Here is a 137,947-nt window from a genome sequence, read left to right as displayed (position 1 = left end):
GGCTGAAACCCTTCATCAGGACTGATGTTCATTTCCCTCCATAGATGCTGCCTGACCCACTGAGTTCCTGCAGCTTTTTTATGTGTTGCTCCAGATTTCCAGCATCTGCAGTCTCTCGTGTCTCCATACTGCTTGACGCTCTTTTAGCATTTGGTGCACTGCTGCTCCTGATGTTGCCCTCGACCCTTGGAGAAGTGAGGACTTAAGAAATAAGCACACGGTTCAGCAGGTAGATAAAAAGGCAAATGGTACATTGGCCTTTACAGCAAGAGAATGCAAGTATCAGAGCAGGAATGTCTTACTGCAATTGTACATAGCCTTAGTGAGACTACATGAGGAGTGCTACGTGCAATGTTGGTCATATCTGATGATGGATGTTCTCACCATGGAGGAAGTGTAACAAAGGTTCACCAGACTGATTTCTGGGATGACAGGACCAAAATATTGAGATATTAAGATGATTGGACTTTTATTTGCTAGAATTTATAAATCCTGACAGGACTGGATAGACCAGATGCAGGAAGAATGTTTCCAATGGTAGGAAAGTCCAGAATTAAGAGTCATAGCCCAAGGATATGGAGCTGGCTGCTTAAGGCTAAAATGAGAGAAATTGATGCATCTAAGGAGTGTGAACCTTTGGAATTGTCTATCACAGAAGGCAGTTAAGTCAAAATCATTGAGTATATTCAAGCAGATCTAATACTGAAGGCTAAATAAATCAAGAGAAATCAGAAACAGGATACTAAATTTGGACAAACAGCTATGATTTTATTGAACAACAGAAGGACAAAATTGACTAAACCTGCTGTTAATTTCTGTGTATCTATACAGTTCCTAGAGTGGTACTTCCACAGACCTCCCCTCACCCCACCCCCGCTGTATGGCTGGCTTTGCAAAGGTGGAATGTGATTCATAACCCTTTCATCTCAATTCCACCTGTTATCACTGCAGATTTTTTGAGAAGTGTTTCTTTATGGGACTTTTAAAGCACTCCTACTGATTTCCTATCCAACTCAAAGCACAGCCAGGATATTCTGCTCTGTGTAGATAAACTTCCTGAGACAAGATGTAGTGACGTGTACTGAGGAAGGGCATGAGAATGGTGTCATATCATATTTCCAGTTGTGAAGATATTAGCTTTATCCATCTTCCTCTCTGCAGTTTCCTCTTGTCATTACATTTGAAATTAGGCTAAGCAACAATAATTTAAGTAAACTTTTGGACAAGTTAAACATTACCCGTAGTTTCTGTGACATTCTCTCTGCTTCTGACTCCACCTTTGGCTGAAGTATGATTGACTTTTTCGTTTGCTCGCGAGTATATTTGGTTAAGGTAGTAAAAGAAACATCCATACAGTTTTATCATAATTTCATTTATTTTATATAAAGTTTGCTTCTAGTTGCTTCACATTTCTGTCAGAAGCATAATATTTTGGAGATTGAAACCTTGTTAAAATAGCCCATCACTTACTCGAGGCCACTAATGAAAAACTATTGTATATATCCGCATTCTAGCTGTTAATGTGGCAAAGTTGAATGTTACAACTCTATGCTTGTTCAGGGGTCAGTACTATCTGACCCATCCATAACCTCTCAACAAAGCTTAATTAATTCATTCTATACCCTGAGCTGAAGATTCATTAGTGATCAGGAGTTTAAGAAAATCTACAAAAATTAACCAAGCTTCATTGTGCATTTTAGCACATAGGAACAGGAGTAAGTTTCTTAGGCCTTGAAGCTGCTCCTTCATTCACTGAACTTATGGTTGATCTGTGACCCAGCTCCATATAACTAACTACCTTTGGTTAACAAACATCTATCAAGCACAGATTTAAGATTAATATTCAACTGGCATTGACGGTTATCTGTGAAAGAAAGGGAGTTCCAATTTTCTATTATTCTCAGCATATACATGAGTTTCTCAAATTCACTCCTGAAAGGCTTCACTTTAACTTCTAGAATATGGCCACAAGTCCTTGTTTCCAAGACCAGAAGAAATAGTCTATCCTCTCTATCACTCTTTTCTTAAGATTATAAAAATCCAGGGGGTCACTGTTTAAAAATAAGGGGGTCTCGCATTTAAATTGGTTATTATTGTCACATATACCAAGGTACAGTGCAAAACTTTGTTTTGGATGCCATCCATACAAATCATTTCATTACATCAGTACATTGAGGTAGTACAAGGGAAAAGCAATAACAGAATGCAGAATATAGTGTTACAGTTACCGAGGAAGTGCAGTGCAGGTAGACAATAAGGTGCAAGACCATGATGAGGCAGAGTGAGGTCATGAGTCCACCTTTATTGTACAAGAGGTCCGTTTAATAGTCTTACAACAGTGGGATAGAAGCTGTCCTTGAGTGGTATGTGTTTTCAGGCTTTTGTATCCTCTGCCTGATGGGAGGGGGGAGAAGAACAAATGTCTGGAGTGGGAGGGGTCTTTGATTATTTCGCTGCTTTACCGAGGCAGTGAGAAGTGTACACAGTCAATTGTGGGGAGGCTGGTTCTTGTGATGTGCTGAGCTGTGTCCACAACAATTTACCAATTAGTTAGTCACTGTTTAAAAATAAAGGGGGTCACACATTTAAGACAGAGATGAAGCATATTTTTCTTTAAGAGGGTTGCAAGGATTTGGAACTCTCCTCCACAAAGGCTGGTGGAATAGAATCTGAGTATTAGGCAGAGGTAGATAGATTCTTAATAAAGCAAGGGGTGAAAGGTTGGAGAGACACAAGAGACTGCAGATGCTGGAATCTGGAGCAACAAACAGTCTGCTGGAAGAACTCAGTGGGTTGAGCAGCACCTCTGAAGGTGAAGGAATTGTCGACATTTTGGGTTGAGAATCTGCAACAGGGTGAAAGGCTACCAGTGGGGAGGTGGAAATATAGATTTGAGGTTACAATCATAGAAATCATGTTCTTATTGAATGGGGTAGTAGGCTCAAAGGGCCTATTTCTGTCCCTGATTTACATATGTAAAAATGTCAATCACCCACTATTCTTTTAACTTCAATCTATGTTAGAATACCTGTAGGATGACATTTGTATATTTTAAATATATCATCAATGTAATTATGGAACAATCATGCTGAGAAAAGGATATAGAAAATTGGCTTCAAGTTCCAGATAGTAGATCTGTTGCTGGAGATTCCTTATAAATTCAGTTTCAACACATGCTAAGGGGCTTTCTGCAGAACTAGAGGAGGAAAGGAACTAATTTATGCAACATATAAATGAGACTAACACATCATTAAACAAAGAAACCACTATATTATTCTGACAATATGAAGAAAAGCTGTTGGAACATTCATCAAATAAATCTTTTATTTCCACTAATAAGGCAGGCAGTTTCTCTCATGCAACATCGTCAATGATAGGTTATGCAACCAACCTCACAAATGAGCATTCACTGAACACTCACCACAGCAAGATGCTGATAAATATATACCAAAACCAGTATTTATTTTCTGCAATCTTACTTGAACTCTTTTGAAAAAGTGCTCATGTTGATTGGAAGTCAATTTATTTTCCACCTGAGTCAATAAAGAATAGAAATAAAACAAAGGAAGGTTAGAAATGGGTCTGTTCCAGTGTGCTCAATCACAATTCCACTATGATAATAAATTGCCTATACAGCCTATTGCCTGACTAATAGCGAGGCTTAGACTGAAGAGTGGCAAGTTAAATTCATGCCTTATAGACATTGGGTAATTAGTAACTCCAAAGAGAAAGCCCAGCCATCAATCACAATTTCAACAGCATCATCATTATCAAATACTGCACCAAAAACATTTTAGGGGTTATCAACGTTCTTTTGCTGAACCCAGGCAGCAACTTCAATGACCAAGAAACATTGCTGTATAACAAAAGAGATAACTTGGGTAAAAAAAAATCAAAGAGCAAGGTAGATTGTAAAATATGAGAGGATACCAGCTGGGACCAAATGAAAAGACAACCTGGGTGTCTGATCTTGGAGTCTTACTAACAGAAATACAAAATAGGAGGATGTTGTGTGCTTGAGGTCAGGCGATAATGCTGGTGGTGAATGTCATCTGTTTCACCACCTCTGCCTTTCCCCATACCAGGCCTCTGGTAAGTTTTAAAAGCTCATCACAGCAGCTGGCATAAGCAATCTTCTGCTTTAATACATCTTATCCTTTTGTTCCTTTTAGACAACCATGGAAAAGTCATGACCCAGGAAGCCATTCAGGCCATCATATGTGCTATCGAAATAGTGTAACCCAGCACCTGCTCTGTAACCTGCAGGTCGCAGCACTTCAAGTACAAGCACTCCTTAAATTGTGTTGAGGGTTCCTACTTCTACCACCCTTTCAGGCAGCAAGTTCCAGAGTCCTCCCACCCTCTAGGTGAAATTTCATTTCCTCATCTCCTCTCTAATTCTATCGATTACGTTACATCTATGTCACCTGGTTTTTGTTGCTTCTGCCAAGGAAACAGAATAAATATGAAGGATTTACCACAGCCCCTTCTAAACTCTATGCACTTCAACTGTTTCCTCTCAGCCTCTTCTGTACCCTAGAAAAATAACCTTAGGTTATCTGATCTTTCCTCACAGCTACAATTTTTCAGTCCTGATAATATTCTCATAAGTCTCCTCTGCACCCACTTCAGTGAAATCACAATGTAGTGAGCAGAACAGTAGTCATGATTGGTAGATCATGTTATGACCTAAATATTGTGGTAACATAATGTCTCTACTCCTATCTTCTATGCTTTGGCTATTAAAAAATATCCCAAGTGCCTTAAATTATCATATTGAACCATTCTGCTACCTCTACCAACTCTGTGGTTGTACATGATATGTGGTGCTCCTTCATTCAATCCCTTCAGAGTATTCCAGGGCAGTATTCGGAAAACCTGATCCTGTCTCATCTGTTACCTACAAATGCACCATCCCTCACAGTGTGACATCTTCTTAAAATTCTACATCTCTATTTCTTGTTTTCCACCCCAGATAATTGTGTATTGCTAAATTGTTGTAAGAAAAAATTTTTTGAACTTTCATTACTAGACTCATACCATCTTTCCTCTCTCATAGGTAGGTACCACTGAGAATCACAGGCTACGGATGGCAGCCTCTCAGCACAGACCTTAAACTCCAGATGACGAGCAAGCCTTGAAAGTCCTTTTGTGCTATTTGGCCAGAAGCCTGTCAGGGTGGAGATGTTGAAAAGTAGGAGCCACCTAGGGTTTGTTTGCTCACCTAAAAGCTTGTCACCAAATGATATGGGAGTGCTAGGGAAGACCCAGCCTGTTAAGTACTTTCAGATTAGTATAGCCTCTCAGTTCTATTATTATCATGCTTGTGGTAGGGCAGTAAAATGTTTAAATTATTGGATTAGCATGCAGGGGCCTAAGCTATTGATCAAAGCTTGAATTCCATTACAACACCAGGGAAACTTTAATAAATCTTGAATGGAAAAAAACTATGAAACAAAAGCCCATCTGATTCAAAAACCCATTTGGCTCATAACTGTCCTTTAGGAAAGGAAATCTGCCATCCTTATTTAAACTGGTCTGTATGCGACTCCAGACCCACCAACGAGTTTGAGTCCCAAATGCCCTCTGAAATTAGCAAGAAAACCACTATTTAGCACAATCAGGGGTTGACAATATTTGCCTTACAAACGGTGCCCATATCTTGCAAATTAATAATGTTCTTTGCATTTTCTCAAATCATGATGTATTTTGTTTACAACATGGAAATCAGAACTGTACCCAAGACTTCTTAGGCAATCCTAATGCAGAATAGGTTGTGTGGTCTAATAAACATTTTTCAACAAGTTTAAGAAAATTTCTGTGCTTGAAATTCTAATGCTCAGGCAATAAATACTAATGCTTTGATTATTTATGCATTTACCAACCTGTACTGCTACATTTCAGTAATTTGTGCAGCTGAATCCTAAATCTTTTTGCTTGGCCCCACCCCCATTTAAACACATTTTCCAGTTATTGTGCAGCCTCTTCTCCCTACCAAAATGCACCATTTCACACTTATCTATATTGAAGTTCATTAGCCAAATAAAAAAATAATGCTTTTTTAAATCGTTTTTCTGAGCCTTCCTTTGTATTAATATATCACCCAATTATGCCTTTTGCACATTTTGCTGTTGGACCATTCTTAGCTTTTCCTCGTTTGCACTTATTAACTTGATGAGAAACATCTGACGATCATCTTCTAAATATTTAAATACAACCTTAAGGCCATTTATCAAGTATCAATCTGTTTTAAAGGATGCTGCTTCAAAATATGTTTACCGGTTTAAATAATAATGATATTCGAAGATATCTCTGTACTGTTATAAAACAGAAAACACAGGTAGCAGAAGAACAACATCTTTATTGAACTGCATTTGTTGAGTCCTTACAGTTATTGCAATGAACGAGTCAATTACCCCGTTCCCTCAGAAAAGCACACGTACCTGCAGGTTCCGGATTGCCCTTGAGTTTCAACCCAAGCGTCTCGTTACTAAGAACACAAACTTCCTTGTGACCTGGGAACTGACGTTGGTCCTAATTCAAACTCGTTGTGTGGATATACGAGCCCAGTATCTAAGTGATTCAGCTAGGACAAATGTACTTTCCCCGCATTGCCGATCTTTGTTTCAACTTCTTTTCTGTTTTGATCCATTTTGTCTTCAACGACCGTCAAACACCAAGCTAATAGTTAATACTGAGCCATTACTGTGGCCGAAGAAGATTCTCCCACTCTCATTACATTTACAACTTTTCATTTATTTGATTCTCCATGTTTGTGCAATTTTCGTCCCTCCTCTTCCAGTTATTAAAGAAATGAACCGTCTATTTCCGTTCGGACACCAAGGTACAGACAGGTTTCTTACAAGCACTGCCTCACCTGGAAGGACTGTCTGGGGCCCTGAATGCTGGTGAGGGAGGAGGTGTAGGGGCAGGGGTAGCACTTAGTGAGGTTGCAGGGATAAGTGCCAGGAGGGTCATCTGCTGGGAAGGATAGGTGGACAAGGGAGTCGCGGAAAGCGAGATCCCTACGAAATGTAGTGGGGGTGGGGAAGGGAAGATGTGCTTAGTGGTGGGATCCCGTTAGTGGTGGCAGAAGTTGCGGAGAATGACGTGTTGGATGCGGAGGCTCGTGGGTGTAGGTGAGGACAAGGGAAACCCTGTCCCTCTTAAGTCGGGGGGGGGGGGGGGGTGGGAGGAATAGGGTGAGGGCAGACATGCGGGAAATGGAGGAGTGACATCTTGACTGCACCTATTCCCACCCAGTCACTTGCAAGACTGCCATCCCCTTCTCCCAGTTACTCTGCCTCTGCCGCACCTGTTCCCATGATGAGGCTTTCCACTCCGGGACATCTGAGATGTCCTTCTTCAGTAAATGGGGTTTTCCTTCCACCACCGTCAATGCTGCCCTCACCCGTATCTCCTCCATTTGTTGCTCCAGATGCCAGCATCTGCAGAACCTTTTGTGTCTCAGGTTTCTTACTTATTCCTGCTCGTTTCAAGTATAAATTCTGCATGTTCAAAGTCATGGAGTTTGTCTACAAATTTCCTTAGATCATAAGACATTTAGGGAATATGGGAAATGAAATAGTAATTAAAACCTCCATCTCGAACAACCCTCCACCCTGCATGTTTGTTGGATTTTTTTCTAAACATCTTTGGCTTTCACTGCTGACTATGGCTGACCCTTGTAAGTGCTAATCACACTTTGCAGGAAGAATCTCATGGAAGCAATTTAGAATTTACCTTTTCCCTATTTAAACATGTGCTTTCAAACTCAATCAGAATTATTGTATTATCATAGGCATATGATGTGAAGTTTGTTATTTTGTGGCAGCATTGCAGTGCAAAGACATAAAAATCTACAAATTACAAAAATAACTAAAGAGTGCAAAAAAAAAGGAATAATGAGGTAGTGTTGATGGGTTCACGGATTGTTCAGAAATCTGATGGCGGAGGGGAAGCAGCTGTTCCTGAATAGTTGAGTATGGGTCTTCAGGCTCGTGGACCACCTCCCTGATGGTAGTAACGAGAAGAGGGCATGTCCTGGATGGTGAGGGTCCTTAATGATGGATGCTGCCTTCTTGAGCCACTGCCTCTTAAAGGTGTCCTTGATGGCGGGGAGGGTTGTGATGGAGCTGGCTGTGTCTCTGACCCTCTGTAGCCTCTTGCGATCCTGTGCATTGGAGGCTCCATACCAGGCTGTGATGCAACCAGTCAGAATGCTCTCCACCGTACATCTATAGAAATTTGCAAGGGTCTCTGGTGACATACCAAATCTCCTCAAACTGCTAATGAAGTAGAACCACTGGTGTGCCTTCTTCGCGATTGCATCGATGTGTTGGGCCCAGGATAGATCCACTGATATGTTGACACCCAGGAACTTGAAGCTGCTCACCGTTTCCATCACTGACCCCTCAATGAAGACTGGTGTGTGTTCTCCCAACTTCCCCTTCCTGAGATCCACAATCAGTTCCTTGGTCTTGCTGACATTGAGTGCGAGGTTGTTGTTGCGACACCACTCAACCAGCCGATCTATCTCACTCCTGTACGCCTCCTCGTCACCATCTGAGATTCTGCCAACAACAGTGGTGTAATCTGTGAATTTATAGATGGTGTTTGACCTGTGCTTAGACATAGTCACGAGTGTAGTGAGAGTAGAACAGTGGGCTAAGCACGCATCCTTGAGGTGTGCCTGTGTAAGATGTGTAATCCTCGCTGTGTAACTTAAAATAGTATTTTGGACGACCATTTTCCATTGCATTTATCATCTTAAGCTCACTGTGAGATCGACTTTGACAATTCCTTTACAGGCTGAACACTGTCCTTATAACTGAGACCACTGACACAAGCTATAAACCTTGCAGCCCTCTGTAATAACCTTAGTTACAGTACAAAGAGGGAGATATGCCATGCAACTGCATACAACCATGTTTTATTTTTTTCACTCCAGACATGCTGCTTCCCAACCCCCACAGAAACATATTAGCACTACAGCAAGTCACGGCAAACACTACAAATTGTGCAATTCAACGTACTGCACGCCTCCCTTTAAATTAAACTTCCCTTAACAAAAGTATACAGGTTATAACAACTTAACGCAGAACATAACTAGGCCAATCCCAGAACAACTTCAGGGGATTATTCTACCCACTTAAAGAACTTGTTGGTAACTTACAAAACACAGTTAGATATGTCCAATTTAAAGGTCAAATCTCTCTAGCACCTACCATTACAGTACAAAGTCCTATGTAATGGATGCTGCTGAGACCAGATAATCACTAACATGTGGAAAAGGTTCTGCCACAATTTCAGAAAAAGGAGTAAAATTGTACATGTCCATAACTTTACCTGTAAACCATTTGCTCATGATGTTGGAACGTACTCCACGCGAACATGTCTATTTCTGACTTGTATAGTTCTAGTCAAAGGTCCCTTATGCTTGATGACCTCTCCAGAAATCTACAGGCACATTGGATATCTGAAACCCTGGATCGTAACCCCATTCCACGATGAAATATTTGGACAGGTCTGGTCATCTCAAGTGAGCTCTCAATTGCTGTTTTGAACTAGTGGAGGTCAAATTAAGCCTGAGCAAGGCCAGTTGAGTGTGAGGTTGATGTTTTAAAAACTCAGCAGGTGTCTCTGTGTGAGGTTTGTTCTGGTGCACCAATAGTTGGAGGATGGCATGGTGGAAACAAAATATGGCAGATCCCATTTCATTTTCGGAAGAGCTCAAAGTCGTATGCAACAAACAGAGGACTGTTGTCTGATACAAGCCCTCTGAAATGTATCTTGATACTGTGGAGACCAATTTTAATTGGCCTCTGTTTGCAATAACTCTTGTAGTGGATGTAGTAAGGTTAACAGATGGGTGAAGAAACATTTGTTATAATTTGATAAGTTCAAGAATGATCTGAGCTCTGCCATGTTAGTTGGTGCCGATGGGTTAACAACAGCATTCGGTTAGCTGTAATGCAGGTCTTGTGTACGAATTTAATAGCCTTGGTTTTCTTTTGATCTTCGCAGAAATTAGCATTTTGCTGTTTCATCTGATTCCCAATTGCTGCAATCTGGACATGACCTTCTCTAGAATTATCAGATGCTCTGTTATAATAGAGCCATAGAGTAATACAGCACAGAAACAGGCCTTTCAGCCCAACTTGTCCATGCTGACCAAAATGCCCACCTAAGCTAGTCCCACTTGCCCATGTCTGGCCCATATCCCTCTAAACCTTTCCTATCCATGTATCTGTCCAAATGTCTTTTAAATATTGTTACTGTACCTGCCTTAACCACTTCCTCTGGCAGCTTGTTGCATATATGCACACTCTGTGAAGTTACCCCTCAGGTCCCTTTCAAATTTTTTCCCACTCACCTTATACCTATGCCCTCGAGTTTTTGATTCCCATTCCCTGAGAAAAACTGTGCATTCACCCTATCTGTGCCCCTCGTGATTTTATACACCTTTATAAGGTCACCCCTCAGTCTCCTGTGCTCCAAGGAATAAAGTCCTATCCTGCCCAACCTCTCCCTATAACTCAGGCCCTCGAGTCTTGGCAACATTCTTGTAAATCTTCTTTGTATTCTTTCCAACTTAATGACACCTTTCCTATAACAGGATAACCAAAACTGTACACAATATTCCTCTCCCTGGATTCCATGTGATCTAACCTTCCAGACTAGTCTACCATACAGAACCTTGTCAAATGCCTCATTAAAATCCATATAGACAACATCCACTGCCCTACCCTTGTCAATCCTCTTGGTTACCTCTTCAAAAAACTCTTAACAGATTTGTGAGACACTATTTCCCATGCACAAAACCATGCTGACTATTCCTAATCAATCCTTGTCTATCCAAATGCTGGTAGATCCTGTCCCTTAGAGTCCCCTCCAGTAACTTATCCACCACTGACGTCAAGCTCACTGGCTTGTAGTTCCCTGGCTTGTTTTTGCAGCCCTTCTTAGATAACGGTACCACATTAGCCACCTTCAGTCTTCCAGAACTTCATCTATGGCTAAAGATGATGCAAATATCTTTGCAAGGGCTGTTGTAAGCAAGGTTCCTTGAGGTCTTAAAGGGCAAGGACTCTGGACACGGTCTTTGGAGTTTAAAAATGATTTGTTCACAAAGAGAAACGCGGGACAGAATGAATGGGAATGGATGCACACTTGCGTGCACACTCACACAGATGATCACGAATGCGGGGGAAAAAAAATCGCAACGAGGGTGAGATGCACACACACACACATACAACAAACTGGTTACAAATGATCAGGGAAAAAAAACAATACAATGCCTGACTCCCTGACTCAGTGCAAGCATTGGCTCTATGCTACCGGGAATCTACTCAGGACGCTCCTAACCCCAGTGTAAGTGCACACTCTTACCAATGGTCCCTTCGATGTGGTTTCGATTTCTGGAGCAATCAAAAGAGGCTGAACCATGCACATGTGGCATTCTTTATAGTGCTGGAGAGCTGGGTGGAGCCAGCCTACGTAATTCAAAAGATCCAATGGGTCATGGCCAGGTACAAAGGTGTGTATAGAAGCCAATGGTCAAGGGTGTGTACTAATAAGGGGGCGGGGGTGCAGCCAGACCTTGATTGACAGTGGTGTCACTTTCAACCATGTGCTCAATGGTGTCATGTGACAGCCATCAACTTTCACACTACAAGGGCCTCCACAGTTTCTCCCTTAACTTCCCATAAGGTCTGAGGATTCACTTGGTCAGGCCCTGGGGATTTATCCACTTTAATGTGCTTTAAGACTGCCAATACATCCTCCTTAGTAATTCATATGTAGTCCAAGACATCACATCTCATTTGCCTCAATTCCTCAGCTTCCACGATCTTTTCCACAGTAAAAACTGATGAGAAATATTCATTAAAAATCTCACCTATCTCCTGTGGCTCCACGCATAGATGGCCATGCTGATCTTTAAGGGGACCTATTCTCTCCTTAACCACCCTTTTACTCTTAATATACCTGTAGAATATCTAGGGATTTTCCTTAACTTTCCCTGCCAAATCCATCTCATGCTCTCTTTTTGCCTTCCTGATTTCTCTCTTAAGTGTACACCTATAATTATTAAATGCATCAAGGTACTGAAACCAGGATATCATCCAGCAAAATCTGGTCCATTGTATGCTGGAAAATCTCATGCTGTTGAAGCTCCTTAGCTAAGCGATGATATCTGTACAACTTCTGGGTGTTAATGGTTTGGCAGACTTCAGAGACCAACTCCAGCTGCTGGTCTGCAATAGATATAACCAGTTTACTGAGGAACCTGCTGCCTGCCAAGATAGCAAACAAGTCCATCATATCAGGTAATGGATGTGGTTCAGCTTTTAGACAGCGATTTACCATGACCTAGTAGTCGCCACCTAGCCTTACTGGCTTGTTTCATCTTGGTATGGCTACAATAGGAGCTGCCCAATCACTCATAAGTGTGACTGAATGCCATCCAGCTAATTCTCAAGTGCTTTGTTCAAGGCTTAATGCACAGGTTGAGGCTAATGAAAAATTGGAGTGACTTCTGTTTCCAGGCAGATTTTCACTTTGTTTCCGTACCCTGTTTACAGATTGAGGCACATCTATCCAACACCTCCTGCAGAACACTTTCTTAGATTTGTAGGCAGAAGATTTTTCCCAGTTCAATCTGATCTTACTACCACCAGGGATATGATGCAGCTACTGCCTTTGTACTTCACTGGAAATTGAATCTCTCCCACAATATGAATTCTGTTTCCAGTACATGTCAAAAGATGCAAGGGCCACGTAATAAGGTTCTTCTCGTATGTGTGCTCTGGCACAAGCAGCACCAATGTGCTGGTGTCCATCTGCATGCTCACTGATTATCCAGCTGGGTCCATCTGGAGGTAAATACCATTTTCGCTCCCTTGAGCTGTTAGACCGTTAATAACTCAGATTGCTCTTCCTTTGGTTCAGTATCCTCGTTGGTGTCAATCACATACTGTGCACAGGCAAGAAACAATCTGCTGGAGAAACTGAGTGGGTTGAACAGCATCCGTGGGAGGAATCGTCGACATTTCAGGTCAAAACCCTGCATCAGGGCTTTTGTTTTGCATACTCTCTGTAATTAACCTGTTTTTCCCACAATTATTGGCAGCTTTTCTGACAAAATTACATGAAATTTCTCTGTGATTTCTGTCACAACCGTAAAGTGCTTGCTGGCGTTGTGTGGCATTTGAGGAGGCTCCTTCTGTGGCCGTGGTGTTTGCTGATGAAATAGAGGATTATATTTGCCTTTTTTCTAATCTGCAAAATCATTTAAAACCAAGCACCATTCAAAACTTTCCATATAAGAATCAAAGTCTCCTTTTCACCCTCCATTGTGGTACCTGCCCAATTGTTGCCACTTTATTGCACTGCAATTTTTGTTTCTCACTAGAAATATAATCTTCACAAGATCACAAGACAAGGGAGCAGAAGCAGGCCATTCGGCCCATCGAGTCTGCTCCAAGGAAAAGGGAAAAAAAGAAATGAGAAATGGGGAATGGGGGGAGGGGGAGAGAGAGAAAAAAACCTATTCTAATCCCAATTTCCGGCCTTATCCCCACATCCCTTGATATCCTGACTATTTAGATATCTATCTATCTCCTCCTTGAATGCCCCCACTGATCTGGCCTCCACTGCTGTACATGGCAAGGAGTTCCACAAATTCACCACCCTCTGGCTAAGGAAATTTCTTAACGATGAAACCTTATTCACACATTCCAAACAATGTACAGAATGTTTGCAATACCCTGTTTAAGTCAGTTTTACCTCATCACTCCAATAACCTTAATTATAATAATTCAGAAAGGGAGGCAAAGTTGTTCAGCTGCATGCAGACATCTTTTATTTTTCCTCCTTCCAGCACCCCCTGCTGGTAAAATAGCATTACTACAATCCAGTGTGGACAGATTGCACATCTCAATACACAATATATTTCTCTGTACTACCTCAAATTATTCAATAGCTGCTCATGTTCTTTAGTGATTAGGATTGTCCAGAGTATTAAGGGTGTAATCTGAACAGAACACTGTACAGTTAGATCATTATTTTCTATGATTAGTATTCAAAGAGTTTTTCAATGGCATGCTGATTTCAACTCTGGTTGCTTGTGTGGTCTGAAAACCCTAGCTCTTTTTCAATTTTATTTTTCAGTATTTTGACAAATTCTAAAGAATGTGTGTGGCCAATTTTTCTATCCAACCCATATTTTACATGCATTCACTAAATTTCACCGACCATTGTAGTGCCCACTAATTTCTTTAAGCTCCTTCTGCAGCTTCTAGGTTCTCGATTTATTTCACTGCTCCTTCCAGTTTTGTACTACGATTAAATGTAATTAATTTTCATTGTTTCAATCAAAGTTATTGATGTAAATTCCAATTAGTGAGGGCCTCAATACTGATCCTCTGGGCACCTTGCACATATACAATGGGAAAATTGAGAGGTGGTTCATTAGCACAAAACAGACATTTTCACATAAATATTCTATTCATTATCCCAACAATATACAGTTAATGTGACTCCAGTGAAATGGATTATCTAGAAGGATACAGCATTCATTTACCACTAATGATCAAGGTAAATTTCTACCCAAGTCTCTACCCTCCTTTATCATTAACATGGTCTATATTAGGGAAAAAAGTTAAAAAAAATATGCTCCCCTACCTTGAAATGTGAACCATATATTTTGTCAGATGTACATAACTTGGATTTCCTGAACTTTTTATTTCTGATTTCAACAGACTAATCATGCATAAAAATAATATCTTGAGTTAGAGTTTATAATAAACAGGTATTATTCTTTTTGTTACAGTTTTACTGATGTAGCTTTAAACTGTTACCAGTGACCATGGGTCAGAACTTTTAAGGACCCTTGAGAGGGATCAGAAAAGGTTCATACTGCATGTGTCTACTTCTTTGCCCTACATCCCACCCCTCCCTACCTGACTATAATTATGAGGCTTGCATAAACTTATTGACACAGAAAAGCCATTAACATTTGCAATCTATGTAGAAACTGCTGATCAAACTCATTAAAAATGTAAAAGAATGCATGATCAATACAGGTATGAAAACATTTGTTTAATAATTAAAGCATTGTTTAATTCAATAACATTATCCTTAAGCTTTAATGGATAAAATAATGGATAAATAATCATAAAATAATTGTCAACAGTTATTAAAAAAGATAACCAATTGATATGTAGTGGTTTCATATATAATGGGCTATATATATATCAACATTTTCAACACAAGATTTACCTTCAGACCAAATTCTTCCAATATTTTCTAATTCATTTTGCTGTTTGTGCTTCAAAAAAAAATCAGCTTGAGACAATAATGCTGGCAAAGTAAGTTTAAGATTACAAGGAGAGAGCTACAGTATTCCTGTGATCACAGCAATAATGTCATACTTAGCTCAGACCAAAGATCTTCTGGATGCTGTATCTTGGAATTTCCCTGATGGAAAAATGGCTGCTATATCAGGGCACACATAAAAGGAGGCATGATGAAAGGTAAATGAGGATGTGGTATATTCTACATGGCTTTTAGCAAAGTGTCAGCAGATTGCCCCACGAAAGTAAATACCAATCAAATAAAGTGGCAAGTTGGATTAAAACTTGACTTGATGGAAAAAGGCAAAAGTTAATGGGCAACGTGAATTTTAGTGACTAGACAGGAGTGTGCAGCAGTATTCAGCAGAGTTTAGTAGGAGGCACTCTGTTTCTCATGATATTTATTAATGGTTGGACTTTAATGTAGGGGTCACAATTAAGACGTTTGCCCAAGATACCACATTGCCAGTGATGCTGATAGTCAGGAAGAGAGTTCTAGCCTGCAAGAAGGTACCAATGATCTGTTGGGTGGGCACAAAAATGGCAAATGAAATCCAGTCTAGGCAAATGAGAGGATAATGCCTTTGGACAGGGCAAACAACATAAGAAATACCCAATAAAATGGTAGGAAACTAAGAAGTGTAGCAGAACAATGGAATCTTGAAGCACAAATAAATACAGAAAATATTTGAACTAATCAACAGTTCAGATAGCATCTATGGAGAGAGAAACAATTAACATTTATGGTCAATGACTTTTCACTAAAACTTGGCAAATTTAGAAAACAAGTGTGTATTAACTATTAGAGAAGGGGAAGGGCTGGAGAGAATAAAGGGAATGCTTGTGATATGGCAGAGACCAAGAGAAAATGAATGATACAAAAGGTATCAATGCCAGCTGAGAAAGGGTTGTGAAGGCTTATTAATTGTAGCTGATCTGTCTCGTGGAGATGCAAATAGGAAGAGATTAATAAAGGGAAAAATGCTGGAACAGTGAGATACAAAACACAGCAAATGTTGGAGAACTGAATAAAAGAGAATGTTGGAAATAACCAACCAGACTGACAGTATCTGTGGAGAGAGAAAAGTTGAGTTAATATGACAGGTTGATGATCTTAGATCAGGACTGTACAACTATAATGCAACCTAGAAAGGATGGTTATCTGAAATCATTGAATGCATTAATATCATGAGAGCTGCAATGTTTCTAGATGGAAGATGAGGTGCTGTTCTTCAAGTTCAACTTAGGTTTTGTTGGATGAGTGTGAAAGACTAAAGACAAACAGGTCAGTGTAGATTGTGATGAAGAATCAATGTGACAGGCCACTGGAAACTTGGGGTTATTCCTGCTGACCAAATAGAGTTGTTCTGCAAAGCAGGGACCCAATCTACATTTGGTTTCTCCAATCTAGGGAATAGCATACTGTGAGTACTGAATGCAATGCATAAGATTGGGGAAAAATACAAGTGATTTGTGCTTTATATGGAAGGTGTGTTTGGCTCCCTGAATGGTGGGAAGTGTTAAAAAGTTGCATCTCCTATGGTTGCATGGGAGGTAAAGAGTGAGCGATGGTGCAGAGGAAAGAATTAACCCGTTGGAATGCTAAATGGAGAGGGGAGATGATAATGTATCTAGTGGTGCAATCTTGTTGAAGGTGGTGGACATTATGGAGGATGGTCCATTGAATGTGATGACTGGTGGACGGAAGGTGAGGACAAGGGGAACAATATCCTTGCACTTTGGGAAGCAAGCAGTGAGAGCAGAAGTGCAGTAATTGGAATAGGTGCAATTGAAAGTACTGTTAATTGCAGTGGTGGGGAGGCCAGTTACAAGAAAAAAGAAGGCATTTCAAGAGCATTGGTATAGATGGTGTCATCAGCAAAATAGATAGAGAAATTGGGAGAAAAGAATGGAATCCTTACAGGAGATGAAGTCAAAATTGTTGTGGGAGTTTGTGGGTTTGTTATGGATAATCTATCCCCTAAGATGGAGGCAGGGAGATCCAGAAGCAAAAGGTAAGAATCAGCAATGGACTTTGTAGAAGTAAGAGCAGAGTGGATATTGACAGCTAAGGTGAGGAAAACTTTGAGTTCTGTACAAGTGCAGGGAGCAGTGCCAATACAGTCATCAATGTACTGGAAAAGGTCCTAGATAGGATCGGAACAAAGACTTCTCCACATATTCCAGCAGGAGACAGGCATAGTTTGGACCCATGCGAGTTCCCATAGCTACACCTTTAATTTGGAGGAAGTGAATACTGTTGAAGGAATGTTGTACAATATAAGAATGAGCTGAGTCAGGTGAAAGCAGGTGGAGGTGAATGGGGACTGACTGAGTTATGCTCCGGGAAGAAGCAAAGGCCATCCTGGTGTAGAAGGATTGGACTGTATGACTCTGATGCCATAAGCTGACATTTGGCACTTTTTTGCCAAACCAACATCCTTGTCAGTAGATTTGATGACAAGGTAGGATTGGTTTTTAGTGAGTGGAATGCTGCACAGGAGGACTGCTCATCAACCTGTAATGTTTCCTCAGCCTTTCTCTCACCACAAATGCTACCAGACCTGCTGGTTATTTCCAGTAAACCCTTTCCTCCTCCAATGCAACTTAAAATATCCTTGTTTTCTATTGCGATGAAAGGTCAACAACATGAAATGATCTCTCTCCTGAAATACTACCAGACCTGTTGAGTATTCCCAGCATTTACTATTTTTATTTCAGAATTCTAGCAACTGCAGATTTTGCTTTTCTTGGAATACATTTGCACAGATCCTTGAAGATAGATAGAAAAGATGAAGAAAGCACGTGGGAAATCATCTCACCAAGGCCCCATGTAAGTGCAGGAAGATATCTTTGATCCTGTATTCAAATTCTCTCCTGATAAAGGCCAACATACTATTTCCCTTACAAACTGCTTGCTGTACCTGCATGTTGCTTTCAGTGACTTCTGTACAAGGACACTTGGGTCTCTTATCACTCACCAATAAAACATATTCAGCTTTACTATTTTGTGCACCAAAGTGGCTACATTTGTACACATTATATTGCATATACCATGTTTTTGCCCACTTACTTGGCTTGTCTATATCTCCTTGAAGCTGCTTTTCATCTCCTCCCTACTCATAATCCCACCTGTTTTTGTTTCAATAGAAAACTTTGAAATATGACATTTAGTTTCCTCAGCCAAGTCATTGATATAGATTGGGATTTTTGATTGCATGGATGCGGTGAGGGAAATGGTCCCATTCTGTATCATAAATGTAGTCTGATTACATAAGAAAGTTGGATTTGATCTGGTTGAAAAATAATTAATTGAAATTATAAAGACTGAGAAAGAGACTGAGAAAGCAGACAGAAGAAGCGGATTGTTCACGATGGTGAAAGACCCATATATCTGTAAAACAAACTAAAAAGCTGGAGATAAATTTGAAAAATGGCTCCACTGTCACAATACTTTGCTGGCTAGCCTCCCAAACTTCACACCTGGCTGGCACTATCCAGTCTGCATCCCAACCTCTTCAAATTGCAAGGATTATTACCGGATTCTCATCCCTCAGTACAACACTCTTGTTTGCACATTTTCCAAGATCTCATTCTTCTTTAACATCAAGCTTTTTGAATACAATATGAATACCATGTAAATTAAGTAATTTTTTGAACAATGATATCTTTTTCTTCCAAAATGATTAAAAAAAACTCTTTAGAAAAACCCATTTGTGTATTAATCCCAGTAATAGTGCAGTCAAAATGTCCTTTCTAACATGTCCCATAAGTTTGATCCTCAGTGAAGTATTTGGCAACAGTGAAGTATCTGGCAAGGCAACTGGCATCAGCAAGGAGACCCGATGAACTTGACAGGTGTTGATACCACTGCCAAATACCAGAACCATTCAACAGTTTCTCACAGTAAAAACATTCTCTTATTTATTGTGTCTACCCTTATCATGAATAGCATTCTCTTCTTTGCATGCCAATGATTTGCTTAACTTTAATGGTCTAACTACTGTCTTACATCAAATTCTACTGGCTATGCAATCCCAATATCCATCACCTTATATCTCCCGTTCCATCACCATTCACCAAAAATTTGTTTTTATTCATTTATGGGATACATGTGTTGCTGGCAAGGCCAGCATTTAATGCCAATTGCTAACTGCTTGAGAAGATATTTGTGAGTTGTTCTTTTGCTAGAATTCTTTTGGTGAAGGCACTCAAATACCTTGGTTAGACAGGGAGTTCCAGACCCAACTACAATAAAATGTCAAAGATTAGTGGCAGGTCAGGATGGTTTTGGACTTGAAGGCGAATGTGTAGATGGTGTGTTCAGGTGGTAGAGGTACTACTCTGAGAGATGCTCTTAAAGAAGCCTTGGTACACTGATGTATTGCAATTTGCAGATGATATATACTGCAGTTAAAAAGTGCTCGTGATGGAGTGACTGAATGTTTAGGTGGTGGATTGGAACACCCCACACATGGCTGCTATAACATGAATGTTAAGTTCCATGACCATGCATTGCTTTACCAGAGGAGTTGCAAATGGAACTGAGCACTGTTCAATCATATGTAAACATCCACACTTCTGGCCTTATGATGAAGGGAAGATCATTGATGATGTAGTTGAATGTACTTAGTCCTTGGATATCGAAGTGAGAATCCCTGAGCTGCACTGTCTTTAATATACCCAATGACTGAGCCACCACAACCTTTTTGGGTTGAGAATTCCAAAGATTCACTGCCTTCTGGGTGAATGGCCAACGACTTATATCGAGGAAGTGGAAAATGGATATATAGAAAATAATCCTAGGTTTGGGCAGTCAGCATGAATTTACAAAAGGAAAATTGTGCTTGACAGATTGGTTAGTTTTGGAAATTGTAACCACCAGAACAAATAAAGTGAAACCAGATGAGATGTATTCAGACTTTCAGAAGGCCCCCGATAAAATGTCACTTTAGAGATGCTGAAAACAAAATTATAACACATGGGATTTTATTTTCATCATTCTTGGTCTTGTCACCTCCAAGGACTACTAGTCCAATGCCCTCCTGACTGACATCCCCACCTCCATGGTAAAGTACATTCAAAACTGTTGCTCAGACTATCAATCTACGTTGACTCAAAGTTCTCGAAACGGTAACGTTTACAACAGAAGCAATTATGTTAATATTTTTTTAAACTTAAATTAGTAATGTACAATCGTACTGAACTTAAAGAAATTGAATATATTGGTTGGAAATTAGTGTCACGTGCAAGAAATGAAACTCATTTTCCTCAATGTACTTTCAATTAAAGCTCCAACAAAAGTCAAACCAAAAGAGAAAACACAATTTTTGACTTAAAATTAAAAACACAACACAATGTAATTCCATTTTATTTTTTTCTCTAGAATAGTACATTTGATATACTTAATCACATTATTTCAGCTATTGTTTTGCACAAAAAAGCTATCAGAAGTAGTACTGGTAGTTGTTTCTGCTCCAGTCGTCACATGAACTACCCAAGCTGTTATTTCTAGTTGTTAAATGCAGATGAGCCATTAATCAGACACATTTACATAGAATTTATGCACTGTAACTTTCATTCTCTGATTCATGTAGTGGTTTTTATGGAATTGGCTTAACAACTACATTTCCCTTTTTTAAAAACTAAACAAAATTAATGTGAATAAGCTTAAATATACTTTCTCAGCACAATCCACAGAAACAGTTGTAAAAGTAAAATTTTTGACTTTTTCCCTGACCCTGGCCAGCAGGATCCTAAAATTGACAGAAGACCAATAAACAAGTGCAAAGTACCTCTAGTTTCAAGTTTTTCTCTGCTTTCTTATGCTTGGATGTGGTGGTGGTGAGGGAAAAAAAGGAAATTTAAATTGGCATTAAAATAGGAATATCTTTATGTGTTTGCATTCTGGATCATTGCTAAATAGCTGTAGCTATATTTTATGCAACTTTCTTAGTGAAAAGATGATGAAACCATGTCAAATAAAAAAGGCACATCCTTTGGTAATGAATTGTCTATTAATACTTACAAACATTTAAGGGCACTGTGCAGTTTTCATTCTTCTGCAACTATTTAGAAACAGAAAAATACTGCCTACATTAAAAATCACTTAAATAATAAAATCTGTAACTGTTCAGTTACCAAGTTTGCTCTTGCAGTTAACCTTGTAACATTTTTCAGAAAATTAATTCTTGTTATAAAGGACACACAACAGGAAATAGAACAAAAAAAAATGACCTGAGCAGAACATTACTGATTGAAAGAGGAAGTACTGTACAAAATGTCTTTGTGGGCTGTGGTTTTGCTAAATTAGTCCCTTAATAGATAAAAAAAAAATTTAATTCTCTTTTCTCAAATTATTAGCAATTTCAAATTTTAGTTCATTTCTCATGCCAGTCTTGTACCAGCTAAGACAAGCCAGAATGGCTTTTTAAAAAGAGGCGAGGAGCCTGCACAATTACAAAAAAGTAATTTGCTTGGGAGTCCTCCTGATTGGCTGCTACAATCATGATGAGAAACCTTCTTATGAACAGAACAAACAGATCTTCTGTTGTGGTTATGCAGGTCAACCAGGAAAATCCTTGAGGATATTTCTGTATTCTATGCCTAACCATCATTTCTATCTAGTGTGGCCAAAATACTAACTTCTATAAAGTTGCAGGGATTCTTTTTAAATATAATTTACAAGCAGGCAAGGTTTTTCTCCAAGAATGTTCAAAGTGGAACCAACTCATTCCCTGAGTAAATAAACCAATTCGACCAATCCTGTGCAAATTTGTTGACAATGATACAAGGTACATCGGTGAGGCAGAAATGTACTTAAGGTTGCTCAGGATGGCTTTCAAATTAAGGGGAACAAATGGGAAGAAAGACAATGAAAAATGATGGACCTTGGAGACTGTTGAGTGAAGAGAAAAGGTATCACTTAAGATATGGATATTGACATAGACATCTCAGAGACAAGAGCATGGGGATGTATATCTTGGAGATAAAAGCAAGAACAAATGAACATGTAAATCGAAAATGAATGGTTTCTCATATTACTCATTGCGGCAAATTTTCAGATTTTGCACACAGAAAATCTGGAATTGATTGCTGCCTGTAATAGAATCAGGTTAACTTTTATTTCAAATTTTCTAAAATTTACAACTTGACAAATTACTACCCAGGCATGGTGCAGGTAAAACTTTTATCCTGTTTTCAAAGTTGTGAAATGTTATTTTTAGGAGGAGAAAATTGTTTAAACTATAAGTGCACAGTTATACAATAACTATTCATATGACTTTCAAAGATTATTAAACATCTCTGAATGTGATGGACTTATTTCTCTCATGTTTATGTGGTGTGAAGAGATGTGAACAAAAACATTAAGGTCTGAACCATCATCACTAATTTTACATGACTTCACAGAACTAAACGAAAATATCCAAAGTTTTATTAAAATCCACATCATGTAATAATTTTAAAAGTCTGCAAATACAAGGGAGGTCCTTTCAGTTCTGAGTTAATGTTTACAAATGTAATTATGTCAATCTTGATAAAGGTGCAGTGGATAATAAAAACAAATCAACCGAAAGAATGTTGCTTTTAAATGTATGTAGATTATAGGTTAATTCCATGACCTATGCTTCCTTGTTGGGAGTTCAGCATCACAGGAAGTTTTAATTGTGCTGCCCTAGATCTCTATCCCATGCTCAGTGCAAGTATGGTTTCCTCATGGATCTGCTAATCCATTGCTCATTATTTTCTCAGCATTATTTCCAAAGAGGTATCTAGAACTTGAGTCTTTATCACCACTAAATATTTTATGGATTGTATCTAAACTGCTCCTATACTTTACAGAAGCTATAACAATAATTTATGCCCAACTTGTATAATTTTATCATGATGATCAGCCAATCACTGAAACATTCTTTTACACTCAAAGAGATGTTTACACTACTGGATGCCAAGCCTTAGTGGGGTTATAGTGACCAACTGTATCTATCAATTTTTTTTAATAAGTACTCTTTTGGGCTTTTAGAAGTTATAGAATTAAATGTCTGTAATCACAAGCTACTTTTTGATATCCGGTAAAAGAATGCCAATTACACCAGGTGTGCAGGATATGATTGATAATTTTAATACTGAGGTTCTTATTGACTTAATTGAAAAATAATCTGCTAAAATTAATATTTAAACTGTATTTAGAAAACATTCATTTTTTAAACATTTCAGCATAGAGTTTTGATGAATTAAAATAAAGTACTGACCTTTTAATTGGTTTAAAGAGAGAAGTACAAATGACTCTGAGGTATTGCATTATCAGGAGAACTATTTTTCTGATAATATTAATGGATCAGCTAGTGAAAGGAGGTACTGGATGCTCTATATATTTCTTGTGTAGTTAAAATAAAACTATGAAGAAACATTTCTAGCAAAACCACAACATCAAACTTACAACTGTTTTGCAGTTTTCTGCAAAACTCAACATTAAGTTTTCTTGTTTTAAAATTATGATATGACAATCAAGTGACTCACCTTATAACAGAATAGAATTAATATACTATATCTTACATACATCATGGCTATCAGCAGCAGAGGGATCTTCTCCTCTCTAAACAAAAAGTTAATAAGGCACGAAAAGTTACCTTATGATGGCATCAATTTATGATGTTAGATGGAATGCAAACTGCTGGAGTAAGAACTTTCTCCTCTTCCACTCTCCTGGGAGCTAGTCACAATTGGCATGAGACAATTTAGCTAAATGGAAAAATCACAGGCTGCCATGAACTCATATTTTCACTCAATATACTGTGACTACTCATGGGTCCAGGATGGGGAGAGCGCACTTGGCACACCAGGTCTCTTGCTCTATCCATGCCTGGGTGTCCCTAGAGGAGAAGCAAGTAGTGCTCATTGATACACTTGAGCCTTTCTGTGACCAGTGATCAAAGCTACAGAAGTGGATTGTTAAAACCCAAAACCAAATTTTATTTTGAAATTTCTTTAATACTTTAAATAACTTACATCTACTGCTTCTGGTCCCCAACAGCTAACTTTTAAATATTGATGACACCATTCATTTAATTGGCAACTAATTCAAAGTTTGCTTTTTGCAAGATCTCTGCCATTCACATTTCAGCAACAAGTTAGCTTCAACCAGTTTCCAATAATTCCCACTACTAAAATAAAGCAAGGGCGCTCTTCATTTAGGAAAAAAAAACATACTATATACATTATTTTGGCTAAAATTTAAACTCCTTGGGTATTATAACGATCAGGTCTGCTTGCTCTTTGGACTAAATGGAAGAGTCAATTTGGGTTGTCTTCTAAAACACCACAATTTAACTCTTCATGGATTGAGCTGAATTACAATTGCAATTCTATAAATGATGGCTGTTAACAATTGGATGAAATATCCAAATAAATGAGACTTTAATGAAGTGGAGCACATAGCACACAAGTATTCCTTGAGATGATATTTTTTCATTACAAAAGGAACAGAAATGTCATATAGTGCAGAGAAAAGTATTCTTCAGAAATTGAGATTTTAAGACAGTGTTAGGACAATACAGGAAGTGCAAACATTGCCAGAGGCTCACACCATCCATGATTATAACTAACATGTGCAAAATGGTTAAACAGCCTCTTCTTCAGCACTGTTATCTTTCACTCCTGATTCATCCATTTAAAAAAAAGATTATTTTCTTCTTTCTTGAGTTGTACATCACAGTGCTTGAAGCCAGATCTTTGGAAGTATTCTGAGAATGGTGTACTGCTTGGTAATATGGCCAAAAATAATTCATGGCAACATTCCCAGTTTCACATTTGTTCGATATCTAGTTGTTAATTACGTGCTATTGCTTCTCACTGCAGAGTTCTGTGAGGACCCTGACACATCCGTCATTACCCGTGTAAATGAGACTTTTTTTACGTAAACATACCAGTCTGCGACCGTTTCCTCTGCCTCTTACAAATGTAATAGATAGGAAAAATAAACAAACCTATTAAGAAAAAGAAAAAAAAACTGCATTAGAATTGAGTTATTAACATAATTTTGTAATTTAAAAAAATTAAAACCACTTGTCAATAAAGTCCCACGATAAGAACACTCTAAGTAGTGATAAAAATTTAAACGGTTTAACATGAATGTTTTTACTATTTAATTAATGGTTGTAGAAATGACAAAAAATTAAAATACAGAAGGATTTGATTGCAACAAAGCACAAACAAGAAGTATTTTGCATTAGATAGATATATTGGTTTACAATATTATTTATGTTAAATGATTTGAATAGAATACTAAAAATGTACTTGTAATGACATAATCTGACAAAATAGCACAACGTAATTAGATCAACATAGGACATGATAGAACATGAATCCTGTTATTGTGCTATGCCATTTAATACTTGCTTCATTAGATTAACTGCAGACCACTTTTTCTCAGAGTCACAGAATCATAAGGCATAGGAACAGGCCCTTTGACCCAGGGAGTCTACATGGACTCTGCAAGCACCCATTTACAGTAATTCTACATTAATCTCATTTTATTTCATGTGTTCTATGTTGCTATTTAATGCATAGAGGCTACAACTCACGGAAAAAAATACAAATATTAAATAATTACTTTTGATTTGTGATATTTAACAGTATTAATGAAGTATATGAGGGAAAAGGAGTTGAACCATGTTTTGCAAAATGATTACAGTAAGCTTTGCAATGATTAATATATGCGATAAAAATGACCATTACACCAACTCTTTAAGGATAGTTTATGAATAATTGGAATTGTATTTGTCATATACAAATGCAAAATTTGCAGTAATTCAGTTTGTGAAAATATGCCCTTTTACATGCTGAATTAAAAAAAAATTGAAAGCAACTGAGAATAGTAAGTAAGACAGTAAACTGAGATAGTAAATTGAAAGCAACTGAGATAGTAAAAACTGATAGCAACTTTCAAACTTCTAAAATAATTGTGCTCCCAAAGTAATTGATTTTCATGTAACACATAAATCATCTGAAGGGGACTGAACTTTTACAAGCTCTGCTGAGTATATTTTTCTGATTCTATATTCTGAGGATGAAACCATGCTGTAAGCTGAAGATAGTGTTGCAGCACTATTTTTTGATCTCCACTCCTTTTTGGTTCACTTGCCTGATTTATGAGAATGAAAAAATGACCCATGATCTCAATGACAGCAAGGTCAAAAAGCAAAAGAACTGCAGATGCTAGAAATCAACATCTTTCAGCAGGAAAGGTCAATATTTTGTGTGTGGTCCTTCATACGAACTGGCCAAACAAGGGCAAAACTGAAACATTATTTTTTCTGTTCTTTGTACTTCTTTCCAGTAATGTCTGTAGATCTCTAATATTTGCCATTTAATGACAAACAAACTTCTAAACTGAAAAAAAAAGGTGAAATCCAAGTATGTCATCTCATGCATGTTGGCAGTACTGTGGTCTGATAAAGTTCAGGCAGCAGAAACTCAAACTCCGAAACCCAGGAATTTTCTCACTCCTCATCCCAATCACCTGTTGCAACTGAAGCAGTATGTTCAGCTTTAAACATCTTACCTCATATTGACTAAACTAAGATGACTCTTTTCTGGTATACTTCATAGGGATATGATGTAGTTGTATTTTTTTTCACTTGACCAGCAATCTGGAAACTAATGATCTGGTAACAGGAGTTCAAATCTCATCTTTGCAGCTGGGGGGGGGGTGTTGTTTTACTTAAATTAATTAAATAAATCCAGGATTTAAAAGCCAGTGTTGGTAATAGTAACTGTGAACCCCCTAAATTGTCCTGAAAAGCTATCTAGTTATGCTGTTTAGGGAAGAAAACTTGATATCTGTAACTGATATACAAGAATCTAGGCCTAATACAATGTGGTTCACTTTCAAATGCCTGGCAAGCCACTTCGTTTGCAAGCAATTAAGGATGGGTAACAAATTGTCAGTGACATGAATGAATAAAAAAAATGCATTTCAGTATGATTGTAAAAACAGTACTTTCATACACAAAAATCATCTGATTAGCTGACCTTCAAGCCAAGTTATGAAAGGCAAATCAAACATTTAGAATTAGCAACACATTGGGAAGTGGCCATTCCCCTCAATAACAGGTATACCACTTTGGATACTGCTGGGGGGGTGGGGGAACGACCTACCAGGGGAAAGCCACAGTGACCAGGTCTCTGGCACTGACCCTGGTTGTGTGGCACAAAAGGGAAGTGGGGAGAAGCGGACAGTGGTAGTGATAGGGGATTCCATAGTAGTGGGGGACAGACAGGAGATTCTGTGGATGTCAAAGACACTCCGGGATGGTATGTTGCCTCCCGGGTGCCAGGGTCAGGGATGTCTCTGATTGGGTCCACAGCATTCTGAAGGGGGAAGGCGAACAGCTAGAGGTTGTGGTACATATTGGTACCAATGGCATAGGTAGGAAAAGAGAAGGTCCTGAAGAGAGAATATAGGGAGCTAGGTTGGAAACTGAAAAGCAGGACCTAAAGGGTAGTAATCTCTGGATTGCTGCTTGTTCCATGTGTCAGTGAGGGTAAGAATAGGTTGATTTGGCAGATGAATGCATGGCTGAGGAATTGGTGCAGGGGGCAGGGTTTTAGACTTGTTGATCATTGGGATCTCTTCTGGGGAAGGTACGACCTGTACAAAATGGACAGGTTACACCTGAACTGGAGGGGGAACAATATTCTTGTGGGCAGTTTTGCTAGAACTGTTGGGGAGGGTTCAAACTAGTTTGGCAGGGGGATGGGAACCCGAGTGATAGGTCAGAGGTTGGTGCATTTAGTGCACAAATAGATGTAGCGTGTAGAAACACTGAGGAAGGATAGGCCATAACTCCTTGATCTTTACTGTAGCCTTGGGGAGGGATTGGAGCAGACAATATGGGAAAGTATTTAATTGAGGGAGGGGGAATTATGATGCTATTAGGCAGGAAATTGGGAGCATAAATTGGGAAAAGATGTTCTTGGGGAAGTGCACAATGGAAATGTGGAGGTTGTTTAGTGAGTACTTGCATGGGGTTCTGGATAGGTTTGTCCCATTGAGTCAGGGTAAGGATGGAAGAGTGAAGGAACCATAGTTGACAAGAGATGTAGACTATCTTGTCAAGGGGAAGAAAGAAGCTTACCTAAGGTTTAGAAAGCAAGGATCAGACAGGGCCCTGGAGGGAGCTTGAGAATGGACAGCAGAGCTAGAAGGGGGCATGAGAAGGCCTTGGAAAGTAGGATTAAGGAAAACCCCAAGGCATTCTACACGTATCTGAAGAGTAGAGTGAGGGTAGGACCGATCAGGGATACAAGAGGAAACGTGCCTGGAGGCGGAAGAGGTAGGGGAGGTCCTTAATGAATACTTTGCTTCAGTACTCACCAGTGAGAGAGAGACCTTGATGTTTGTGAGGATGGCATACATTAGGCTGATATACGAGGGCATGTCGACGTGAGGAAAGAGGATGTCGTGGGACTTTTGAAAAACATTAGGATAGATAAGTCACTGGGGCTGGATAGGATATATCCAAGGTTATTACGGGAAGCGAGGGAAGAGATTGCTGTGCCTTTGGCGATGATCTTTGCATCCTCATTGACCACAGGAGTAGTGCCAGATGACTGGAGGGTGCCAAATGTTGTTTCTTTGTTCAAGACAACCATGGGAATTACCGGCCAGTGAGTCTTACTTTAGTAGTGGGCAAATTACTGGAGAAGATTCTCAGAGACAGGATTTATGGGCATTCAGAGAAGCATAGGCTGATTAGGGACAGTCAGCATGGCTTTGTGAGGGGCAGGTTGTGCCTCATGAGCCTGACTGAACTCTTTGAGGATGTGACAAAGCACATTGATTAAGGTAGAGCAGTGGATGTGGTGTACATGGATTTCAGTACAGTGTTTGATAAGGTTCCTCATGAAAGACTCATTCAGAAAGTCAGGTGGCATGGGATCCAGGGAAACTTGGCTGTGTGGATTAAGAATTGGCTTGCCCATAGAAGACAGAGGGTGGTTGTAGATGGAGTGTATTCTGACTGGAGGTCAGTGACCAGTGGTGTTCTGCAGGGATCTTGTCTGGGACCCCTGCTCTTTGTGACTATTATAAATGACTTGGATAAGGATGTGGAAGGGGGGTGGGGGGGGGTGGTGGTTAGTAAGTTTGCAGATGACACAAAGATTGGCGGTGTTGTGGATAGTGTAGAAGGTTGCTGTAGATTACAACAGGATATTGATAGAATGCAGAGCTGGGCTGAGAAGTGACAGATGGAGTTCAACCCAGAAATGTGTGAATTGATATACTTTGGAAGATCGAATTTGAAGGCACAATACCAGGTTATCGGCAGGACTCTTTGCAGTGTGGAGAAACAGAGGGATCTTGAGGTCCACATCCATAGATCAGGTCGAGAGGGTTGTTAAGAAGGCATATGGTGTGTTGGCCTTCATTAGTTGGGGTATTGAGTTCAAGAGCTGCTAGGTAATGTTGCAGCTGTATAAGAACTCTGGTTCGACCACACTTGGAGTATTGTGTTCAGTTCTGGCCTCCTCATTTAAGGAAGGATGTGGAAGCTTTAGAGAGTGTGCAGAGGAGTTGGATTGGAGAGCATGTCTTATGAGGATAGTCAGATGCTGCCTGGATTGGAGACCATGTTTTATGAGGATAGGTTGAGCGAGCTAGGGCTTTTCTCTGGAGCGAAGGAGGATGAGATGTGACTTGATAGAGGTGTACAAGATGATAAGAGGCATAGATCGAGTGGACAGTCAGAGACGTTTTCCCCCAGGGCAAAAGTGGCTCACACAAGGGGGGCATAATTTTAAGGTGATTGGAGGAAGGTATAAGGGGGATGTCAGAGGCAAGTTTTTTTTAAACACAGAAAGTGGTGGGTGTGTGGAACACAGTGCCAACAGAGGTGGTGGAGGAAGATACATTAGGGATATTTAAGAGACTCTTTGATAGAGAAATGGAAGGCTATGTGGGAGGGAAGGGTTAGATACATCTTTGAGCAGGATAAAATGTCGGCACAACATTGTGGGTCGAGGGGTCTGTACTGTGCTGTAATGTTCTATGTTCTAAAATTTCCTTTTGAAACTAATAAAATGATCCTTTTACTGATAATTCCAAGGTCAGCAAATTTAACATTCAGTTCAAATTTGAAGACAGTTCCATTATAAAATAGTTAAGACATTACTTGGAATTGTTATTCAGCAGTTTAATTCCAAAAATTATTATTGGTGAGGAAAGCTATTTAGTCCATCTAAAACATCCATCCAGAGATATGCTATGATACCATTGTAACATCTAGTTTTCTCTGAAGAGATGCCAGAGTTCTTGTTTTCACAATTCCAAAAATTTCCACTTCCATGAAGTTGTATTTCCTGGTGGCAATCCAAAACATTCTCTTTTCTTGAATTTGCAATGCTTATTCTGTTCTTGCAGTTTAAAGTGACAAAACTGGTTAAAATTTTCTGTAACCAATATAACCCTCTATGCTTCTACAAGATCATCTTTTAGTCACCTTTATGACTGAAAAACCCAAATTTCTCTCATAATTTATGTCTGACAAAGGGACCTTTTTTTAAAGCTTTCTCTACACCATCTCCAGCATTTGAACATTTTCCTTTTATCCTGGCAACCAGAACTAGAGAAAGTATATTAAAAAGTAGCCCAACTGCACCAGCATAAAGTCTGAGCATCCTGCATAGCACTACCGCCACAGAGCACTGATTCATAATGTCATTGCTGATCCCCCCCATCCAAACATTTGCAGGTACATACCCTTCCACACTTTCCACTATGTGCTGCTGTGCCAAGAACTTGGCACAAATCCCTGCCTTCCCTGCTCTTTGCCAGGAACCTGATGCTTATACCTACCTTCTGCTGGTGCCATCAATTGCCCTTGTGGTTTGGTGTGGAAGCAGTCTATGAGGGTTGGGCTGTGGTCTGGCAGCATCTGCTTCATGCATTGATAGACTGCCTGCATTTTACCGTCTTTCATCATGTCCTGTTGCATGTGATGGAAGCTTTGCTTTTCTGTTTAACTCTCCCCAGCCCAGTGATTTCCTTATGCTAACAAGCTCAATAACTTCCATCATATTCAACTCTATACTTCTTAAACTTATAGATTAATGAACACTGTTGAATTCCTCAAGACTATGAACATACTCCAAGATATTGATGTTATAATTGTTTTCTCTGAAAACACTATTCAGTATGCCAATTCCTTCCAACTGTTAATTCATCATCATCAACATAGCACTAATTTAATCTTCCTGAGTAAAATAAGACTGAGTATTGTGGTATTGCCTTGAACTACCTGACAGAAAAAAAGTTCAAACATTATCAGAATTAGCAATTATATATTAAATATGTAGGCCATCACAACCTGATACCATTTTTGAATGAGTCACAAGAGCAATGGATTAGGGAGATCCAATAAATTACATTTACTTGAATTTCCAAGAAAGCATTTATTATGTATAAATATGCTTTGTAGAAGTAATTCACAATTATCAATAGTGGTACAGCATGATAAATAGGCAAATAACAAGAAAGAATATACACAAAATACAGGATTTGAAATTAAATTGCTTCATAATGAATCAGGGCAGGATGTCAAAAAGTTTAGTGCAGTCTATTAAAGCTCATTAATGATCTATATCAGGCCACAGAATGTGTAACTATTAAATTTGTCTGTGATGCTAAATTGAAATTTTAAGAAAGAAACACTCTACTACTGCATTTGGAAGGATGGACCTCAAGTTGAGATTTGTCTTGAAAATTTTCTTTTATTGAGGAAGGAACAAAAAAAGTCTCATTGTGTTAACAAGAAATATAATCCACTGAAATGCAAACTAAATTGTGTGCTTGGAGAAAAAGTGTAAAATAGGGTTATCTAAATCATGGAGTCATAGAGCATGGAAACAGGTCCTTTGGCCCACCAAGTCCATTCTAATCATCAAGCACCCATTTATACTAATCTCATTTTATTGACCCCACATTCCCATCAACTCCCGCCAGATTCTTCCACTCATCTACCACATCAGGGGCAATTAACCAACTTGGAGGAAACCAGAGCACCAGGAGGAAACCCATGTGGTCACAGGTTCGATGCATAAACTCTACACAGACAGCACCCAAGGTCAAGATTGAACCTGGATTGCTGGAGCTGTGAGGCAGCAGCTCTACTAGCAGAGCCACTGTGACGCACAGCACAGTGAAAGCAACGGCTTAATAATGTACTGAAGTGTATTTCTATTTATATAAATGATGTTTTGAAAATGATATAAAAGTATTCAAGGATCTCAGTTCTGCCTCCTAGGTTATGGAGGCTAGAAAAACCCGAAGAATTTTCAATGATTGGAGTTGAAGCTATTGCAAAGACGACCAAAATGTTCTCAGCAGAGCCTCTAAGTTATACAATGATTTACTCCTATTTTCAATTTTTTGTACAATCGTTAGAATTTCAAAAAAAAGAATTAACTAAATGTTCAATTATTTGTCTGATCACCTATCATCTGTTTAAAGTAGGAGCACGAGAAAGCTCCTTTAACTTTAGAGCTTGAAAGCATCCTGTATCACAGACTCTCAGCTTCAGCCTTATTTTTTCACTAACAATATACGTCACCACAATCCATAATGTCATGGTCCAGTACCACCTACCCCTGTACCATTGCAATCGAACTAGATGATCAACCTTGATTCAATGATGCCGGGAGCAACACCAGGATTATCTAAAAATGAAATGCCAACTTGCTGCAACACAAAACTACATGCACATTAAGCAACAAAAACAGCAACAGAGCCACACAGTTCCACAACAAACGAATTAGATCACAACACTGCAGCTCAGCCACATCTGGTTGTGGACAACTAAACAGCAGACAAGGTGTAGTGGCTGCAAAAACAACCCCATCTGCAGCAATGATGGGGCTCAACGTGTGACTACTAATGTCAAGGCTGAAGCATTCGTAAAAAAAATGTTCAGTCAGAAGTGCTGAGTAGATGCTAGTTTGGATTTCGACAGAATCATTCCGCTTCAGATCTCATCAGTCTTTGTCCACACATGGACCAAAGAGATGAATACCAGAGGTGAGGTGAGAGTGATTGCCCTTGACATCAAGGCTACATTTGACAGGGTATGGTATCACAATGCACTGGTAAAATTGAAGTAATTGGGTATCAAAGGGAAAATAAAAGCTCCAATGGTTGGAGTCATACCCGGCACAAAGGAGGATGATTCTGGTTGTTGGAGATCAAATCATTCCAGCCACAGGACTGGAGTTCTGCACCTGGGATGATTGATCTCCAACAACCAGACCATACTCCTTTACTTGCCTTGCTATTGTGATAGTACCCTCCGAGCCTGTGACTTTTATTATCAAGAAGGATAAGAGCAGAAGGCAAAACAGAAATGCATCAATTGTGCGTACTCATCTAAATCACAAACTCTTCTGACTTGGAATATATTATCAATGTTCCTTTATCATGAGAGGCTCTAAAACCTGGAATTCCCTGCCCAACAAGGTTATGGGATCACCTTCACCGAAAGGACTGTGGTGGTTCGAATGGGTGGTTCATCAGTGAATACTGGCATTGCCAGCAAAATATAAAATCTCCATACTTAATTTGTAATGGCCTTGCTTCAGATGACCTCAACTGAGAGATTCCAATATTTTCAGCCCCATTTCTGTTACTAAAGCAATATATTTCAGCCATTCTTTTTCTTGTGCCCCATAAACATATTCATCTCTGTCCCTTTATTATCTCAAAGCACTGCAAAATGCTTTACAGTCAAAAGGACTTTAAAAGTAATGTAGGAAATGCAGTAGTAAATTTGGACATTTTAAGATCCTACAAGCAGCATGGAAACCATAACCAAATTATTGTTTTTAGATGTTTGTTATGGAATAAACACTGGCTCGGATATTTGGGAAACTTTCAAATTCTTCAAATGATAGCCTGTAATCATTAACATATATGTGGAATGATAGATGGGGGTGCAGGTTAATGTCTTATCTGAAAGATGGCACCTTTAACAATGCAGATGCCCTCTATACAATATTTTGTGATATAATTCAAGTTGATATTTTCAGTGAAAATTATGTGCTTAAAGTCTGGAGAACAGCTTAAACTTTCTGAGTCAAAGAGATGAATTCTACAACAAGCTAAATTGTATTATGTTTTCAGACTTAAAAGCCACAAACACTGTTCTTCCCTCTAGCTGAATGAGATTAAGTTATTCTTGAGAACCACAATCACTTGGCAAAATCTACTTGGTCATAAGTATCCCAGTTCTTGCAATAAAAATTATATAAATCATAGAAAATAATCTAATAATGGCATCATAATCAAAAGGAATTTATAATATTGCCAAAAAATGACACCCCAACTGAACAGCAAATATGTGAATGCATTTTTGGAAAATTATGAATAACAGATCCCAATGCTACAGCTAGAAAGTGAATTTGGGAGTTATATAAAGGACATGATTGTAGTATTATTCAAGAAGTCTATCAAAATGCTGGAAAACAAGGTTTGTTTTGGTTGTATTAAGGGAGAACCATAGACTCGCATGTTGAGGAAAATGGTGCAATAATTGATGTGTATTGAGGCTCGCAAGCAATTAAAATGAAAGGGGTGAGAAAGGTTTGCCAATGAGGTTAATAATGTTGGACAATTTTATGGTGGAAAGTATACATTCAAAATTGCCACAAACTGTATTTCTTATTGTTTCCATTTTGAGGAAAAACAAAATTCTATGATATGGTTATATCAAATAGAATGAGACAAATAATTAACATGAGATTTTTAAAAAAAACACAATTTGGAAGCAATAGCCATTACATGGTTAAGCTGGATGTGAAAATCGAAAATATGTTGTTGCCCTAACATTTCGTTCATAGACCATCCCCATTAATGGTCCTTAATAAAAATCATAGAACAATTATGTCACTCTGGGTTATTGCCAAGCAAACAATTGATATCTCCCCACAGGAAAAAAATACAGGGCAAATTTGCTGGCAAATCTCAGCAAGTTCATGCTCACAGCGAGTAGGAAAATAGTATCTGTACCACCAACTACATCCACACGTATATCCAGGTATAACCATGAGGAACCACGTGTAAGGAACCAAGTATTCACAGATCCTTAGTCAACATCAAGCCAAAGGTTGAGTTACTTCACTCTCTCGCTCATTCCTGGCACACTACAATGCTAGGAAAATAGGATGCTATTCAGCAGGGGCAAACAGTGCCAATTTTCTTGTAACCATTTTATACTGCATTTGTTTTCACTTAAGCAGCAATGTATTCATATCTTCATATCAGGATGCCTAGAAATTCATCCCAGTTAATAGTGTCAAATGCTTTATGTGATGTTAGCTATGCTTAAAACCGTCCTCAAAAATTGTTTCTACTAAAGTTGATGGAACCAAATTTCAGAAGTTGAGTACAATACCCAGCCACTACCAGATAGCATGTTTAACACTGCTTACCAGGGATGAGTTTCTAAATAGACTTCTTTTCAGTTTTTCTCTTGGCTGCAAACAGGTGAACTGCCTTTTGAGCACTTCCTGACCAAGAGCTATTGGTCTGCTAATCCATCACTTCATTTATAGTACCCATGTTTCTTCAGATTTCACATGAAGAGCTACACCACCGAATATGTTTGCATATCCCAGGACATTTGAGGATAACATGAGGAACTGCTGTCGACTAAGGGCTTGAATTCACAGACCTATAGTCAATAGCAAGCCAGATGTACAGCCATTTCATCCAACATAATGTCAACTGCAAACCCCTCTGGCTCATTGAAAAACATACTGTATTGCTGGCCTAACTTATTATATTAATGTTGACATGAACTTTGCAAGGTGTGTTATCTCCCTGTTTCAGGATAGAGGGCATCACATGGGCTGTAGTGTGTTTTGTGGGGTGGGGGGAGCAGAGGAAGAGAAGGGGATGAGCCAGATACATGGTACAATCAATAACATTAGAGGGACAGGTGTTGAGAGATACCAGTCAAACTTTTAAGAGCCATGGAGCTAGATAATGTAGACACAAGAGACGGCAAATGCTTGAATCTGGAGCAACAAACAATCTGCTGGAAGAACTCAGTGGGTCAAGTAGCATCTGTGGGAGGAAAGGAATTGTCGACGTTTTGGGTTGAAACCCAATGTAGCTGAAAGATTGCATTCTTTGGATTACTGCCAGAAAGGGTCAAAATAAGAAAATAAGTCCAATTAATACATGGCTAGAGACATGGTGCAGGAGGGAGAACTTCAGACTGTTGGAGCATTGAAACCAGTTTTTGGGGTAGGTGGGGCTTGTTCAAGATGAATCAGTTGTACCTTAGCAGGACTGGAATTGATGTCTTCATGAAATCATATATAAAATACTTGTCAGGCCACAAATAAATATTGCATCCAATTCTGGTGCAGAAAGGATTCACTTGTGGTTCCAGTGATGGAGAATTTTAGGCACAAATTAGACTGGAGAAGCTAGGATTTTCATCTTTGGTGAAAACATAGTTGATTGTAAGTTTGTATAAGATTTCCATTGGCAGATAGTTTAAGGAATCCCAGATTTACAATGATGGGTATAAGATATGGGATATATGGGAAAAGAAAATACTGATAGTGCTTATGATCTGATATTCAATGGTGATAGCAACAGCATCAATCAGAGATTTCAAAAGGAAATTAGATAGGCAACTGAGGGGAACTAATTTTCAGAGCCACAGTAAAAGAGTAGATGAATTGGAGTTGCTTGATTTTTCTACTATGAGCTGGGCAGATTTGATGGGCTGAAAGACCTCCTACTCAGCTGTGAGTGGCTCACTAATAGAAATGGAATTGATGGGTCATTCTTGGATCGGCAATAAGTATCTAAGGGGGTGCCACAGGGATCAGTTGTGGGGTCCTAACTATTTATAATTTATGTTGTTGACTTGGATAAAGGGACTGACAGTACTGAAGTTAGAGTTGTTGATGATTCATACATCGTTGTGAAGAGGAAGCAAAGATCTTGTAAAGGAAGATAGATAGGTTAACAGGCTGGGGAAGAAGTTGACAGAAAGAGTATAATGTGAGAAGTTGTGAGGTTATCCGCTCTGGAAGGAAGAATGAAAAAAAACAATTATTTGAATAGAGTGAGACTACAAAATGTTGCTATAAAACAGGTTGTGGAGGTTGTAGTACAGGAAAAGTTAGACTAAAAGTTAGTCTGCAGGTACAAAAAATAATTAGGGAAGCTAATGGAATTCAGGCTTTTATTGCATGGGGTATTGAGTATAAAAGTAGTAGGTTTTGATGCAACTTTGCTTGTGGGAACACACCGAGAGTCCTGAGTACAGTTTTGGTCTTCAGATTTAAAGAACACTGGAGGCAAAATGTGAGGAAAATTCATTAGGTTGGTGACTGGGATGAGGGGGTTCATGTACGAAGAAGGGTTGAGCAGGTTGGGACTGTATTCACTGGAATATAGAATGAGAGATAATCTTATCAAAGCATTTAAGGTTCTAACAGGGATTGGCAGGCTGGATGCTGAGAGAATGGTTCCCACAATGGGGGTATCTAGAACTAGAGGCATAGCTTCAGAAAAAGGGGCTGCCTATTTTGATGGGGATGAGAAGAAATGTAAACTACAAGTGAGTCAAGGAGAATGGGGAGAAAGTGATAAATGGAGTTGTTACAAAAATTGGAGCAGCCATGATTTTACTGACTGAAAGAGCAGGCTCAAGGAGCTGAGTGCTTCCTCCTGTTCCTGCTTCTTATGTTCTCATGGGCCTAATTGCTTCTCAGCATCCTGTCATAGTTTACTAAATACTGTATTTGCTGGCAGCAAATTTCTAAGATCATGCACAAACTGAGGAAATATGCCAACCACCATCGACACAGAGTGTACCAGAAAACACAACTCCTTGTAAAACAAGGCCCGACTTGAAATCTGTCATGAATACCAGGAGGTCATTCTTCAAACCCTGGATTATTTTGTTTGCATTCACTTCAGAATTTGTTTTTGATGGAAAGATTTCAAAAAGTCTGCATCACTTCATATTTTCCTGTCTCTATTTTTGGGAAAAAAATTATCAGATTTTATTGGACACACAAGAGACTGCAGATACTGTAATTTGGAGGGAAAAAAAACTGCTTGAAGAACTGATGGTCAGGCAGCATTTATGGAGGCCCGCTGGGTTTCTGATGCAGGGCCTCAACCCGAAATGTCAACCATCCTTCTGCCACCACAGATGCTGCCCGACCTTCTGAGTTCTTCCAGCAGTTTGCTTTTTGCTTCATATTTTATTGGACCCTAGTTATACATATTTCCTTTCATCGAAAACAAATGTCTCTCTTCCACACCATGGTTTATTGCAAGAATGTAATCTGTCTAAGTGCACAGATATACAGTTACCTATAGATTTGTCTAAGTGTCCATGAAATACTCAGAGTAGTTGAAAAAATATTGTTCAGGGCAGAATAAAACATTAATTGTTATGAATAATACCCACCAATCTCCTCTATGTAGGCAGTGTGTATTTCAAAAACAACTTTCCATTTTATTCAGTTTAAATTAAAACTATTGTGTGAGTAATATGGTGCACTTTAACCCTCTGGACACAGAGACAAATGTGAATTGTATTTTTTTGTTAACATAAAATAGATGCAAAGTGCAAAAATTTAGTGGTCAGGTTGCCTCTACTCAATTGGCATGGGTGAAAATATCACTGCAAAATTCTTGGTGCACATTTTTTCAGGTCCTGGCTAGTGTCCTGAGGCAGGGATTGGGCAACTTGAATATATGCATGTGTGGCCTAGGACTTAATGAAAACACCCTCGAAGAAGAAAACGTCACATATGGATTTCTGAAGACTCCTGTGAGTCTTTGTAGCACAAATTAAACTTTCCTGTAGAGCCGGGAGGAATAGAAATGCATCACCCAACATCATAGCCCTGGTGATTACCCCCCTCCCTCCACCAACCAACTGCCTGCTCCAACCTCTCCTCTGGAAACTATGACTGATAGTTGCTGTCAGGGCGCTGAAACATAGAAAACCTACAGCACAATTCAGGCCCTTCAGCCCACAAAGCTGTGCCGAACATGTCCCTACCTTAGACATTACTAGGCTTACCCATAGCCCTTTATATTATATTATATTATATTATTATTTTCTTTTATTATATATTATATTATATATATTATATAATACATAACCCTTTATATTATGTTATATTATATTATGAAGTGAATATTTTTCCTGATGTAGGAGGTGTCAGTGTTGTCAGTAACTTACCTTCAGATGCTCTATTCTGTCCTATACTAACTTCTTCCTAAGCACTCTCATAAATTGCATTTGAAAAAAACACCATTTGGTAAATGGTAACTAATGATAATCATAGAGCCAAAGAGACATATAGCATGGATACAGCCCCTTCGGACCACTAAGTCAGCATTGAATATCAATCATCCATTTACACTAATCCTAGATTAATCACACATTTTTATCAACTACCCCCATTTACCTACACAGTAGGGGCAATTTATCGCACTAATTAACCTATCAACCTGAACATTTCTGGGATACGAGAGGAAACTGGAGCACCTGGATGAAACCCACACAGTCACAGTGAGGACATGCAAACTTCACACAGTGTCCAAGGTCAGGATTGAACCTGAGCCTCTGGTGCAGTGAGGCAATGGTTCTGCCAGCCACACCACTGTACCAGCCAGGTTTTGTGGATTAAAAACTAAGTCAGCACTTTACTTGATGCTTCTCTGGGGGGCAATTTGCTGGATGACTGACCCTGATCTTGGACGTCTGGCTCTGATGAAAAACTCCTGTTGTGTGGGGGTGGGTTGGCATCAAGGATAAGTCTTACTCAAGGATTGCTCAGAGGCTCGACAGACAGGCAGGCCACATTCCCTAGCTTAGCCTGTTGTCAAAGCTATCAAGAACATTAAATGTTTCTGAATCTTTCAGTTCTGGCAGCTTCATGTGGAATTGCTGGTACTTCTACACTATCAGCCTTCTGCCAACTGAAATAAATTATGATGTCATTAAATGAAATAATTTGTGAGGCAAACATGGAAACTTGTACAATAAGTGTCATAAAGACATTTGCTGGAAAATTTTCATCTAAAGTCAAAAAATTCAACAAATTTATTAAAAATTTAGTTCGCAATTATCTGAAAAAAATGAAATCAGAAAGTCCATTATTCCTTACCTACTACAAATGCTATGGCTCCTACTACCACAACCAAAACCAGCATCAGGGGAGCAATGAGTAACTTTCCAGCTGTAAAATAAAAAATTACACTGTTAGAATAATTGTATATAAATACACATATTTCCTTTCCTAGATCACTTGCGATGAGGCACAAATCTGCCTCTCAAAGGGTGTGCACTGTGAAAAAAAGCAGCCAGTATTCTTGGCGTTATATTTCAGTTCAGTGATAATGGAAGTCAAAATAAACAGCAAAGTTCCTATAACAATGTGAACTGTTGGCAATTGAAAGTGAACTTGCCTGTTTAAAAAAAAATCATCATCAATCTAGATCTTGCAAAGTGGGTTAGAGAAGGAGAAAGCTTAATCAGTGTGACTTCTTTATACAGTAGCTTACAAGAGTTCTATACGAAACAAATCTGAACTGTTTCTCATTTTACTTTCTTTTTTTTCCCCTGGCAGTTATCTTCACACCTTTCCTACTTATCTGCTAGAGCTGCAACATACTGACAAAAAAATTGCACAGGTATGGGTCTCTCTCAGCTTCCACAAAGAATGCACAAGCCCAGATAGTAAGCGTCTGTAGGTTAAATGGGGAAGAAAGAGAAATATTGGGCCTGTTTATCTCACCAGAAATCTGCACTTTCCAGCAGGACAGCAATTAGGAGCCATCTACCACTGCTATTGTGATTAACTGATTCAGTGTGATTAAAGTTTGAAGCTGAAAATTTCTTTGAATTGTATGATCAGTTGATCACTGTTTTAATCAGATGAACCCATTGCAATGTGAGATTACCGTGGCTACTTAATCGCATGGTTGGTTGGCACAGGTACACAACACAAAACTGTCTACAATTTACAGCAATTGCACTGGGTGGCAAGAGAGATGGACATATGTACATCAGTGCAATGCAGATTTTTTTGTTTGAGATAATTGGCCTATTACACTGCTATTGTAAAAACTTCCAAATTAATTTAAATAAAAGAAGAAATTTGCAGAGAATTAATAAACAATAGGAAGTAAATTTTATTGACATATCATTGATGTTACGCTTATGTTTTAGAAATCCATAAAAACTAAACTATAAACTTTCTTCTCAGTTTGTGCTTGAATTATTGTTTTGTATATAATTCCACATACACCTCTTTACAGAAGTAAAGAAAATAGGAGGTCTTTTGGTGGTGCTACATGGAGTAGGTCGTATCTTGGCTCTGCTCCACTTACCTTTTAACTCCTTATGCACCACCCTCTAATAAGACTTTTATAATACTTTTACGAGATTGATTTTGACTTCTAAGTGTCAGAATGAATACCAGAGCTAAGGCTGGAGTTGATAGCAAGGGTAACGGAGACCCTCAACTCACTTTGGAAGCTATCTCTAAACTGGATAAAAAGCTTGACCAGAGATTTGCCACTTTGGAAACGCTATTAAAAGATTTTGAAGACAGACAGACCACACTCATACAGGAGAGTGCTAAACAACAGTAATTAATTGCTGAACTGAATCAAGCTGGCAAAGAGAGAGATCGCAGGCTGGACTTACTGGAAAAAGATTTAATGGTGACCAAACAAAGACTGGAACAGCAAAGACAGAGGATTATTGATTTAGAAAGCTGCAGTTGGAGAAATAATGTGAGGATTATTGGCCTCTCCGAGAACGCAGAATCTGGTAATCCCATTGAATTCTTTTCTAAACTTCTGAAGGATGTGTTTGGCCCTGAAATGTTTTCTACAAGCCCTATACTTGATCGTGCCCACTGGGTGTTAAGACCAAAACCTCTGGCAGAGCAAAAACCATGGCCAGTAATATTGAGATTTCACTATGTGAGTACCAAAGAGCATTTGATTCGAATTGCTCGTCATCGAGGAATGATCCAATACAAAGAGTGGAAGTTTCATCTGGTTGAAGATTACACCCCAGAAGTTAAGAAAGAGAGACTGCTTTATAAACTGATTATGTCGCGGCTTTATCAAGGGAATTACCAACCTGCATTACTGTTCCCAGCCCGCCTGAGAATTTCACTTACCAACAAATCACGCCGGTGGTTTAATTCCGTTAAAGAAGCCGAAGATTTCCTCCAAGGTTAACTTTTTGTCTCCAGATGGTCAGGAAATGTGCTTTTCTTTGATTTTATACTTAATTGGTCTACTAAGCAATGATTAACTTAGAGTTTTAAACTTTTTTTTATACCCGGAGATATTTTCCTGCCCTTTGTTAATTTTTTTCGTGCTTGGTTCTGGAACGTGGATACTTAGCATGTTTTAAATTCAATTTTTTTTCTTTATTATTTTACTTTAACATTTTTAATGTTCTGTTTGGGTAATAATTAAGAATTTAACTGAGTGACTGATTGCCTTTTTCTCTTTGAAATTAAAATAAGACTGTATTTCTTGCAAGTCTGTTTACAATTTGAAAAATTGTTTTGGCCATTTTTTTCTCTCATGTTTAGACTATTGATGGTGTCTTGAATTCTTTTCAACTTGGAGATCTGCCACCAAAAGGTTGGGGTTAAACAATAGTGGGTAGCATTCTGGCTGCCTATTGACCAATTTTCGGGCTTTGGTGGGTGGGGGGTGGGGCTGTTTTTAGGTTAGTTGTTTTTTTCTTCTGGACTGATAAACTACAAATATGTCTGAACTGTCGTCATATCCGGCTCCTCTTTGAACTTTTTTTCTTTTTCCTGTTAAGGAATCTCCTTTGTAACAAGGTTAACCCTTTAACATACCATATATTTTTTTAAATGGATGATTAATTTCGTTACATAGAATACAAACGGCTTGAATAATCCAATTAAGCGTAAGAAGATCTTTAAAGTTTTTCATAGACTGAATGCTCAGATTATTTTTGCGCAGGAGACTCATATTAGGAAAGAGGATAATCAGGGCTTTTTTAGATTTTGGAGGGGTCAACAGTTTCATTCTAACTCACAAGCAAAGGTGAAAGGAGTCTCTATTTTTATAGACTCCTCAATTTCATTTGTTCATCATGAGACAATTTCAGACCCAAATGGTAGATTTTTATTAATTACTGGCTTACTTCATAACAAAAAAGTTGTTATAGTTAATGTTTATGCACCTAACGTGGATCATCCTGAGTTTTTTTAAACACTTACTTGCATCTTTTCCTAATTTAAATGAATATACTTTGATTATGGGTGGAGATTTTAATTGTTGTCTAAATCCCTCGATAGATAGATCTGTGTCAAATCTTGCACTTCGTAACAAATCTCCTGTTTTTATCAACTCCTTTTTAGTTGATTCCGGAATCTTAGAAGTTTGGAGATTTCTACACCCATATGATAAAGAGTTTTCATTCTTTTCTCATGTCTATCACAATTACTCTAGGATTGATTACTTTTTTCTTGACGCAAGATTAGTTCCACTTGTTACTGACTGTAAGTACGATGCAATTGCCATTTCCGATCATGTGCCATTGAAACTATCAATTAAATTAGTGGGCATACCCTCTGGTGCTAGACAATGGCGACTCAATCCTCCTTTGTTGCAAGATTTAGACTTTGTTCATTTTATTAAAGAACAGATTTCATTTTTCTTCTCAACTAATTTTACTGAAGAAATTTCCAGTGGGATATTATGGGATACCTTTAAGCTTATATCCGCAGTCAAACTATTTCATACTCTGCTGGACTGAAAAAAACGAACCAATAATAAATTACGTATATTGGCTGATAAAAGATTAAAGAAATCAATGAAAAATACTCTGATGCTCCTAGTGTGGAGCTCTATAAAAAGAGAACAGAACTTCAATTACAACACAGTTTATTATTAACATCTCCAATTGAAAATCAATTACTCAAAACCAAAAGTCAGTTTTATATACATGGTGATAAATCTGGTAAACTGAAAGCTGTTTCAACTAAACGTCAGATTATTAAAGTTCATAAACGAGATGCTAACTACACGATAGACCATGATCAAATTAACAAATCTTTTCAAGAATTTTATACTTCATTATATCAATCAGAATCTCCTGAGGATTCTACATCAATGCATGAATTTTTAAGGAATTTGAAGACTCCAAAATTATCACTTAATGAATGTTTAATATTAGATGCATCCATTTCGGAGGAAGAAATAAAGAAAGTAATTTCTTCAATGAATTCAGGTAAAACACCTGGTCCTGATGAGGACACAGTTGAATTTTTAAAAATCCTTTTCTGACCTTCTCTCTCCCTGGTTAGGTAAAATTTTTAAAGATGCCCTATCAGTGGGTAAATTACCACAATCCTTTTATGAAGTAACTATTTCTTTAATTCTTAAGAAGGTTAAAGATCCCACTGAATGTGCATCTTATAGACCTATTTCTTTATTGAATGTGGATTCTAAAATTTTTTTCCAAAATATTGGCTTCTAGACTGGAAAAGGTACTACCACAAATTATTTCTGATGACCAGACAGGATTCATTAAGAATTGTGACTTGCATTTTAATATTAGGAGGTTAATGAATATTATATATACCCCTTCATCTGTAATTCCAGAATGTGTTATTTCGCTAGATGCCGAGAAGGTGTTTGATAGAGTCGAATGGGAATATTTATTTAACACGCTTGAGAAATTTAACTTTAGTTCAAATTTCATATCTGCGATCGAATTGATTTACCACACACCTATGGCTTCAATACTTACTAATAATCAGAGATTCCCCTTGTTCAGGCTTTTTCAAGGCACTAGACAGGGTTGCCCTCTAAGTCCTTTATTATTTAATATTGCTTTGGAACCTTTGGCAATTGCCATTCGGGATTCTTCTAACATATTTGGTATCACTCGTGAAAAGGGGACTCATAAGATATCTCTTTATGCAGATGACCTGTTACTTTATATCTCTGACCCGGAGAAATCTATCCCTGCAGTATTATCACTACTTGCTCATGTTTAGTGTTTTCTCTGGTTATAGATTAAATCTTAATAAGAGTGAACTTTTCCCGTTAAACATGCAAGTCCCAATTTATAGGCAATTACCATTTAGATTAGTGACTGATTACATACCTGGGTGTTAAAATTACCAAGAAACACAAGGACTTATTTAAAGTTAACTTTTTACCTTTAATTAATTACGTTAAACAATTATTTACTAAATGGTCCCCATTCTCTCTATCATTGATTGGCCGAATTAATGCAGTTAAGACGAATATTTTACCAACACTTTTGTATCTATTTCAGGCGACTCCAACTTTTATTTCGAAATCCTTTTACAACACTATTGATTCCAAAATTCTTTCATATATATGGTAGAATAAAAACCCAAGATTAAGTAAGAAATATTTACAAAAATTAAAAAAGGATGGTGGTATGGCTTTGCCTAATTTTAGATTTTACTATTGGGCAATTAATATTAGATACTTAATTTTCTGGGCACAAGATTTAGATGCAATTCATTGTCCCTGTTGGGTACACCTTGAATGTGAATCAGTGCAAGGATTTTCAATAATTTCTATTTTAGGAGCTTCATTCCCTTTTGCACTTACTAAATTGAGTGAACAAATGACTAATCCAATAGTTAAACATACAATACGGATATGGTTTCAATTTCATAAATTTTTTGGATTGAATAAATTTAATTTATCACGTCCTATTCAATCTAATTTTTTCTTTCAACCATCTAGAATTGACTCAGCTTTTTCCTTACGAAAAATGAAGGGAATAACATGTTTTCGTGATTTATTCATTGATAACTGTTTTTTATCTTTTGAACAGTTGTCTAATAAATACAATCTGCCTAGATCACATTTTTTCGATATTTACAGATTAGAAATTTTTTAAAAGTTACTTTACCTTCTTTTCCGGCACCATATAAAATTGAAATTACGGAAGAAAATGTAGGTTTTAATCCTTAGCACAAGGGCTTGATAGCAATAATTTATGATCGGATTATGAAAATACGTTCAGAGGAACTTGATAAAATTAAGAATGAATGGGAAAGAGAACTCCAGATACTTTTACGCACCGACACATGGAAGAAAATTCTTCAATTAGTTAATACATCTTCAATGTGTGCTAGACACTCTTTGATACAGTTTAAGGTGGTTCACAGGACCCATATGTCCAAGGACAAGTTAGCCCTTTTTTATCATCATATAAATCCTATATGTGACAGATGTAATTTGAAGGTGGCTTCCCTGACATATATGTTTTGGTCCTGTCCTCTTTTGGAAAAATATTGGAAAGACATTTTTAACATTATTTCATCTGTACTGAACATTGATTTACAACTTCATCCTATTACTGCAATTTTTGGGTTACCAATGATGGAATCTCATTTATCTGATTTATCTGCTTCTGCTCGTTGTATGATCACCTTTGCCACATTAATGGCCAAGCGATCCATTTTGTTCAAATGGAAGGATCCAATACCTCCCATCACTTTTCAGTGGTTTTCTCAAACTATAGCATGTTTAAACTTAGAAAAAATTAGGAGTGGTACTGTTGATTCTTCGCTTAAATTTGAGGAAGTTTGGAGTCTATTTATTCAATACTTCCATATGATATAAGTTAATCTTCTTCAGATCCCTTTCAATAACCCTTGAATACAGAGGAGCGGAGTTGACAACATAATAATGTTTTTTTTAATTGAAGAAATATCAGACCATTTTTTTTTGAAGTTTTTGGTTGTTTTTTTTGGTTTATTTTTTTTTGTTTTGGCGGTTCTTTTCTCACATAATTAAACTTCTTCTCAATTTTTCCTTTTGTATTTGTTCACTTAATAAGAGAATGGGAGGTCTAGATTACTTATTTTTTACTCCTTGTGATTATATATATTAACTGTTATGATTGTTATCCTGATCTCTTTGCATCATATGTATAATTACTAATGTTATATATATTATTTTGTACTAATATGAAAATTAATAAAAAGATTGAAAAAGAAAAGAAAGAAATAACTTTTATTAATGAGTCACATAATCAAAATCATACATGGTAAAGAATTTAAGAATATAGAAGTCACTAATAAAAAAAGGCCATTTAGTTTGTCCCCTGATATCTATTAATAATGTAGTTCAATAATAATGTTGTCATTCAATTATGGCAAAAAACTTTATAATTAGGTCTTCAACTAAATCAATGAATATTATCTGCTTCCATCATCACCTGAATCTGATTGTAATCTCAACTCACATTACTGCCTACCCTTGATAACCTTTCACCCCCTTGCTTATCAAGAATTTATTTGCCTCTCCTTTAAAAAATATTCAGTGACTGTTTCTACTGCTCCAAAGACTCATCACCCTCAGAGTGAAAGAAATTTATTTCAGAGTGTCAAGAATCATTGGAACTTCTTCCTCCAAGAGCAGTATCAGTGGCCCCTTATTTTTAAACAGCGATCCCTCATTCTAGATCCTCCTAGAAGTGCAAACATTCTTTTCATATCCACCCTCTCAAGATCTCTCAGGACCTTGTACATTTTGATCTAAACAAGCTAAACTTGTCAAACCTTTCCTTACAAGGTAACAACTTAGTGTAGCAAATCTTCCCTAAAGTGCTTCCAATGCATTTACATCCTTTTAAAAAGGAGAATACTGAATATGGTACTCCAAATGAGGTCTCAGCAATGGCATTTATAAATGAAGCACAACTTCCCTACCTGTGTATTTAATTCCTCCTGAAATAAATTATAACATTTTGTAAGTTTTCCTAATTACTTGCTGATCCCACATACTAGCCTTTGGTGAATGGTGGACTAGTATCCACAGACCCCTCTGCATCTCTACAATCTCTCACCATTTAGATAATACACTTTTTAAAATTTCTTTCCTGTCAAAACATAGTCTCAAATTAAACTCCATCTGACAGATCTATATCCCTTTTTGGTTACCTTGTGCCTTCTTCATAATTTATATTCCTACGTAGCAAGCAGTAAGGGAAGATAGATTATGAAAGTAAACTAGCACAAAATATAAAAACAGATCGTTTTATATAGTTTTATAACTATATAAAGCAGAAAAGGGTGGCTAAAGTGAATGTAGGTCCCTTGGAAGATGAGAAGGGGGAATTAATATTGGGTAATGTGGAAATGCTGAGGCTTTGAACGATTATTTGGTGTCAGTCTTCACGGTGGAGGACATGTCTCACATGCCAAAGAGAGATGTTATAGGTGCGATGGGAGGTGAGGACCCCGATACAATCGCTGTCACTAAAGAGGCAGTGATGACCAAACTAATGGGCCTAAAGGTAGACAGGTACCCGGTCCTGATGGGATGCTTCCCAGGGTACTGAAAGAAATGGCGCAAGTTAGAGTGGATGCGCTTGTGATAATTTACCAAAATTCTCTAGACTCTGGGCAGGTCCCGTGGATTGGAAGACAGCGAATGTCATGCCATTGTTTAAAAAAGGATGCAGGCAAAATGCGGGTAACTGTAGGCCAGTTAGCTTAACATCTGTAGTTGGAAAAATGCTGGAAGCTATCATTAAGGAAGAAATAGCGAGACATCTGGATAGGAGTGGTTCCATCAGGCAGACACAGCATGGATTCAGGAAGAGCAGGTCCTGTTTGACAAACTTAATGGAGTTCTTTGAGGAAATAGTGAGTGCAGTGGATGGAGGGGAACAGGTGGATATTGTACACTTGGATTTCCAGAAGGCTTTCGATAAGGTGCCGCATAAAAAACTTATCCATAAGGTGAGGATACATGGAGTTGGGGGTAAGGTATTGGCATGGATCGAGGATTGTTTAACCAATAGAAGGCAGAGAGTTGGGATAAATGGGTGTTTCTCTGTTTGGCAATCAGTGGTGAGCGGAGTGCCACAGGGGTCGGTGCTGGACCCGCAACTGTTCACAATATACATTAATGATTTGGAAGAGGGGACTGAGTGTAGCTATTCTAAGTTTGCTGATGACACTAAATTGAGTGGAAAAGCAAATTGTGCAGAGGATGCGGAGAGTCTACAGAGAGATATATATCGGTTAAGTGAGTGGAGAAGGGTCTGGCAGATGGACTACAACATTGCTAAATGCGAGGTCATCCACTTTAGAAGGAAAAATAGAAGATCAGATTATTATTTAAATGGTGAAAGATCGCAGCATGCTGTTGTGCAGGGGGACTTGGGAGTGCTGATGCATGAATCGCAAAAGGTTGGTTTGCAGGTGCAACAGGTTATCAAGAAGGCAAATGGAATGTTGGCCTTCATTGCTAGAGGGATTGAATTTAAGAGCAGGGATGTTATGCTGCACCTGTATGCAGTACTCCAGGATGTTATGCCACACCTGGAGTACTGCGTACAGATCTGGTCTCCATACTTGAGAAAAGATATATTGGCCTTGGAGGTGGTACAGAGGAGGTTCACCAGGTTGATTCTGGAGATGAGGGGGTTTGCCTATGAGGAGAGATTGAGTCGCCTGGGAATATACTCGCTGGAATTCAGAAGAATGAGAGGGGATCTTATAGAAACATTTATGATTATGAAAGGATAGAAAAGAGGCAGGAAAGTTGTTTCCACTGGTAATTAAGACTGGATCTAGGAGACGTAACTTTGACATTTGGGGAAGTAGATTTAGGACGGAGATGATGAGGAACTTTTCCCAGAGAGTAGTGAATCTGTGGATTTCTCTGCCCAGGGAAGCAGTAGAGGCTACCTCATTAAATATATTTAAAACACAGTTAGATAGATTTTTGCATAGTAGGGGAATTAGGGGTTATGGGGAAAAGACAGGTAGGAGTCCATGACCAGATCAGCCATGATCTTATTGAATGTCGGAGCAGGCTCGACGGGCCAGATGGCCTACTCCTGCTCCTATTTCTTATGTTCTTATGATATATTTTTCGGTCATCAGAAAACTTAGCAACCATACATTTGGTTCCATCTTTCATGCTTGATACATAAAAATTGAGGGCTCAGCACCAATCCCTCTGAAACACCACTCATTATATCTGACCAATGAGATAATGACTCACTGATGCCTAAACTTCTACTGATGCCCAATATGCTACCTCCTACACCATCAATTTAGTGATAACCTTTAATGCAGCATCTTATCAAATGTCTTCTGGAAATCTAACTATCCTATCAGTTGCCCCTAAACCACAGCACATTTCTTCTTCAAAATCCTCCAATAAATTGGTCAAACACAAAACCCTGTTAATTTTGTGTGATTACAACTGTACCTTACCATGTAATACCTTGAAGAGCACCTATATGTCATAGTGCTTATGGCCCAGGGGTCTGAATATTGACAGGGATTCACTCCTCCCTCATTCTTTAAAAAAAGACATCTGCTCAGGCTATGCATTGCTGCATCAAGAACAAACTGCCACCCCTGCTGGCACTACTGCATCGATAAAACAGTTTGTCATTATCATTGCATGGCTCAGTGTGCAGTAAACCACCAAGGCATGTGCAGTGGCTACTTCTGAGGGCTGATGTTGAGCTGGCTGGGGAAAGCGGAGTGGTTACAGTGCACTTTGATGTGGGGCTCAGGGCTGCCCCTTGGCACAGTGAGTGCGAGCCACTGGTAGGAACTGGTAGCACCTGCCCCATGTATTGACAGCTTGTCCAGATCCTACTGTCTGACCCATCACTTCCTACTGGATGTGTTAGAAGCTGTTTTTTCCCCCTTTGTTTGGCTACACAGTTCTCTCCACCCATGTGCAGCAGAAGGGAGGTTAGTGGTTCATGCTGCTCTCAGTAATGTATCTCTTTACATAAGGTACAATAACCCTTTCAGCAATTATTCCACTAGCACTCTCATTGCTGGAATGCATCCTGAGTGCTAATTGAGGTATAGTGTATGTTGACATTTTCTACATGCTCTGCTATAACGTCTTCAATAATAGTTCCTAATATTTTAAACTAACTGGCCTGTAGTTTCCTCCCTTCTCTCTCTCTCTCTCTTTTTGAAGAAGGAGTTGCTCCCTGGTTTCAGTACCAGATTTTCTACAGGATAGGCTTCAAAGACCTTAGTGAATAAGACACAATGGAAAAAAAAAATTCTTCTGACAAATATGTCAATGGTCATGGATTTCATAAATAGTCCCATCATCTGCAGATAGAGCACATGCTTTAATTTGTATAAGCCAACTACCTATTCCGCCATGCTTGACATTTAAACTATTTTTGATTCCCTTAATATTTTATGGATGCTCCCCAGATTGTGAGCAATGATTATTCCTTTTTTTTTTGCTACAGGTTACATGCATCTGAATGATGAAAAGACAAAAATACTCTGTTGATAGAAGGGAGGAAACTGATTGCAGGTGCATGATGGTCACATGATCACTGCAGTGCTATTATATAACTTGTAAAACTGGAAAACAAGATCTGTCATGTTAATGATGCAGCACTGAAATATGTGCTTACTGAAATGAATGATGAACCACCCCAGAACCTGGGAGATCAGCAGCCATAGTGCCTGCAGCAGCCAGTGGTGGCGAAATAATGGTGAACTCTGTATGCTATGGATGTGCAGCCCAGGAGGTCACTTTCACTGTGAATACTCTGTGCTGCTCTTTGGATATGGAAGTAGTTTGGCAATTAACATTGGCCTAAGAGTGTATAGCTACTAAATTGCAACCTCTTTGCACAACATTTTATTGACATGAGGACATATGTGTGGATCATTTGAAAGACCATTTGATGCTACGCTTGAGCTACCTTCTTGAGAGTAATAGTGAGCTTCTTCATTGAACCATTGACAATCTGTTAGCTAGGGAGTTCCTCCAAATTAGATTAGGTGATAGTGCAGAGGACAAAAGTAATTCACCTGTGGATTAAAATTTCCAATATTCTGATTTTATGCTGTGCACCTTTCTCTGAAAAATTTAGCACCAACTGATTGTTTATTGTTCTCCACTGAGGGCAGGAAATGAACATAGTTATGGCATGTTAAAGCTTTAGTTAGATGGCTCTGAATTATCGGTGATTTACACCTTACTGTAAATGCGTCTTCTGTTCTGAAAGTAAGGCTGGGACCAGATTATCCTGGGTCCCAGCACCGAATGTCATTCTGGGTGAAAGCATGGTTTCCTGAACCATAAGACATAACAGCACAGTACAGGCCCTTCGGACCACAATGTTGTGCTGACATTTTATCCTGCTCTAAGATCTATCCAACCCTTCCCTTCCAAATAGCGTTCCATTTCTCTATCATTCATCTGGCTATCTAAGAGTCTCTTAAATGTCCCTAATGTACTTGCCCCCACAACCTCTGTTGGCAGTGCATTCCACGCACCCACCACTCTCTGTGTAAAAAACTTACCCCTGACATCCCCCTTATACCTTCCTCCAATCACCTTAAAATTATGTCCCCTCATGTTAGCCATTGTCGCCCTGGGAAAAAGTCTCTGACTGTCCACCAGATCAATGCCTCTTATCATCTTGTACACCTCTATCAAGTCACCTCTCATTCTCCTTCTCGCCAAGGAGAAAAGCCCTAGCTTGCTCAACCTATCCTCATAAGACAGGCTCTCTAATCCAGGCAACATCCTGGTAAATCTCCTCTGCACCCTCTCTAAAGCTTCCACAGCCTTCCAATAATAAGGTGACCAGAACTGAACACAATACTCCAAGTGTGGTCTGACCAGTGTTCTTTTGAGCTGCAATGTCACCTTGCAGCTCTTAAACTCAATACCCCGACTAATGAAGGCCAACACACCATACGCCTTCTTAACAACCCTATCGACCTGCGTGGCAACCTTGAAAGATCTATGGATGTGGACCCCAAGATCCCTCTGTTCCTCCACACTGCTAAGAGTTCTGCTATTAACCTAGTATTCTGCCTTTAAATTCAATCTCCCTAAGTGCATCACTTCACACTTATCCAGGTTGAACTCCATCTGCCACTTCTCAACCCAACTCTGAATTCTATTAATATTCTGTTGTAATCTACAGCAACCTTCTACATTATCCACAACACTACCAACCTTTGTATCATCAGCAAACTTACTAACCGACCCTTCCACATCCTCATCCAAGTCATTCATAAATATCACAAAGAGCAGGGGTCTTAGAACAGATCCCTGTGGAACACCACTGGTCACCAACCTCCAGTCAGAATACGCTCCATCTACCACCACCCTCTGTCTTCTATGGGCGAGCCAATTCTGAATCCACGTAGCCAAGTTTCCCTGGATCCCATGCCTCCTGACTTTCTGAATAAGCCTTCCATGAGGAACCTTATCAAACGCCTTACTAAAATCCATCTACACCACAGCGACTGCTCTACCTTCATCAATGTGTTTTGTCACATCCTCAAAGAACTCAATCAGGCTCGTGAGGAATGACCTGTCCCTCACAAAGCCATGCTGACTGTCCCTAATCAGCCTATGCTTGTCTAAATGCCCATAAATCCTGTCGCTAAGAATCTTCTCCAGTAATTTGCCCACCACTGAAGTAAGACTCACTGGTCTGTAATTCCCAGGGTTATCCCTACTCTCTTTCTTAAACAAAGGAACAACATTTGCCACCCTCCAATCATCTGGCATTACTCCTGCGGCCAGTGAGGACTCAAAGATCGTCGACAAAAGTGCAGCAATCTCTTCCCTAGCTTCCCGTAATAATCTTGGATATATCCCATCCAGCCCCAGTGACTTATCTATCCTAATGTTTCTCAACAGTTCCAGCACATCCTCTTTCCTCACGTCGACATGCCCTAGCATATCAGTCTGTCGTACACCATCCTCACAAATGTCAAGGTCTATCTCTCTGGTGAATACTGAAGCAAAGTATCCATTAAGGTCCTCCCCTACATCTTCCGACTCAAGGCACACCTTTCCTCTTTTATCCCTGATCGGTCCTACCCTCACTCTAGTCATCCTCTTATTCTTCACATATGTGTAGAACACCTTGGGATTTTCCTTGATCCTACTCACCAAAGACTTCTCATGCCCCCTTCTAGCTCTCCAAAGGGAGTGTGCCTGGTCTTGGTGGTACTCAGCCAGGAGCTTTCCTGGACTTGCCTGGAAGGTGAGGTAGATCAGTACAAGGAATAAGAAAAGATGGGCATCCTTTCAAAAATAATTTTTTCAGCTTTTTTTTTACAAGGGCCGATGGCAATTAACCCACTCCCCCTTCACCACCAATGGGGTTTATGACAGATGTCTGATACATATCCATGTGGTCTGAGTGTCTGTCATTGAAGTGCTATTGATAAAATCTGACCCTGCAAAGTCCAGTGGACTTGCTGTAAAGGTTCCCAATGAAGACAACAAACTTTTGCTGAAACATCAGACGTGCTAATTTTTAGGCCCAGACTGCTAAAAGACGACTGTGTAACCTAAACAGTAAACAGGGCTTTTTTTTGTAAATGGTTAAAAGTAGGATGGGGCTGATTAGGGATAAAAAGGTAGAGGGCTTGACCAAGTGGAGTAAGGTATTGATGAAAGAAGAGAACTGAAAATGTTGTAAATCTGCAGCCCAATGGTCCCAGTGAATACTTTGCATTAGTTTTCAAAGGTTTTTTTTCTTGGGTTTGGAGGGAGGAAGATAACAGATAGAGTAAAATTATAGAGAAAAGAAGTTACTTGATAAGTTGGTATCACTCACAAATTAACAACCTATGAAGTCCAGATAGATGCAACCTGGGTTACTAGGGAAAGCAGAGGAGTCTGGACACAATTTTTCCAAACATAGAAAGAACCTTTGTCCTAGAGAAATACAGAGTGGAAACAGGCCTTTTGGCCCATCAAGTCCACAATGAGAATCAATCATCCATTTACACTAATCATACATTAATCCAATATTTAATTCTGTCCACATTCAAATCTCCCTTGAATATAGTGGTGCTGAAAAACTACTGCTGGATTGAAAATGGAAATCAGTTAATGCTCAGTTTTAAAAACACAATACAGACTGTGGGCGAGGACAAAATTGACTTTCACTGGGAGATGCACGGATTGATTGGGGACAACCAGCACCGATTTGTTAAAGGAAAATCATGTCCGACTAAGCTGATAAGAATTTTTTGATGAAATAACAGAGAGAAGTAATAAAGATGGTGCAGTAGACATTGCATAACTTTAAAAAAGCATTTGATACAATAAGAATAAGAAGACTGATTTGGAAAATAGAAGCATTATATTTTTATAAGTATGGGGTAACTTAGGTAAAAGACTGGTGACAGGAGGCAGAGAGTTTCTTTTCTTGTTATTTACTTATTATAGCAGGTATAGTTTTGAAGCCTTAGGAAACTTGGCAAAATAGTAAAAAGGCATCAGCTTAATAGGAGACTAAGAAGGACATAGACAAGCTATGAAATTGGCACAAACCTGAAATATACAGTACAACTTAACGCAAGTTCATGTGAAGTGGGACACATTGGGAAAAACATGGAAAAGCAGTACAAATTAAAAGAGCTAACATAAACCTTTTAAAGTGGCAGGGCAAGTTAACAAGGCTATTAAGAAACCATAATGAACAAGTAACTTTGAAATTAGAGGTGCTGCTTACAGAAAACCATCAAATGATACTCGACTTTTACATATTACTGGCTGGCATCAACTGAAGTATTGTATGCAAGTCTGGACATCACACTAAGGACTTGGCAAGGGCACAGAGAACATTTACCAGGATGAAACCATGGATGAGTAACTCTAGTTAGATGGCAGCGTTCTGAGTATTGGTTTCATCAGAGCAGAGAAGGTTAAGGTGTGATTTCATAGAGATACTCAAATACTAATAGGATGAGATGTAGGAAGGCATTTCTGCCATTGTTGGATGTAGTAGAATAACCTGCAAAAGCAGTGAAGAAATGGGGAAATTTCCCTCCTCTTCACATCTTTTGAAAGGATGATTCAATTTGAAGGAAGGATGTTTTCACAAACATTAATCAGGGTTAAGATTAATAGGTTCTTGGCCCGCATACAATTGTTAAGGCAAATTCTGTTTGAATAACCTGATAGAATTTTTTGAGGAATTAACAGAGAAGTTTGATGAAGGGAATGTGGTAGGTGTGTTCTGTATGGGTTTTCAGAGGGTGTTTGACAACCACCACACAAAAGACTCTTTAGCAAAATTGAGGTCCGTAACCCACAATGTCTCATGGTGTCAGGTGAAAAACAGGGAAAGAAACCTTCGGCTGCTTACCATTACTGCCCTTCCCAAGGGTGACATGGTGGTGCAACAGTTAAGTTCTGCTGCCTCATAGCTCCGGTGATCCAGGTTCCACCTTGGGTGCTGTCTGTGCAGAGTTTGCACATTCTCTCTGTGACGTGTGCCTCCTTTAAGAGTTCCAGTTTCCTCTCATGTTCCAGTGATGTGCTGGCAGGTTAATTGGCCACTGTAAATCAGGCTTCAGTACGTTAATGGAAAATGGATCCACTGGGAGAGTATGTTGCAGGAATAGAGGGATATAAGGAGGTGTTGAATGGGACTAATGGGATTGATCCCCAGGGAGCCAAAATAGACCCAATGGGCTGAATGGCCTTCTTCCGTGCCATTATAATTGAAGCATTGGCATTCCTTGATACCGATATGAATTCTCTGATAAAATAATAGAGAGGTAATGCTTAAATGAAGCACAGAGTAACAAGGCAGTGAAGGTACTCTGGTGGATGGAATGGACGGGGCGGCCACTTCAATTTCCATTATCAAGAATAGCTCAGAAGCAGCACTACTACCAATGTGATTGAGTCCTGAAAGATACAGATGTCACGTTGAGTCTGCAGCATGTGGTGATGTGAACCAACATGAGGGATAAACTTACCCAACTTCATTCTCACTGATGCTGCACCTGCCCATGACAGCATTAGAAGGAATGCCCACTGTTCAGTTCTAGTGAAGACAGTGTCCCATCTTCACATCAAGACACCTCCCAATATGTTGTGTGGCGCGATCATTGTGCGAAATGGGATAGGCTCAGAACAAATCTAGCAGCTTAAAACTGGGCATCCACGAGCCTCTGTATTCTACCTCAATCTCTCACCTCATGGCCCAGAATATCCTTCACTCTGCCAAGCTAACCCTGTTTCAATGAGTAGCGCAGAAGGGCATGCCAATAACTGTACCTAAAACAGACGCAAACTTAGTTAAGCTGCACCACAGGATATTTGCTTATCAATGAAAACTGCAAGCAAAAGGCAGTGATAAATAATCACAGGAACAACAGATCAGATCAACTTTTCTTGTCCTGGCAAATTCAGTCACGAGCAGTAGCAGGCAATTTAACAGCTCGTGATAGGAAGTGGCTCAAAAAACAGCATTATCTGAAATGTTCCTGATACCAGTGTTGGTTGATTCTGAAAGCCTCGCAAGCCACTCAATTCTACCTTTACCAGTATATTCAGAGAGAGAAAGAATAAACTGGACAGGCTACCTAGCATTGATCTCAGTACTGACTTCAGACATGACAAAATGGATTCCAGCCCAGTCAGCCTTGCAAAGTCTTCCGCAAGAACATCTAGGAACCGTTGTGTAAATTATGGGAGCTGGTCTACAGACAGTTAGCAACAGTCTGACGTAGGGATACTCAGAGATTCATTCTTTATGGACAATCTGCCAGTTACCTCCATCACAATACCTGAGTATGTCTGGTCCCACTGGCAGGACAGATCCACCAGAGGTGGCAGCACAGTGGTATACAGGTAGGACACAGTAGCATTTGGAGTTCCCCATATCACCTCCAAACCCTACGGAGTCTCATGGCATCAGGTCAAACATGAGCAAGGAAACCTCTGCCTGAATGCTACTCCACATTGAACAACACATGGAAGCAGCACCTGAAGTAGTAAAGACACAGAATGTAGTCTGGCTGGGAATATTCAACACCCATCACCATGTGACTTTCTAGCACCACCACTGACTGACCACCACTAGCTACCCAAGTTCTGAATGGACATAGCTGCCAGTCTGGGTCTGTCTGTGGTGAGTGAAACATGACAGACAACCTACTTGATCATCCTCACTTATCTATCTAGATGCATCCGTCCATGGTGGTACTGGAAGTAACCACCTCACACACATCCATGTGTAGCACTACAATTGTGCTAAATGGGACAGACAGAGAACAGAACTGGTAGCTCAAAACTGCAATCTCATGGCTCAGCATATTCCTCACTGTACTGTTACTAGCAAGCCATACAATCAAGTCTGTCTCATTGAAAAGTGCAGAAGGGCAAGCCAAGCGCAACACCTTAAAATGATGAGGTGCCAGCAGAGTGAAGATGCAACTCAGGACTATGATCAGGTTAAACAGCAAAAAACAGAAGGGCAACGGTATGTCACCATCCACCCTGAAAGCCTCCATGTAGCTGAACGCATAGTCACTGTGGAGGACGTAAGGTCAGTCATTTGTAGAATGAACCCATGGAAAGCATCTGGCCCGGATGGTGTCCCTGGCTATGTCCTCAGATCCTGTGCAGATCAGCTGGCAAGGGTATTTGCAGACAGTTTTAACTTCTCCCTGCTTCAATCTGAGGTTCCCATGTGCTTTAAGAAGACCACTATCATCCCGGTACCCAAGAGAAACAAGGTAACATGCCTTAATGACTACCGACCGGTGGCTCTGACATCAACCATCATGAAGTGCTTCGAGAGGCTGGTCATGGCTTGTATTAACTCCGGCCTCCCAAACAACCTCGACCCATTGCAATTCACCTACTTCCAAAACAGGTCTATGGCAGATGCAATCTCCCTGGCCCTTCACTCATCTCTGGAGCATCTGTACAGTAAAGATACCTACGTTAGACTACTGTTTATTGACTACAGCTCCGCATTCAATACTATAATTCCAAGCAAGCTCATCACCAAACTCTGAGACCTGGGAATCAATACCTCCCTTTCCAACTGGATACTTGACTTCCTAACCAACAGACTGCAATCAGTGAGGATAGGCAGCAACACCTCCAGCATGATTATTCTCAGCACTGGTGCCCCACAAGCCTGTATCCTCAGCCCTCTTCTCTACTCCCTATACACTCATGACTGTGTGGCCAGATTCTGCTTTAACTCCATCTACAAGGTTGCAGATGATACCAACGTAGTGGACAGGATCTCAAGTAACAATGAGTCAGGAGTACAGGAAGGAGATAGAGAGCTTAGTGACATGGTATCATAGCAACAATGTTTCCCTCAATGTCAGCAAAACAAAAGAGCTGGTCATTGACTTCAGGAAGGGGGGCGGTGCACATGTTCCTGTCTACATCAACGGTGCTGAGGTCAAGAGGACTGAGAGCTTCAAGTTCCGAGGAACGAACATCATCAATAGCCTGTCCTGGTCCAACCACGTAGACGCCATGGCCATGAAAGCTCACCAGCGCCTCTCCTTCTTCAGGAGGCTAAAGAAATTTGGCATGTCCCCTTTGATACTCACCAACTTTTATTGATGCACCATAGAAAGCATCCTATCTGGAAGTATCACGGCTTGGCATGGCAACTGCTCTGTTGTGACCACAAGAAACTGCAGAGAGTTGTGGACACAGCTCAGCACATCACAGAAACCAGCCTCCCCTCCATGGACTCTGTCTATACTTCTTGCTGCCTTGGTAAAGCAGCCAACATAATCAAACACCCCACCTATCCCAGACATTTTCTCTTCTCCCATTGGGCAGAAGATACAAAAGCCTGAAGGCATGTCCCACCAGGCTCAAGGACAGCTTCTATCCCACTGTTATAATGCTATTGAAACAGTTCCCTAGTATGATAAGATGAACTCTTGACCTCACAATTTACCTTCTTATGACCTTGCACCTTATTGTCTACCTTTCTCTGTAGCTGTGACACTTTACTCTGCATTCTGTATTGTTTAACCTTGTACTACCTCAATGCACTGTGTAATGAATGGATCTGTATGAGTGGTATGCAAGACAACTTTTTCCACCGTACCTCGGTACAAGTGACAATAATAAACCAATTCCAAACAATATGCAGTGGACACAACTAAGTAATCTCACAACCAGCAGATAAGATTGAAACTCGGCAGTCCTATTGCATCTAGTCATGAACAGTGGTAACTATTGAGCAGCTAATGGGAGGAGGTAGCTACAAGAACATCTCCACCCTCAATGATGGTGGGGGTCCAGCATGTGTTGAAAAGATAAGGGTGAAGCCTTCACAACAATGTCCAGCCAGGTGTGACAAATAGATTGTCCATCTCAGCTTCCTCCTGGGATTCCCAGCATCTCAGAAGCCAGTCTCCCGTTAATTTGATTAACTCTGTGTGATATTAAGAAATGGCTAGGAGTACTGAATAAAGCAAAGCTTACGGGACCAGGAAACATGCAAATTGCAGAATTGAAGACCTGCGCTCCAGAACTGTAATGGAAGCCTGTCCAGATATATTCTTTTCACAAGGAGCAAGACAAATCCAATCTGGCAAATCGCCACTCAATCAATCTACTCTCCATTATCCGCATCAACGATGTTATCATGAAGCATTTACTCACCAATAATCTGCTCACTAGTACACAGTTTGGATTTTGCGATGGCACATAGCTCCAAATCTCATCTAAGTTTTGGTTCAAAATGGACCAAGCAGCTGAATTCTGAAGGCAAGGTGAGAGTGACTGTCCTTGACATCAAAACAACATTTGATTGAGTGTGGCATCAAGATATCCTGGTAAAACTAAAGACAATGGGCATCAAGGGAAAAAAAGGTTGGAATCATACCTTGCACAAAGGAAGATGCTTGTGTTGTCAGAGGTCAATCATCTCAGTTCCTGGATATCACTGCAGGAGTTCCTTAAGGTGGTGGCCTAAGCCCAGTTACCTTCAGCTGCTTTATCCTTTCCATCATAAGTAAGGTCAGAAATGGGAACGTTCACCAATGATTGCACAATGTTCAATTCCATTCCTAAATCCATGCAAATAAACCAGCTCATGTACTGTATGCATGCCGCAAGACATAAACAAGAACACAAGAAAATAGATGGAGTAGGCCACCAGGCCCCTCATTCAATATGATCATGGCTGATCCAATTCCTCTTCTGTGCCAGTTCCCCAGAACCCTCAATTCCTCAATCTTTCAAATATTTATCTGTCTCCACTTTAAATATACATAATGATTCCACCTCCACCACTCTCATGGGCAAAGAATTCCAGAGATTCACTACCTTCTGAGAAAAGAGATTTCAACACATCTCAGTTTTAAATGACCAACTCCTTACTTTGTTGCCATGTCCCCTTGCTTGTGACTCTCACATTAGTTCAACAATTAGTTTCCAAAACACTTCAACATCTCAGCATCTATCTTGTCAAGGTCCCTTCGGATCTTGTATGTTTGTATAAGACAACTTTTAGACAATGGCCTGATTAGCAGCAGGTAACATTTACACCATGACAGTGCTAGGCAATCACCATTTCCAACAAGAGAGAATCTAACCACGTGTCCTTGACATTCAATGACTTTACCATTCCTGAGTCTCTCACAATCAATATTCTTGAGGTCACAAGCGACCAGCAACTCAACTGGACCAGCCAAATAAACAACATGGTTACAAGAGCAAATCAGAGACTGGGTATTCTGTAGCGAGTGACTCACCTCCTGATGCCAAAAAGCCTTTCCACCATCTACAAGGTGCAAGTCAGGAGCATGATAGAATACTTTCCATTTGTCTGGATGCCGCACCAACAACTCTTAAGAAGATCAACAGTTTCAAAGCAGCTAACAGGATTAGCACCTCATTAACCATCCTCAGCACCGGCACACAGTGACTACAGAGTTTACCATCTATAAAATACATAGTAGTTACTCTTCCAGGCTACTGCAACAGTACATCACAAACTTGTGACCTTTGATATCAAGAAGGACAAGAACAGCAGGCACATGAGGACACCATCACCTGTAGATTCCCCTCCAAGTTGCACGCCATTCTGATCTGGAAACATGCTGCCAGACCTTCTTGCCGTCGAGTCTAAATCCTGAAGTCCCAATCCAATAGCATCATGGGAGTATCTTCACCAGAACAACTGCAGTGCTTTAAGGTATGTTTCACCACTACTTTTCCAAGAGCACTTACAAATGGGCAATAAATGCTGACCTTACCAGAGACACCCAGATTATACACCATAATACACCACTGGTGTATTATGGCATTTGTTGTATACGTTAATGATTTGCATGAGAATATAGGAGGTATAATTAGTAAGTTTGCAGATGACTTAAAATTGTTATATTGTTGATAGTGAGGAGGATAGTCATAGGCTACATAATGATATTGATCAGTTGGTAAAATGGGCAAAACAATGGCAGATGGAATTTAATCCTGATAAGTGCAAGGTGATGCATTTTGGAGGACTGAAAAGGGTAGGACAAATATAATAAATGGTAGAGCCCGAGGTAGTATTGAGAACAGAGGGATTTTTGTGTACAAGCCCAATGATCCCTGAAGGAGGCAGCACAAGTAGATAAGGTGGTGAAAGACGGACATGCATACATGGCATAGAGCTTCATTAGCTAGGACAGAACACAAGAGAAGGGAGGTCATGGTACATCTTTATAAAACATTGGTTAATCCATAGTGGAGTACTATGTATATGTTTTGCTTGTCAGAAGATAGGAAGGATGTGATTACACTGGAAAGGCTGCAGGGGAGATTCGCCGAGATTTGCATGGAATGGAGCCTTTCAGTTATAAGGAGAAACTATAAAGGCTGGGTTTGTTTTCCTTGAGGCTAAGGGGAGACCTGATAGATGTTAATAAAATTATGAGACGCATAGATATGGTGGATAGTATTTAGAGGAGATTTTTGAAAGAACTTTTCCTATCCAGAATGTGGTTGGAATCTGGAACACACTGCCTGAGTGGGTGGTAAAAGCAGGTACTTTTGTAATGTTTAAGAAGTATCTAGATGATGCCTTGAATAGATAAGGCATAGACGGCTATGGATAAAGCACTGGTAAAAGGAATTAGTATAGATAGATACTTGATGGACATGATGGATCAAAAGGCCCTGTTTCTGTGCTGTACTACTTTATGAGAAAATGAATAAATGAGAAAATAACATCCTTAACATGCAATAATTACTGGGGTTGGCTGCAGTCCTGCTGATCCCTTGATGCATTTGCCTATGAAGTAGGTAAATGCATCAAGTTACTAAATCAATCCAACTCCTGACTTTTTTGAACACTTGTCCAAATAATATCACTTTGCATCAAAACAAAATTGGTGGTATACCTGGCATATAATGAAAATTGTAAGCTGTTTTAACACAAAATATATTCTTACTCTACTAAAACTTCACATAGTTTCTACTTCCAGGTCTAACTAATTACTTAACTGTGCAACAAATCAGAAATAGAACAAGCAAAAAGAAATTCATAAATATTAATAACCTGTAACTCAAGTCTGCAGAATTTCAAAAACCTGATTTCAAGTAATCCAACACTGCACTGAAGATTAGAACCGGGCATTTAATTACAGTGTGCACCTTGTTTTGTTTACACATAGTTTAAAATTAATTGTGCTAGGCCATGATGCAATAATTAAATATAAATGGCAATGTTTTATATTAAGTTACACCACAAACAAATCCTGTATTATTTATATTCCTTTATCAAGAGATTAGGTTTGTACATGTTATGACAGCAAAACTTAGCTGATACATTTTGAAATAACCAGTTGTCACCTCATACCAGTGCACAATATTTTTTGAATTAAAGAACATATTTAAAAAGAATCTGAAATAATCAGATTTTGTTGCCCAATCTAGTTCCACTTTCTTCCTGACATCAACCTTTGCCCAGTAAAGGTCACATTTCAGCTGGGAGGGTGGGAAAACAAACACAAAACATTCAAAAACCATAACTGCTTTGTATGCTGCTCTGAAGACTCTTCTTACAAATATACCATTTTCTGGGGACATAAATGTAATCTTGTTTGAGAGGCAACACTATTGGGCAACCTTACCGATCATTGTCCTTGAGAACACCCATTTCCCAGACACAAAAATCAGAGATATATGCAAAGATCCATATCTCTACCACCTTGGGACTTCCAGGGCCTCACTGACAGGATGTTGAAAGTCAGAACCAGATTTCACCTGCTACAGGATGGTGGTGAGCTCTGAAAGAGGTGAGAGAGACTGCTCTGTCTCCAGTGTTATTTCTCTTCTTTAAATGTGGCTGTATGTCAAGAAAACATAAGTGTGCTCTGGTCTTATACTCTTTTTAACTGCAAGGTCTCGTGGGGGCCCTTGTGAGGGCGTAGGAATCAGAGAGGTACCTAACTAACCTGTGTTATTTTATTTTACAATCCCTCTTAGAATTTTTTTTCAAGCAATCAAGACATTCTGATGGTGATCAGTAGCCAAAAGGCTTCATTCTCAGAGCGATAAAACTGAACACATATTCGTGGTTGTGAACTGGAGACACAGATGCTCCAGCTGCCTGGAAAGCTGTCGTGTGGAAAATGTCCTTTATTATTGCATCTGTCTACCATTGATTCATTGCAAAGACTTTTATTTTTAGTGGTCATTGCAGCAGAACATCATTATCTATCTTAGATCACCCTTACTATTAGTGTGCCCTGATATGCGAGCTGCCCAAGTATTCAACGTGGCCAAAGGACAAAAAGGTGTACCACAGAACCACATAATGATGCAGTGTAGCAAATCAATGAACTTACCTACCATGACAAATTGCTATAATCTTAACATAAAACATTTATTTCCATCTTGCTGATGGCTATGTGGAAACTAATACTTTGTAAGAAGATTACCATTTAATCAAGTGCAAACCGGGCTAAAATATATTTGGATATATAGCATATAATATAGATATCTAACCATGTATAATATTGCATTGGACCAAATTGTTCTTACTTTTTATTGTGGTTTGGGAGAGAATTGTTGACTAGGTGCTTTCCATGAACCAACTCTTTCCTAACCTCTGTACCTGTGCATTGCAGTGCAAAAGTTTAGTCATCCAGACTTGTGTGTAGGTGAAGAATGCGATGGAGGTCCAGCAGCAGAACAAGTCAAAATTATGCTGGGGCCTCTGGCCTCCTGTTCTGTTGCTGGACTCAGTTGAAGGGTGGCGTAGATACAGATTGCATGTGGCCCCTCATCTTTATCTCACCCACAGCGACCCCATTCACTTATCAGGGATACGTAAAAGCAATCCAATTGCCACTGGCAGCAGCAATGTGTCAAAAAGGCCATCAAGGCAGTCCAGAGCATGGCCTCAGGATCTGCCACCTGCAGCCTCGTCATCATTTGCAGATGGTCTTGAAGCAAGACTTAGAATTTAGAGGAACAAACAATCTGCTGGAGGAACTCAGTGGGTCGAGCAGCATCCGTAGGGGGAAAGGAATTTTTGATGTTTCCGGTTGAAACCCTGCATCATTCCAATTCCTTTCCCCCTACAGATGCTGCTCGACCCACTGAATTCCTCCAGCAGATTGTTTGTTGCTCCAAATTCCAGCATCTGCAATCTCGGGTCGCTAGAACTAGAACTTAATTTGTCTTGAAGAGCTGCAAAAGAGTAGTGACAGCACAGGGATAGGACTGGAGATAAACGTGATGCACATGCAATGCCAAGCACAATCCAGTTCACGAGAACCTTCTTTAAAAACTACACAAAGGAAATCTCTTTCCATATTTCCCACAGAATCTACAAATTAAAATTCTTTGCTTACCACAGACAGAACCACGAACTAATCTTCGTAAATGTGGTCTGTCAGGGAGGTAGCGATACTTGCATCCAAAAATGCTTAAATTGGAAGTATGGTCGCCAAAGAATCGAAGCTGCCGGTATGTCTCCCCACAGCGATAGCAAAAGTTAGTGTTGCATTGTGAACAATTCATGTGATCGCAACCTTCTGTCCTCTGGATATGAATCTTTAATTGTAAGAAAAAAATAAATATGTTATTTCAAAAATACAGAATTTTGGCAGAAGTATGATTCAGATTTTTGTTTTAAATAATAAACACAACAGAAATCAGAAATTTTCTTCGCTTTTCTTAAATTTCTTTACTTTTCAGAACAATAATTTATTTTTATTTTGTTATGCAAGTTATGTAGAATTTATGTTAATTTTTTCATGTAATTTATGTTTGTAACGTACTGTGCTGCTGCTGCACAAAGCTAATTTTCTTGGCATTTATACCCTGGGTATGTATGCCCATGACAATAAACTTGAACTTGAAAATTTTAAGGCTATAAATATTCAGCTTTTAATCATGTTGTTTTCCAGTTTGGTGAGTTCATTAAAGTTACTAGATGTCGTGAGGCGATTTGTTATTCTGTTCCTTCCACTCAATATCACATTTTCAAATAAAGCACTCAGTTTTATCATTTACCTGTACTAGAAGGGAAAATTAAATCTCCCGTGACCCATTGCAATTGGGCAGCATTTTAAAATATCTTTTTTTTAAATGAAAAAATAATTAATATAATGTAAAAAAAAAGTAATTAATAAAATTAAGGGTGCTAATAAGGTGCATTTTACTCATGTGCCTGAAAATAAGCTCATCAAAAAATTTGCACTTTTAATCAAAGTGAGCATCCTTATTTTAAATGATTTTAAAAAATACACAGAACTATTTTATACTACACTGGGTAACAGTGGTCAATTCCTACTTAACCAACTTCATTTTAGAAACTCTATAAAGTCCTGCAAGCAAGCACAATTGATGTAAACTCTCACTAGTAGTTAATTCATCCTGGGGAGATGTACAGTTTGGTACCCAAGTCAGTTATAGCTCTTAAAACTGGAACCAAAAGTATGATCTGAGCCAAAAACAATTTACGAAAAAATCCACAATCTGTTGAATTGGCTACACTGCATTTGGTCTTTACAACACAAAAAAAAGCAATTGGCTGAAAGTTTCAGACCAAGGTATCACTGTCCCATGTAGCACAGAAACCAGCTGATAATACACTGGGGAGTGAAGCAAACACTCCACAAACCACTGCACATTTATTAGTTAAATCAGCAGTATTGCTGCTTGATATGGGCAAAAAATTATACACACAAACCACTGATGTCCATTTGAGATCAACTAAGTAATGACTGAAGCCTTAAAATTGATGCAGATTAAGTGTTCCTTGTCTTTGTGCATATTGATCTGCCATTAGATCATAACGAGCAGAACATTATTGAACTGCACAGCCAACTGATAGCCAAGTGTTGCCAATTAATGAGTACCTACAAATTTCTTCCCATAGCAGACTCTGATTCTGCTGACTCCACTGGTCTACCGTCAAAACCCTTAGATCACAGGGTCATTCTCCAATAATTAATTGGAAGGAATCATGACCCATAATGACATTAGAGGCCGATACTCGTCCAGGAATCAACAAAAGGAGTCCAGACATTTGACCTGGAGCCTAAAGGTTGGACAGCCCTGAATGCACATGAGGAAAGCAAGATGAGGTTACCTGTTACACAAGTGACAGAGTAAAAGCACACCCATTTGCAAGTGTGAATATTAAACTCAAACAACTGATCCTGCTGTAAATTTTTGCCATAAGCACCACCTTCATGCAGCAACTCCTGACACCATCAAGTGGATCCCAGATCTCATTCTACGATAACAATTTGTTGTTTTAATGCTCGGTATGAAATATGATACAGGTTATGGGAGGCACAGTTAAGGAGCAGAAGACAAGCTGAAAATGCACCTATATTCTGTGCAGAAATTAGAACATATGAATGATTAAACAAGTTTGAACCCACCTTGCATTTTGGACATTTCTGAGCATTTCTTTGCCCATGTTCAATCTCACTGGCCCAGTGACGTAGCAGCTTATCACCCTTTCTGTATTCTTTGCAGTTCAAACCTTCATGCCAAGGAGAGTGGCACTTAAAGCACCAAACAAATTGGCACACAGGACACTGAATCTGTAGGATCAAGGAACAGAAAAAATATTACTACAATCACACTGTCATGAAGGGGAAGGGAAATTCTTCAGAGGTCTGCAAAAGAAGAGCCAGACCTAAAAGTAGAACACTTTAGATAAACATATATCTGCTCAGTTAAAAATATCAAGCTCCCAGTGTCCTGGGACTAAATCTGCCTTGATGTAGTCTACAGGAAGGGATAACGTGGTCAGAACCACGTGAACATGTGATGTTTTCTTTGGAACTGCTTTTGTTAGTACAGCAAAAATTATGGAGTGATTGTCAGAAATATTAAAGCTATTCTAAGGGTGAGACTGGGTAGATGAAAATAGATTGTTTCCAAAGACTAGGATTTAAGAATGAAGTGGGAGGAGGGGCAGGGGAATGGATGGACTTAAGTATAAAACCAAAGAAAGAAATTTGGGACAGACAGCAGAAGAAACTTTGTGAGTCTGTTGAATGCAGTACTGGAGTTGAGGGTTGAACTAGAGATCATGCCAGCAGCTGAAAAAAGGTTCTGAAGGAAACAAGAAATTGGGAATAGATAAATAAGTTGAGCAATAGGGATTTCAGAAGCAGCGTCACTTCAGGCTTTGATTCAGCAAGCAAGCAAGCAAGCAAGCAATTATGGTAATGTACAATCTACTTCAGAGATATGCAGCTAATCACCACAGTAGGGATGGCATTACCAGCAGCAAAACCCAATTTTGCTGCCTTCCATTGACACTGCTAACATTTTTGTCTTCTTTCCCATTAATCAGTGTGGAGGACTATTCAAATTTTATTGTACTGCTTAATTTCCCAAAGTACAAGGATAAAAAAAACACAATAAGTAGGCATTCTTCAATGGCTTTGAAATCATGAACATGAAGGGATTCCAATCCATTAACACACCACTGACCAGGAATTAACATCACATCATCTAGAATAATGCTTTCTTTCCTGGAAACAATCAGTGTATTTTTATTTCAGCAGGTGTGGAAATATGCTCCTCTCTCAGAGACCAGGAATAGTACTTTCAGCTGTGTTGAATGACATTTTTGGCCCAGTGACAGACACAAGTAGAATACACACACACACACATACAAAGAAAAGACTATTGCAACTATTGGTTTTATAGTACAGCAGATTATTTAGCAGTACAACCATGATGGACCAAGTGATAGCTTGCTGTAATCCTAACTCATTGATAACTTAAAGGAAGGCTTCATATGTCCTGATGTGCAAGGGACGTGCAAAATAATACAGTGAGTGTCCAAGATACTTCTGTCTCCTGTACCTTGTACAAATTTGCAACTTAAAAAAGACTTAACCAAGGAGGAAGAAGGCAATTGGCAGTTGAGTGCTTGAGGCACACAGATCAGTACTGCTGATTCAGCTGTAGATAAACTTGCAATCCTATGTAAACTGGTAATGTGTGGCACTCATTCAAGATTCATTTAGCCAAGTAGCTCAACTGCTACTTTAAAATAGTCATTCTGTCCACATTGCACTCAGGAAATGGTTCTGGGCATCCTCTGCAATGGTATCCTCTTCACTCCCTCAAATAAATAAATTACCTTTGTGGGTTTATTGCTCCAAGTTGGTAAAATTAGATATAACTGCATTGAAACTAGTATGTGTAACTCAAAAAAAAACTGTGCAAATGAAAATACTGGAATCTGGCAATGAGCAATATTGCACCAATTTCTGGCTGTCTTAATATCCACTAGGAAATTGGATTATTGACTTGTTAACAGAATTTTTTGTTGCCTTGCCATCCTGTTTCTGTCATAAAACTCTCCTAAACAGTCATGCAACATGTAAAATTTGTCTTCAGTTTTTTTTCCGCCTCCCTGAAATTGACTACACAGATAGATAGGATGGTGAAGAAGGGATTTGGCATGCTTGCCACCACAAGTTGGGCATAGAATATAAAAGCTGGAACGTTACATTGCAATTTTACAGAAAACTGATTAGATCACACTTGGAGTATTGTGTGCAGTTCTGGTTGCCACACCATAAGGAGGATGTGATTGCGCTGGAGAAAATGCAGAGGAGATTCACCAGGATGTTGTCTGGATTGGAGGGCTTCAGTTATGGGGAGAAATTGGATAGGCTGGGTTTATTTACCCTGAAATAAAGGAACCTGAGGGGTGATCTGACAGAAGTACATAAGATTATGAGAGGCATAAATAGGGTAGACAATCAAAATCTTTTTCCCATGGTAGGGGGTATCAAAAGAAAAGGACATAGCTTTAAAGTGAGAGGTAGGAAATTTAAAGGGGATCATAGGGGTAAGTTTTAAATTTAACCAGAGAGTGGTTGATATCTGGAATATGCTGCCAGAAGTAGTGGTGCAATCAGATATAATTACTATGTTTAAGAGGTATTTAGACAAACACTTAAATAGGCAAGGCATGGAAGGATATGGTCCTAAAGCATGCAAATGGGATTTGTGTAGATGGGCAAAAAGATCAGTATGGATGTGATGGGCTGAAGGACCCGTTCTGTGCTGTACAACTCCATGACTCTGTGGCACCTTATAGCTTATCAAACCTCTTATACTGGTGGAATTATCTCTTGCTTTCTGTAACTGCAACCTAACTTAATGCCCACTGGATATTTTTCCAATCAGTAGCATTTTATTTGCATCAGTTTCTTGTATATCTGTGCAAGCATACTCTGCTACCTCTCCAGGCAGAATGGGCAAGTTGCCCCAGATCAAGATATTTCCATAAAAACCATTGTTGCTGTTGCTTCATTGACCCATCAACAGGCCCATTAGAGTTATTATGAAGAAATGTCTCAAGCATATTGGCCATTTAATGAAAAATGTGAGAAAAGAAACAATAGATTCAAACATTTATTGCACCCCAGAACAGTCCCCATCCCATCCTCTGGTCCAATTCTGTTCTAAATAATATTTTAGCCAAATATTTTAACCACACACAGCAGGAATCTACAGCAAGAGTTCTTACTACTTAATCACTGAATGCTTGATTCTAATGCTTTGAAGAGTAAGAATGGAATTTGACAGAATGCTACTCACTTTGAACTTGTTCTCTGATTTTGTAGGGGTTGGAATGTTGCTCTTCCGTCTGAAAGTAGTGAAATGCTTGCATTGAGGACAGGGTTTTGTGCTGGAATCCACCCTGCTCAGCTCTAGGAAGTAACTGTACTTGACAATATCATCATGAGGCAAATTGGAGATGACAGTGCTTTCATCCATATATTTGCTACATTCAGTAATAGGGCATTTTATCTCTGCTCTTCCCAACTGCACCTGCATGCACAGAAGACAATGGTTTGGAAAAGTTAGGTGTATAGCACATATAATGAGTCAATACTGCAGGCCAGTCACATGGTTTTCTTTTTGTATTACCATGGGTTTGGTTAGGATTGACAAGTCAGATAACTTGTGTAAAGGCAGGCAAAATGAAATCAGCAGCTGTTCAGCTGCACCCACCTCAAAACAAAGCTTTCTTCAATCACCTGCCCAAGTACTTCATTCTCAAGTCTGTCAATGTTAATTGAGAGCTGACACCTTTTTCAGAACTTGTTAGGATTGGCTAAAGATGAGGAGTTTAATCTTTGTTTCAGGTTAGGGGGTAAATCCCAGTTATTAATTTAACTCAGTTACTCAGGCTCTTGGTCACTGAACAGATAATAATGTTAAACAATTATTATGATGCCCTTTGTGAGGAAAAGAAAAATAAACACTGCTTCTCTTGCAAATCTGTTTCATTAAAATAGTTCATCTTTTCTCTTGAAAGGTGAAGAAAGAATCCTGAAATCAAAGCAGTAAATATTGAATGTACACATTAAAATACTCAACATTTGAAAGAGCATGACAGTTTAACATTAAACACCAGAACCAGTTTCTATATTTAAAATCTCTTGAGAGTTTCATTAAAATTCTGGAGGATCGAAGTAAACTAAGGAAAATTCTCAGAAAAATATCAAAAGCTGATCATGTGCACCACATCAGAAGGGACTTTCTTAAAAGGGTTCAGGTGATTCCTCAATAGCTTGAATCCTTTCCCAATATAGTGAATGTTTACAAACAAAAATATTTCTGCTACAGGAACATTAAGGAATGACCTCATCATTCCATGAGAAACCTAAATTAATTTTTGAAATCTTTCAGAAAATAATCTGGTTTAATGCAATTTTTTCTCTTGTCTAAGCTTACAACATACTTACTTTCTAAGCTCATTCAAAAGTCCTTAAACACAAATGAAACAAACACTTCTCTCAGTAACATTTAATAGTGAATGAAAATGTTAAACTATTGTCAAAATATATTTGAGTGCCTTCAATAAAAAAAAGTAATTTTTTGGGCTTGGAGACTGACTGGGAGTGGGTCTACGAAAGTTGAAGGATATAAAACAAATTAAATAGATTGCTATCTTCTATATTTACATTGAGAAATTAATTGAAATATTGAAACAAGTATTAAAATTTATCTTTCAATTATTTAACTTAATTAATTTGTGGACTGACATCATCTTTATTCGTGGAGGGAGAGGGCACAGCTGAGGAACTAAGTAAGTACTTAACATCGGTCTTTATGGAGGAAGGTAAGATAAGATAAGCGATATCTCAATTAGTCACATGTATATCGAAACACACAGTGAAATGCATCTTTGCGTAGAGCGTTCTGGGGGGCAGCCCACAAGTGTCGCCACACATCCGGCACCAACATAGCATGCCCACAACTTCCTAACCCGTACGTCTTTGGAATGTAGGAGGAAACCGGAGCACCCGGAGGAAACTCATGCAGACACGGGGAGAACATATAAACTCCTTACAGACAGCAGCTGGAATTGAACCTGGGTCACTGGTGCTGTAATAGCGTTACGCTAACCGCTACACTACCATCAGTAAATTGCAGTTGAAATGCTGAATGTGCTAAAAAAAAATTGATAAAGAGAAGATATTACAAAGGCTAGATCACTTAAAGTTGTTAAATCACCTGGTCCTTACTTGTTGAGTAAAGCGAAGAAAGTTCAGACAGTATTAGGGAAAGCTTTTTTTTAAAGAACTGGAGGGAAATGTACAATGAAGTTTCCGTCAGAGAATTTGCTTGGACCACTGCTTTCCCTCATATTTTAATGATTTGAACTTGGGCATACAAGTCACAATTTCTAAATCTGGGCATCATACAAAACCTGGTAGCCCAGTAAATTGTGAGGAAAAAAGCAATAGAGTTCAAGAAGTTATACTTAGTTATACTGGTGAAACTGGTGGATGGATGGCAGATGAAATTTATTGCTGTGAAATACACAGTGAGACATTCTGGTAAGAAAAATGAGAAGAAGTAACATAAACTAATTCTAAAAGGGGTAAAAGGACAGATAGATCTGAAGGAATATGTGCAAAGTTTGGGCAGATTGAGTAAGTGGTTAAAATGGCATTTGGGATCCTGAGCTTTATAAATATCAGCAAGTAAGTCATGATAAACCTAAAGCTTTGTTTCAGCCACATCTGGAGTACTAGGTCCAGTGGCAGGCACTGCATTTTAGAAAGGGCATAGAAGACATTTACTAGAATGATTCCAGAGACAAGGGACTTTAGTTATATGATAGAATGCAGAAGTCAGGGTTCTTCTCCTTGGAACAGGAGACGTTGTCAGGGGATCTGATAGAGGTACCTAAAACCATGAAGTGTCTGGGCAGAGTAGACAGAAAGAAAATATTCCAATTGATGGAGAGGTCATTAACTAGAGGCTATAGAATGAAGATGTTTGGCAAAAGAACCAAAAAAGTGACATGAGAAAAAGCATTTTTTTTACAAAAACATGTTGAGTGGTTAGGGTCTGGGATGCACTGCTGGGGCAGTAGTGGAGGCGGATTCAATAGCAGTGTTTAAAAAAAAGAGGTGGATAAGTATCTGATCGAAAAGAATTTTCAGGACCATAAGGAAAGGGACTAGCTATTTTGCTCTTACATATGGCCATTTCAGACCTCACAGGTTGAATGGCCTCCTTTTGCGTGTTATGATTCTGTGAAATGAGCAGGACAACTGGGATCTGGACATGTATTATTTTAAAGAATTAGCTGGACAGAATGATCAACCATTAATCCATTCATTTCCATGTAAGCAGTGATTATGAACAACATCATTTTTAATAATTTGCCTTAAGTAAAATAAACTAAACCATTGCAACAAATACCTGCTATGTTTTTAGGGGAGCTTAGAATTAATCTATATTTAAGTATAAAAAGTACAAAGTAAAATGCTGAGATACTTATAATATTTTGGTCTATGTAATTATCTAGTTGGTGAGGCTAGTCAAATCTAATAGGCCCATTTATCACCTGATCAGCCTTCCTTCAATCAGCAAAATATTGAACGATGTTATTGAAAATGTCAGGAAGCAGCAATTACCAATAACCAATTCTCTGACGCTTAGTTTGGATTCCACAAGGAACACTTGGCTCCAGACCACATTACAGCAAGTATTGACAAAAGGTTGAAGACATCAAGGTGCCCTGAGAAAATGGGAAGAGTTTGAAAAATAGGAGGCAACTCTCTATTGGCTGGAATCATGTTGCACTAAGGACTGTTGGAGACTAATCAGCTTTTTAAAAAAATATTGTTGTAGAAGGGCCAAAGGGTATGGCTGTTAACCCAAATGTCTTTACCTGTTTCACAAAGAACTTTTTTTCTGTCATAATTCTGTTTGTGGTGGTGTTCAATGGTGATTACATCACATTTAGCTCCAGTTAATGGAGCAGTTTATGCCCACATGAACAAGGCCCTGACATCATTCAGGGCTGATACATGGCAGATAACATTTGTCATGTCACACAATGGCCAACTCCATCAAGGGAGGTGGTTTAACCACCTCTCCTCAACATTCATTTATATTGCCACCACTGATCCACAACCATAAACATTCATTCTAGCATGAGCACACCGTTGGCTATAGAGTAAACTCAAGGAAGCATTGCTTTCAAACTTCAGGAAGATTTAGTGTTGAATTCATGGCTTCTTCAACAACACCTCCCAAACCAACCAAATCATTTTAGAAGGACAAGGGCAGAAAGTGCTTAAGGACACCAAAAACTACAAACTTCCCTACATGTCACACACCATCCAGACTCAGAAAAGATTGCCTTGTTCCACTGTCATTAAGCCAAATTCCTTGAATTTGCTACCTAACAGCACTGCAGGAATACCTTCACCTTGTGGACTGGAATTCAAGGTGGCAGTTCACCAGCATCTTCTCTAAGCCAATTAGATACGGGCAAAAAATACTGACCTGGCCAGTAATGCCAGCATTGCACACGTGAATGAGATAAATCTATATTAGTAAAGCAGTAACATAACAAACAAACTTATAACCTAGGTTGTTGATTTTCTTTTTACAGCATTTTACCTCTGGATGATTTTGTATTTATTAGAAACTGTATTTTACTGTTTGTGCCTAAACTGAATGGTCAAACACTTATTTATGGAACGATATAACTCAGAAGTTGGAGGGGAACAATGGGTTTGGAATAGTACAGCATATATAGATGGGTAGGTAAGGAAGTTGATACTAACCATAAATTGCATTTATACAGTTCTTGAAGAAATGCCACAGCAGAACCAGGTCACTTGCTTGAAGTGGAATGGTTAGTAAAGACTTCAAAAATAATTGGTGATTGGTTTATTATTATCTCACGTACCAAGATATAGTGAAAAGCCTTGTTTTCATGCCATCCAAACAGGTAAGAAAGTTAAGAAGTGGAGGGTAGCTGTTCCAAATGACTGGTGAATAAATGCCCTGCTACTGAAAATGGAACAAAAAAAGCTCTAATTTTAATTTTCATTCAACCCATGCCCAAATTTCTGACATGCACACTGGTGTATAAGGCTTCCTGCCAGCAATATGAGTTTGTTATAAATGATAACTTTTGGTGGCACTGAGGATGGCAATGACAGAAACAAGCAAAGCTGTGAAGATGGCAGTAAGGACAGTAGATGGGATCATTGGACAGTTCTGGGTTTCACTAAATGTCAAATACGATTTAACACCAGACTGCATATCAGGAATTTGGGCATGGGTTGAATGAAAATCTACACCTTTCACGGTTAATGATTAATCTTGAATCCTTTCCTCTATGCCTCTTCTGACTGTCAGGCTTCAACAGTAAATCAGCTTGGAAGAGAGATAGTATTAATAGCAAAGATGCAGAGACTGAGCAGGGCTAAAATCCAACAACTTTTCCATGATGAGTTGCAGGAAAAATATGGGAACAGTGATGTAAAGACTGCTTCACTTATTCAAAAAATATTGTGACTTTGCAAGTCATTGTGGATTCACATTAAACTGCTTTGGTTTATAACATACTTTTCTAATATAACAATATTGTTGGCTTACTTTGTTCAATCTGCAAACACCCTGAAGAGATTAAATTAACATTGGGCTTTGACAGATATATTTAATCTCTTAGTTTTAAAAGGCTATAGTTACATTCATTCGATTAACATAATCAAGAGAACTATGTTTTACATTACATTTGGTTAAATCTGCAAAATGGATCATTAACCGAATCCTGATGAGAATAGAACCAGAAATGAGCGGCATCCGTGCCTGCACATCTCATCTTGATTGAGTAGGATGGGAAAAGCCTATAAGAAAATGCAATTGGATAAATTCTGATGCAAGTTTCATTTGTTGCGTATAACCAGGAGTTTCAAAGGCAATTTTAGTGTAAAAGATTCAACACAAGGAAGAAAGGTGAATAAAGAATAGTGAAGAACTTAGAAAAAGATGCCATAACTTTTATTCAAGAGTCATTAAGGACTGCAATTCCAATTTTCTTTTTGTAAAGAGCCACTTGAATTCTGTAAATAAAATCACATTATTACCAACATGGTATCAGCTTCAGATACTTGTAAAGAGCGTAGATAATTATAAAGAGACCAGAAAGGGCTGTAGGCTGGGTGGAGAGCACTAAGGAGCAGGTCAAATGCCAGAGAGAACAATAAGCTAAAATAGCAGGATGTCACTGGTGACTCTGAATAGCTGGTCATTGTGTTGTGTTAGAGAGGGAACACTGATTGAAGGAACTCAAACAGGATGTTATAGTGGAGCTGCTGAGCAGTTGAAAGGAAATGACAAGTTTAAGGACCTTTGACAAGAAGAGTAGCATTACACTTAGTGAGTCCTGATTTTTTGTTTGAATAGACAGGAATGAGTTTTTTTAAATGGTATATTTTAAAATGAAAATTTAAAATGGCTTTATAATACATTGAGCCATTTATTATCTTGCCTCTTATGACAAAAACAACCACATCAATTGTGATGGAGATCACTCCAATCAAGCGATCGTAGTAATGATGTGGCTGACTATTCTCCTGGGGAAGGAGTTAGTTTGTTTGAGATATCCTGAATAGAAAAGAGGGTGAACGTTGGGAACATTGGCAGTCAGCAAGGCAGGAAGGAAAGCAAGCACCAGGAGGGGAAGCCTGTTTATTCAAGCCCTTTATTCAGAAAATAAAGGTTTTAATGCAGAAGATTCATGCTCTAGAAGTAGCTATGTCCCTAGCCAACTTCTCCAAGTAAGCTAAACCCAGGCAACCAACCAGCAAGTTAGAAAATTTACAAGACATGTCTTATCCACCAGTAGTTAAGCAAATTCAACCTAGTTAACCTACACAATCCATATACTCCCAGTCAAAGTGATGGAAAAACATAGTTAATGGTACTATCAAGTGAATTTCATTGACTGGTTTACCATAACTCAGTTTGGCTTCTATCACTTGTCACTCAATCTCATCACATTCTTGAGCCAAATGTAGAATTAAGTTCCAGAGGTCAGGTGAAAGTATCACCATTGATGACAATACACCAATCCATTGCCCCCAGTTAAAACAGGTCACTGGAGATAAGAGGAACATTGCCCAGTGAGTGAAGCCAGGCTCAACACATAGGTGATGATTATAGTTGTTGAAGCTCAATCATTTCTATCCTTGATGACAACTGATCAAGTTTCTTTGGGCAGTGTCCCAGACATGGAATCATAGAATGGTGATAGCACAGAAGACCCATTCAGTCCATCATGTCCATGCCAGCTCTCAAATGGAGTAACTATCTAGTTCTACTCACTGGTCCTTGCAAATTTTTCTTCACTATAATTTATCTGATTTCCTCTTGAAACCCACAATGACACTTGTCTACACTACATCTGTAGGCAGTGCTCTCCAGATTCCAACCACATTCCCAGGAGAATATTCAGCCATATCAGTTGTTTCATCAATGACCTCCCCTCAGTTCTGGGGCAATAGTGAGGAAGTGAAGGGTTAAGAATTGCAACCATACCTATAACTGGCAAACAAAATATATATATATATGCATTTATATTTCTTTAGCAAGGACTAGCAAGCTGCTGACCCACTAGTTAGGTTGGAATGTTAAGTATGTTTCGGGTAACGAACCATTCCGATATGTCAGACGGTGGCGATACTGAGTGTAATTAACATCGAGGTGAAGACTTGGTCTGAACAATGAAGGGTGATACCTGCCTTTGAAAGCCTTGATTATAACTCAATTATACTAAGACAAAAGGTGTGATAGCTGTCTCGGGATCTCTATAGCTTGACCGAAACTCGCGGCGCCGTTTGCATGGGATGTGCGTGACAATTCCTGTATAAATGTCTGTCTGCCCTTTGTTCGGAGAGAACTCGGGAAGTGACTCTTAGTGAGTGCTGAAGAGAATTCTCCTAGCGGTGCACTGCTAATAAAGGTATTTGTTCGAATCGACCTTGTGGCACTGTGTTATTTACAGCGGACGGAAAGGGAAAATTGATTTCGGGACAACCTGATCAAATCAAGAATTGCACCTCAACTGAGCTGGGCCCTATGTCCTCATGAGGAGGTTCACAAGTACAATTTGTGGTTGGGGAGGTGGGGTGGTGGTGGGTGGGCAGTGAGTTAGATATCAAAAAATGAGAAGAAATGATAAAGAGATATAGAAAGCACAAGTGAAAGATAAAGGTACGACTTTAGGATCAGACAACAGAGAGTACAAGAAAGTCTAAGCTGGGTTTCCGGTGCATGTACATAAATACACAATGTATATAAAAACAAGGTGAAAGAGCAGCAGGCAAAATTAACCATGTGCGATTACGATATTGTGGCAAAAAGAGAGATCTGTTTAAAAAAAGTGGCAGGACTGGGTACTAAATATTTCTGAATACATCATCATTAGGACAGGAAGGAGGTGGTGGTAGTGGGAGGTGGTGGTAGTGGGAGGGGGAAGCTTGGGTCAGGGCAAATATTCCAAAATTAGAAGAAGACATCTTGGAGCGGTCACAACGAAATTTATTCAGTTAAAGTAGCTATTAGATTAGAGGGATTAATCTATAGGCCTCCAAATAGTGAAGATATAGAGGAATAAATCTATCTGGATCTTACAAAGATGTGATGAAAACATCGAGTAATGATATAGAGGGATTTAACTACCTTAATACATACTAGAGAAACAAAGGACTGCAGATGCTGGAATCTAGATGAAAAACACTATGATGCTGGAGGAACTCAGCAGACCAGGCAGCATCCGTGGAGACAAGCAGACAGTCAATGTTTCGGGTCAGGATCCTTCTTCAGGACTGAAGATAGGAAAAGGGGAAGCCCAAAATATAGGAGGGAAAAGCAGAGCAGTGATAGGCGGACAAAAGAGGGGAGGTGGGGTGGGCACAAGGTGGTGATAGGTAGATGCTGGTAAGAGATAGTGATAGGCAGGTGCGGGGGAGGAGGGGAGAGCAGATCCACTGGGGGATGGGTCAAAGGTAAGTGGAAAAAAGGTAGAAAAAAGAGATAGGCTAGGAAAGGGAAGAAGAGAAGAAGAATGTTGGGGGGGGGGGGGGTGGTTGTGGGGAAGGGCAGTGGGGATTACTTAAAGTGGGAGAATTCAATCTTCATGTTGTTAGGCTGCAAGGTTCCAAGGCAGAAAAATGAGGTGCTGTTCCTTCAGTTTGTGCTTGAAATTCTCCTGGCAGTGGAGGAGGCCGAGGACTGACATATCAGTGATAGTGTGGGAGGGGGAGTTGAAGTGACCGGCAACGGGGAGATGCGGATCACGGTTATGGACAGAGAGCAGGTGTTCTGCGAAATGGTCACCTTGTCTGCATTTGGTCTCACCAATGTAGAGGAGGCCACAATTGGAGCACCAAATGCAGTAGATGATATTAAGGGAGGTGCAGATGAATCTCTGTCTCACCTGAAAGCACTGTTTGGGTCCCTCGATGGAAGTGATGGAGGTGGTGTAGGGGCAGGTGTTGCACCTATGGCGGGGGCAGTGGAAAGTTACCGGGGTGGGAGCAGGATGGGCCGGGGGTGTGGGTGGAGTGAACTAGGAAGTCGCGAAGAGAACAGTCCCTGCGAAAGGCAGAAAGGGGTGGGGAGGGGAAGATATGCTTGGTAGTAGGGTCCCGTTGGAGATGGCAGAAGTGGCGGAGAATGATGTGTTCAATATGTAGGCTGGTGGGATGAAATGTTAGGTCTGGGAGGGCTGGGGGTGAGAGTGAAGGTGTGGGAAATGGCAGAGATATGGGTACGAGTTCTCTCGACCATAGTCGGGGGAAAGCCCCAGTTAGAAAAGAAGTTGGACACCTCGGAAATCCTGGAATGGAAAGCCTCATCATAGGAGTGGATGCAGCAAAGGCAGAGAAATTGAGAAAAAGGGATAGATTCCTTGAAAGAGACAGGGTGGGAGAAGCTGTAATTGATGTAGCTGTGGGTGTCAGTGGATTTGTAGAAAATATTGGTAGATAAGGAATCTCCTGAGATGGAGACGGAAAGATCGAGGAAGGTGAGAGAAGTGCCAGAGAAGTATACTAGAACTGTAGTAATTTAAGAGGCAGAAAGGGGTAGGATTTTTTAAAGTGTATTCAGAACTTTCTTGACAAATACATTTCAAACCCAATGAGGAAGAATGCATTGCTGAACTTGGTTCTGAGGAATGAGGGAAGTTAAGTAAAGCATCTATTAGTGAGGGTGAGGGAGGAGGGGGCAGGGGGGTATCATTCAGCGAGCAGTGACCATAGTATCATAAGGTTAAGAAAATCAACTTGATGAGTACAGATTCAGCCTGGGTAAATTACAATCAAAGGGTGGTAGACAATACTGTACTGGAACAATGGGAGGTTATTAAAGACAAGATGACTCAAATACATTCTCATGAGTGAATAAGCGAACAATTTAAGCCACAGCTCCAAAGGTGGCCAAAGAGATGCAAAGTAAAATAAAGTAGAATAAAAGATTGTATGACAGATGTCAGGCTGACAACATATGAGAACCAAACTAGGAAGTTCAGAGGGAAAAAAAATATGGGGAAATGATCAAGACAAGGACATGAGAAAAGACTGAAGGATAGCACATTAAAAGGGAATAGGAAAATCTCCTATAGACATACGTAGAGTAACATGGTTAGTAAGAGAAGAGATGGGCAAATCAGGGACCAAAGAGGAGATGTACGTATGGACGCAATGCATGGCCAATGTTAAGTAAGTACTTAACATTGTTTTTACCAAGAAAGAATACACTACTGGAGCCTAAGCAAAGAAGATACAGTTGACATACTGCATGGGCTGCAATCTAATATAAGCTAGCTGTACTTAAATGGATAAATCACCCAGCCAACATAGGATGCATTCTAGGTTATTGAGGGAAGTAAGGGTGGAAATTGGAGATGTATTGTCCATAATCTTCCAGACATCTGTAGACACAGGGAGCGATGATTGGCATTGCAGTGGTTCCCAAGATTCGGAAATATTATTCTCTTGTTCAAAAAGGATGCAAGGATAAACCCAGCAACTATTGGTCAGTTAATTTAATGTCATTAGTGGGGAAAGGTACAGAAATGATGATCAGGACAGAGTTAGCACTCATTTGGACAAGTATTGATTAATTATAGAAAGCCAGCATGGATATGTTAAAAGCAAATCATATTTAAATAACTTGATAGAGTTTTTGATAAAGTAAAAAAGAGTGATGAAGGAAATGCAATTGATGCAGAGTACGCGGATTCATAAAATGCTGCATAGTTGGCTTGTCAACAAGACTGAAATCTATGGAATAAAAAAGGACAGTAATAGCATGGGCAGAGAATTGGCTATGTAACAAGAAACACAGAGCATTAAAGAAAGCTCGTCTCTTGGATGGAAGGGAAGGTTCAGTGGAGTTCACCAGGGACCAGTATCAGGATCACTGCTTTTCTTACTATGTTAATGACTTGGACTTGGATGTATAGAGCATCATTTCCAAATCTGGAGGGCACAAAAAGTTTGAAGTATATCCAAGTCAAGTTGATAGAATGGACAGACATGAAATTTAATAAAGAAAAAAATGATGTGTTATATTTCAATGGGAAGAACAATATAAATTAGAAGATATAACCTTGAAAGGCTCAAGGAGAGGGGTACAAATACAAAAAATTATTGGAAGTGGCAGGGAAGATTGAGAAAGTGGTTAATAAAAGCAAACAGTATCCTGGGCTTATGAATAGAAGCAGAGTAAAATAGCAAGGAAGTAATATTGAACCTTTATAAACCACTGGCTCGGCCACAATTGGAGAACTGTTTCTGGTTCTGGGCACTACACTTTAGGAAAATTGTGAAGGCCTTACAAAGAATGCATAGAGGCATTTAAGATCATGAATGGTCTAGACAAGATAGAGAGGGAGAAATTATTCCTATTACCAGAGGACATAGATGGAAATGATTGGAAAAAACAACCAAAAGTGACATGAGGAAAACTCTGTGTACATTGTGAATAGTTAGGGTCTGGAATACACTGCAAGGGGTAGAAGCAGAAGTAGAAGCAGTTTCAATTGTGCCAACAAAAAGGAAATGAATAAGTATTTGAAAGGAAAGAACTTAAGGTCTATAAGGGCAGATGAAATGAACCAGATGGATTCCTCTTGTATCCTTGGCATGGATTCAATTGGTCAAATGGCCTCCTTCGTGTTATGACCTTACTATGATTTTGTGGTTTAATATCAATGTTACAAGTGGAGATGTTCACTGACAATTGCAGAGTGTTCAGTTTCATTCATTATTCCTCAGATAAAGCAGCAGTCCTAGCCTGTGCACAACAATATCTGGATAACATCCGGGCTATGGCTAATAGGTGGTAAATAACATCCATGATAAAGTTGTGGCAGGCAATGACTATCAACAATTAAACTTCTTTCCTTAACATTCAATAGTTTGACCAATGCCAAGCCCACACCATCAATATGCCACTGCACAGAAAATGAATAGAATCAGTCATATAAAGACTGTGGCTGACGGAGCAAGCCAGAGACTCAGTATTCAGCCTGACAGTCATAATTACAGAAATGTACCTTACAGACAATATGCTAAGCCTTGGTACATCTTCATTTATTCTCCATAAAAAAAAGCAGCAGCACATAACATTCTCATCATAATAGTGACAGGCAATGACCACAAACAAACTAACCACATGCCACTGACATTCAATGGCATTATCATGGTCAAGTCCTCCACTATCAATATCCTTGGGGGGGGGGGGGGGGGAATGGGCAGGGTCACCATTGACCAGAAACTCAACTGGATCAGCTATATAAATAGTAGGTCAGTGTCGAGGAATCCCGCAGTGAATGACTCAGCTCATGCCAACTTGAGGCCTTTCCACCACCTGTCAGATATTCATCCCTTGCCTGAAAGCTCAAAACCATCCAGGACAAAGCAGCCTGCTTGATTGGCACCACATCCATCACCCTGAATATTCATATTTTCTACCATCCATACATAATGGACGCAGTGTTTGCCACCTGCAAAATGAACTGCATTTCCTCATCCAGGCTTCTCCAACAGCAGCTTCCCCCCACCCTCCCAAAACCGATGACCTCTATCACCAAGGGAAAAAAGCAGCAGGAGCATGGGAATACAACACCTGCATCTGTCCCTCCAAGTTGGCAAAGTTTGTTTAAAACAATACACGTTAATATATTTTCCTGCATTAAAATTTGAAATAGACAAAAATATTAAGACTAATATTCTTGACTTGGATATATCACTGGCCTTGCATCAATGCTGGGTCAAATTTCTGGAAGCTCCTGACTAACAGATCTCTGGAAATAACCTAGGATGCATCTTCATTAGAAGAACCGTAGTAGTTCAACTTCTTAAGGGCAGTTCGGATGGGCAATATGTGCTGGACTTGCCAGCAATGCCCAGTTCACAAAAATTAATTTTAAAAAATCACTTAAATTATTAAAGCATTACAATCATATTAACACAAGTTCTTAACATATTATTATATTTTCCTGGATTAACACCCAAAATAGACAGTAATATCAAGACTAATATTGTACAAAACCACTTCAAAGCAATAGTGATTCAATTTCTCTCAGTCATGTAATCTGCCTGTTTTTTTCACATTACAGGCCAAATTCTGACTCTGAGGCAGCATGAAAACAACTGCCAGCAAAGTTTTCTAAAAATTTGCAGCTGTGAACTTCTAGTTGGTTGTTCTCCCCAGAAGATGGGACTGTGTAGGTGAGCACTCAGACACCGGAAATATTGTAGCCGTTAGGATAGACAAAGCCACCAACAGTAGCCAATTACGTTCTATGCGAGGGAATGATCTTTTGAGAACTCCCAGCTGTCAGAATTTCCAGAAAACAAATGCAGCAGATGGAAACACTGTAACCGAACTTTGCAGAAATATTGCCAAGTTCTTTGGTTGAATGAATGATTCAGTACATATTCTGCTGAAGAACATTATTGCCTAAATAAGAAAAGTTCAAGAAGCCTGTGTTCCTGGAACAGTTCATTCCAAAAAAAACGCAAAGCTACGTGGTTGACGCTATGTAGTTTAATATTTTTAGTTCAAGGTCTTACTGCAACATACATAAAAGTGTGAACACATCACCTTGTTTCAAAATGAACTAATGACTGAAGTCACTGCCTTCGCTGCCAGCTGCAACTTATGGTACGCTTGCCAGTGACTCCAATCTCCTTTCTAGTTGGTTCTGACGCTTTGCACCCTCTGCTTCACACTCATTGCCAGATTGTATCTAAAGCTGCTACATCACAAGGAGTATCTCCATATGTCTCTACAAGAAAGTCAACCTATTTTAATTCATCTTCCACTGAACCCTATATACGTATATCATCATCATTAAAATGCTCTTCGATTCCTTTGGTCAATCTTCCATCACCCCAGCTCAACTGATCCTGTCCAGCATACAATCCACCTGTACATTATATCAGTTATCTTCAAAGTGCAAAACTCTGGTCCTTGTTTTTGAATCCTCCTAGCCCTCCACCTTCTCCTGAATGTGCTGTTCCATCCTTGACATTTTACGCTTCACTCCTTTTCATCACCTCACTAATGCGGGCAGATTCAAAATTTTGAATCTATCTTCCTTGATCCAATTCCCAAGTGCCTGCCCTCTTCAAAACCAGATTCTTTAAAGAAGCTTCCTGTTGCTTCTCCTAAGCTATGGCTCAGTGTTTGTGTTCCACTTGCCTCAGTGAAGGTGGATGGGACATTATTCTATATTAAATTGACTTGAACACATAATTGGAGATACGATAAGTGTTTTCCTATTATAAATACTTCATTGAGTTAAGTAAATCAATCGAATACATTTCTCAACTTTTGCAAATAAGTACGTCGATGACACATTCTAAGCTTGGCTTAACAAATGATTGCATTGGCACAATTTAGAGAGAAATTAAGAATTCACTTTCTCAACTAACTTTACCACTGGGTTGATGATTATAAGCACTGAGCATACTAAAACAACACTCAGCAAACAGTGTAGGTTTCTGGAAGTAGCATTCAAATATTTGTTCTTTGGTAACTATGGTTACTGATGGTATCAGGGAAGAATATCTTTTGCTCTGGTATCATGGAGATAATTTAACTCAAATGCTTCAATAGTTACTAAACATATAACAGTTGAAGATTAGATCTGTGCAGGATTATTTATTATTTTTGTTATACAAGAGGTGCCCAAACTATGGGCAAGAAGGCAAACTTGGCAATTCCTGACTCAAAAAGTCAAAAATTCCTGTTCAAAAAGGGGAAGTTCCTATGCCAAAGTGTGTAAGGGGTCTAACCCACCATAATTGGCAGAAAAAAAACCCACCTCCCATCATTGCAGAAAGAGTGAGAAGGTATTTCAGGAGAGGACTGCTGTTGAGCAAGGAGGGAATCGAGCTGATTTGGGCAGAAGATATCATTAGTGAAAGGATATAGTGACTGCAATGTTCAAGAGCCACCTCTTTCAAGGAAACTGGACTCTTCAAACACATTAGCTGCAGGCCAAGTGGAGATGAGACCTTTAACTGACAACTTACAGGGTGAAGACACAAGAGACTGCAGATGCTGGAATCTGGAACAAGATGCTGGAGGAAGTCAGCAGGTCAGGCAGCACCTGGGAGGGAAATGGACCCAATGTTTTGGGTCAAGACCCTTCATCTGGACTGAAAGATAAAGGAAAGATAGCCAGTATAAAAAGGTGAAAGGAGGAGCATGGAGCGAGACCTAGCAAGTCATAGTTGGGTCCAGGTGTGGTGGGGTGATAGATGGAGGAGGAGGAAGTGGGATTAGCAACAGAAGCTGGGAGGTGGGGTGGGCAGATGAAGTGAATGGAGGAGGGGAAAGAAACAGAGTGATAGGGTGAGTGTAGAGATAACTGGGTAGATCAGGAGGAGAGAGAAAAGCGACAGAGGGGGAGCAGTTTACCTGAAATTGGAGAATTCAATGTTCATGCCATTGGGTTGCAAACTACTAGGTGGAATATGAGGTGCTGTTCCTCTCGTGTGCATTTACCCTACCCCTGGAATGGGGTGAAAAATTAAAATGGCTGGCAACTGGGAGCTCCAGACACCATGGTGAGACCTGTTTCAGTATTCTTGTGCATGAAAGAATTTTGTCCAAGTGATATCAAATCAGCACTATACTTCAGTCTTCATGCACTAGTACAAAATGTGCAGAAATGGGCAGCACGGTAGCGTAGCGGTTAGCGTGACGCTATTACAGTGCCAGCGATCAGGGTTCGATTCCCGTCGCTGTCTGTAAGGAGTTTGTACGTTCTCCCATGTCTGCGTGCGTTTCCTCCGGGTGCTCCGGTTTCCTCTCACATTCCAAAGATGTATGGGTAGGTTAATATGGGTTTAAAATGGGCAGCGCGGACTCGTTGGGCCAGAAGGACCTGTTACTACGCTGTAAATAAAACTTAAAAAAAAATTTTAATTTTAAAAAACTGCTGGCAATAATTTTTACCTCACTTACGCATCTCCTTAGGTGTTGCAGCTGCACTGGGCTCTCCTTCCTCAAGCAGACTGGGCAGCAAATGAGGAAAGCAAAAGCACTAGGAATATGCATACAATAATGCATGGGATTTTCACTGAGAAAAATTGAGCAGGTTCAAAATGGGATCGTTAGACATAATTGTACCATTATACTAAAAGCATTGAGATTAAAATTGAGGCTTTATTGTCTGACATCACATTTAACAAGACATTGTGGGCTTGGAGGACTAATTCTCAGCTTTCAGGAAAGGGGAGAAAAACTAAACAAAATTGAAAAGCAAGGTTGCAAGTTAAATTAGCAAATCTATTGGTCTACACTCTGCTCCTTAGAAGATTTTTTAAAATTACAACTTCCACAAGACCATAAACATGCCAAAGAGAGATGTTATGGATGTGATGGGAGGTGAGGACCTCGATACAATTGCTGTTACTAAAGAGGTAGTGATGAGCAAACTAGTGGGCCTAAAGATAGACAAGTCCCCTGGTCCTGATGGGATGCATCCCACAGTACTGAAAGAAATGGCGGAAGTTACAGTGGAGGCATTTGTGATAATTTACCAAAATTGGAAGACAGCGAATGTCATGCCACTGTTTAAAATAAGGATGTAGGCAAAAGGCAGGTAACTATAGGTCAGTTAGCTTAAAGTCTATAGTTGGGAAAATGCTTGAAGCTATCATTAAGGAAGAAATAGTGAAACATCTGGATAGAAGTGGTTCCATCAGGCAGACATGGCATGGATTCAGGAAGGGCAGGTCCTGTTTGACAAACTTATTGGAGTTCTTTGAGGATATAATGAGCGCAGTGGATAGAGGGGAACAGTATACTTGGATTGCCAGAAGGCATTTGATAAGGTGCTGCATAAAAGACATCCATAAAATAAGAATGCATGGAGTTGGGGGCAAGGTATTAGCATGAATAAAGGATTGGTTAACCAATAGAAGGAAGGAAGTTGGGATAAATGGGTATTTCTCTGGTTGGCAGTGGTGAGTGGGGTGCCACAGGGGTCGGTACTGGGCCCGCATAAGATTTGGAAGAGGGGACTGAGTGTAGCGTATCTAATTTTGCTGATGACACTAAATTGAGTGGAAAAGCAAATTGTGCAGAGGATGCCGAGAGTCCGTAGAGAGATATAGATAGGTTAAGTGAGTGGACAAGGATCTGGCAGATGGAGTACAATGTTGGTAAATGCAAGATCATCCACCTTGGAAGGAAAAATAGATCAGATTATTATTTAAATGGTGAAAGATTGCAGCATGTTGTTGTGCTGAGGGACTTGGGAGTGCTTGTGCATGAATTGCAAAAAGTTGGTTTGCAGGTGCAACAGGTTATCAAGAAGGCTAATGGAATGTTGGCCTTCATTGCTAGAGGGTTGAATTTAAGAGCAGGGAGGTTATGCTGCAATTGTACAGGGTACTAGTGAGGCCTCACCCTGGAGTACTGTGTGCAGTTCTGGTCTCCTTACTTGAGGAAAGATATACTGGCTTTGGAGGCAGTGCACCAGGTTGATTCCAGAGATGAGAGGGTTAGCCTATGAGGAGAGATAGAGTCACCTGGGACTATACTCACTGGAATTCAGAAGAATAAGAGGATATCTTACAGAAACATATAAAATTATGAAAGGGATAGATGAGATAGAGGCTGAAAGGTAGTTTGCACTGGTAGGTGAGACTAGAACTAGGGGACATGGGCTCAAGATTCAGGGGAATAGATTTAGGATGGAAATGAGGAGAAACTGCTTTTCCCAGAGAGTAGTGAATCTGTGGAGTTCTCTGCCCAGGGAAGCAGTGGAGGCTACCTCATTAAATATATTTAAGACACAGTTAGATTTTTGCATAGTAGGGGAATTAAGGGTTATGGGGGGAAGAGGCAGGTCAGTGGATCTGAGTCTATGGCCAGATCAGCCATGATCTTATGGAATGGCAGAGCAGACTCCACGGGCCAGATGGCCTACTCCTGCTTTATTTATGTTCTTATAGGAGCAGAATTAGGCCATTCAGCCCATTGAGTCTGCTCCGCCATTCCATCATGGCTGATTTATTTTTCCCTCTCAACCCCATTCTCCTGCCTTCTCCCTGTAACCTTTGACATCCTTACTAATCAAGAACCTATCAACCTCCGCTTTAAATATACCCAATGACTTGGCCTCCACAGCTGTCTGTGGCAACGAATTTCACAGATTCACCATCTGCTGGCTAAAGAAATTCTTCCTATCTCAGTTCAAAAGGGATGTCCTTTTATTCTGAAGTTGTGCCCTATGGTCCTAGACTTCCCACTTCTGGAAACATCCTCTTCACATCCAATTTATCCAGGCCTTTCAGTATTCAGTATCCCCCTTCATCCTTCCAAACTGCAGCAAGTACAGGCCAAGAGCCATCAAACACTCATCATACATTAACCTTTTCATTCCATTTAGAAAATAGTCTATACCTTTATTCCTACTACCAAAGTGCATAACCATACACTTCCCTGTGCTGTATTCCATCTGCCGTTTCTTTGCCCATTCTCCCAACCTATCCAAGTCTCCTTGCTTCCTCAACATTACCTGCCCCTCCACCTAGCTTTATATGATCTGTAAACTTAGCCACAAAGCCCTCAATTCCGTCATCCAGGTCATTGACATATAACATGAAAAGTAGCAGACCCAACACCGACCCCTGCGGAACACCACTGGTCACCAGCAGCCAACCACTCTTTGCCTTCTGCCAGTCAGCCAGTCTTCTATCCATGCTAGTACCTTTCCTGTAATACCATGGGCTCCTATCTTGTTTAACAGCCTCATGTGCAGCACCTTATCAAAGGCCTCTGGAAAATCCAAGTATACAACATCCACTGACTCTCCTTTGTCTATCCTGCCTGTTACTTCCTCAGAGAATTCCAACAAATTTGTCAGGCAAGATTTCCTCTTAAGAAAACCATACTGACTTCAGCCTATTTTATCATGTGCTTCCAAGTACCCCGAAACCTCATCCTTAATAATGGACTCTAAAATCTTACCAAGCACTGAGGTTAGGCTAGCTGGCCTATAATTTCCGGTCTTTTGCCTCCCTCCCTTTTTAAAGAATGGATTTTCCAGTCCTGTGGAACCATTCCTGACTCTAGTGATTCTTGAAAGATCATTACTTCAAATTCCTGAATGTACTTTCATTATTCCATAACATGACACCACGCACTGAAAATACAATACAGAAATAGGGGTAAGGCATTCAGTGGCTCACACACACTCCACCCTTCAAAAAGATTATGGTTGATTTTTATCTCAAGGCACTACCCTGTATAACTCCATATTCCTTTGTTTCCATTATATACAAAAATCTGTGAATTGAGACAAATATCTATTGATGACTGAACCATAGAACAATACAGCACAATACAGGCCCTTTGGCCCACGATGTTGTGCCGACCTTCAAACCACACCTAAGACTATCTAACACCTTTCTCTCACCTATCCCTCTATCTTAAATTCCTCCATATACTTATCTAACAATCTCTTGAACTTGACCAATGTATCAGCCTCCACCACCACCCCAGGCAGCGCATTCCATGCACCAACCACTCTCTGGGTGAAAAACCTTCCTCTGATATCTCCCTTGAACTTCCCACCCATTACTTTAAAGCCATGCCCTCTTGTATTGAGCATTGGTGCCCTGGGAAAGAGGCGCTGGCTGTCCACTCTATCTATTCCTCTTAATATTTTGTACACCGCTATCACGTCTCCCCTCATCCTCCTTCTCTCCAATGAGTAAAGCCCTAGCTCCTTTAGTCTCTCCTCATGATCCATACTCTCTAATCCAGGCAACATCCTGGTAAATCTCCTCTCCACCCTTTCCAACACCTTCACATCCTTCCTATAATGAGGCAACCAGAACTGGACACAGTACTCTAAGTGTGGTCTAACCAGAGTTTTGTAAAGCTGCATCATTACTTCGCGGCTCTTAAACTCGATCCAACTACTTATGAAAGCTAACATCCCATAAGCTTTCTTAACTACCCTATCCACCTGTGAGGCAACTTTTAGTGATCTGTGGATATGAACCCCCAGATCCCTCTGCTCCTCTACACTGCCCAGAATCCTGCCATTTACCTTGTATTCCGCCTTGGAGTTTATCCTTCCAAAGTGTACCATCTCACACTTCTCCGGATTGAACTCCATCTGCCATTTGTCAGCCCAGCTCTGCATCCTATCAATATCCCTCTGCAAGCTTCGACAGTCCTCCACACTATCCACAACACCACTGACATTTGTGTCATCTGCAAACTTGCTAACCCACCCTTCCACTCCCTCACCTAAGTCATTAATAAATATCACAAAAAGTAGAGGTCCCAGAATCGATCCCTGTGGGACACCGCTAGTCACAGCCCTCCAATCCAAATGCACTCCCTCCACCACAACCCTCTGCTTTCTACAGGCAAGCCAATTCTGAATCCACACGGCCAAGCCTCCCTGGATCCCTTGGCCTCTGACATATCAAGATTTTCTTCACAGAATATGGGTCTTGCTCATCTTTTCAATCAACTTGAAACTGATTACAATTATGGCAGTGTCATCATTCACACACACTCCACTAATAAAATCAGCACAAAGTTAACTTTGACAGCTGGCAAAGCCATGTTCCCATACTCTGTTGGCTATAAGAGCTGGCAAGGGCCTCAAACGTATCTAAAGATCTCTGACATTCAGAAACATTCAAAAACAATTTAAAGTCAACATATCAAAGAACAAAGAATTATTAAAATTTTTTAAAAATTAGAGCAAATGAAACACAAAACCAAACATAAATCAACTCATAACTGCCCTCCTACTTCCCAGCTGTTCCTCATTATTGGAACAAATGGGGTCACTGTTTCTGTGCCAACATGCAGCGCAGGTTAGGAAAACCCCAGCTTGGAGCTGCCAGCAATTTCCTGACTCCACATTTGTGTAGATGTCCTGAACTTCCTGACACTTACAGAGCTAAATACCAGGAGCTCTAAACGGCATATTCACAACATTCTGCAGCAAGTTCCAGCCCATTATTTTCCAGGTATTCTGACACTCCAAGTGTTCTTTATCAATGAGTTGTTAAAACCCAACCTCTACGTCAAAAAAATCACTGCTTCTTGCTTTACCTTATCTCTACTCTTTCTAAGTGGGTATATCTCTGGTAGTGCTGCTCATGTTACTCTAAATATATGGTAATGGATAGAAACTGGGTGAGTCATTGATTAAAATCCAGCCCTCAGGATTTATTATTGTTCTTATTCTTGGTGTCGAACCCTATTGTGTGCGAGCTGATGCCCCAACAAATGAGAGCAATAATTGTAATTACAAAGCAATTCATCATTTGTTAGATGCTTTAGCATGTGAAATGGAATGTAAATTAGAGCTTGTGCCTTTGTCCTAAAGTATGATTGCTTTTTAAAAAATATTATATACTTTTTTTACTTTGAATAGTGCACTCTGGAAAGAAAGAACAAAGACCTTAAATGAAAACATCCTGCAATCAAACATTTAGCCTTACATTGTTTGACTTTGTGTGTTGAGCAGCAAACATAAGAAACAACAATTTAAGGTGAACAGAACATCCCCATTGTTCAGAGATGGTATTTACATGGTTACTTTGCTTATGATTATTTGTATTTAAATTCTAAAATGAGCTATTTCTGCTGACAAAGGTGTTCAGTGTAAATACTTTCCTCCAATTGTTGTACAGTGGCGCAGCTAGCAGAGCTGCTGCTTCACAGCTCTAGCAACTCGAATTCACTCCTGACCTCCAGTGCTGTCTATGTGGAATTTGTACTTTCTCAGCGATGACTGTGTAGGTTTCCCCTCAATGTCAAAGAGGCATGGGTTGGTAGGTTAACTGGCCACCGTAAACTGCTCCTAGTATGTGTAGGCAAGAGGTATCATCTGATGCAGGGATGATGGGAATGCGGGGTGAACAAATTACAGGGAAAATAATGGGGAAAAGGGATTGCTGTACAAATCAGCATAACTTTATGGGCCAAAATGCCTCCTTCTATGTTGCAAGGAAATTTGGAATTACTATCAGCAACCTGATAACAGGATGAAGAGAGAAATATTACGTCTTCAGCTGACAACCTCAAAAACACAATCATCAAATCCTGTCAATCTTTTTAAAAAATTCATTCACAGGGTGTTGATGACACAAGCAAGGACAGCATTTATTGCCCATCTCCAATTGCCCCGCAGTAGGAAGTATACCAACTTCTTGAACAAATGTTGTTCTTATCTTGAGGATCCTGCTGGGAATCCCAAGATTCTAACCAGATTAATTAAAAAAAAATTATATTTCCAAGTTAGGATGAGTTGTGATTTGGCTTGAACTTGATGGATTCCTGTGCATCTGCTGTCTCATCCTAGGAGATGGGAGGTACACTGAAGAAGCCTTGGCAAAATGTCAGAGGACATCTATTGATTCTCCATATTCCAATCACAACACCCCAACAGTAGAGGTAATAAATGTGAAAGGTGGTGGTTTTGGTACCAATCTTGCAGGAAGAATGGTCCTGAATGGCAGTGAGTATTGTTGGAGCTGCACTTCTGCAGACAACTACAGAGTTTTCCATCATCACTGTTGATATAGCCACAAGCAGGAATATGCCTGGCCCAGTTACACTTATAGTGAATTCAGGGAATTTGGCAATGATGATTCTATTTAATGTGAGGGAAAAGGATTAGACTTTCTCTTATTGAAACTACTCGTTGTCTGATGTTTGACATTTAGATGGCCTAATTGTTGTTTGCCGCTTATCAACAGAAATCTTAATACTTTCCACATTACGCCCTACGCAGACATTGGCTGTTACATTATCTCAAGAACTGTGAATAGAACTGAGCAAAGTACAATCATCAGTGAACATCCCTTTTTCTGACATTTTGACAGAAGGAAGACTATTGATGCAGGAGATCTGGGGATGTTATCCCGCTGAAACCCAAACTGATTCGTTTATTAGAGAAACAAAGGACTGCAGATGCTGGAATCTAGATGAAAAACACGATGATACTGGAGGAACTCAGCAGGCCAGGCAGCATTTGTGGAGCAAAGCAGGCGGTCAATGTTTCGGGTCAGGACCCTTCTTCAGGACTGAAGATAGGAAAAGTGGAAGCCCAATATATAGGAGGGAAAAGCAGAGCAGTGACAGGTGGACGAAAGAGGGGAGGCAGGGTGGGCACAAGGTGGTGATAGGTAGATGCAGGTAAGAGATAGTGATAGGCAGGTGCGGGGGAGGAGGGGAGAGCAGATCCACCGGGGGATGGGTCAAAGGTAAGGAGGGAAAGGAAAAAAGGGTAGGAAAAAAAGCTAGGAAAGGGAAGAAGAGAAGAGGCATGGTGGGGGGTGGTTGTGGGGAAGGGGGGGAGTGGGGATTACTTAAAGTGGAAGAATTTAATGTTTATGCTGTTAGGCTGCAAGGTTCCAAGATGGAAAATGAGGTGCTGTTCCTCCAGTTTGCACTTGGAATTCTCCTGGTAGTGGAGAAGGCTGAGGACTGACATATCAGTGATAGTGTGGGAGGGGGAGTTGAAGTGACTGGCAACGGGGACATGCAGATCGCGGTTATGGACGGAGTGCTGGTGTTCTGCAAAACAGTCACCTAGTCTGCGTTTGGTCTCACCAATGTAGAGAGGGCCACATTCGGAGCACCAAATGCAGTAGATGATATTAAGGGAGGTGCAGAAAAACCTCTGTCTCATCTGTAAGGACTGTTGGTTCCCTGGATGGAGATATTGGAGGTGTGGAGGGGCAGGTGTTGCACCTATGGTGGGGGCAGGGGAATGTTCTGGGGGTGGGAGCAGGATGGGTGGGTGGGGGGGTGGGGGGGAAGAGGTGCAACACCTGCTCCTACACCACCTCCATGCAGAGACCCAAACAGTCCTTTCAGGTGAGACAGAGATTCACCTGCACCTCCCTTAATATCATCTACTGCATTCGGTGCTCCAAGTGTGGCCTCCTCTACATTGGTGAGACTATTTCACAGAACACCTGCGCTCTGTCCGTAACCACGATCTACATCTCCCCATTGCCGGTCACTTCAACTCCCCCTCCCACACTATCACAGATATGTCAGTCCTTGGCCGCCTCCACTGCTAGGAGAATTCCAAGTGCCATCTGGAGGAACAGCACCTCATTTTCTGTCTTGGAAGCTTGCAGCCTAATGGCATGAACACTGAATTCTCCCACTTTAACTAACCCACCCCCCACACAATACTTCTTCTCTTCTTCCCTTTCCAAGCCTCTTTTTTTTCCCTATACTTTTTTCCTTTCTCTCCTTACCTTTGACCCATGCCCCAGTGGATCTGCTCTCCCCTCCTCCCCCGCACCTGCCTATCACTATCTTTTACCTGCATCTATCTATCACCACCTTGTGCCCACCCCGCCTCCCCTCTTCTGTCCACCTATCACTGCTCTGCTTTTCCCTCCTATATATTGGGCTTCCCCTTTTCCTATCTTCAGTCCTGAAGAAGGGTCCTGACCTGAAACGTTGACTGCCTGCTTTTCTCCACGGATGCTGCCTGGCCTGCTCAGTTCCTCCAGCATCATCATGTGATTCACTTATTGTTCAGTATTGCTCAAAAGGACTACTGAAGCAATCAGACTTGAGGAGGTAAATATTTTTTGTTGACAAGACGTATGTGCAATGTTCCACATTGTCCTCGAGTTGTATTGAAACAGCTTGGCTGAGGGCAGGGCTGGTTCAAAAGCACAGACCTTCAGCACTACTGTCAGGTTTCTCTTGCTTCCTATAGTCATTGCTAGGCATAGTAAATGCAGCTGTTTTCACGTGGAGTGAATCAGAATGGAAGAAGACTAAACTGTGATGATGGAAACTTCGGAGAGTAGCATAGATCATCCATTCAGAATTTCTGGCTTAAGATAGTTGCAAACACTTCCACTTATCTGCACTATCATTGAGGATGGGGTTATCAATGGAGGGTTCTCCTCCAGTTATGTTTTTAAAATTGTCCATTCATAATCAGACGTGGCAGAACTGCAAAGGCTAACCTGCCCTATTGGTTGCTGGATCACTGGATTTTTGTTCTTCACAGACATCTAGTCCTGTGTTTTAGCTTCAACCAGTTGGTAACATATTTAAGTAAGCCTGCTTCTCTTCCTGATAAACTCTCTTACTTTCTTGATTGAATTTGGCTTGATGCAAATGGTAATCTGAAGAACACGCAGGCCATGAGTTTACAGATTGTGGTAGAATACAGATCCTACAGTATCTCACAGACAAGCAAATTTGAGCTACTCTGTGTCAATCTCACATATTACAGTAGAGGATTGCTGTGCAGCCAAGGATTTACTCAGTGTGAAGGCAGGATTATTCCCCACAAGGTTTGTACATTGGTCAGTCCTGCCAATACTGTTAAGGATAGTGTGCATCCACAATAGATTGACTGTTGCATGTTTCAGAACTTGGGCAGCTCAGTTAGTTGTGGTGCCACATTGGCACTTTTAGTAATAAATACTCAGGTTTCCCATTTGGGGCACATCCTATGTCATTGCTACCCACAGCAATTCTTAAGTAACATTAATGTGGAGGAGCACTGTTTTAGTAGCTGAGGGAAGCTGTCAGGTCACGATCAACAGGAGTTTGCCTTTCCTGTTATACCACAAAACTTCAGGGCTCCAGGGTCAATATCACATGTTTTTTTTTACAACAACCTGGCAACCAATAATTATTAAATAATTCTCCCCAATTATTTAATAATTTAGATGTCTCGGCTGCCTTGATGAGATTTGAACTCATGTTTTTGGACTGTTGTCCAGATCAGTAATATAAACTCTCTACAAATGTCCAAGTAAGGTACAAAAGAGTAACAAAGAACATTTTCAAAGGCAGATTTATAATTTCAGACAATTCTGGAAGAAACACCAGGAAATTCTGTGAACAACAACTAGCATTTAAATGGTGCCCTCAAACAAGGAAATCTGTTTCACAGATGTAAATAGATATACAAAGAAACCAGTATGAAAGATATCTAAAAAAGAATGCTGTTCAGTAGGTTTTTCTTGAAGGAAATGGAAAATCTTAGAGGTTGGTGGTGTAATTTAAGGATGAAAGAAATGTAGATAGGAGTAAAGATAAGAAGGGATCTGAGGATGAAAATATTTATATTAAATAATACTTTGAGGAAATGGGAGTTGGTATGGATTAGCAAGAATAAAGTGACATCTGAATAGGATTTAAACTCTGGGACAGAATAAAAGGTCAAATAATTTTGGGTGATCTGAAATTGAAGGCAATAAGCAAAGTGCTTGAATTCAGGCTCTGGTTAATAAGCACAACCATTAGATAAGCAACAGAAGGATGTTACATTTTAATACTATCTCTGTTATTTAGTAGCCTTAAAACACTACAGTAAAAGGTAAATATATAAAAGTAATAGTTACAGCTCCATCTTAATAAGAATAAAACAAATTAATCTAAATCAAGGATATAAAATTCAAGAGGCTAGATCCAAATAAGATTTTACAGTGACACATGTAACTTACCTACAAATAAAGCAAGAGGGAAGCATGGATGATGATGTAGTCAAAATTAAGGAAACTACGAAAAAGTGTCTGGTGAATCCCCAAATAAAATGATTAGCATCATTACACTGTAGCAATGAAAACCAGCTGCATAAGTGTTTCTTTTAAGTTATGAATGCCTTCTCTCTCTTTCTCTCGCTAAGAATAACAATAAAGACATCTCAATGGTCCATTCCATTTAATAAAGTAGTACAAGTATACGTTATCTCATCAATCACAAATGATGTTGCCATTTTATTAATGTAATTCTATCAACTGGATAAACTTTAACTCAAATGCCATAAGTATTAGCGTACACAATGAATGATGAACACAGTAAGTCAGGAAGTAAGGCACATGACAAATCCATTTACATTACAAGAAAGTATTGGTAAATTAATTGCAGGCAGAATACAAAATACTGCAAAAACATACAATTAAACATGAATTGTTATCCTGCTCAAAACTACATCAAGTTTACATCAGACAGTATAGGCTTTTTGGTCAGAATTTCATAAAATAAAACATGTTAGAAAGGAACATTCAATTTTAAATCATAAGATTAACATTTTGAACTCAAAGTTTGGTGATTTAGATATTGCTAATCTTAGCACAAACTTTCAAAATGGTGTTCCCAAAACCAGGTGTTCATGTTTCCGTATAAATTGGCTTCTAGCCTGCTCTATTTGTTGTTATACATGAATAAAGTGTTTTCATTTTGATAGCTTACACTTCCTGTTGGAAGTTAGAATGAGGGCATCCAAGAGTCTATGAATGGTTTCAAGAAATCTCTGACATCCTTCCTTTGTTCACAAGCAATCTCATCATTGTAACTACCTCTCTGTTCACAGAATCACAGAATATTACAAAACAGAACCAAGTTATTTGATGTATTGAAACTACACAATTGTTTTCTACACCGGAGCCATATTACCCATTTCACTCACTGAAAATATTCTTTTTTTTCAATAAATATCCAATTGTCTTTTTAAATAATGTGCTCTCTCATAACTTTCTGTGAAATAAAATTACAGATTTTATTTATGCAGGACATATAGTAATATTGTCAAACATTTGAATCATAGATCCTTCAATTAAAATACTGAAATCTTGTCATCAATGAAATTTTGATTAAAGGGGCAGGTATTAATAAAATCTAACTTACTTCATTTATCAGTATTGTCAACTTTTAAAATTTGTTTCTTCTTACCTCAAAAGGAAGAACAAATTCCACACTTTATTAAGGTTAGACATTAACAATGAAATTAGTTTAATTTCTCAAAAAATGTGGAAGGTTGCTACATCTCCATTAACAGTTTAATCAAAGAATGTAAGAATTAAAAAAAAATTAACACAGTAAAAATCTTGAAACATTCAGCAAGTTGGGCAGCATCCGCTGTGAGAGGAACAGAGTTAATGTTTCTTTTACCATCAACATGTATTGTCAACACTATTTCTCTCTCCACAATCATGAATGTTTTCCAGAATTTTGTTTTTTTATTCAAATTTTCTGCCTTCTTTAGCAGTTTTTTTTTGTCTATACCAACAGCTTGCCACATTACCACTTTGCATATTCCATTTATAAACATTCCTTGTAATTACTGGCAAAGCTGAGTTCACCAGACCAGAGAGAGAGAAAAAAAATACTTCTGCAAAATTTTGCTTTGCTTACTGATGCTGATAGATCACACAGGAGAGAATGCAGTGGTCTTTCAGCTGGGGTAGTACAAGTGTGCTCAGTAGATGCATTAATGCATGCACTGATTGTGGTTTAAATCTGACATATTTAACACAAGTAAATAGCTCACAAGCTTCAACAAGAAATAACTGAGCAATGCAGACCAGCAAGTTCTCAGACCATGATCCAGTTTCTGGTCTTTGTTGAGTTTATCTTGGTGCCTGTTTTAGGGAGGGGTAAATAAGGTATCTGCTGCAATTGCTGTGTATTGGTATTTGTATTAAATTCACTTGAATGTAGACTGAGAGTAAGACTGGAAATAAAATGGTTTACTAAAACTGGTTGTCTGAGTGACCAATGCTCAATTGGATAAAATGCTGGAGGGTCATTTACATCAGTGGAACCAGTATCAACAGTCCTTAAAGGAAGGAGGAAAGAGACAAGAGAACAGCCAAGAAAGAAAAACAAGGTGAAAATATTGCCAGATATTTGAAAGGTTAAAAATTTGAATAAAACTGTGTTTGCTGATAGACAGAATTAAACAAAAAAATCAGTACAAAAAAATCTGTTGTATACTTATCGACTTTACAGAATCACATTATTTTCAAATTTAAATATTATAACCACTGTTACACCAATTATGACTGATGGTTATATTTCATGGATCTGCTGTGCTCTATTGAAAATTTTTTGGTTGCTAATGCAGCGAAACCTGCTAGTTTACTTTTCAGGGTAGGGTCTAGGGCATGGATAGAAACACAAAGCAATGGGATATACGTAGTTTAAGTGGAATTTCCATACATTAGATTAACATAAAATTCAAAAATATCACAAGCACTTGAACTGATTTCAATTGCATCAGACCTCTCCATCACTCCTACGCACCCTCTGTACTCAACAGGCAGGAGTAGCATTTGTTGAGGTTTAAAGGGTTCACAATCCAGCAACATTTTAATCTGCAATTCTGCAGGCTCTTAGACCTGAAACAGTAACTCATTTTCTTTCCCCAACGCCACCCCCCCCATCCCCAACACATTTTTCTTGACCTGCACACTTAGGTTTTATTTCAGATTTCTAGCATATGCAGTTTTTATGATAGACATTTTAACTGCACCAACTTTGGGAGAATCCAGCAACCAAAATGGCAAATTTAAATTGAAAAAGACCATTGACAAAAGCCAGTGTCATACTGAAATTTTAATTGAGAAAATCAACAAAGGCCCAATTCAGATGGTAGCAAAAGCTGCAGAGCCATCAAAAGATAAAGAAGGAAAAGAAAATGTTACTTTGATATGTACATTTTGTTGGGCGGGAGGAGGAACATTTTCCTTGGTTTCACAATAAACTTTTGGGCCTATCCATTCTCAATCACAACTGGTAATCAGCAGGATTCACATCATTGTGTCATTGATGTACGTCCTAGCCTCATTTGCACTTCCAAAATGCATCAACTCACACTTATCTGGATTAAATTCCATTCGCTATTTCGCAGCCCATTTCACCATCACATCAATACCTCCCTGCAGTCTAAGACTACCCTCCACACTGTCAACAACTCCACCAATCTTCGTATCGTCTGTGAATTTACTGATCACGCCACCTATATTCACATCCATATTACTCGTGTACATTACAAACAGAAAGGATGCCAGTGCTGATTCCTGTGGAACGCCACTAGTCACAGACAATCAATCACAAAAAACCCTTTATCATCATCCTCTATCTTGCCCTGACTTTCTAACGTGCCCTGGATCCCATATGCTCCAACCAGTTTCCCATGTGGGACTTTGTCAAAGGCTTTACTGAAGTCCATGTAAACCTCATCTACTGCATGCTCTCATCACTACACTTTGTTAGTTCCTCAAAAAAATTCAGATTGGTCAGACAAAATCTGCCCTTGACAAAGCTATGCAGACCATCTCTGATAAGTTTCTGTAGTGACTTTATGTATGACATTTTAACATATGGTTGCTTTTAATTCTTTTCTAGGATTAGTGGTACTTAAAGGCAACCCTGCAAATGCAATCATAACCTAATTTTTATGCCATTAAAATGTTCAGCAATAAACAGTGTCTGCGTTGTAGAAGCTAAAAGAATAGATGAATATCAAAAAGCTGCTGGAGGAATAGGTGAAACCTCATTAGTCTTACTACTGTTGCTGTAATTGGTAGGATTACAAATCATTTGGAAGACATTAAAAGGTATAATTAAATGTATGGCAGTCACAAATAAAAACTTTCACAAATCTCAATATAATAAATAAGTTTACTTTTGAAGATTTGTTCAGTGCTGTAATGTACAAAAAAATGGCAGCCAATTCATGCAACACAGATCCTTTAAATGGCAACTAAATAAAAGACCAGATCATCACTTTAGTGTTAATTGTAGGACACCAGGAGGACTTCACAGCTCTTGAAGTTGGATTTTTATGATGCATCTGAGATAGCAGATGGAACCTCAATTTTAGAATCTTATCCAAAAACACATGACGATGCAAAGCTACTCCTGCCCTCCCGGAGGCATACTGAACACCATTAAAACTTCAAGCGTACATGGGGTGAAGACTATGCAGGGAGCAATATTAATTACTGTACATGGACATTTTCAATCTCACTAAGCCTCTATTAGACAGAAGGAGCAATGAAGTACCCCCATCCAATTTGGCTGCCTCCAGAAATTCATCTCCATCTTATGTTTACTTCATGAAGGCAAACCATGTTCCTAATCAATGGGTCTACAAAATGGCAGATGACAGAGCAAATTAAGATCAAGTAAAGTGTCATTATTGCCCCAGCACTTATTTTCAATGTTTCTCACCACAATTTTGCACCTCGCTTTCAATAAGCCTCTGCATTAACTGGAACTAATCTACTCCACCAATGGAAAACTGTTCAACCAATGTTGCTTGCATTCCAGAACCAAGTTCACCCCAACCTCCATAGGCACTTGTGTTTGCTCATGTTTGGAGGCCAAGCTCCAAGTAATCATCAACTTCTTCACTGAAACACACCAAAGGATGGGCCATACATTCAATATCCACTCAACAAAAGCCCTCTGTCAACCTACCCCACTATGTAACACCACCTTCTAATGACAAAGGTCCACAATGAGACCATGAAAAAAAGTGGACCACTTCTTCTATCTTGGGAGCCAACTCTCAATGAAGAAGGACATCAATGATGAGATTCATCATTGCCTTAAGTACACTGGCATGGATTTTAAACTATCTGAGGAAAAGAAAGATTGTTTGAAGATCAATACCTCAAACCCAACATAAAACTCAGTCTACTGGGAAGGAACGATACCTGCCCTCCTATATGCTTCTGAAACTTGTCATATGAATGGAAGGCACTTCAAGGCACTGGACAGACACCACCACGAACGCTGGCTCTGAAAATCCTCCAAATCCACTGTCAGGATAAACAGATCAAAGTCACTGTCCTCTTCCAGGTCAACATTACCAGCACTGGGGCTCTAATTACATTCAGTTGGCTCCATTGTTCAGATCACATCATTCTCATCCTGACATAAGACCCATAAAACAGATACTCTATTCCCAACTCTGTCAGAGGAAAAGATTATCAGATGGACAGAGGAGAAGATTTCAAGTATGTTCTCAAAGCCTCTTTGTAAAAATGTAACATCCCCATTGAGTCCAGGGAATCCCTAGTCCTTGACCAATCACGGTGGAGAAGGAGAATTCACTGACACTATGACCTGGGTTCTAGATTCCTCATAAGTCACACAGAAGCCTGCCAAGGCTGTAGAAAGAGGGCACCACCTCCTAAACTACCCACTAGTTTGCCCTAACAAACATCAGCCTCAGCCTTTCAGGTCATGACCCTTGATGACCGTTTATTTCCCTCCATAGATGCCGCCTGACCTGCTGAGTTCCTCCAGCATTTTGTGTGTGTTGTGTAATAAACGGGAAACACAAGTTTTAGATAAAAGCCCAGGAACACGGAATAATAGACAGGAACCAGAGTGGCAAATACCAACATCAGGGAAATTTTATAGGAGGAAGTTTATGCTTTGAATTGCCCACTTTAATTCAATCTTTTTAAAATGCATTTGTTTCTGCATCGCAGGCTCATCTACAGTGCAATTAAAATAAATATTAGAACATAGAAGAGAACAGCACAAAACAGGCCATTCAGCCCACAATGTTGTGCTGACAAAGCTATTCCCTCCTGCCTACAGAATGCCCATATCCCTCTATTTTCCTTTCATTCATGTGCCCATCCAAGCCCCTCTTAAAAGCCCCCAATGAATTTTCCTCCACCACCCTATCAGGCAATGCATTCCAGGCATCTACTACTCTCTCAGTAAAAAACGTACCCCTCACGTCTGTTCTGAACCTACTCCCTTCACCTTAAATGCAAATATTGTTGCAAGTAAATAAATATTGTTAGCCATTCTTTCTTCCAGTATAGATGCAGAGATTGTCCAAATTATCCCACCTAGTTTAGAAACAGGATATTTAACTGTCTGAGCTGGCTGTATTAAAGTGTATAAACAAGATGTCAAATCTCTTCTTTTTATGAACCAAAATCTAAAGTGCTACAATGCAGGAAGAAAAACATTTAAAGAAACTGGACAGCAGAACTTGTGGCCTGTATGAAATATCCTGCCTCTGTTTCTCATAGGTTTAGGTCTATGGGGATTGACAACTAGTTGTTGGACACTAAATGAGGAGTGAGAATAAATGGGTCCTTTTTAGATTGACGGTCTGTAACTCGTGGGGCACTGTTGCAATGGGTACTTGGGCCCCAGCTCTATACTAGTGATTTTGTTGATGGGACCAAATGTCATATTTTCAATTTTGCTGTTGATACTAAACGATACTAAACCAGGTGGGATTGTGATAATGGAGAAGAATGCAAAGAAACTTAAAGGGGATACAGACAAGGTAGTGAGTGGGGGAGAACAAGGCAGATGGAATATAATATGAAAATGAGCAGTCATCCATTTTGATGCACAAAACTGAAATGCAGAGAACATCTCAAAATGATGGTGGATTGGGATGGAAAGCCAACATGAAGGCACAATAAGTGATCAGGAAGGCAAATTGTATGTTGGAAAATCAAGAATCTGCAGAAGCTGGAAATCTGAAATAAAAACAGAAAATGCTGGAAAAGTTCAGCAGGTCAGGCAGCATCTGTGAAAAGAGAAACAGTTAATGTTTCAACAGAATTGAGAAAGAGAGAAACAAGTTAGTCTAGCTAGCAGAGAAGGTGGGGGAGGATGATGGGTGGAACAAAGGGAATTTCGGTAATGGAAAGATATAGTAGAGCAGTTAAGAGAAGATGAAGCTTCCTTGCCTGTGTAATGTATTGCTAATGACATACAGTCTGACTAAACAAAAAAGACAGAACTGAAAAAAAGACAGTAGGCAAAAGTAGCCAGTTCTCATACAACTGAAAGTAGGAGCAAATTATCTGAAGTGGGAGAATTTAATATCACTTTGGAAGTGTTCTCCTACTTCTGAAAGCATAGTTTCACCTCTGCCGTAGTTGATGGAGCCCTCACATGTACTTCCTCCATCTCCAGCACATCTGTTCTGACCCCACCTCTTCCCAGGCAGAACAGTACTAGAGTTCCCTTAGTCCTCACCTTTACCTCCAACACATCACCCTCTGCCATTACCGCCAGCTCCAACACGATCTCACCACCAGTAAAATCTTCCCCTTTCTGCTTTCCACAGGAACCACTCTCTTCAGGACTCCCTGGTCCGCTCATCTCATCCGTCCACTCATCTCCATCCCTGGCACTTCCCCCCACAACCAAAGGTGTAAAACCTTTCACTTCAGCTTCACCCTCACCACGATCCATGTGCACCTCTTCCAACCTGGTCTACTGCATTCAGTGCTCGCTACATGGCTTCCTCTACATTAGTGAAACCAAACACAGACTTGCAACTGTTCCGCAGAGCACCTGCACTCTGTCTGCAATGGCCATCTCAAACTTTTGGTTGCATGTCATTTTAACTCTCCTTCCCACTGCCACACTGACTTGTCTGTCATTGGCCTTCTCAATTGCTATGGAGAGGCCAAATACCAATTGGAAGAGCAACCTCTCATATTCCACTTGGGTAGCTTAGAGCACAATGGCATGAACATTGAATTTTTCATTTTCAGGTAATCCACATGCCCAGTGTTCTCCTCCCACACACACTCACATGTCCACCTAGTTTTCTTCTTCCTTCGTTCATCTCTCCCATTACCCTCCTCCCACCTGGTTCCATTGACCCATCATTTGTTCCCAATCTGCTCCCAGCCCTCACGCAAATAGCCTTTGTCCCACCCCACCTCCCCTATCTGGTTCCATCCGCCCATCATCCCTTCCTCATATGGTTCTACCTATCATCTACCAGCCTCAATCTCACGCCCCCCTCCCCCTTTGAACTTCCATTTTGACCCTCATTACAAGAGGATTTGACGGGTAAGAAAGTCTCACTGCAATTATATAAGGCCTTGGTGAGACTGCACTGGGAGTATTGCGTGCAGCTTTGGACTCCTTACCCAAGAATGAATATACCCGTCATGGATTGCAGCTAAGGTTCACTAGACTGGTTTCAGGTATGGTGGGCTTTCTGCATGAGGAAAGATTGAGTAGACTAGGCCTGTGTTCTCTACAGGTTAAAAGAATGAAAGGAGATCTCATTGAAAAATTCTTACAGGGCTTGATAGGCCAGATGCAGGGAGGATGAGGAATCTAGATATAAGGGTCACAGTCTCAGAATAAGGAGTAGGCTGTTTAGTACTGAGATGAGGAGAAATTTCTTCATTCAGAAGGTGATGAATCTTTGCAATTCTGCACCTTGGAGTGCTGTGGAGGCTCAGTCATTGCGTTTATTCAAAATATTGTTAGATTTCTGGATAGTTTGGAAATCACAGGATATGGGGATATTGCAGGAAGATGGTGCTGGGGTAGGAGGTATGCCAGGGTTTTGATGAAAAGGCAGAGCAGACTCGAAGGGTCAGATGACTGACATCTGCTTCTACTACTTAGGTTCTTATAAAAATCTGAAACCCAGTTCATTTCTACAATCCAAGTCCAAAATCAACTCCAATGAATACAGTTTAGTGACTTTATGTATTTTGTATATTTATGACACACTTTTAAACAATGCTACCAAAAAATAGCTGTCCTCCATTCTTTTGGCACTATGCTTGTAGGCAGAGGATTTAAGAATGATGTCAGAGCTTGTACTATTTATTCCCTTCGCTTCTTTTGATAGCATGAGTTACATTTTAACTGAGTAATGTGGTCATCCATGCATAAAGATATAAAACTCTGTTTTCTCTCTCACTTTATTTATCCTATCCCATTTTTCACACTCTTCCTTCTTAATTACAATATTTGTTTTGCTTCCCCCACCTCCACCTCTCCATTTTGTCAAATAAGACACAAAGTAGTCATCAAGAACAAGATCATTGTCTTCTGCCGCTATACGGGCTACTTCTATTTCTTTGGTCTCTATTAGAAAATATTTCTGAGGTTATCTTCTTGCTCTTTATGCATTTAGGAACATCCTTAGGTCTACCTTAATTTTACTTGTCTATGTTTTTTTTCCCTTTCTTTTGATGTCCAAATTTCGATTAGTTTGTTGGAGGTTTAGATGAATATGGCTGTAAGCAAAGCTGAGAAGTGGGTTGAAGCAATGACAGACTCACTACCTACTCTCTGAATGCCTCTTTCTGCTCTGATATCGACTTGCACTCCATGGCAAGTATCTGTTTCTGGTTCACTCAGTACAAATAACAGTTCTTTATTTGGGAATTTTTACTGGCATTATGTTTGTAATTTTCCAAAGTTTAGTAAACCTTTTTGACTTACTTCCACCACCTCCAAAATGCTATTCCTGTATTACCCCCTTCTCCCTCTCAAATTAATTCCCTAAACTCCAGTCTGGAACTATCTCCCCTCTTAACACTAACTAAAATAGTTCTCTTGAATGTATTTTAAGCATTCTGTATTTTATCTTTTACAAGATGTTGTCACAGCTAATAGAAATTGGTTGATGTACACGATTACTGCTGTCCTGCTGCTTTATCTCTTCAGAGGAATTTGCTCACTTATTTGCTCTTGTATGTTTTGTTGACTATTTAAGAGCCTACTGTCAATTCCTATCCCTTTTGGTTCTTCAATGTAATCCATTTAGCTCATTTAGTCCTTCCAGTTTATCATTTCACTTTACAACTGTAATTGTTTCTTGAACCATTTCGTTCAAGAATCCATTTTTGTCACCCTTTTTAGTGCAAAGACAAAAAAAAAAAATTAGATATTGAAATCTGGAGCAAAAAAACTCACTAGGTCAAACAGCATTTGTGGGGGCAAAAGGTGCAAGTCAATGTTTGATTGCCAGATTGCCAGAGTATAGCAATATGAGGAAAGGTGAGATAGAGAATGGAGGTGATAGGTGAAAGCAGATTCAAAGGGGATGATGAGGAGTAGGAGATGGAAGAGGTGAACAAAGGGAGAAGCAAACTAGGTAGACGGGTGAGTGTGTGTGAGAGGAGAACACAGGGGCTGTGAGGCACCTGAAGTTGGAAATGTAAGATGTTCATACCATTGTGTTGTAAGCTACCCAAGCAGAATATAATATGTTGTTCTTCCAGTTTGCATTTGCCCCTTCTGTAGCATTGGAAAAGGATGAGGACAGACAAGTTAGAGTGGGAGTAGGAAGGACAGCTAAAATGACATGCAACTAGAAGCTTGAATAGAGTGCAGGTCCTCCCCAAAATGGTTGCATAGACTGCACTTTGTTCCACTAATACAGAGGAGATCACATTGTGAGCACCAAATGCAGTAGACCAGATCGGGAGAGGTGCAGGTGAACCTCTGCCTCACTTGGAAAGGCCGTTTAGATCCCTAGATGGTGGTGAGGGAGGTGGTGTAAGGACAAGTATTATGCTTCCTACGGACGTGGGGGAAGTGCCAGGGGATTGGGGGGGGTGGGGGTGGTGGGTAGGGAGTCATGAAGAGAGTGGTTCCTACAGAAAGAAGGGAGGGGGTGGGGAAAGATATGACTGGTGTTGCAATTACCTGTCCACCTGGTTTTCTCCCTTTGTTTACCTTTCCTGTCCCCTTCCCCCACCTGATTTCATCTGCCCATATTCCCTTCCCCAGCTGGTTCCACTTATTACCTGCCAGTCTTGATCCCACCCCTCCCTCCACTGTATTTCCGTATACCGGCAATCTTTTCTGTTCCCTTTCAGTACTCACACCCGCACTTCAACTAATACTTTTTCCCTCCACAGATGCTGCATGAGTCACTGAGTTCTTGCAGTGTTCTGTGTTTTGATCCTTTTTAGTCCTCTTCATTCAGTCCAAAAACTCTACAACTCCGAATGTTGCCCTGCCACTTCTTCTCTTAAAGAAGGGTATCACCAACAGTTATAACACTTGGTGGGCCGAAGGGCCTGTTTTGTGCCGTATGGTTCTATGGTTCTTCCATCTGTGCTCCTGTTTGCTTGATTCACTAAACTCCTATTACTATTGTCAAACTCCCTTGCTATTTATTTTCTAGCCTTTTGTTTTTTCTTTGTGACTCCTTATCTATTCATCTGATATTAATAGTTTTGCATAAATGACTTTCAGTGGGTGGATTATTGCAATAAGCATTCCATAAGTGTCAGCAAATAAATTTAAGTGCTAAATCCTTCACTCATTATGACCATAGTTTTTGTTTTGTCTTATGGGATTTCCATTATTTTTAAATGAGACTATAATAATCGTTATTCCTGTTCTGGATAGCAGATTGGTACCTCCTTGCACTAAATAACACATGCTCTGCATTATGTCTACAGAAGCTCCACAGTGTTAGATTGACACAAAAGAGCTCTGTTGTGCAATACTAGTCTTCTGCACTGAGGACTACCTAGTCTCTGCAGCATAACCTCTGCCTGAGTGATGTTAGGCAACTAACAGTGATGTCAATTGAAATGCAATGCATGCTTCACATCATAGTTCCAACACTGCTGAGGAAGCAGAGTGGACCATGAATATCAATAAATGCTCCTGAGGAAAGAATTCACCTTACTGAAAGGCTCCTTGAAGGACAGTCTTTGCCTGCACTTCTGAAGGAGGGTCCAATACAGAAGACAACTGCTCCACAGAATTCTGCTTTCTCTACAGGGGTACCAAATACTTTGAAAGCCCCAACCTACTCCACCCAACTCACCAAGCATCCACTTTTAAATTCTTGGGTTGGAGAAGCTGGATGTTTGCTTCAGTGTCTGACCCAGCACTCTTTATGTCAGGCCATTCTAAGCTGTCCCAATACTTCCAGCAGCACTTGACATGGAAAGGCACTGTGCAAATACGTTCACTCGTCATGTGGGACTCCCAGACCACACAAGGTTAATATGCACAGTTAATGCAAAAAGACTGTGAATCGTGGAAATTATGGAGATGACAGCATTCATACCATGCATGTACAGAAATTACTACTGAGGCCATGGACGAAATTGGCATGAAATCATAAAGAATGATTTCCATGTCTTTTTATAACATACCATTATTTATTAGGCCTGTATCCCATATCTTTTCTTATCAACACCATCTCAATGTCAAAAATTGGTGAAGACACACTCCTAAGTTCTTACTCCTTGATAAAATTGTCTAATTTAGATAATACTGTCTCTATATTGTCCTGCCCCAAAGTGCTTTAGACCCATAAATTATTTCTGCCTCTTGTCTGCCCACTCATCCATTATCTTCTCTTTAAATCTGCTTTCATTATGCATTTACATTTACTCTTCTAAGTTAGTGCTATTTGTGTGTAAAGTAATATGGAAATGTGGTATTTGCTGGATCTGCATGCAGGATAGCATGACAAGGTGGATCCACCACGGGGCTGAGTGATGGAGTACCTGATTAAATATGGTCAGATATATCTAGCATGGATTAGTGAAGGGCAAGTTATGTCCACAAAATCTAGTTTTTTTTTGAAGTTATAGAATAGAGTAGATAAGGGAGTGCCTTTGGTTTTATTTATATGGAATTCCAGAAGGCACCTACCCAAGACCCCACACGTTTCAATGCAACCTATTGATTTGGCTAAGTGGTAAGAGCCAGAAATGAAATAATATCAAATTCTCAATATGCAACTAATGTGTCTCCTTAGGAGCCACAATGGGGCCTCAATTTTCACTATATCATAAATGAATTAGATGAAAGAACAGGAAGTCACAGGGGCACATTTGTCAAGGCATTAAAAGATGTCACAGTAAAAAAGGGAGCATAAACTAAGTGGGCAAAATTATAACAGATGGTGTTCAATATATGAGGTACTGGAAGACTGAGAGGTGGATAATGTTGTGCCTTTATTTAAGAAGGTTGCAGGGACAAGCCAGGGAACTACAGGCTGGTGGGCCTAACATCAGTTGTGGGTAAGTTACTGGAGGGGATTCTGAGGCAGTACCTGTATTTGGAAAGGCAAGGACCGAGTAGGGATAGTCAGTGTGGCTTTGTGTGTGGGAAATAATGTCTCACAAATATAATTGAATTTTTTGAAAGGTAACCAGGAAGATAGACGTTGTCTACGTGGACGTTAACAAGGCTGTTGACAAAGTCCCTCATGGTAAACTGGTTCAGAATGTGAGATCACATGGGATCCAGAGTGGGCTAGCGAACTGGATACAATATTGGCTTGGTCAAAGGAGGCAGAGGGCAGTAGTGGAGGGCTGTTTTGCAGATTGGAGGCCTGTGACCAGTGGTGTGCTGCAGGGATCAGTGCTGGGTCCCCTGTTGTTGGTTAATGATTTAGGTGGCATGATTAGTAAGTTTGCAGATGACACCAAAGCTGGTGGTGTGGTGGACAATGAAGGTGGTTGTCTAAGGTTACAACAGGATCTAGATCAACTGGGAAAGTGGGCAAAGGAATGGTAGATGGAATTTAACTCATTCAAGTTTGAAGTGAAGCATTTTGGAAAGTTAAACCAGACAGGACATACACAGTAAATGGTGGGGCCCTGTGGAGTGTTGTAAAACAGAGAGATCAAGGGGTACAAGTATATACAGTAGTTTCCTGAAAGTGGCGACACGGATAGAAAAAGTGATAAAGAAGACATATGGCATGTGTGTCTTCATCAGATGGGGCATTGAGTACAAGAGCTCAGATATTGTGTTATAGCTGTATTGGACACTGGTGAGATTGTACTTGGAATATTGTGGGCAGTTCTGGTTGCCATGCTATAGGAAGGACATGTTTATGCTAGAAAAGATGTAGAACAGATTCACAAGGATATTGCCATGACTAGAAGGCTTGAGTTATAAGGAGAGACTGGAGAGGCTGGGAGTGTTTTCCCTGGAGCAAAGTTGGCTGAGGGATGATGTTATAGAGGTTTATACAATCATGAGGGGCACAGATAAGGTGGATGGTCACAGTCTTTTTTCCAAGGTAGGGGAATCTAAAACTAGAGGGCATAGATTAAAGGTGAGAGGGGAAAGATTTAAAGTTTTTCTACACAGAGAGTGGTTGGAGTATGAAACGAGCTGCCCGAGGAAGTGACAGAGGTAGGTACAATTACAACTTTTAAAAGACATTTGGACAAGTCTGGAAAGAAAAGGTTTAGAGGGATGTAGACTAGCTTAAGAAGATACCTTGGTCGACATGGATGATCTGGGCTGAAGGACTTGTTTCTGTGCTATATAACTCTATGATTCTAATTGGATGCCATGATAAAACAAGTGATTATAACCAGTAACGTATGATAGCAAAATTGTCTTTACTTGCCCATGTTTTTTCTTATGTAACCACATCGCTGCAGCTCGTAAAATTTCTCTGAATGGTCAAGAGATCATTTGTACTGCAATCAGTACTCCGGAGGAGTTGTCAGCAAATATTTTCTCTGCCTAGCATCATATTCTTATCAATTTTAAAAAAGGCTGCGCAAGGATGCCCTTAACTACACACACTGTTCTCCTGTCGTGACCCATGTTTACATTTCTGTTGGAAGAAAAAGGTCTTAGTAAGCAAAGCAACTTTAAATAAAAGACTTGAAAGCAGTTCAACAGACCATCTGAACATCAATTTTAAAAACTAAAATTCTAGGTGCTGACTGAATTATTTTATAGTATAAAACTGAAGTTATGTAGCACTATTCTTTCCATATATTATGCTAAAATTCCATTTAGCTATAATAAGAACCTGATGTGTTTGGTGAAAGATAAAGATTATTAAGCCCAACAAATCAGTTATTTTTCTTAAATAAATCCAATTCACCCATCATCTCATCACGTGCCTTCATTGTCTTCCTCTAGAAACACGTCCTGTGGTCTCAAGCCCTGTGGTTTTCCTTGTTTTACAAACTCAGAGTGGAAAAAATCCAACAAATTTTCCATTGTTATTATTTACTGAATCAATTTTGTTAATTCCCTTGATAATGTAAAAGAATACATTATTCCCAGTGTTCAGCCATTATTCGATCAACTTGACTAATAATGGGTTATCTGGTCTTTATCACAACTATTGCAGGACTAAACTAGAAAAATACCTCTATGGAAGAGGACTAAAAAGGTGCTATATGCAACTGCTTTCCTACTTTGATTCATTAACTGAGACAAAGCAACCAAGCTATTGTAAGTGCATTACCCCAACGTTAAATTCAAAATCTCATCCTTGCACACAGTTCACTCTACCACTTTGATGCACCAATTACAACTATGATAATAATTTCAACCCCACTCCCCACATTACTAAACTCAGACCTGAACTCCCACTTGATTGAAGCGCAACTCCAATCCCCAGCAGCAGATTGTGAACTGTCCTCTAATGCCTCAATGCCCCAAGCTGATAGCCAAATTTAAAACCTTCTCTCCTTCCACCAATGTCTTCACTGCCACTATCTTGCAATCTACTCACTTTCCTCTCCCACCACGTGAGGAGGAAAGGCCTTGGTGAGTACTAAATGCACAAGGCCAGTTCGATTGGGTCTTGCCCATGATGAGCTGCAAGCCTTTTCCATTATAACGAGAGTGGGGGTGATGTGGTGGCTATGAATCCAAAACACTGTTGCAACATAGAGAAGGGATGAGGTACTTAAAGGTTCAAATAAAATCTGCTTGGTTAGAATTAAGAAACAATGGAGGAGTTATTATGCTTCAAGGTACAACAGACTACCAAAAGATGGGAAGGAGAGTGAGGAAGAAGTCTGCATGTAAATTCCAGACAAAAAGAGTATTTCTAATGGATATTCTTCTTATTCTGACCATAAGACATAGGAGCAGAATTAGACCATTCAGCCCATCGAATCTGCTCCACCATTCGATCATGGCTGATTTATTTTTCTCTCTCAACCCCATTCTCCTGCCTTCTCCCCGTAACCTTTGACACCCTAACTAATCAAGAACCTATCAACCTCTGCTTTAAATATACCCAATGACTTGGCCTCCACAGCCATCTGTGGCAATGTATTGCACAGAGTCACCACCCTCTGGCTAAATAAATTCCTCATTTCTGTTCCAATGGATGTCCTTTTATTCTGAGGCTGTGCCCTCTGGTCCTAGACTCTCCCACTACTGGAAACATCCGCTCCACGTCCACTCTATCCAGGCCTTATAATATTCGGTAGATTTTAATGAGATCCCCCCTCATCCTTGTTAACTCCAGCGAGTACAGGGCCAGAGCCATCAAATGATCCTCATACGATCCGTCTATCCCTGGGATCATTCTCGTAAACCTTCTCTGGATCCTCTCCAATGCCAGCGCCTCCTTCCTTAGATTTGGGGCCCAAAACTGCTCACAGTACTCTAAATGTGGTCTGACCAATGCCTTATAAAGCCTCAGCATTACATCCTTGCTTTTATATTCCTGTCCTCTCGAAATGAATGCTAACATTGCACTTGCTTTCCTTACTACCAACTCAACCTGCAAGTTAACCTTTAAGGAATCCTGCACTAGGTCTCCCAAGTCCCCTTGCACCTCTGATTTCTGAATTCTCTTGCCGTTTATAAAATAGCTTATGCCTTTATTGCTTTTACTGAAGTGCATGACCATACACTTCCCTGCGCTGTATTCCATCTGCCACTTCTTTGCCCATTGTCCCAACTTGTCCAAGACCTTCTGCAGACTCCTTGCTTCCTCAACACTACCTGCCCCTCCACCTACCTTTGTATCATCTGCAAATTTGGCCACAAAATCATCAATTCCATAATCCAGATCATTAGTGTACAACGTGAAAAATAGCAGACCCAACATCGACCCCTGAGGAAAGCCACTAGTCACCAGCAGCCAACCAGAAAAGGCCCCTTTTATTCTCACTCTTTGCCTTCTGCCAGTCAGCTAATCTTCTATCCATGCTAGTACCTTTCCTGTAATACCATGGGCTCCTATCTTGTTTAGCTGACATTGACAGAGAAAATAACATTTAATGTGCATGGGCATACAATAATCCTGTAGGACAGGACAGGCATGTGATGTATCTGTTTTGTTACAATGACATCAAATGCAAATCACCATCTGTAGAAAGAGCTTGAAGACTCAAATATGTTTTTAGTCAATGTGTCTGTCTTGCAAATAAACCACACCTCTTTTGATGTATATATTCCTTCATGCATTTATGAGGACGTTACAAAGATTAAAAAAAGGGGGAGAATTTTTAAAAGAATTTGATTAAGTACCACATAATAGCTGTTTTACCAGTGGTTGCTAAATTGAATGTAATTGGCTGGAAAAGAGGTAAAGGATTGTTTTTCCATACTAGAAGCATCCTTTGGTATCCTCCAGGGGCCAGTATTGGGACTACTGTTCTTTTGAATATATCAAATGATCCATGTCTAGGTATCCAAGTCACATTTTCAATTTTTGCAGGAGGTAGGCAACATAGGAATGCAGTACGCAATACAGAGGAGAGTAACAGATTTCAGCAGTATGTAAACTAGTGAACTAGGCAGACAGATGGATATGTGAAATTACAGCAGAAACACGTGAAATTATCTTTGCAAGAAGATTAAAAAGGTAATTCAAATTATATGATAAAATTGTAAAGGTAATGTAGAAAATGTGAATTCAGCTTGGATTTCACTAGGTTGACATAGCTTCAGCCTATCAGCAACAGCGAATAAAGGAGTTGAACTCAGACGTAACATGTGAGTGATTGCCCTTGACATATTGGCAGCAATTGATCATAGGCAACAACAGGAGCATTCCTTTCTTGAAGGAAGCTAGTTGTGCTTGTCGAAATTCCATATGCCTAGACCCAGGACATATCAGAGAAGTGGCCTAGTCACACCCATCTGCAATTGCCCCTTCAAATACCTTCCTTCCATCATAAGGTCATGCTCCTAGGTTATTACACCATGTGCAATTCCATTTGCAACTACTCAGTAAATGAACCAGCTTTTCCCTGTATAGTGCACAGTAGGGCAAACAAAACATTCAGGTGTGGGGAGATAAGTAGCAAGTAACAACTGCTAGGCTAGGAGCACTCAATAAGAGAGAATCCACACTAACCTTGAAATTCATAGAACATAGAACAGTACAGTGCAATACAGGCCCTTCGGCCCACAATTTTGTGCCAACCTTTAAACCTCGCCTATGACTATCTAACCCTTCCTCCCACATATCCCTCTATTTTAAATCCCTCCATACGCTTATCTAGTAATCTCTTGAATTTGAGCACTGTACCTGCCTCCACCACCGCCCCAGACAGCACATTCCATGCACCAACCACTCTCTGGGTAAAAAACCTTCCTCTGACATCTCCCTTGAACTTCCCACCCATTACTTTAAAGCCATGCCCTCTTGTATTGAGCATTGGTGCCCTGGGAAAGAGGCACTGGCTATCCACTCTATCTATTCCTCTTAATATTTTGTACACCTCTATCATGTCTCCTCTCATCCTCCTTCTCTCCAAAGAGTAAAGCCCTAGCTCTCTTAGTCTCTCCTCATAATGCATACTCTCTAAACCAGGCAGCATCCTGGTAAATCTCTCCTGCACCCTTTCCAATGCTTTCACATCCTTCCTATAATGAGGCGACCAGTACTGGACACAGTACTCCAAGTGTGGTCTAACCAGAATTTTGTGCAGCTGCATCATTACCTCATGGCTCTTAAACTCAATCCCTCGATTTATGAAAGCTAACATCCCATAAGCTTTCTTAACTACCCTATCCACCTGTGAGGCAACTTTCAGGGATCTGTGGATATGGACCCCCAGATCCCTCTGATCCTCCACACTACCCAGAATCCTGCCATTAACGTTGTACTCTGCCTTGGAATTTGTCCTTCCAAAGTATACCTCCTCACACTTCTCCGGATTGAACTCCATCTGCCACTTCTCAGCCCAGCTCTGCATCCTATCAATATCCCTCTGCAATCTTCGACAATCCTCTACACTATCCACAACACCACCAACCTTTTGTATCATCTGCAAACTTGCCAACCCACCCTTCTACCCCCTCATCCAAGTCATTAATAAAAATCACGAAAAGCGGAGGTCCCAGAACCGATCCTTGTGGGACACCACTAGTCACAGCCCTCCAATCTGAATGCACCCCCTCCACCACAACCCTCTGCTTTCTACAGGCAAATTCCATGGCATTACTATTGCTGAGTTCCCCATTGTTCACAACCTGGGATTTGGGCATGGGGGGGGGGGGGGGGGGGGGGGGGGGGGGGGGGAGAAGGAGGGTGGGTCAACATTGATGAGAAGCACAATTGGACCAGCTGCCTAAATAATGTGACTACAAGAACTGGTCATACGCTAGGTTTCCTGTAGTGAGTGAATGAGCTCATGGGTCCCTAAAAATATTCAACCATTTATGAGGTACAAGTCAGGAGAAAGAGGAAATACACTGTCTTACCTGGATTAGTGCAGCTCTACCAGCACTCAAGAAACTTGACAATATTTAGGACAAAGCACGTTGCTTGATTGATACTGTACACTGCCTAACATTCATTCTCTCCGCATTCAGCTCATCATGGCTCCAATACGTATTAGCTATAAAATTCACCACAGTTATTTACCTAGACTACTTTGACAGAACCTCCCAAACCCACAATCTCTGCACCAAGGAGATGGCCACCATCACTTGCACATTCCCCTCCAATTCACACAGCATCCTGACTTGAAAGTATATTCTTGTTCTTTCACCATTGCTGGGTCAAAATCTTGGAATTTCCAACTGAAGAATATTGCAAGAGTGCCTTCAGGTGAAGGATTACATTGATTAGGATGGGGAATAAATGCTGGTGTTGCCAGTGATGCCACATAAATAAGAAAAGCTGATGATGTCTGGCTTTACCTTTCACCATCTCCATTGATCAATCCATTTCTCTAAATTCTAGGTCTATTTGTTTGGCATTCAGTGGTGGATGAGCAGACATTTCATCCAACTAATTATTATTAAAACTAATGCCATTACTTTCATTCATCATCCAAACTCTGCTCCCTAATCATCAATTCCATCCATCTCCCTGGCAATCTGCAAGAAGCTGATAAGATTAATTGAGATCTTGGTATCACAACTGACCCAAAGCTGAGATGCAGACCATCACTGAGACTTCTTCAACCTCCATGACAATGTATGACTTTGCCACTCCCTCAGCAGTGACAATCTTACCTATGACTTTGTCACCTTTAGACCCAATATTCCATTGCAAAAATAGCCTTCCTCATTCTACTCCTTGCAAACTCAAGGTCATTTAACACTTTGCTGCCATTGATCCAATTCATATGCTCTGCTCCTCCATCATCTAGTTAAGCAATGCCTCAATATTAAAATTTTCATCCTCTTTTCCCCTCTTGTCCCCCTCCTTCCTTGTTTTTTTTCCTCTATCCCTTGAACCAAAAATATCGGCTTCCTTTCAATTATGGCCTCTTGTTTGTTGCTGAATTCAATCCTTAACCTGCCAAAGTATTAACGTACTTTGTCTAAACCAGTTTATTTCACAACTCTTACTTTCCTCCTTAAACACTGCTTTGAATAAACTTTGGTCATCTACCCTGAAATCTCCTTAAAAGGCTTGGCACCATTTTTGTTTAATAACATTCCTGTGAAATGCCTTGGGTCATTTTGCTACATTAAGCGATGTTGAGAAGTCTATGTTGCAAGAAGAGTTAAGAAGATAAGAAAAAAAGTATAATATATCCTTGTTTAATGATTATGAAGCAAAGTAAATCGCAGGACTTTTGGAAAAGGCTAGTGAAATAGGACTAATTTGGTAGCTCTTGTAAGTCAGCACAGGCACGATGATCCAACAGGTCTCTTTTACGTAGCGTAGCACAGCACAGGAACATGCCCTTTGGCCTATGATGTCCATACCAGCCATGAAGCTAATTTAAACTAACCCCATCTGCCTGCAGATGGTCAATATCCCTCCATTTCCTGCTTGTTCATGTGCCTGTCTAAATGCCTCTCTACTGATGTGTCAAACTATGAATAAGATAACTTTCTGCTCAGGATTCAGATTTCAGTTGTAAAGCTGAAACTATGGCCTGGATCATACTGGATTGAGTCCTCTGCTGTCTGTAGATCCCACATCTCTGCATTTAAGTGGGCCAGTTGCAGATGCTAATTGGGCAATGCTGCATTACACAGAAGATAGTAGAAAAGGGAATTCCACCGCAGAGCACGCCTGACTGGTTCTGACTGGCAGAAAGCTTGGGGAGAGGAAGTCTGCAGCTGCAAAACCTGCATAGCATTTTAAAACCTTTTAAATGAAGGCCATGGCACAACTTTATAAAACGCTGATCAGGCCACAGCTGGAGTACTATGTGCAGTATTGGTTGCCACAGTGTAGGAAGGATGTGATTGCACAGGAGATAGTGCAAAGGAGATTTACTAGGATGCTGGCTCTGAAGGAATGTTTCGAGAAACTGGATAGGTTGTGTTTGTTTTCCTAGGAGTGGAGGGGGCTGAGGGGACCCTGACAGAGGTCTACAAAATTATGAAGGGTATGGATAGGGAAAACTATTTAGAGAGCCTGGTCAACTTGTTCTTGCACTGCCACCCCTACCACCCACTAATCTGAGGTGCTGCCTCCACTTGCATCTTTTACCATTGTTTTGCTGAAATTAAAGCACAGGTTAAAGATTCTGAGGGAGTCTTGGTCTTTACAGATCAAATGCTCATTCATTTATTGAACCATTGGATAATGATTAAAGTAATTACGAATGACCAAATTGCAAAATTTAAAAAAGCCCTGCCTGTTTAGTCCTTTCTACGTAGTTAATGATTCAAATATTGCCAGAAAATGTATGCGAATGAATCTATTCGCTATGTTGCCAGCTAATTTGCACTATTTTTCATTTAGCTTTACAAAATATCACTGTATCCTCAACCATGTAAATTTCATGGTTACTGAACTTCCAGATTAATTACCCATTGAATTTGTGACAAAAAGCAAAATTCTGTAATTTTGTAATTAGGGTACATACTTTTATTGATGATGTGCTAATTCTTAATCATCGTCACTTAGCCTCTCTGCCCCAGAAATAAACAAATCTTATAATTTCAGCCGATGCATTATTAAGATTTAAAAAATACTGCATCTTACACGTTTATATTTTTCTTGCCTTTGTTGTTTCTCTCTCTTAATACAATCCATCTTTACTTCTTTTACCATAACTGATTTGACAATGAGTTCACCAATATTATAAGCCCTCCTACCCTTTCCTCCTCCTGCTTTTATCGCAAGTGATTTAAAACCTTTGATTAAGAAGAACTGTTTGTCCCACAGTTCACCAAATCACAAATAGCCAGTTATCTATGCTGTGTCACTTCAGCTGGCACACCAGCAACATGGGAAAAAAAGTTAGACTTATTGTGTATGAAGTTTGTGGACATGCACACAAATACTGGGCCTATGGTTTGCACAGGGAACCTGTCAGACATCCTTAATTATTTGGTTCACAAATATTAACTGATAGTGACCTTGCAATCTATTTTATTGATCTGCTCTCTGTGTGAGAGATTGGGAGATACTCTGTAAGTTCCACATTCATTCACTATATTTTGTATGTTGAAGACCTCTGGTTAGGAACAATGCAGACCTGCTTTTCATTAGTACAGTTGGAACCAGCTGCTTCAGGACAACCCAGTGTGGCTTCAAAAATTTCAAGGCCAATTTTTAAAAAATAATCATGGTACAATTGCGTTGTACTGTTGGCATAAAAAGTGGAATTTGACATGCAGTTATGCTGTACAGCTTTGCACTACAGTGGGCTTTTATTTGTTCTAATTATGTTGTTTCTTGTAAAAATTGTGTATAATATGTTTAATTTATGTTTTTTCTTGTGAATGTTGTGTATCTGGTGCTATGTGCCTGTCATGCTACTGCAAATAAGTTTTTCATTGCACCTGTGCATACATGCACTTGTGCTAATGACAATAAACTCGACTTTGACTTTTGCACAGATGATGAACTATAAATTAGATTTTCCAACAACTGCAAATACAGACACTTTAAGTTGCTAAAGAGAAAGATTTACTGCCACGATTAGGGAATAATTTAACTTTTGTGTGACTTAATTTCTTCCCTTGCATTTAACTGGCTGGGATCCATTTACTAGAATTTCTTTTATTGCCCTTCCACCATGCTCTTCTTTCACGACCTCTCAAAATCTGGCTCTAATAAAACCCTCTGACTGTTCCCCTCTTTGGCATGGCAGCTACTGATTTCTGATTATGCCTCTGAGGTATCCTGCAGCAATTATGTATAATACATAATTAGTACAAATTGATGTTGTGCCATAGCATGGGCACAAGATATTTCACCATTTTACATTAGGTGCAAAACTACCTAGAACACCATTTCAGCTACATAACCAGTACATTTATGCTGTATCTATTGTATTGCAAAATCAAAATGAACAAGCATCAGATATGCTGGACTGTTGTCATGTTTCTTAAAAAAAACTAACTGTGCTTTCATAATAAACTGATGATGGATCGCTGAACCAAAATGCTGACTACTTTTCTTTCCACAGATGCTGCTTGACCTGCTGTCTTTCCAGCATTTTTTATTTCAAATTTCCAGCATATGCAGTTTTTAAAAAATTTTTTCATTCACTGACTGTTCTTTCAGCTTGTTTCCTAGGATTAGAAAAATCTACAACTATTAAAAGCCAGTGAGCAAAATTTCTGTCCAAGTTAAAACCATCTGCACTATAACTTCAGAAGAGTACAAGTTAGACAGTACGAGTCATTGCTGGCTGATTACCACTGTGAAAAGAGTACTACTGTCAAGTTGGTAGGCATTTGAAGTCATTTATTATTGAATCTTAAATAAAATTTAAGAACACATGCCAAAGATTTTGAGATTATTTATGATCACATCAAAGAGCCCTGATAAATTTTCACGCTTGTGAAAAATTCAAAGTTCTGTTGCATAAGACATAGTAAAACACACTTAGTAGTTTACATCAGTGAATAACTTATCAGCTGGCACTTGGTTGTGAGATTTTGAGGTCATACATATTTTGTAATTAGAACTACATGGGCACTGCAGGATCATTGTCCTGAAATCTAAACTGTAAACATAGTCCTCTTCCAAGAGAAAATCAAACAGAGGCAGATAAATTGAGAAATCCATCCATCCATATCCTATTGTTTCAGGAAAAGACAAAATCTTGAAGCATGTTTCCCCGCTTCATGCATGATCATGTTTTATGTTAGATAACAAATAAAATGTACCCAATAATCTCTAACTTGGACTATTCATTAACTTTTTTTCAATAATAATTCACTCTTATCAAGTTCCAGACTTTCGTTTGGTGGTAGATTAAGTTTATTCAACAACTGGATGTTAATGAAATGAACTTTAAATATACACAGATTTGAATATAGTTTCATACCCAACAGCAAATTAAATTTAATACACCAAGCATAGATGGCTTGGAAATGGAAGCCACATCCAAGACTTAGACATTTGCATGGATGTGACAAGCAAATCAGTCACCAGATTATGATAAAAGCAAACAAATTGATAATTTGGTGGTATAAAGTAAAAAGGGCATACACGCACAATTACTATTCACTTAAACGCTAAAATAATCAAGTTATCTAATTGTAATTCACTACCGATACCATAATTCTGTGTTCTAATTACGTTATTTAAATGAAGATTTGTTTGCGAATTCTGCACACATCAATGTGAGTTACATAGAATTTCCAGCGGAGAAACCAACAATTTGATACAACTGATTTGAGCGAATTTTATGCTCCACATGAGCAACATATTGTCCTTCATCAAATCCTAGTGATATATCCTTCTATTTCTTTATTTCTAATATAAACTTCCCCTATTACAACAATGTCATTTGCCTATACCACTCCTTGCTTTTGTGAGCTGCATATTCTTAGAAACTTGGGAGTAAGTAAATGTTGCTCGAATTTCTTTTTAAGATAATCTTGAATAAATTCTATCTAGGCAATCCATGTTTGGAAGCATAAAGTTGGAAACATCCTCTCCATATTTGTCATATCAAACTAGTTCACCTTTTTATAGACTGTATCAGGTCACCTCAAACTTATTTTTCCCAGTATGTTCAATCGTTCCTCATAGGAAAACCTATCAGATCTGTATTGAAGGGCAAAGGATTTTACTTTCCTTTTTGGCAGTTATTTTTAACGTTAATTTTACTCTAATATTAGGCAGTGATTACTCACTTAAGAATAAAACACTGAGGAACCAATCCCATAAAACCTAAAGAGAGCCTCATTCAGACAAACATAAGAAATGTCAGTTAACAGCCAGTGAGACAGATTGCCACTGGCAACATACCCTGGTCATTATGTTATCTTACATTATGTACTTCACACGTCACTTTCACAATTAATATAGTGAAGAATTAAAAAATGAGGCATTTGTCTTGGCAATAACAAGATACCAATGAAGAACATTACTTCAGTAATTATATTTAAAGGATAAACACAAAACATAAATACAAATATTTCATAAAATTTTGAAAATTGCAGTATCTATCAATTTGGCACAGTTTTGAGACAGGTTTAACAGATATCTTTCAGCAACTAAAATTCAAATTAATACGTATAATTGTTTTGTAGAAATTTAAATGTTATAGTAAAAAGTGCAATAACTTCCAGTTCCACAGATCAAGTGACATTTGCACCATTTGATCTGCAACAAGTCTTAGCAGTTAACATATTAAAGGAATCTGAAAACCTTTTACTGGCATAAGACTAATAAGAGGATAATAAGAATCAGGGTGGGACAAAGTGCAAGGCTTAATGAGCACTTTGTGTTAGTGTTTCCTGTCTCTTAGGTGTTCACTCAGGAATGAGGATGACTTGCTATCACTCAAATCTGTGGGTTACATTTTGACTGATGAGACCATTATGGGAAACAGAGGTTTTGCCATAAGGTGGACAGAAGGGGTTTGGTGGGATGGGTAGTTTGGGAGATGGTGTGTTCCGTCTGCCTTCTGTGTGCTTCTGATACATGGACTTGAGATTTTCAGTGCCATCGCCAAAGCTGCTTCACCACTTTATATAGTCATGGGCCAGGTATTCCCATGAGGATTCTCATGACATTCCCAATGGGGATGCTGTATCTTTTAAAATAAATGTCGAGAACATCCTCGAATCCTTTCCCCTGTCTACCTGATAATCTCTTTGGTGACAGAACTTAGATTTGAGTGTCTGCTTTGGAAGTCTGATGGAAGACATGTGAACAAATGATATGCCCTGTCCAATGACTGAGTGCAATTAGGCCTCAGTGCTGGGGATCTTGGCCTGGAAGATGCTGCTGTTTGTTCATTTATCCAAACCAATGGGTCCACAACAAATCCAGTCTCAGTGAAGACAGGTTTCAAGCAAGGCTGTGTCATTGCCCTGGCACCTCTTTTCTTTTTCACCATTATGTTCTACTTCACCTCCACTTTCTTAAAGAAGTGGAATGAATCTACCGAACAAATGGGAAAGCATTCAACTTTTATCATCCAATCTCAAACACAGCTTACCCAACCTCATTAATGCCTACCTTGAGCTGCATTTTCTAGATTGTGCTTGCATATCTGCACATTTGTAGGCACACAGAGACCTTGGAAAATGTGGACCACTTCCCATATTTTGCGAGCCACCTCTTAGTGAAAGCAGGCATCGAGGATTTAATTCACCATTACCTTAATTCAATTCACCATTACCTTAAGTGCAGCAGCACAGCTTTTAGTTGGCAAAGGAAATGGATGCTCTAAGATCATGACCTCAGACCCACACAAAACTCTATGTTTACCAGGCAGCAATGATCCCTGCCCACTTATGTACTTCCCAGGGTCAGAAACATACAGCAGACACCTCAATAAACTGGCAAGATACCACCAATACTACGAAACCATTGGCAGACTAAGCAAACCAATAACTGTTTATCCTAAGAGGCCCTTGACAATATATCAGCTTAAGGGGAGATGGTAGAGCAATGGATGGGGTGAAAATTGATAGGTAGGATCTATTGGAAAAGCTGGCTTTGCTTAACTGTTTAAGTTCCATAGTCTGAACGGTTTGTCTGTCTGCTTGTCAAGGGAAGTGAGAATGCAGATAGCAGAAAATGTTGGTATAATAATCCAATTTTCTCTAAATAGGGTCGAAAAAAATGACAAGCACAAAGGGGTTCAAGTTAATTGTGAGGTAATTCAGCAAGGAATGGTACTAGATCACATTTGACCAAATATTTTTTGGATTAAAGGAATGTAGAAGATGGAGTCTACACGTATTTTATAAACTTACTTAACAATTTGCCACATAAAAAGGCTGATTAATAAAATTGAGGCTGATTGAAGGTCAGTATCAGATTTGATAAAAAATTTGGATAGAGACTTTGGAAAAATAAACTTGCAAGGCCATAACAACAGTAGGGGAAATGGGACTGATTGCATTGCTCAACAAAGACCTGGCATGGATTTGATGGATCAAGTGACCTTCTTTTGTGCTGCAATGATTCTGTGAGATAAACATTCTTTTGATAGGTTTGAAATCAATTAATTACAATCAGATAGTCATTTATCTTCAATGATCCATAGCAAATCACATTTGTTTAATGTAGGCTGATGTTTTCTAACCTTTATTTTTAAGACTATTAGTTTGGAAATCAAACCAATCATGAATTAAAATGAAAAACAAAAAGATGAGGAATGTGAAAAAGGACACCATCTATAGAAATCAAATGTAAACTCCAGTAATTATGAATAAGCTGACTGACTTACTTTCCCAGGTATAAATTTACATCACCCACTCACAGACTAGAATCTAGTTTCCAGGATCTTAATACGTCATAACTAGACACTTGTTATGATAACATGACTGACCAGGACAGAAACGTACAATACACTGAGAACGATTACCTAGTTCCATTATTGACTTTGAAACTCACATAATTGTTTGATTAGAATTAAAGAAATGTGTAGCATAGAATTTGCCCGTGTGAATGCAGGTGCTGGAACTAACTTGAATCCTATGTCTTCTGCTGTTTTCGTCCATCTTTAATATATGCATATTTTTAAAGTAAATTTCTTAATTATATAATTCACCCCAAAGTCACAATTAATTTGATCTCAATAAAATTCTGTCTTATAGTAATCATTTTGCCTGAAAAAAATTGGTTGCCTTTATATTTCTGGTATTAATCCTAACAGCATAATCCAAGTTCGTATTTATTTATGCAAAGGCATAAAGACATCAATTTTAAAAAGACATATACTTTTAAATTAGTGCAATGTGTAATTCTACTGTTCATTGTCAGAAATATAGCAGAGAATACCACAATTATACTGCCATTTTTTAAACCAAACACACTACGCCTTGTTGACTGACCTCAGTAATCAAGTGTTAGTTTTGAACAAACTTCCCTCAATTCAAATTAATCTGATAAATAGAAAACAACTTGCTAGTTTCATTGGTTACAATGGCACCAAGATGATTTTGCAACACTCCCAAATGTACGTAAACAAAATAGGAAGCAGGAAAAGAAAATGCAGGCAATACTCTCTTAATACTTTAGAACTTTCTGTTTTTACTTCAAATGTTTGGTCTCTGCAGTATTTTGCCTTTGGAAATAACACAAGTATAATTTTATTTTATACTATTTAAAGTAATTAATTGGTGTGGGGTTGACAGGGGTGTGTAGGAAAGCTTTTGACATCAGGAGGATACAATTGATCTGGTTAGCTGGGTAAAAAGGTGACAAATTACATTTAATCCTGATATATGTGATGTAATGGACCGAGGCCATGGGAGATAATCAGATATGTTCGGGAAGAGAGGGTTCTTGGAGTATATAGCCATTAATCTTTACAGGTAGATAAGGCAGTGAAAAAAGCAAATGACAGGCTTTCTTCCATTAGCCAAGGCATAAAGTAGGCCACACTTTGGTACAGTGTACTGTTCTGGTCACCATGTTACAGGAAAAATATGGCTGTGCTGGAGAAGGTGCAGGGGAGATTTGAGGAGCAATTAAAAAGGTGCAGATGTTGGAAATCTAAAATAAAAAATAGAAAATGCTGTAAACACTCGGCAAGTCAGGCAGCAGCCATGGAGAGAGAATCTGAGTTAATGTTTCAGGTTGATGACATTTCATCAGGACCATTTGATAGCCAGGGCAGGGTGGGATTGCTTTCTTTACAACAAAAGAGGCTGGGATGAAACTTAATTGAGGGACATTTTGAGAAGAGAAGGTCAGGTCTCAAAAGCCAAGGGGCATAGATCTTTTGTTGTTTTGTGCTAGTTGCTGTACTTATTGTTGTATTATTACCATGTATACTGTTTACTCTGATCTTCACGCGAACAAGGAATTTCATTGCATTCTGGTGTATATGATTATAAACTAATCCGAATCTGAATTTTAAATTACTGGTAGGATAAGCGGTGATGAAGACGTTTTTCCATTCAAAGTGGCAGCATCTGGAACTCACTGACAGGGTGGTCGAGGCGGAAGGACCTGACACATATATAAAGAATGCCTGGATTTGAGCTGCTGGACTACCAACCAGATGTTGGGAGGTGGGATTAGGTTGGATCGAATGACCCCGTGTGCCATAACTTTCCTTGATAGTACTCAGGGAAATTTACATCACGATACAAATTAAAGGTACACCCAAAAGCCAATAAGGATGGATTTTTAATCCTGTTAATAACAAGCAAGTTGGTTGGAGAAGAGATAGCCATGACACAAGGTCCCCTGCACGGGTTTTGAGAACTAACTGCAAAATCTCATTTAGTAGCCAGGATTTCAGTATCAGATTCCGTGGGGTTATCTGCTCTAAAGCGAACACCTGTAGTTCCTATTTCCATAACGGATGAGGATTACCTGATTGCTGAGATATCTCTTCAAGCACTCCTCGCACACAGCCTTCTTGCAACAAGGAAGTGGTCGGATGGGTTTCTCATCCAGACAAACTCGACAGGTCAAAATAACCAAGTGTTTATACTCTCCAACGTAAAGGTTTCCCAGTGAATTAATGTCGATCTGCCGCGAGATGTTAAAGGGTTCCGTAATGGAAGGTCCTACTGGTGTCGGGGAATGTGTGCTGTCCCGATCCGTCCGGCGACTGAGGGCAGTCGGTGTGGATCGGCCCGAGTCAGAAGGGTAATTGGTCTGTTCACCTTCGCCTTCCAGCGCCGAGTGCTGGTTGTTCTCATTCTCCACGCAATAGACAGTGCAGTAGACGTGCTGCGAAAGCTCCGACCCCGGCTGCAGGTGTGCCTGCTGGGCGGCTGGCGGGGGACAGTCCTCATTGTTCTGCTGGCCCCCGGGCGGCGGGCAGGACCCGGACCCGAGCCCGGGCGCCAGCCGTGTGGAACGCTCATGGTGGTGTGGCTCAGCGGACGGCGGGCGAGACTCGAGCCCGGGCGCGAGCCCGGTGGAACGCTCCTCATTGTTGCGCTGGTCAGCGGGCGGAGGGCAGCGCCCGGGCGCGAGCCCGGTGGAACGCTCCTCATTGTTGCGCTGGTCAGCGGGCGGAGGGCAGCGCCCGAGTGCGGGCGCGAGCCGGGCGGAACGCTCCTCATTAGGCGGCTGGCCGGCTGCAACAACATCAGGGCTTTCCATTGCATGGGGTGGGCGCTCCATGGCCGGGCCGATTTCGCTGGACGTAAGCATGTCTCCCCCATCTCTTACACTTTCATCTTCCATTCCTGACTCCAATCCCATAGGCACAGCTCGAAACAAGCTTAGTCCTGCATCTGCTTCCGGGTCCCACTCCCCCTTTCTTCACAATCGCCACTGAAAACATTCACTCGTTCACTTTTTTTTAAGGAGGAAGGATTGGAAATCAAGCCTTTTAAATGCAAGATTTCAGGAACGTCGTCTTTCCTCTTCCCTTAGTATTCTTTCTCGGGACACACTCCAATTTCACTCCGATTTACAAAAGACAGATTCGGCACGGTTTCATAAACCCGGAGCTCCCCTGAAATTACCGTGCAGACTATTTCCTAGATTCATACTTTCACAACAAAGTCGGGTCGATTCAGCTGTTCAGCGCTTACTGTAATTACCATGATAAATGGGTACTTTTATGTACCGTAAATATCAGTAGGATTGGGTCATGAAAATATCGCCCGAAGACATACGTAGTATTTGAGGAATAAAGTAAACACCGAACGAACATATAGTTTTAAACATACACCAATGGTTGTTGGACCAATCAAAAAGTTTTATAGATAGGACTGGGTAACATAAGTATTTTGCAAGTAAATGGGAGAAAGTTTCTCCCAACAAACAATAATGATATTGACAAGCAAAATCAGAATTGCAAGATAAAATGCAAAAGTGCAGTGGAAAATCTGCAGTGCTTTCTTGTCGCAAAAGAAGTTCCAAGAAATTCGCATCGGCATGTGTCGGAAATTAAAACACAGTTTAGCAGTAAAGAGACAAGTTACATGGACAATAAATTTTACTGAGCCCAGGAGGTCTTCCATTCTGCAGATCACTAGTTAATATATTGATAAAAGCTATTTATGGCTGCTGCTGAACAAGGCAGGTAGCAGAACAATCTGCAAAGTGACAAGGTATAAATTACAAGTGAGGGAAAGAGGATGGGTTTTAAATGAGGGGAAATGAAAGATGGAAACAATAGGACAATGTAGTAATATGGGAGTCCATAAGCAGAGCACGAGAGGAAGGGACAGAGCAATTGCACAGCAGGAAAAAGGATAACATCAGCATTAAATGCTCTTTATCGGAACACACAAACCTTTCACAACAAGGAAATAGAAGAGTTACTTTGAATGACATCCTGGATACAGCTGCAATCTATGTGAGTATTGCTTCATTGTCATATATGCCCTGGGCACTTAGAGCAGTTTCAGTGCTCCTGATGCTTACTCTGGACTATTCATGTCTATGCCTCAAATGCTGATTTAGACTCTTGGTTTCTGTGCCTTGGCACTTAATTGTACATTGTGGTGACTGTGCTCCTGGCTCATATTCGGACATTGTGGTGTCAATATCGCTCAGCACTTATTCAAACCTTCCATAGTGTAAACCTTTGGCACTTTGTCAGACATCCTGGTCTATGTACCTTTCTCTTACTCAGATGAACTGGTGACTATGCCCCAACTTTTGCTCAGGCCAACTGGTTTCTATGTCCCTCGAAAGTACTCAGACTAATTGCTGTGTTTCTCAGGCTTCTTTCAATATTCTGTCCATTGCTCACTGAGTGGCAGTTGCTCATCAGTCTCGAGCTTCCAGATGACTAGCTCCTACAAGTCGTTTGAAGTCCTTGTTTTCATATTTTTTCTTTACATATTACAAAGGAAATCTGACAATATTTGGTTTAAAGGTTTGCATGGTTTTCATCTGAATTTTACTTACTATTACAGGGTAGCCAGGTAACTGTCCCATCCTAAGATGAGGTGGGGAGGTGGCTGAGAAACCAGAAGGGATTGGGATTGTAATAACCTTCTGGTACAAGTTTGTTAAGTACTCCATGATCAGCTCAAAAGAGAAATGAATCAGACCCATCACGTTCAAGGCTCTTGCTAAGTATTGTCAGGATGGAGTTGATTCTGAATTAGTTTCTGACTCATCAGCATAACAGGCATTGTTTCAGCGTTTCCAAGAGGTGAAATATTATTACCAAGACTTAGTGAAGAACTGGCTCCATGGCCTTCACTGTTCAACAAGGCAGCAATACATACCACAAGATCTCCTTTTATCTTAGTGGGACAGGATTTAATATTAATAATATTACCTCAACAGTGAGTATTGGGGCTTATCTCAAACTTGTGTTATAAGAGATAAATAGAAGTTACAGGAAATGCATTATTTTAAAATTTACAATGCAAGTATGATAAGAAATTACAAAAGATAAAATCTAATTTAAGGGAATAACTGTGAGACACAGAGATGGTATTCTTGCATCTTTTTAAAGGAAAGATTTACTTGCCTTCAAGATTCCTTTTTTCGGGGGCAGTTGCATGGGGTCAAGGATCTCTTGCCTCTACTCCAATTCCTGGGTTCTGAGGTGACTGATGAGGCCAATGTGGCATCTGCAGACCCTACCACAGGTGGGACAGTGGAGCCTGAGGGTGGGTTTGTTGGAATTTTCTCTACTCCTTCTTGCAGATGGCCTCCACATATTACTAAAGGAATGATGCAAAGTACAAGGTGCTTCCTAGATGCTTCTCTGCCAGTTTGATCAGTCATGGACCAGGGATTTCCATGAGTCAATAAGGATATTACATTTTTTTCAAGGAGGCTAGAAAGACCATCCTTGAAGTGTTTCCTGTGCCTCCTGAGTAGAAATGACTTGTGGTGGAGCTTGGAGTAGGGTGAGGCTTTGAGAGTCTGGTATCAAGCATGTGGACAATGTGGCTTGCTCACCAGAATGGGTTGAATGTGATCATAGGCACAATGCTGGGGATGTTGGGCTGGGAGAGATCATTGATATTAGTTTGCCAATCCTACTGGGGAATCTGGAGGGAGTACTTTGCTGCGCTCTGTGATGCCTACTATAAGTTCCTCATGTCTCCAGAGCATACATGAGGGCAGTGATCACTGCAGCCTCATAGATAGTTCAGTGTTGGGTTTGAGGAGTTGTTTTCCAAACATTCGGTGGTGCATTTCATCATTGATGCCAGCCTTGGTTGAGAGGTGGCTTTTGAGATGTGGAAAATGATCCACTTTGGCCAAGGCATCATTATGGATCTTGATTGCTCAGGAATGTTATCCAATGGCAGGGGCAAATTGGTAAAGGTCACTTGATTTCTGGATATCCAGTTTGAAGCCCACCTTCTTATACACTTCATTGAAAGAATCAACAATGGTTTGAAGGCCAGCCTTTGAGTGTGCACATACACGAGTGTCATCTAGTTGTGTAAATTGATGACTGAAGTCAGGGTGATCTTGGTTCCACAGGCAATGGAAATGGATGAGATTCCTGCAAAGTAGCGCAGCAAAGATGAACTTGACTGATTCCTGGAATGGGGTGGGAGTTGGGTATTGCCTAATGAGGAAAGATTGTGCAGAATGGGCCCATGCATTCTGGGGTTCAGAAGAATAAGGTAAAGCATTCTGTGGGCATGTGACAAGATTATTCCCCCGGTCACAGAGGTTGAAACTAGGAGGCATAGTCCTAGAATAAAAGGGTGCCTAAATGACAAACTAACATTTGATGTGAGGAGGAATTTATTTCCTCAGGATGTTACAAATCATTGGAATTCTCTATCCCAGAGGGCTATGGATTTTGAGTGAATAAGTACATTCAAAGCTGAGATAGTTGGATTATTGGTCTGTAGAGAATCAAAAGTTTTGGGGATTGAGCAGGAATATGGAGTTGATCAAAGATCAGATCAGCAATAATCTTACTGAATAGTAGAACAGACTTAAAAAGCTGTATAGCTTTCTGCTCCAATTTCTTATGCTTTTGTGTCGATTGCTATACAGTATTTTTAAGTATAAGATCCAACCAAATGGAGGATCCAGCCTCTTGAATTGTTCTGGCAGGAAATGAAATTAAGGGATTTTGGATTGAATGAGTGAGTTCCCAAAGAAAGACCATCAGACCATTAATCAAGGAGGAAGAGTTAGATTGGTTTGTGGCCAATGGCTCTTTCTCTGAGGTGCTTCCATTGATACTGAGTAAGTAAAACAGAGTCAACCTGAAGAAAATCTAACTTGTCCTAATAGCAGTGGGTATGCAAGGCACAGCACTGTCAAAATGCAAAACAAACAGAAGAAATGGCAGTGTCGTGTTACTTTGTGAGCTGTCAACTGTTTTCAACTAATGCAGCAACTAATAGCTGCTAAAGTTTTGATTTCACGAGCTAATAAAGAGCAAAATTAACAGTTCACCTAAAAGCTGCAGACCTTTAAAATAAGCTCAACATTTGATGAATATCAATGGCTGGTCTGACAGCTGTACTGCCCAGTGCCCTATGTTTACTCTACATCACAGAATGATAGAAAAGACCAGTATCATGAGCACTTTTGCAGCTACTGCTGCATTTGTGATCTTCCACACATTCTTAGCACAATAGATTTTAAGGGCTAATATAAAGAGATCATTGCATTGCTAAAGTTCCACTAGCAAAAAACAAATAGGTCACCGCTGGATTATTGTGTGTAGTTCTGGTCTCCAGTTTGCAGGAGGAATGTGATTACACCGGAGAAGGGTGTAATGTAGATTCCCCTACATGTTGCCTGGGATGGAGTGCTTCAGCTATGGGCAGAGACTGGATAATTTGTATTTGTTTTCTTTGAAGTGAATAAGGCTGTGGGGGGGGGGGGGGGGGGGGGAGGGGGGTGCGTGGGCGCGGGAGGAGACCTGATTCAGGTATACAAAATCATGAAGGGCAAAGATAAGGTAGGTTGTTAAAAATATTTCCCCCTAGCAGAGGTGTCTATTACCAGAGGGCATAGACTTAAGGAAAGGGGTGGATACTTAGAGATAATTTGAGGAAGAATTTTTCCATCCAGAGTGTGGATAAAAATCTGGAACACACTGCATGAGGGGGTGGTGGAGGTGTATACTCTCACAACAATTAAGAAGTATTTAGATAAGCACCTGAAACGTCATGGCATAGGAGGCTAGAGGCTAAGTGCTGGATAGCTGGTACAGATGTGATGTGCTGAGGGGCTTGCTCTATGACTCTATACCTGGATCATCCCACCAGAAGATGCATCATCAGCATCAAACCACAGGCCTTTTTCAACAACTTTCAGATCTTTTAAAATAATCCTGTATGTACACTAGACAGAAATTTAAAGCAACTTCTATTTGAACAGAATCCCCTTTGCACAGAACTCCTCAAAGTTTATATTGCCTACTTCTATTCCATTCTGCCTTTTGTGACAACAAAACAGATGAAGCCATCATAGCTCTTGGGAACTAAACTTTGGCCACCTCCTATCTTTGTCACTTTATTTTTTTTTTCATTTTTCAGAATCTGCGCATTGCTGGTAAGGCCAACATATATTGCCCATTCCTAAATGCTCTTGAATTGAGTGGCTTGCTTGACCATTTCAGATGGCATTTAAGAGTCAATCACATTGGTGGTCTGGAGTTACATGCAGGCTAGACCAGACCAGGATGGTAGATTTCCTTCCCAAAGAACACTGGCAAACCTGATGGGATTTCACAATAAAGAGAGATTAATTGTTGTTATCATTATGAATGACTACATAATTCCAGATTATTAACTGCATTTAAGTTCTACCACTGTCATGATGGGATCATCAATCTACTTGATTATTTTTGTCCAACCTCCTTGTGCGTTGCAACCTATTGTGAGATTGATGTAAAACAAATTGTATTGCAACATACATATTTCAAATTTTTGAGTCCCTCCCAGTTTCTACCTGTTCCTGAATGTAGTTATAGATAGATTGTGGTTTAACCTCTTGAATTTTTGTCTATGAGGTGGGGATGGGGTAATTCCTTCACAGATAAAAGGACAATCTTAGTTAACGGCCAAACTAGTACAAACATGTATGTGTCACCCTACCTGGTTCAAAATATACTCTACTTCTATATGTATTCTTATGAAAACTGAGAAACTTGGTCTGCTATTCACCCTATGTTCAAATAAATCAAGTTACTTATTCACATAAGGACAGAAAATACTAGACTTTGAAATATTTAAAATGGTAGTCTGCAAAAGAGACTACAAGTACCACAAAGGGTGTAAATAAGCATTCATGTGAAGGTAACAACAGTAACTATGTGGATATTTGACACTACAGTATTCTATTAGATCCACACCTTTTTGGTACCTTCAATAATAGAATTCTTTTATATGTTATTTGTGAGAAGTTGGAAACCTTACATTTGGCATTAAATAAGCTACGTGTAAGACAGATTAATTTTTAGTGGTGTCTTTTCTAAGTGTTTCCCAATGTGGAATTTTGTACTCCTGCATCAATAATTAGCTGATATCAACCAAAATTATGATGTGTATATATGATATCAATTATAGTATAATTACTATTTTAGGTTTATTGCAGAGAATTGTTTTGCTTTTGCTGAAGTCTGCTACTTCAAACGGAATTAAATAAGATTCCAGCAAAACAACTTTCAAAAATGTAATATCACCCTCTAGTGGCTGAAGCTCTTTAAGCATTATATGTTTAAAAGTCAGTAGCATCAATTGATGCTCATTTTGAGAAAGCAAACAATTGAACTAGGTTGAGAGTGAAGTAAAGAAAGGGAATGAGAAAACATAGGGTTTAGAATTAAGAAAACTAGTAATTGTGCTGGATTTTATGTGGACTGCTGACATTTCCCTGTGCAATTATCAACAACTTTAGGGTTTCTACTCATATGCATGCAATTGCATAAATCCTTAAGTGTGATCGATTATTCCATGCCATTTTGCCAATAGCACACTATCCCAGGTGTCTTTATGGAGTTCAGTGTGGGAGTTGTGGAGATACTCTCCCCCTTGACCCCCACCACAAACTGCAGTCGGGCATCCACAAGAAAATCCTACAACAGGTAGGTTTTGGTGTAGGGAGTGTAATTTTTGTGTACTTGTTCTGGCTGGCTTCATGTTATACCATTGTAATACAGAAGGCCTGTTCTTGCCATGAGAGATTCAACTGGCTTTCCCCCACAAGTTGTCAATGTTCAGGTCACCTGGCCATGTTCACCATTGATCATTGATTCTGATCCATATTATTGCAAAATAGTTGCCGTTTAGAGGCAGCTCATTTAACTCAACAAACCAATGTTCAAATGAGTCTCATCACACCCTTCTTCATATTGAAGCAGGTCATCACAACAGACATTGTGCTCTGATCTGCTGTCTGATCATCAGTCAAATATCACCTTGCCTCTTCTCCACCTGGATCCACTCCACATCAAAGGTAGCCCTGCAATAAATACAATGGGAGATATAATTAAGGTCTAACTTTGCATGGCAAAGATAAGATACTCTTTTGAAACTCGCATTAAGTTTCACTGAGACAGTGAAAAAGCCCAAAGACTAACAGATCAGAATAGGAGTGGGGAAAGAGGTTAAACTGATAAGCTACATAATGTTCATTTGTAGGAATGCACTAATATCGAAATAATCATATATTTGCACTGGTTTTCCAACGGTAGACAAAACTTCAATTTGAACACAAATGCAATCTACTAGATTGGTGAGAGTATGTGCATAACGTAAATTGGAAGTGTTTGGACACTATCAAATGGAATGGGACGAGACACATAAAATATTATGTCCATTGCCATTGTAATTAAAGTGCCAAGAGAAGGACATCTGGAATTAGTGATGATGAAGTGTAAACATGAATATCACTAAGGAACTGAGAACATGGGGTAGAGAAATTATGCTTGATGTTGGGATGGTGTTGTTAGTGGAATATGTAATGGACATAATTTGGTGAATACAGAACTTTAAAGTAGAGAAAAAAATGATCCAAAGATTAGGGTGAATGGATTCAAATGAAAGGTTATTGAGGTGAAACATTAACACTGTTTCTCCTATACACAGATGCTGCCTGACCTGCAGTATATTTTCAGCATTTCCTGTTTATATCATGGCCTGGAGCATAGGGTGGATTTTAATTATAAAACTGCTTTTCCCTTACTTTGAGCACCAGTGGGTCCAGAGAAGTTAAGTTCATACTTACTTAGAAGGTAATTTAGTGACAAGCTCAGACAATTTACCACTGGTAGCAAATTCTGGCTTATTCTTGTTCTTTAGCATTTGTTCAGGCAAAAATAAAAGTCTTGCATTTGTAAAGCAACTTTTACTAGAGTATAATGTCCCAAAGAATTCTACAAATAATAAAACATTTTTGAAATATTATCAGTGTTATTTCAGCCAACTTTGCACTACAGGATCTTTTCCTTAAGGCCTACAGCGTTAAATTTGACATTCTCCTACTTTTGTTCTTTGGGTTCTGAGCTGGTTGATGAGCCCTGTGCAGATCACCAGTGAGACAGGCGGTGATTTACTGGGAAGGTGAGCCCTTAGTGATCTTTTGCTGTTTACACTTGGCTGCCTTCGTCACCTTGCTGCAGAACCAAAATTATTCCAGCTTCTGTCAGGGAGCCACAGTATGCACATCATGGATCTACAAATAGCAGTGGGATAAATGTCCAGTTTCCATAGGAACATAAGAACATGAGAATAGGAAGAGGCTACTTAATCCCTTGAGCCTATTCTGCCAATAAGTGAGGCCTAAGTTTATCTACAAATTAATTCCATACACTGCCTTTTCATCATATCTGTTAAATCCTTTGGCTATCAAATACATTAATATCAGATTTAAACTATAAATTAATGTATATTAATTGACTTTTGCAGAAGAGAGTTCCAAATTTCAACCATATTCTGCATGCAGATTTTTTTTCCCAACTTTGCTTCTGAAATATAACATAGATGTTTTAACATAGAACAGTACAGCACAATACAGGCCCTTAGGCCCACAATGTTGTGCCGGCCTTTAAACCTCACCTAAGACTATCTAACCCACTGATCCCTCTATTTTAATTTCCTCCATATGCTTATCTAGTAATCTCTTTCTTCCCTTTGAGCTACTAAAGAGCAGGCACGGTAGTGTAGCAGTTAGCGTAATACTATTACAGCGCCAGTGACCTGGGTTCAATTCCGGCCACTGTCTGTAAGGAGTTTGTACGTTTTCCCTGTGTCTGCGTGGATTTCCTCCAGGTGCTTCGGTTTCCTCCAACATTCCAAAGACGCATGGGTTAGGAGTTGTGGGCATGCTATGTTGGCGCTGGAAGCATGGCGACACTTGCAGGCTGCCCCCAGAACACTCTAT

At 39.7% G+C, this 137,947-nt stretch overlaps 1 protein-coding gene across 2 annotated transcripts; it reads right to left on the bottom strand.

Annotated features, from left to right (window-relative positions):
* Window positions 1–20,745: 20,745 nt before the first annotated feature.
* rnf217 (ring finger protein 217) lies at window positions 20,746–129,152 on the bottom strand. 2 transcript variants are annotated; one of them, XM_052024671.1, is made up of 6 exons: window positions 128,024–129,152; window positions 71,323–71,556; window positions 68,127–68,291; window positions 66,084–66,285; window positions 40,566–40,637; window positions 20,746–25,342 (listed from the first exon to the last, which is right to left on the bottom strand). In XM_052024671.1, exons 1-6 carry the CDS (start codon window positions 128,864–128,866, stop codon window positions 25,269–25,271), a joined length of 1,590 nt encoding a protein of 529 aa, XP_051880631.1. In that variant the 5' UTR covers window positions 128,867–129,152; the 3' UTR covers window positions 20,746–25,268. The 2 variants fall into 2 exon arrangements, with proteins under 2 accessions (XP_051880631.1, XP_051880632.1); XM_052024672.1 differs by lacking the exons at window positions 20,746–25,342; window positions 40,566–40,637 and adding an exon at window positions 61,167–61,301.
* Between the last annotated feature and the right edge of the window lie 8,795 nt (window positions 129,153–137,947).

This window comes from Pristis pectinata, chromosome 10 (genome assembly GCF_009764475.1).
Source record: "Pristis pectinata isolate sPriPec2 chromosome 10, sPriPec2.1.pri, whole genome shotgun sequence".
Taxonomy (NCBI): Eukaryota; Metazoa; Chordata; class Chondrichthyes; order Rhinopristiformes; family Pristidae; genus Pristis; species Pristis pectinata.
Note: the sequence above shows the minus strand (reverse complement) of the source record. Positions and strands in the feature narration are given on the sequence as shown.

What these genes read in the sequence shown, in the direction of transcription:
- rnf217 (XM_052024671.1), bottom strand. Translation starts at nt 128,866, where the DNA reads ATGGGATTGGAGTCAGGAATGGAAGATGAAAGTGTAAGAGATGGGGGA. An exon ending in AATCAGAGAACAAGTTCAAA is followed by an intron (nt 68,292 to 71,322) that starts GTGAGTAGCATT and finishes TTGATCCTACAG; the next exon opens with ATTCAGTGTCCTGTGTGCCA. An exon ending in AGAAATGTCCAAAATGCAAG is followed by an intron (nt 66,286 to 68,126) that starts GTGGGTTCAAAC and finishes TTACAATTAAAG; the next exon opens with ATTCATATCCAGAGGACAGA.